General features: G+C 41.8%; 9 protein-coding genes across 12 annotated transcripts in view; 5 read left to right on the plus strand and 4 right to left on the minus strand.

The window, feature by feature from the left end:
• Window positions 1-5,312: 5,312 nt before the first annotated feature.
• Window positions 5,313-17,148, minus strand: trmt11 (tRNA methyltransferase 11 homolog). Its single transcript, XM_053433433.1, has 13 exons — window positions 17,048-17,148; window positions 15,527-15,592; window positions 15,317-15,390; window positions 15,121-15,202; window positions 14,900-14,992; window positions 14,660-14,794; window positions 14,420-14,576; window positions 14,255-14,335; window positions 14,011-14,175; window positions 11,773-11,845; window positions 11,399-11,533; window positions 7,846-7,966; window positions 5,313-5,649 (listed from the first exon to the last, which is right to left on the minus strand). The coding sequence occupies exons 1-13, from the start codon at window positions 17,123-17,125 to the stop codon at window positions 5,515-5,517; spliced, it is 1,395 nt and encodes a 464-aa protein (XP_053289408.1). The 5' UTR covers window positions 17,126-17,148; the 3' UTR covers window positions 5,313-5,514.
• Window positions 17,149-18,312: 1,164 nt separating this feature from the next.
• si:dkey-29b11.3 (actin-binding Rho-activating protein-like) lies at window positions 18,313-18,852 on the plus strand. The gene has a single exon (XM_053433214.1). The coding sequence runs from the start codon at window positions 18,313-18,315 to the stop codon at window positions 18,850-18,852; it is 540 nt and encodes a 179-aa protein (XP_053289189.1).
• A 1,332-nt stretch (window positions 18,853-20,184) lies between these two features.
• hint3 (histidine triad nucleotide binding protein 3) lies at window positions 20,185-24,014 on the minus strand. Its single transcript, XM_053432220.1, has 5 exons — window positions 23,841-24,014; window positions 22,488-22,605; window positions 22,125-22,194; window positions 21,544-21,670; window positions 20,185-21,087 (listed from the first exon to the last, which is right to left on the minus strand). Exons 1-5 carry the CDS (start codon window positions 23,976-23,978, stop codon window positions 21,040-21,042), a joined length of 501 nt encoding a protein of 166 aa, XP_053288195.1. The 5' UTR covers window positions 23,979-24,014; the 3' UTR covers window positions 20,185-21,039.
• Window positions 24,015-26,005: 1,991 nt separating this feature from the next.
• On the minus strand, window positions 26,006-28,681 carry LOC128449327 (nuclear receptor coactivator 7). Its single transcript, XM_053432426.1, has 6 exons — window positions 28,524-28,681; window positions 28,267-28,419; window positions 28,013-28,165; window positions 27,660-27,755; window positions 27,325-27,398; window positions 26,006-27,129 (listed from the first exon to the last, which is right to left on the minus strand). The coding sequence occupies exons 1-6, from the start codon at window positions 28,590-28,592 to the stop codon at window positions 26,991-26,993; spliced, it is 684 nt and encodes a 227-aa protein (XP_053288401.1). The 5' UTR covers window positions 28,593-28,681; the 3' UTR covers window positions 26,006-26,990.
• A 17,311-nt stretch (window positions 28,682-45,992) lies between these two features.
• LOC128449384 (uncharacterized) lies at window positions 45,993-48,682 on the plus strand. The gene is made up of 2 exons (XM_053432518.1): window positions 45,993-46,216; window positions 47,016-48,682. The coding sequence occupies exons 1-2, from the start codon at window positions 46,198-46,200 to the stop codon at window positions 48,509-48,511; spliced, it is 1,515 nt and encodes a 504-aa protein (XP_053288493.1). The 5' UTR covers window positions 45,993-46,197; the 3' UTR covers window positions 48,512-48,682.
• A 1,603-nt stretch (window positions 48,683-50,285) lies between these two features.
• LOC128449317 (RRP15-like protein) lies at window positions 50,286-54,019 on the plus strand. Of its 2 annotated transcripts, XM_053432413.1 has the most exons (6): window positions 50,286-50,412; window positions 51,158-51,237; window positions 51,268-51,591; window positions 52,237-52,334; window positions 52,417-52,603; window positions 53,540-54,019. In XM_053432413.1, exons 1-6 carry the CDS (start codon window positions 50,373-50,375, stop codon window positions 53,651-53,653), a joined length of 843 nt encoding a protein of 280 aa, XP_053288388.1. In that variant the 5' UTR covers window positions 50,286-50,372; the 3' UTR covers window positions 53,654-54,019. The 2 variants fall into 2 exon arrangements, with proteins under 2 accessions (XP_053288388.1, XP_053288387.1); XM_053432412.1 differs by having other exon boundaries at window positions 51,158-51,591.
• Window positions 54,020-56,381: 2,362 nt separating this feature from the next.
• tgfb2 (transforming growth factor, beta 2) lies at window positions 56,382-90,840 on the plus strand. The gene is made up of 7 exons (XM_053433339.1): window positions 56,382-57,528; window positions 77,426-77,589; window positions 83,982-84,114; window positions 84,214-84,324; window positions 85,791-85,965; window positions 86,792-86,945; window positions 87,051-90,840. The coding sequence occupies exons 1-7, from the start codon at window positions 57,183-57,185 to the stop codon at window positions 87,207-87,209; spliced, it is 1,242 nt and encodes a 413-aa protein (XP_053289314.1). The 5' UTR covers window positions 56,382-57,182; the 3' UTR covers window positions 87,210-90,840.
• An 18,437-nt stretch (window positions 90,841-109,277) lies between these two features.
• Window positions 109,278-118,025, plus strand: lyplal1 (lysophospholipase like 1). Of its 2 annotated transcripts, none has more exons than XM_053433404.1 (5): window positions 109,278-109,404; window positions 110,496-110,595; window positions 111,053-111,222; window positions 114,969-115,084; window positions 117,405-118,025. In XM_053433404.1, exons 1-5 carry the CDS (start codon window positions 109,320-109,322, stop codon window positions 117,654-117,656), a joined length of 723 nt encoding a protein of 240 aa, XP_053289379.1. In that variant the 5' UTR covers window positions 109,278-109,319; the 3' UTR covers window positions 117,657-118,025. The 2 variants fall into 2 exon arrangements, with proteins under 2 accessions (XP_053289379.1, XP_053289380.1); XM_053433405.1 differs by lacking the exons at window positions 114,969-115,084; window positions 117,405-118,025 and adding exons at window positions 112,752-112,891; window positions 114,654-114,930.
• A 21,150-nt stretch (window positions 118,026-139,175) lies between these two features.
• Window positions 139,176-143,538, minus strand: part of preb (prolactin regulatory element binding) — a 6,491-nt gene continuing 2,128 nt past the window's right edge. The window contains exons 3-11 of one of the 2 annotated variants that reach the window (XM_053433149.1): window positions 143,421-143,538; window positions 142,538-142,736; window positions 141,733-141,983; window positions 141,226-141,306; window positions 140,989-141,116; window positions 140,728-140,901; window positions 140,027-140,099; window positions 139,766-139,925; window positions 139,176-139,666 (exon numbers count right to left, since the gene is read on the minus strand). The exon at window positions 143,421-143,538 is cut by the window's right edge and continues 72 nt beyond it. In XM_053433149.1, coding sequence (XP_053289124.1) covers window positions 139,572-139,666; window positions 139,766-139,925; window positions 140,027-140,099; window positions 140,728-140,901; window positions 140,989-141,116; window positions 141,226-141,306; window positions 141,733-141,983; window positions 142,538-142,736; window positions 143,421-143,538 — 1,279 coding nt within the window. In that variant the 3' untranslated portion in view covers window positions 139,176-139,571. Of the gene's footprint in view, window positions 139,667-139,765; window positions 139,926-140,026; window positions 140,100-140,727; window positions 140,902-140,988; window positions 141,117-141,225; window positions 141,307-141,732; window positions 141,987-142,537; window positions 142,737-143,420 lie in introns of both variants that reach the window. The other variant, XM_053433148.1, reaches the window with a different exon arrangement.

The raw sequence follows: 143,538 nt of genomic DNA on the forward strand, positions 1-143,538 counted from the left end.
GGTGTAATCGGCAAAGTAGATATCGACTCAGCATGGGGTGCTCACAAACACACACACACAAACACACACACACACACACACACACACACACACACACACACACAGTACCCCTACAGCTCAATCAGACCCTCCCAAAAGGCACTGAGGTGCATCGCTGAAATCCAAACCCTGCACAGACAGCACACTTCACTGCTGAGAGGCCGAGCAGCTCATCCTGAAAGATGTAATTTCTCAGGGAGAAGGATGGTGTGGGGGGGGAAGACGGGACCAAAGTGGGCTGGAGGTGGAAGAGATAAAGAGAAGACTTGAAATAAAATAAAAGAAGTGGAGGAACAAGCATCTGCTGGTACTTTTACGCGTCGGACTGTGGTTGATATACTGTAGTGTTATAATGCAGAAGGGAGGCTCGAGGAAGAAGTAGTTTGCTATTAGTTCATAAAAAAGTCATTTTTAAAGCAGCTGCAAATATATCACGCAAAGCACAGAGAATATGAATATTTCCTCTCTGTAATGTTCTTCCTGTGTTCACAGATATTTCCTTTGGCACCTCCAGTTTCCTCCCACTTTGCAAATATGTGCAGGTCTAATGAGACTGGAGACTCAAATTTGCTCATTAATGTGAATGTCAGTGTGAGGGTGTGTGTCTGTACTCGCTCTGAGCAAATTGACCTGTCCAGGTCGTTTCCATGCCTTCAGCCCAGTGCATGCTGGGATTGGCTCGTAGTATCCCTGAATATGATAGTTAGGGAAAATGTATGAATGAATGAAAATTTGCTACACCCTCAATGGTGTCTTATATTTTTATATATTCCAACCAGTCCGAGGTATTAGTGCTTTATGATCCTTACAAGACTAAAAGAGGAAATGTGTCACAGCCACCATGTTTGCCATCTTGGCGGTGTGTGTATGCGTGTGTGTAAGTGTGTGTGTGTGTGTGTATGGGGGGGTGGTAATTATGTGTGTACCCTCTTGGCAGTTGAGAGTCATTAAAAAGGGGCGTGAGGGAGCCATCCAGCGGTTTCTTGTCATTAATGAAAAACAGCACTGACAACCGCAGGAAATCACAAATACACACTATAAACACAAGATGAAGCACAAAATCCAAATACACCCATTGGCTGTTTTGTCTTTGGCTCTTGGCTCCCTGCTACTAACACTTTTTTCTAATCTTCTTTCCGGTCATATTAAGAGTGATGACCCTATAAACACCCATAAAGACAACATCCATATGTGAAGCAGAACAAACTATTTCTTTCTGGTGGTTTATTTAAAGTTTGAAATAAACACGAATGGATTGCATAGTTTTCTCGAACTCTACTCTGTGATAAAACCATGCACGATGGCGATCTAAACGTCAGAGATGGTCATTGCGGGTGGGCTGTGAATAGGTGGAAGACAGATGAGGAAGTTGTGTGACAAGCCGTTCAATCACCCCCTTTACTTCCTGTGCCAACAACCCTCATCACTTCCAGGCGAGTGTCTTTAAAGAGGATGTGTTGTGCTCGGAGCTGCTCTGCACTTTCTCAACCACAGCTCCATCACTTCAAACACAGCGTCCCTCAACTGTTTGTTTACAGGCTGCACAGCATTGATTGTATGGCAAACAGTGTGTAGGCCTGAGCACAGAACATACAGCACATGAGGAACCCTTGGCCATCGGTTCAGGAGCCAGTTTGATCCCTTTCTCTGCTCAAGGCTGTCATCTAGTGGCACCGATTATAATGGTGCAAGAAAGAATTAGCTCTGAAGTTGCTTTATCATTAGTTGCAAAATAAAGGATTCGCAGGATTTGCCCCTCGCTTCTCTCACAGCCCCCTCTTGGTTCCCTGTCTCACTCCTCTGCTTTCTCCCGAGCGTGGCTTGAGTTTCACACAGCTGCGTGAGCTGTGAACCCCTGTGGTGATTTGTAGCACTATAATGGCTCATCCACTGCTGTGCTGCTCCTCCCAGACCCTGAGATAACAGCTCTCACCTTACCCCGATCCGCAGCTGAAGGGGCTGCGGAGGGCTATCAGGGGTGGATGAGGGCGCCGGTGATGACCTCAGGGGCGGGGGAGGCAAGGAGAGAAGGGGCGGAGGACTTGCAGGTGTCCAAACCTCGCTGGCTACAGACAGGTGCACTGCACCTGTGCCACATACGTATGTTCAGTCACTCATGTGTGTGTGTGTGTGTGTGTGTGTGTGTGTGTGTATCTGGAAAATCCTGAACTCCAGCTGTGCGCATTTTCTCTTTGGCCTTCACACACTTCCCTACCTTTTGATAACCCTTATCACACACACACACACACACACACACACACACACACACACACACACACACACACACACACACACACACACACACACACACACACACACACACACACACACACACACACACACACACACACACACACAACACACAAACACACACTCTCTGCCTATAAATCGTGGATTTTATCAACTATGACTTTGGGATGAAAACCAATGGCCCTGCAGAATTGAACTTCATGTCATGTCTTTTGAAAGTGAATGCACTGCTTCATTCGTGCTTCACACCCACTCCGGACTAATTGCAGTAAAGAAACATTATTTCTTCGTAGTCAAATGTGATTACAGCTAAAATATACTTTGCATGACCTGTTGCCCGATGACCCAACCCCAGATACACACTCATACAAAGCTAATTTATTTTTCATTTATTATCAGGTCAACAGGTATTGTTCACTGGTCGACAAATGTGTGGCACCGCCATCCATTGCAATCACAGCTAACCATTACTCATAAAGACATCATGTCTATAACATCCTCCTCTGACTGTCCAGCTTGGCTCCTGTAAAAGGCAACACATTTCACTTACTGAACTTCTCTATCTCTACTTTGCTATTTGCTTCCGTAATCTGAATAAATTGTGTTAAAGTTGAACAATCCATTTCTATAGTGGCACTTTCTCTATCATAAACCCATCACAATCTGCAATCAAAACCATCAAGTAAAAGTAACAATCATTATTGTTATTTGGTTCAAATTTTGTATTATATGTTTAGATTTAAGTTTGCTGCACATGTGGGTTGTACATTTTGTGCCCACTAAGCCTTTTTGTGTTCCAGCTGATTCAGCAGTCTGAAGGTTTCTATCAGATTTCGGACAGAGGGGAGTTTAATCAGGAGCCATTGTTCCGAACGAGCGGCCCGCTCCTCCTGCAGGGAGTTTGTCTTTGAGAGAAAAGAGAGGAGTAAAGGGCAGAGGTGAGATGGGTGAGGAGGGGAAGGAGAGGGCTGGGAGACGGGAGGTGGACAAAGGAAGTGGAGGAGGAGGAATTTAACTAATGTATAATATATATATATGAAATATGGACAGATGAAAAGTTAAGACTTAAGTAAATCAAAGAAGGACCTAATTGTATTTATTATGTCACAAACCAGTGGCTGGAAAATTACGATTTTATACAGGTTCGATCTCAAACCTATTTTATTGTCACTGAATTAAATCAGGAAACAAAACCAGATCTAACAAGTAGGACACACACACACACACACACACACACACACACACACACACACACACACACACACACACACACACACACAGACAGAATTTCCTCAACGTCTGGACTGCATTACACAGTGTCGAGAGGAAACCCCCTCCTCCCTAATTATAGTCTGCATCATTGGAGACTGAGGGCTCTCGAGAAAACGTTTTATCACTGTATTGTGGCAGAGAGAACACACACACACACACATACACACACACACATACACACACACACAATAATACACAGCGGCAGCATTAAAACTACCACCATGAGCATTGAGGGGTCTTCTTATGTGGCAAAAATTGCACTTATTTACAAGTGACGGGAAATTAAATGCCAAGAGAGAGAGGACAGAAGCAACGAGCACAGAAAGACGAGGTCTCTCACTGCGGCATCATTTGATTACGCCCGATGCTGATGGACAACTGAAGGGCACTGTGGGAACTGTAAACAAAAGGCACCACAAACGATGGCGAGCGGAGTATCATGTGATGGGGCCTGGAACCCTCTGCCTGAACAGGGAAGTGTGGTGGAGAAGGCAGAGGCCCAACCGATAAACAGAGTGAAGGGGTAATGTACATAAAGGCCCGCTGCGTCGCTCGCAGGAGATGAATAATGAGCCGGCCTGTGGTTGGAAAACAACAAAAGCTGCTGACTAACTGTAGCGGTGTGTGGTGAGGTGGAGACGCTCTGTCATCTGGGCTCTGGCCTGCGCGGGGGGGCCTCTTCCACCTAAACATGCTGTGTATGAATACAGCAGGACTGTGGCTCTAAGTGTAGGTACACTCTATATGGTTTAGTAGCACCTTTTCTTAATACTAATAAATCCTTAAAAAATACAATCAAAATGAGAGCCAGTCCATAGCAAGGTGGTACATCAGGCCTGTAACTACGTAAGAGGTCAATTAAAGACAGTGCTAATAGTTATACTGTAGTAAATACCCTTCTTAATTCAAATAGATGTATTTACAACAGAGATACCGATACTGTCAACAACTTGACATTTAAATTGCAACTTTCTGTTGACGTGACGCACTGATCAGCCTGTGGTATTCTTTTCAGAATGTTCTATGTGGCTCTGGGGGAGCTTTGTTAAAACATGACACTATACCCCTGATTATGTCAACAGGATAATCACAACAAAAAGATTGGTAGGATTTGGAATTCGAAAGATGTGGAGTTTTGCCTTTCACATGTGAGAGAAACGCAGCAGTGTAGGGATCAGGTCAGGGTCGGTCAGGACAACTGGAACATCTCAGAAGCGTTCAGCTGAGGGGTGATGCCCGAGTACAGAACTGCAGGAGGCAGGACATGATATATAAATTCCACTCTGGAGATTACGTTTTTTTGTGTCTACACCACATCGACACCAACATCGGCCTCTATCACCAAAAGAACTCGAATCTGGAGATTTTTCCAAGTTGACATCGTCGCCTCTGCTACATGTACGACAAGTCATTTTCCGACATTTGTGTCTGTTGTGAAAATAGCTAGAGATCAGTGCATGTCTGAAAGCAGCCCTGGGGAGTTAAGGATTCAATGTTCTGGGAGCTTAAACCGTATAAATCTTATCCATCTTATATCAGGATATCACAGCCTCTGTTGTTTTAATTTGGACCATTCAATTAATTCTCTTTTACAAGTATTTCTTATGTAAGTAAATCACTGCAATTTAAATGTAAGGCTTTAGACTGTATGCCCATGTAATAGTTGTCTGCATTTTCCATTCCACATGTCAGGTACATGTGTGGTTGCTCTAGTTGTAACCCCCTTTTACAAGAAAATTTGAAAATTTGGAAAGATTTTATCCATTTATTTGCAAAATAATAAGTACAGGCTTAAAAGTAATAACAATTAAAATAGTAAGAAAGATTAAAAAAAGCACAATTATAACAATTAAGTTTACACTTTGTTACTCTCTTGAATCCACTACCAAACTGATTCGTGGTCTGTCTTTCGGGTAAGACACTGAAAAGTTGCTGATCTCCTGAGGCATCAAATTATTCTCCATTCAAATCAGATTTGTTCTCCTCCTTCCTCTTGTTGACTCCGCTGAAATACTTCTCTCTGAAGGCGTTGTGTCCCTGGAAGGGGCTGAAGCGTGGATCCGCCAGATGAGCCAGGCTGTCGAACTCCTGCAAAGAGACAAACTCAGAGATCATCGTACTGCACTAACTTAGCCCTGCTCCCGAGAAGTGTTGCTCGTTTTCCCAAATTAAGGAGCTTTCATAAGACATTGCATCATTATATGGATTGTAATATGTGCTTGAAAAGATCAGTTTTTATGAGTTAAATCCAAATTTGTATCCAGCTTCCTGGGACATTTTCCTGTTCAGATTCAGATCAAATTCTGCTAATAAAAACGAAACTGGACAAGTAAAAATAGTCTGTATTTATAAAGTGCTTCTCTAGTCTTGATAATCCCTCAAAGTGCTTCACAGTACAGTTCTGCTTTTCACACACATACATACAGTGCACCAATGGGCAGCACTTTCTCTATCACACATCCCTTACACACTGCTGTCAGGGGTTTAGTATCTTAGGCTACTTTGGCACGCGGAATGTGGGAGACAGTGATTGAACCTCCAACCCGCTGGACAACCCGCTATACCTCAAGAGCCACAGCCGACATGTATATGCCTTTTTCTTCAAAAGGAGCCCATGTGCAGATTTGATAACACCATATTAATACATATGTCATCTTGAAGGCTCTCTTCTCTTTCCCAGTCTATGAAGCTCCTCCCGCCACATGTCTGTATATTATCCCAAGGTTTGCATAACTTCTCCATGTTTGTATGTCGGAGCAGGGCTGCGCTCTTGTGTCTGAACAATGTATATGAACTGTTATGAATCCCTACAACTAAACAGTTTGTCTTGGCTGTAAGGTAGCCGTTGGTCAACGGAGGGATGAAGGGAGAAAAAAAAGAAACAGAGATGCTGGGAGGAGGAATAATGAGGTGAGTTGAGTTGGACAGGATGACTCTGATGCTGGGGCCTGTAAGTTTTCAGCTAACACCTCTCGTTCGCTTGCTGATACTGCCAAGCAAACTAAAAACTGTTTCCATGACCACGTGGAGAAAAAAACTCAGAGCAGTAACAAGACTAACAAACCTAACCATGACCCCAGATGAAGAAGAATAGAGGGGCATGACTACAACCAACTGACACAGTGGAAATAATCACTCGGACTTTGTCAACAATTATACAGGTGGAGGGATCCATATAACTAATGTGAAATACGTATTTGTCTAATTTAACAATATGTCATGACCCATAAATTAAAAAGATCTGAGCGTTTTCTGCACTAGTTAGGCATAACCAGCAATTAGCCTGGCCCCGCTTTACTGTCAAAACACTGGAAGAGTGTGAGTCCACACATGTCATAGACATGCAAACCCATTCAAGTGTTCGCCCTGATGCGGACTGAGACATATTGGGAAAGGAAAAAACCAGCGAGAGATACCAGTCAGATAAGATCAAACAAGTGTGTGTGCGTGTCATACGAGGCCCTTTATGGGAGCAATTTGGGGTTTTGAAGTGGAGCGGATGACAGATCCAAAGATGGATTGTTTTCCATACGATGTGATTAAGCCATTTAGGGTTTCAGTATAAAAGACATGAGCCAATGGCAGCCAGATGGTGAGGATTAACCCGAGACAGCCAGAGAGACACCATCACTTCCACTGGGATGACATGTCAAAAAACATACACAGGCATATCCTGCATACATGTAAATGGCACCTACTTATGTGGTTACATATACATTGTACAAACGTATGCTTTACAAATTAAAAAAAACACGGCACAGGCGGAAACACCAGTGCTCTCTGTCTACATAAAAGTCACATCTATGTTGCTGTTCATGCTCACACATACAAAAAAGGTTGAACAAAATCTGCTGTACGCACAAGTTGCTATGTGCAAATGTGTTGTCATTTATGCTACGTGACCACGTTGCATAACTTAAAACAATATATTTACACTGTATGTTTAAATGTATGTTTCCTGAGCACACGTGGGCATGGTGGTCTTAAAATGAGGTGGAGAGGAGTTATATGAGCACATCACATCAAAGGGATGGATTATAGGTTAGGGAGCTGCTTTTGTGTTTTATCCTCGTAAGTTAAAATCATATCTTTATCAACACAGATCTCATCCATGGCCTCCCTGGAATCGAACTGGGGGAGATCCATCAGAGCAACAACGAACCCCTTGGAGGTGGAACATGTTTGGCATGAATCATCAGATACATTTTCTCTTACCCTTTTGCCATTTGAATGATTAATAAATTCAGCTCCAATGCACACACATTCAGAAGCATAAGCACACACCTCTGGCTCCTTGATCTTCTCCATGGTGATGAGGCGTCGTGATGTGTGGCTGGAGAGCATCTGCTCACAGTTACTGATGAGCCGGAGACATGGATTAAGAGGAACCGTCTCCTCACAGTATCTGGAAAGGACAAACACACAAAGTTATTCATCTCCAAAAGGACACAGCAAGACGGGCGTAGAGCACTTTCCTTCTTTTGGGCATGATGAACTGACTGGGAACACTTAGAGAAATAGATGAGAGGAACTTGTCAGGCCCCGGTGACAGTTCAGTTCGTCAGGAGGAAGTAAAAAAAAGTCTCTCTGGACACAGGGACCAATCCTGTCAAAATTACAACCCAATTTTAGTTTCTCTGCCTTCTTTGCCAACAACTTTCTCACTAAATCCCTGCACATGTGACCGGTGGAGCGAGACCACAGCTGACACAGCTTTCTGTGCACAGATGATGCTGGAAAAAGTGACTCTGACCCGACAGGTCGACCGCTGCTCTGTCATCACAGCCTGGCCAGGTTAGGAACCATTACCAGCACATGAGGTATGCGTTTGCATATTTTTGTCGGTAGCACTTTCTCCTGCACCATCCCTGGAAGCGACGGTCTAGAATCAAAGCTGGATTTGCATGTCACTGTTTGTCTGCTCTATTACCATGTCTACATGCAGGGCCTCGTTGCGGCGAGGCGATAACTCTCTCCTGCCAATCAGGAGTTGTTAGCAGTCAGCCTGACCCAATGGAATGGTGCTAACCTCTAAGAGGTGGAGGTGAGGGTCGTCTTTCATCTTCACTGCTTATTCTTTATTAAAGCTGATTTTATAGAGGGCACCTTCACAAAGGCTGAAACTGATCACTGACTATTTTGTTTTAAACTATTTTCTTTTCCTTATATTAATGAGCCATGAAGATGCACTTACATTTGACGAGACAGTCACATAAATATCCGAATAGGACACAAGATTATTTCCTGCCCACTCTGATTGCATCACTGGATCAGCTCCCTTCTCGTTACTGATAATTTTTAAAATCATAAAAAAAAACTATATGAACATATAACGCAATGCATTGTAAAAATGTAAAGTAGAATAATTAGTAAAGATATTTGCTGATATTTGTGTTCGGAGAAAAAGTAAAAAAAAAAGTAACCACAAATAAATCTACAGAAAATACAGATAACACAGTAAATGTACTTTGTTACATCCCACCACTGGAAGCAATGAACAACGGCCTTTAGTTTAAGTGTCGAATAACTAAATGAATGATTGGCTAAAATGTCAGAAAAAATATACTGAGGTGAAAAATGATGGGCTGAAAATGAAACATTTGTACTCAACGACACAAGTATCACCTTACTTCGGACAATTTAACTTTTTACCCTACGTCTTCACTTCGCTTGTTTATGTTGTAATTAGGTGAGTTTATGGCTGTGCTGACTGATGCTCCATCGTCTGTCTTTATACGTTTTCTTTCTGTCGTATATATTATTAAAAGGGGGAGACAGGGAAGACAGTTTAAGGGGTCTAACCTGATGTAGGTGCCGTCTCTTGCTGACAGGACTTTGTGTCCCCTTTCATCACACACACACACACACACACACACACACACACACAACTCCCCTTTCTCATGAGGCAGACAGACACACACAATCCCCACTGCTTCTATCACAGCCATAGCCATGGATACACACATATGTGGGGGTGATAGAAACCTGATATCTCCCCTGTAGAGCCCCAGATTAGGCCCAGGAGACAGGCTACGTCTGAGCTTACACACACAGACATACATATTGAAAAACACACGTTGGGATTGTGCACAGAAACACACACACACTCGTAGGTTGGCGTGCAGACCACAAGGACAGATAGTTCACATATCTGACTTGGCTGGCCTCAGACGTTTATTTTGGCTCAGTGCTCTGACAGGCACAGAGTCGAGCACCGGTAGATGAGTAGCAAAGACAAATGTGTGAACATGACGACACACATGTATGCATGTGCTCATATTCCAGACCACACACATCCAAGCCTATTTAGAAACATAAACTATGCCACGCTTTCCCTTAAAGTAGCAGTTTCTAGATGAGTTCGATGATACACTGACTTGGAATAGGGAAAATTATGCAGCTTTCATTCCCAGTGCAACCTTAATACCCTAAGCCCTGATAATCGCTGCTTAAGTTAGAAAAATCAGCCCCGAGAAGATCAAGGGTAATGCTGAACTGTAGAACAATTAAAAGGTATCTCCAATATTCAGTGAGGAAATATATAGATGAAGAATTCTAAATAGAGTTTGGTGTATTTGTTGTAGCAGCACCTCTTCTTTTTCAAGAAGCCGGGGATCATGGGTAATGTCCAACTTTTAGTTGTGTTTCTGTTCCGTTTATCGGACTATGCCGTCAAGAGATTGATTGGCCTTGTATTTTTATTTTTCGCACACAATGCCGAACAGAGCCGAATAAATCCCTACATAGCGCTGCAGAGGGCGCTGTAGCTCAGTAAATATTACATGGTGTTGCTTTAAATAGACAAATTCAAAGGGATGTGAATAAAAGTCAAAGATTTGCAAGAAGTGTTTAGTACATTTGTACTTTTTCACAAACACACTTGGAGAAAAGGAGAGGATGCACGATGGTCGTATTGCATTCCCGGTCCTATAATCAGGGCCCTGAAGGAGTCTCAGCCCTGCAGGCTTTTTCTTCAGTAACTGCCATCGTCTCTTGTGGTTGTAAACCTGAACAGTCAAACACCTGCACTTCCAGTCAGCACTTACACTTTCTGCTTAAAACGCAGAACATCCAACAATGTACAACTCTGTTTCAGAGGAGCCTTCTTACATGTGGCCAACTCCCTCACTGTCAGTTGTGGTTTACTGAGGCCAAGCTGTATGGGCGGGAAACCCTCAACACACCTGAACACTGTCATGCACACAGGTGGTTACATAAAGAGGTCCATGTTTTATAGGAGTGGGAATGGAATAGTGCTGAAGGGAAACGCTCAAAGGTAAAACAAAAAACAAGTGGGAAAGTGAAGTGGAAGCTCTTTTTGTGTTTCTAATGGATTTACAAAGCCAGGTTAAATTATATGTAACTTTTGGATTTTATAAAAGTTACCTTTTTTATAATATGATCCGTCTTTTCTTCATGTTGTTAGGTTATTTAAGAAATTCATGTTGTCAATAATAGTTTTGGAGGTTGTGCTCTGCATTTTAAGTCTGTATCGTGCAGTTGTGGTTTATGGTATAAGTCTGCCCCCTATTGATAGAAACTATTATTTGAAGAATAGCATAATTTTAAAAACAGGGCTCTCCATTGTTACCACAGTTTACCCTGTTTTATAAATAGAATGTATGTGGACATAAATCTTTTTGCACCAAGGCATGTTTTAAACAGAAAAAATATAAGTCATATATGAAGTGTCAGTAAGACAGTCAGTTATGACAGATACAGACATCAGCATGCTTAACTCAGCCTGAATGTAACTGTCAGAGGCTGAATTCAAACATAAACTACAAAAAACCATGATTGTGAACAGGCTCAACATACAGTAAGTTTGCAGACTCACTCTGGCCTGTAGACAGGCAGCCAATAGACGAGCCGTCCACCAATAACCAGGTGAAGAGCTGAGAAGTTTAACAGGTCTGTGAAGATGTCACTGAGATGGTACGCCTGTGAGACGGGGACGTGAGACTCTAAATATCTGGGTAGAAGATTGAAAAAAATGTGAACAGGGTTAGAACAGAGTTACGATGACAAATACACTTTTGACAGTTAATTAAAACGATTTGTTTTACAGTTGCAGAGATTGTTTAAGGATCTAATGGAAAGTAGCTCTCGAGCACATGTCAGGCTTATGCTTTTAAAAATTATCTCAGAGAAACAGGCCCAGCCAATATTACTGTCTGATATCAGTGTTGGTAAGATAGAGGGTGAACTTACATGCCGTCCGCAGGTTTAGTCACGTCTTTGTGGGAGCCTGTTCGCCTTGTGGACTCACGGATACCATATGGAGCTGTAAACAAAAGACAAGAACTCACAATTCAAATTATGCACAGTCCTTGAAATATGTCTGTTTTATTTCATTACGACATCTGCATTATTTCTTGAAAAATACACAAATATAATGAAAAACACCCCATTGAGATAAGGTAAGTGAATACAAAAATCCTGGATCTGTCACCTAAATGTAATCTAGAAGCCCATACACCACCGTGCCACCAAGTTTCAATAAAAACTGGAGCTGTGAAAAATAACGCGTTAACGCGTTATGATTAAATTACAGGATTAATTCTTTTTTTTTTTTAACGCATTTAACGCATGCGCAGAAGGACCTTCCAATTCCGCCGCCTCTGCACTAGTTGCCGCTCGCCGGGTGACGCGGAAGCGACGCCGAAGCGAGGCGTAAGCGCAGCGCCAATCCTCTGGCTCCCATCCACTCCCATGTTAAACCGCAGCGCTGAACACACCGGAGGCTGAAGCGTAGCGTTGTGCCGCGGCTGCCTAGCGCCGTGAAGCGATCGTTTCGGCGTCGAGTCTATTTTTTCCGCTTGACGCGAGCGTATCGCGACAGGAAACACACTGAAAAATGATTTTAAACGATATAGATGACATATTTTATATGATATAAATGATCAAATATGCATCCCATACTTTGTATTCACGTTCTGTTGTCTTGGAGTTTTAATTTTACCACTTTTACCAAGCACATTATTTAATGTCCCCCTCTGCCCATCCACTACAGCCACACAAGCAGTCATAAAGATAAAAAGAGAGGGGGGGGGGGCTACGTATTCTCCACATAGGCTTGAGTGGAGAATACGTAATTTACCCTCGACACCCGACATTTACCGGAGCTAACAGCGGAGAAGTTCTTCAACATGGATGACATTAAATTAATCATTGAAGTGGAGAAGTAACTTGAGTTGTTGATTCTCAGCATATGTTGTATAAAGACAACACCAAAAAAGACACATGTTGGGATGCTGTTGCAGTTAATGTTGGAGCAACAAGTAAGTATATGCTTGAAATAAATGATTAAATGCCGTTTTTACTGCAGGCTGATAACAGCAGAAGTATGTGATATTATAAGTAATGCGCGGCGCTTCGGCGTCGCTACCGCGTCCGGTGTGACCAGCCAAGCGCCGGCGCGCCAGGGATTAGCGCTTACAATAAATGAACAACATTTTTGGCTTCAGCGTCGCTTCCGCGTCCGGTGTGAACCCGGCGTAACCACCGCAACGCGAAGCATGTGTTGGTCGGCGAGGGGCGTTCAAGTGGAATGCGCCAAACCAGACTCACTCGCAGGACACATTGTGCAAAAGAAGCGGTCAGCTTTACTGTCAGAGAATTTGAACAAGTTAGTTTGCCTCACCAACTGGCTAAAGACCGAGTAGCTAAGAGGGCCTTTAGAGGCATTAGATTGTATCATGGTGTGGTTAATGGTTGTGTGACAAAAAATATAAAAAATGTCAACCATCCTATGGCTAAGAAGCTCAAATAATTTCTGTTTGATTTAAAAAAAAAAAAGTTTTATTCAACCACACAATGGCTAAGGAGCCCGAATATTGTTTAGGATGAAGATTATATTAATGTTCCATATGGAAAAGCAATGATAACTGCTGAAGAACTGCTGAGTTGCAGCACAAAAGAAAAGTTAAATGTCATAAATCTTGTTTTCACAAAAATATTCCGAGAAAATCGGTAATGTGATTAATCATGATTAATCCATAGAAACCTGTGATTAATTTGATTAAACATTTTAATCATTTCACAGCCCTAATAAAAACTGATTCATGTTAACATAACGTCCTTGGTGGAGGTAAAAAAAGACGAGGAGAAAGGAACCTAAAGCCTGCAGAAGTGTAGCTGGAGCACAGGCTGGTCGAATACAGCAAAAAACTATAATCCAGTGTGGGTTGAACACTACAAGTAAAATGTGTACAAGTAAAGCAGATAATGTCTACACAGGTGGTTTGGCAAAGTTTCAGGTTTATGGACAAGCACCGATTTGGATATGTTGTCTCAGAATACGTCTACCAGGACAAAATGTTAACAGCCCCATCTAAAAAAATAAGCAGCTAGAATTATACCACAGTTACGAAACATGAACAAAAGGTTTTCATACTCTGAATTTCTAAAACGTTAAATGTGTTTGTTAAGAACTTAAACAGCACCTACGATCAGTAATAATGGCGTCGAACAGAGCAGCCTCCCTCCACACAGACTTGGATGCATCGGACACCATCACATCCACATACATCTTCTCTTTGCCATATTGCCGCAGGTTAGCTCTGATATTCTCATCGGGTCCTCGCCATTTCTGGTTTGTACGGCTCGAGCGACCTGAACAACAAACGCACATTTAGGAAATCTCGATGATATCAACGTAAAAATAAGTAAGCTCAGAGTAGACCAAACTTACCTCTGCCGTGAATGGTGTTGTAATCAATGTCAATTCCACAGACATAGGCTCCAAAATGAGAACATGCTACCAACAGGCTTCCTGAAACAGAGACAAAGAACTGACTCAGGATGTCCCACACAGGTGGAAGTCTGTGGGTGAGGGGCAGTGGCAGAAATAACTCACCTGTGCCAACAAAGGGGTCAAAAACCAGGTCATTCTCCTTGACCCCAGCGTGGTTTGCCATGATGAATGACAGGCCGGCATCCATACTGGTGTTTCCTATGAAGTGTCTGTTCTTCACACTGTGGGAGCGAATCAGTTCACGCTGGCCGTCCGCTATCTGGTACAGGATGAGGAGTGTTCAGCTGCAGGTTAGCTTTTCTTATGATTCTTCTGATGCAAGCAAAAAGTCCTGAGTCTCACCCATCGGCCAAAGTATATGTAGTATGGATCCTCTGGGATGTTGTTGGGGTCTGTGCCGTAATCCTCCAACAAGCAGAAGATGTGCTGGGAGCTCTTCAGGCTCACCGTGCCCTCAAATGGAAGATACTCCATAGCCTGACATGAAAGTACAGAATATGATGCTCTGAACCTATACACAAGATTACAAAGAAAATCCACTACACACATTTCTGAACACATCCCACAAATCTTAGGACTCACATTAATCCTTTTGATTCGGTCTGGAAACTCCAGAGTCTTGTTGAAAGTGTAGACGTTGATTTTGTAGGTGGAGTCCTTGTGCAGGAATGGTGTCTAGAGGAATGTGGAGGAGGAGCACAAATACAAATAAAAACATATTATTATATACTTGATTACATCAAATGGATTCCATGGATTTGTCTGCATGACACAAAACAACAATAAGCTCTGGCACCACAAACCATTAGCTCTGATGGGTAGGTCAGGAGGGATGTTCTGAGCTCACTGTGCGTCTGTCCGTGGCCCCATAACTCAAAAGCCGACCTGGAAGGCAAATGCATCTTAGACTACATCTACATTACATTCAGAACAGTGTAGAAAATATTGCCAAGGTGACAGGATCACAGATTGATGGATGCATGGCAGGGATACACTTACTTGGCACAAACTGATCTTGCCATGATGCCACGGACATCGTCCTCACACAAACCATCCAGACACCAGAAAGGAGCCTGGAGAGAAGAAGAGAGAAGTTCAGCGGCTGATGTGGCCCCTGTCATGTCATCATTCTGTAGCAACACATTTTATTAGTCACAGCAATGAAAACAAAGGAATATGAATTATTGCAAATGCACTGGACATGCAAACCTTTTCTTTGAAGTGTTCACCAGGATGGAAGGGTTTTCCTCTGAGGGCCAGCAGAGCCTTAATCTCCTGCAAGAGGGGGCGGAAAAGCTTAAATACTGACTCATGCATTTAACTCTATTGGAAAATATTACACTTACAGGCAGATTAAGGAGAAACAATGGGGATAAATTGCGTTTATAAAGTCGGGGAACGTTAAAGTTTGTGTCAGCAAGGACTAAATTATCCTGAGTTTTAATAATGCTGGAGCAACAGCAGTCTTTTGTTAGACCCTTTTCGTGAGGTAAATGCCCATGTGGGTCATTCTGTGTCAAACCATCTCACTTTTGTTTCGCACATCACAGATATTAATGGTATTTTTCAAGCAGATTTGGTCACATGAGAAAACTAAAGAACTGAAATTGCATGTGTCTTGGATATGGGCTCTGTGTCACATCTCCTTAAATACAGTTAATACAGAGAAATGGTTCTCATATCATTTTAAAGCTCTTTGCTTCACAGTTATCTGAACAGAAGGCTTTACCCAATATAAAAGAATAACAGCATTATAACAGTAATTGTAACAGTTGAAGATTTCAATTTTCACCAAAGTTAGTTAATAATATCATCAAGACCTCAATAAAGTTTGGTCTTTGGTTTTTGGTAGTTGCTGAGATATCATTATGTTTCTGAATTGGCATCGAATCACAAATTCTTACTAATTTTAGAGCAGCAGTTTGTGATCAGAACATGTTCAGACAGACAGTAAGCCAGCTTTCCAAACTAGATGTTTATTCAATTGACTGAAAGCAGTGGCCATTCTTAATTTCACTATAAGTACATCAGGAGAAAGCCCCTTTAGGTTATTTCCATTGGAAGGAGACATGTCATAACAGGAACAGAGTAAAATATATTTAAAGCAAAAACACTCAAATATCCTGATCATGATTCTGTTTCATAACAAGTGTGCATTACAACTGATGCATTCTGCAAAGTGGGTCCACTGGGGCTGGGCAATAAAACAATGTGAATAGTTATCACTGTGTAATTTTCATCAATAGCAATACAACAAAGGTTCAATATATATGTTGATTTATTGTTTATGCATTGTGAAAGCACAGTGAGGAAGAATAACACATGGCTGATACAACTCAGATTTGTCATTATCCGTAATAAAGACTAGTTTAAACCCACAACCTTGTATCAGGTGCACAGATAAGTATTTAAATGTGTTATGAATAATTATGTGCTATAACGATCAATATCCCCTGATTTGTCCATAGCATCCGGTAACTGGTCCCCGCCATGAAGACAGAACACACAGAGACAGGTCAGGTGGAGAAACGTGTTGAGGAAATGTGCTAGAAGAAACAAGATCCTCTCATGGAGCTACATCAGACAGTGAGTTGTCCCAGGTTGACAAGCTAAGTGTGTTAGCTAACACAGAGCCCCGCACGGGAGGCGGGACTCTTCCCCCACTCCACAGATGATTTAACTGTTACACGAAGGAACGGACAGAGGCCGCGAGTAGTTTATGCAGGTTACCGGTAACCTGAAGTCCAGATTATCCTGAGCCAGATGTAGCAGATACCGGAGGCGTGTTCGATTGCTGGAAGCCGCCATCTTTGCTGCGATCTCAAAATACGTCCGGCGGGAAACCCGGCTCTGAAACAACGTACCCAGGTGTCTGTTAAATTACCATAAATGGTTGAAGAATGGCCTCCTCTCTTTAGTTTATTACAACACTGAAGCTGGATTGTTCCAAATAATTTACTCAAGGTGCTCATTAAACACATGTTATGTTTACCGGCTGTTTTTCTTTGAAGAATCTTGTTATCATTGGTTATTATCACCATTTTACAGATACTTTATATTATTTATTTGTAACCAATAAATGATGTAATCGCCATGTTGTTTTTGTGTGTCATGCACAGATTTGTATAATACAGTAACGTGAGTAGACAAAGTCGCGTCCTCTCTCTTCTCTAATCTGCTTTTCTTCAGCGGCACCCTGTCATCTCCTGAAACTCACCGCTCATTGGCTGTCAGTATCTTCTCCAGCAGCCATTGGCCGAGACAGACGTCCATCACAGCGGGTTTGCCAGGCGTCTCTTGCTCAGTCCTGCTGCTGTCAGCACTGCTGCAGTGATGCCAGGTGAGATTCACATGTAACCACAGGATTGATGTGGTTTTTTTTACTTCTGAAACCATGACAGGGTGCTGCAGGTGAAGTGGGGATCCAGTCAGTGTCCGACATGTAAGTTCAATCATGTCTGATCAGTGTTTGCTCCAAGTCTCTGAAAGGTTGTGCAGGTTGGATTGAGTCAGGCTACTTTACAAAGCAAGATGTTCCCTCATTGTAGACTTCTACACTGATTTTGTAAAATGTTGGACTTCTTTACTTCAGTTGTTATGAAATGTGTGACAGGAAAACAACAATCAGGTGAAAATTACAAAACCTGTAATCCCAAAGATTACTGTCATGTGTTTAGGTTGTTGATATGAAATTTACATATTAACACAAACCGTAACAGCAAGGTTTTACAATACTACATATTATTGTTTAGTTCTTCTAATAGAAATATTGAACAAAGGATTTGGTCTGATTACCAAGATTATGCATTATAATAATAAATAATATAATAATAAATATGTATTGGTCATAAAACTTCCTGGACCCACATCCAGACTTAAATTGAATGGGATCTTCCAGGTTTCAACCTTTCACAAAGTTTAGTGGTGGTTATTGGTTTATTAGTTTGTAAAATGCCCAATTACAGTTACATAATCTCCTCCTTACAGAGCCAGTGATGGGGACAAACAGCCAGAGCAACGCCACGGTGGACACCGAAGATGACGCCCCAGCTCCGGCTCAGTTTGGTGACGACACTGCAGTGGGCATTGTCTCTGTGAAAGGCTTAAAGGAGAACTGGCAGAAGTGGTCTGACCAGCACCAGGAGTACCAGAAGCACAACCCCTTCAGTCACGATGCCAGGCCCAGCGCGGCAGTCCCTCAGAGGGGGCAGGATGACTACGGGAGGCCCCTGCAGGGCTCCATGACGGAGCAGCGGGGGAAGGATGCTCACTCGCGCATCAGCACAGAGGTTCAGGAGCTGTGTGAGGTGATTAGGAACATTGGGGAGCCGAGAGACTCTGACGGGGAAGGAAGCAGCTGCGATGGGAAATCGGTCCGTGTAGAATTTGGGAAACTGTTTGAGCATTATGTGAATATCTCAAATAAACTGGTGGGGATTCTTCTGCGAGCGAGGAAGCAGAGGCTGGTGGGCTTTGAGGGGGAGATGCTGTGGCAGGGGAAGGATGACCATGTGGTTATCACTCTGTTACAGTGAACTGGATTAGTGTTGATGCCTTTATTCGTGTTGCATCTCCAAAGAACCTAAAATAACATCTCTAAATGCTAAAAACAAAATAATCTAACCTACTGTTCAGATGCACACAAGTTAATGGACAAACATAAGTCTTTGTAAAGCAGACATATATAATGCCAATTAGCAGCATTTATGAGCAGTGAAAGACGTCAGGCCACCATCAGCATGTTGACAATTCCGTTTTCAAAAAGAACAATAGTCCTCTAAACCATTTGTTCCTATCTTATATAAGGATGAAAGTCCATCCATCTATTATATATACCACTTATCCTTTGGAGGGTCGCGGGGGGAGCTGGAGCCACTCCCGGCTGCCATCGAGCAAGAGGCAGGGTAGACCCTGGGCAGGTCACCAGCACATTACAGGTCTGACAAACAGAGACAAACAATCATTCCACCGTTTTAGACACTCAAATGAACCCAGTCTTTTGATAGTGGGAGGAAGCAGGAAAAAATTCAAACATGCAAACTGCCAATCTGGGATTCAAACCGGGAACCTTGTTGCTGTGAGTGAGCGCTAACAACCGCACCAGGAACGAAATCAATAGGGTATATGACAAACAAGTTTTTATATTTAACGATAAAGACATCAGGGATATAATGGATGTAAAAGTTTAATTCTACCTCATATTTCCCACCTTTGTAGCAGTGTTTGCAGCAACTACCTAGTTACTTCAAGTACAACATTTACTTTACCCACATTAAAAAGCTGTAAGGTTTTCCCACACCGTATGAAGTTAGCATCACTGAAATTAATCTGCATAAGGTGTGGGGAAACCTTACTGCTTTTTGATGTGGGTAAAGCCTTGGAGCGAGCAGCTGAGATGAAGTCAGAGTGGTTAATGAGAGTGAACCAAAGAGAACATGAGGATCCCTGTGACAGACAATATGGTGCTATAGGATGAACCTGATCCGACTTGGCTTGGGTGCTTCAGAGTGTGTATTTATTACCAGTGTGCTTGTAATTTAGGAAACCTTTTTGTAGTTTGAAACTCAGAATACATGAACCACAAAGACACAGTGAGAGACAGTATGATGAACTAGTGAGGCTGCTGCTATTGGAAGAGCACACACGGCCATGCACATTCATTTTACTTTCTTAACACGAGCAGCAGCGGATTGATAAATTAACCACCACTTCTCATTGTCTTATAATAAAGTAACTAAAGACACCGTGTCCTGTTTGTTTTCTGTTACTTGGAGGTGTTTTGTGATCCTTAACTTATTATTAGGACTTTATACTTTGTACAACAGAAACACACTGAAGTCACCAGAGCGGAAGAGATTCAGACAGAGAAGAGGCAATAAATTATTTATTCTAAATCAACATTTCTGAAAGTGCATACACATTTATACAGTAGGATTTCTTCATATTCCATTAATACATTAGGGAATAATACAGCTGCATTCGTAGTTATAACATGCACCATCTAGCTAGTTCATTTTATATCTTAACACTGTTAAAGAACATTTCTTCAATTCAAACGATGAGTAAATAAGCCATTTAATTTAGAGCCTTGTAAATGGTGAATGAAGATCTCACTTGGTGCGTCAGAGTGAACTGCAGTTTGAGCTCTCAACATCAATTTATATCAATTGATCTTTAAAAATACATTCCAGTATACACCTATAAAGTCAAACCTGTGAAGCACTGCTGCATGACGAGACCAGTTTATGAATCATCACTTCTCTAGCTGTGAAATGATAATGATCTCAGTAAGTCTATTGTTCAATTCATCTCTCCTGTCTTCTCAGTAGAAAAAGACTGCCTTAAACAACAAGCTCTGGATCACACTGTCTGTAACTTGGTCCAAAGAGTGAATAATGATTTATCTTTGGCGGATAAAAGAAGATTTAATTCACTTCTTCTTCTGTAAAAATACAAAAACGTATGTTAAGGTCTCAAGCAGCAAGACACATTTGGCTTTGTTAAAGCTTTCACTTTGGCTTTAAGTGTGAAGTGTTTTCACAAAACAAAAAACTGAAATGGTCACTTATTACAAACATCATGGAAATACAAATATTATTTGATGTGTTCAAAGAGGCAGCCATCTAATGTGGGCGTGCAACATCCAACATGACAACTGCAAGAGGCTGGATGGTCCAGTCACTGCATCCCAGCCGAGTCCTGCAGGAAGTGGATTCAACTGGTCAGTCGGTCTGTTCTTTAGAGTTGAGAAGTTCAATCAGCTGCTCCGCCTGCAAAAACATCCACGAAAGGACAGTACAGAAATTATAATGACAACAGACCTGCTTCATCTTAAACATCGACATGACTTAACTGATGTACTGGACTAAATATGAGTTTGACTGTAGGTCTATGGTGCACGGTCTCCCAGTCGAGTTATCATAATACAAATAAATCCATTATGCAGCAGGTGGCAGCATCTGGCTTTACTTTTAATCTATGTCCAAAAATCCCGCCATATTATTATAGACTCATCTTGTGCAGAGAAACCCCAGAGGAATCGCTCTTCAAAATAAGAGACAGAAATGTGCAGGCACAGTAAAGACTGGCTGGGGATTAATCAGATAAGAAAAATATAAGATCACAAGTCTTTTAAAACATGGTGCCTGCAAGAGATTGACACTTTGCTAATAACTCAATTATATACAATATACAAAGCCCAATACAAATGTAAAAATGGGGCTTACCGTGATAAACCAATAGGAATTGAGCCTGTAGAATAGGCGAGACATGAAGCCCATTTGGCTGGCAGGTGCCAGTACATGAAGGTGTAAGTGTGTAACCGAACAGAATGGGGGCCAATGGAAACCAAACCTGCAGTCACAGGAGAGTGTTAGTGTTGACAACGATGTTTACTGAGTTTAACGGCGCTCAGCTGTTACAACAACAAAGCAACAGGGATGTTACCAAAGCTCAGTAATCACTCAGAAACAGTCACACAGCATCTTACTAAATTATTTATCACAGTTCCCATTAGATAAAGTACTAATGCTCACTTGGTAAATACAGTTCAAAGGTGAAACTACTCCAAAATACATACTCTAATGATCAGTAATGATAATTTGAACTTTTATCTGTGTCCGATTATCAGTGCCAATCGCTATTTGTTATCAGAGAAACGGAAGCAACTCTTCGCCTGAGGTTGATTTAATCCAGATACAAAAGCGCCCTCACTGAAAATGTTTGGGGATGTTCTTTTTGTAGTGGACTGGAGCATTTGACACAAACTGAAAGTGTGAAAAGGTACAAACAAGGAAAAGTAGCCTACCTGACGTCACTGAGGTCTGTGACATTGTTTTTCTGTAGGATCTCCTTGCCTTTCTCAACCATCCGCTTCACTGAGTGTAACAACCAAGACATAAAACTTGTAAAACTACTTTCCATTAATATCAGGATTTTTTTCTAACAAACAATGTTGCCATTCCGTGCCATTTTATCAAGTTGCTGAATTTAAGATATTGAGAACTATACCTTGTTCATAGATTGTTTAGCATTTCTTGTCACACAAGATACAAGTAATGCATAGCCAGTGAAATAAAACATGTTGACATGAATTGAAACCAGGGACATGCAGTGGTCACAACCTTTTCAAAGTGCAAATATTTCCACAGGCACGTTGTTCAAACCTTACCCAAAGGCACGTCCTCCTTGCTGAGTGATTTACAGTTCCCTACATGTCTGGTTGGGACGACCAGGTAGTGGTGAGGAGCTGCAGGTTTGATGTCTCTGAAACACGAAATCTCTTCATCCTGCAGCAGAGATAAATGAGTAAACAACAAGTCAGCAAGTAGAAGTTAATTCTTGTGCTTCAACACTGGGAGGGTTTATGAGTCCTTGAAATCCCTGAGTTGTGACAAAGATATTTCACCTCACTCTTGTTCATGGTGAGCCCCACTGCCTCAAGTTTCAAAAGAATGTATTGTAAAATCTTTATTGAAAGTAAAGGGGAATTTCGCTACTTAGTCATCCTTCATTCATAACTTGCTCAAATTAAATAGTATTTAGAAAATGCATGAGAGACAACACAGTTGAATTTCTTCAGTAACATCGTCTGAAACCTGACATACAGAAAGTGGGGGTCACGTTAAGTAGACTGAGGGGAAATATCTGTCACCTCTCAAGAATTTGTTTGAATTAATATTTAATACGAGCAAGTTATGAGTGCCATAATGAAAAGTAGCCAACTATGCTTTTGATTTACTCAAGTTTCCGTTAAACTTGACATAGAGACAGTGGACATCATATCAAGCCTTCAAAGTGCAGCTGGCGTGACTGGGTTTTTCGCAAACAACCGACCACATGAGCGCATTGTGTTTGCTGTTGGGTATAATAACCATCATAAACAGTAAAATAACAGACGAACAACAGGCTCTTTTCAGCTTTATATGGTTTCTCCGAAGGTTGTGACCCTGGAAGGACATAGCATTAGCATCCGTCCAGAGATCTGATCACAAGGGGACAGCTGTTTTCCAAGCTGTGACCTCTATTCTGAATTTACCCAGTGTTGTTAGTGATAGGGCAAAGGGTTGGTTAATCTGGGCTACAGTAGAACTAGCTTGTTAGCTACAGAGGCTATTTCAACTTGCATTGTAAAAACTGGCAAAGGACAACAGATTTAAAGCAGTTTATATCGCTAACTCTGGCTCATTAATGACATTTTACCTGTTGATTAATGAGCACTGTCGCTGTAAAATAAATGAACAAATAAACACAATGTACTTGTATAGTATATATGATGGCTGGGTGTGGTTCACTTGGCAAAACAAATCAATAAATCAGAATATCTGCAACCATAGCACTTCATAAGAAACTTGACAGTTAAATTACTTTTTAAATCAACCTATAGAGACACGGAAACATGAGTTACAGCTTCACAAAGCTAGTTTTTGTTATCGGAGAGGATTGTAAACACACAAAATAAACAGGCTAGCTGGCTAGCTAAAAGCTTCCACGTCATACATTAAAGGATTTTAAATATTCTCACACAGAGAAGAAGCTCCGTTCCCATTTCATTGTGTACAATCTTGCAGAAGATACATTTCTTGTCGTATCCATCCGCTGTTTCGCTGCTGCTTTTAGGAACTTCAGCCTGAGCAGATTGAGTCACTGGAACTTCCGCCATGTTGAACTGTTAAAGGTGAGACCTGCCCAGTCGATTCCAGAGCTCATCAAGCTCACCAGGGGAAGCGAAAGACTGTCGATGTAAAAGATCGTGTAGTGAAAGACAACCACCACAAGAGGGCAATGGGCTCCAGCATATTATATACATCATATTCTATTAAGGGAAAATTACATCTATATATAAATATCAATAGACATCTATAATAAACGACATGTGCAGAAATATATAATCAAATATATAAATAAACAAAAATATATACACTTGATATATACATGATAAACATAAGCTCTTACTGCATTTCTACATATATGCATTACTAAATTGATAAGTACTGCATATACATGTATAAATGTATACATGTGAAAAGTTGCTTGTCCGTCATATAAATGGGACTATTATTTTATCCATTCAAAAAATTACTTCAAACATTAATTCCAACAAAGACATTTATATATATTTTTTTTTTTATAAGGAAGATACGGAAGATACATTCATTGGTCCCACACACACACATGCACACACACACAACCTGCAAATGGGGGGAAATTTGTTCTTTGCCTTTGACCCATCTGGTGAACACAGGAGGACACACAGAGCAGTGGGCATCCATGCAAGGCGCCCGGGGAGCAGGTGTTGGGGGAGTAAGGTGCCTTGCTCAGGAGCACTTAGAAAGTGGGGTGGGGTAGGCACTTAGACAGTGGGGAACAGATCCAGGTATTGTCCATCCAGGCCAGTTAGATACCAAAGTCAGTAAATTGCGTGCTTACAGTACGTGAGCCCAGTGAAAGGGAGAGATTGAGATAATTTCCTTTATCAGAGTAGGTGAAGAACAGCAGTCATGATGAGATCGAGGTTCGTAACCAATGGCATAAAGGATGAAAAAACATGCATAATGTAGTGTGCAATGTATTGATCTCAGTAATGTTATTGTTACAATGGCATAATAATTTCTGACTTCAACAGACAGGCTTTGTGATATCATGCAACAGAGAGGAAAACTAAAATTCCCCCATGCAGATGTAGAGTTCCCGCCATGGTGTAAACACTCCTCCATCTTCCTCTGTGGGTTGACATCTATTTCCATGGTATTTTATAGGTCAACTGTAAAGTTCAGTAACTGCTTGAGACTTCATTGCTTTGGCTGGACATGTAAAGAGCTTGAATAAATAGTTTGAAAACTTTCCAGCCTTCATATATCTGACACGACACTTGTCCCCACTCAAACGTAAAGTATCAAAAACAATCAGGAGTCCTGTGATTGCAGATCTATGCTCCTGTCACACATACATTTGACTTATCTCACTAAGTCTAACAAGGTCCTCTTCTAGTTTACATGCACTCTGCAGGCAAATTAAGGGGAAATCCAAACTAACATTAGATCAGATTTGGTATCATTATTAACCAATTTAAAAAAACAATCAGGGCATATTTACTTTGGACCGAGACCTGTGACACCCAGAGTAAATGTTTCTTGGTTGAGACTCTGGGGCACCTTGACTTCCATTTGACCCCACACACGCCCTCATGTGTGCTAGTTTCAGAGGAAACCAAGTTATGCATGTAAGGTTTGATATATTTTGATTTGGTTTGTCTCAGTATTTTTCCTCAGCATTTTGAACTGCAGGTTACCATAATGTGTCTGTACGTGACCCCTTGTTGCACTGCAAACTGTGATGGTTGTTTGGATGATATTTTATTTTCCAGATACCTGAAGTTCCTGAATGTACAGCGACCTATTGGAAGACTGCAACTTACGTCATCACAGTTTATCTGTTTTACTATCTCTGCTCAGTTGATCAATATTTCTAAGTGAATGTTAGTGATTCTATCTATCCTACTATCTGCTTGGGATTTTTCCGTCTGTACTTATTTTAGTCATGTTTTAGCGCAATTGTAGTAGCATCAGTGAGCCTTAATTTAGAGTCAAACATACTTACTTGCTATTTCTTTATTTGGTTCATGTAAAGATAACTTTCTTGATAAGTGGAGAAATGTGATGTTGTAATGAGGATATATTCAAAATAAAGTCAGTGTCACCAGGAAAGTTTAATGTGGGTCCACAAAAATAAAAAGACACACATTGGCAGTTCATAAACAGACACACTGGAACATGGAGGCTTTTGCTTTAAAATTCCTTAAAAATACATTTAAATATATAAATAAGTTAAAAGAAGTGAAATAGATTAAAGGTTTCCTTATAAAACATGATCCATCCAAATATAAATATCCAGGCAGGTGTCACACTTACAAAAAACAGAAGTTACAGTTGACAGTTAACGGTTCCTACACAAACACACACACATGGATAATAATGAATTGTTCATAGTGCAACTGTTTTCATTTATTGTCACACCTGAGAGGTGAGGAATTCATATGCTGCTGTAATAGAACATAAATTGGAGACGTCATGTTGGAAAAAGCTCAAAAATACAATCTCCAATAAGTAATACAGTGTTTATACCATTAATCAACTATGTAGCTTTTTGTCTTAAAGGTTTATAAGGCTGCTCATGTCTTTTAGTGAAACACAATGGAACATATTCACCTGTTCACACATGGCAACACTTACTGTAAACATGTAGTTTTGATTTGCAGGTGTTCTTTTTAGACGAAATAGAAATTAATACATTTTCCAAAATCCCTGAATGTGCTTACACTAGGTACTTGTAACTTTCTGTTATTACCGTCCATAACCCCAGGAGGGCATGCAGGACTTAAAGCTTCAGAGGCTGACAGTTACTTTCTGGGCTCAGCACAGGTCAAGGCAGCAGGGCGCTTAACAACAGGGTTTCATCTAGACACCTCTATTTAACAGGCACAGATGAAACCAGTGCAAGCAGAAGGTCCGGCCTAGGAACCACCAGAACAGGCCTCATACGAGCTGTGTGTGGACTAATCTCAGCCAGGCACACATGTGATACAGTGGCGACTGTTCTTTCAGGTTTAGTACAGTAGTAGCTAACCCACTTGAACTTCTTGAGGTCTCAAGGTTGTGTAACTGACGTTCCTCGCTCACTTCTGAACAGTCCAGACCTCGAGGTCTTGTACGATGAAGTCCTCCTGCGTGGAGAGTGGTGGGTTGTGAAAAGTCGGAGAGGAAAAACTGGCCCCATGGTTCAGATCAGCATCCAGCCACAGAGCGAAGCCATCCCTACAGACGGAGCAAAAACCAGCACTTTAACATCAGATCTTTTACGGCAGGTGACTGGCATTGTAAGCTTTCATATCTCACAGCTAGCACAGTTTTTATTACTTTACTGCACTGATAGCCACTGCGTTATCTTATTGATCCTTCCGTGAGCCTGTCTTTATTTTACTGGGAGTAATCATTAACCACATGACTTACCCTCCTCCACCAATCTGCAGAGACTCCAAATTGCCACTGACAAAGTAGGAATTTTCTCCAGTCCATCTGTACGCCTGAATAAAAGCCAAACACACGACATTAGAAACTAATACTCAAGCGTTCATATATGTGAGATTCTACATACTAATATTTTGTATCCCTTTCTACATTTCACAACTTTCTAGAGATTTTGTTGAATTTCAAAACTTGAGAAAATCTCTTCAATGTTTGCAAAAACTATGGAAAATAAGACTTTCTTGGTAATAAAAACACACCTGCTGTCAGACCTACTGATAAACTATAGGTAACACAGGATGATCTGTTGCTCTCTTTACCTGAAAGTCTGGGTTGAAGCTGAACAGAAAGGTTTCACCAGTGCCATAGAAGTGTTTACTGACTCTGAATGGATCTGTGGAAAACGCTCCGAACACCTGAAAACACAAAGGCAACGGTTATTAAACGAGAAGCCACAGATGTCAATCTATACATACATTTATATGATCTTTGCAGCTTTAAATGATCTATTCTGAACAATGAGCGTTATCACTTTTGATACTCATATAAACAACCTTAACTAAAAATAATTGCTCATCATTTTGAGAAATGTGCCTTTTTATCGATATTGATATATATTGATATATTTGTTATTTATCTTTTGGATGACATTGGTACAAATGAAGATGCAAACCTTTTTGTGCATGTCTCTGACGATCAGCAGCACAGGATTGTCCAGTTCAGCCATATTCCTGTACAGTGTCTTCAGGCTGCTGCCATGGATGGCAGTGCTGTAGGCCAGCTGCCATGGATAGCCCCAGGTCCTTGCTGGCATCTGAGCCGCAAGCTGTTGGTAAAAAGGGAAGTAGTGGTGAATCCCATGATTTCACAATGTAAACAGGCTGTACCTAATTCAAGATCCTCCTCTTAGATTTATCGGAAACTCACCTGCTCCAAGTCGTGGGCATCCAGCAGCAGGCTGTGCTTGCTCAGCACCAGCAGAGCATCATCTCCCTCCTCCTGCTGCTCGGGCTCCTCGGCCTCTGAGTCCTCAGAGCTGCACAGACTCGTGCGGCGTCTGGAGTCCTTCATTCTGATAATCTGCAGGAGAAAACACAGGCTTGTCAAACCTTTTCACACTTTAAAGTAGCTTGAAGAACAAGCATTTCTCCAGGTGCAACAGATGAAAGCAGCACTAGTCCTACCTCCACATAGGGCTCCACACAGTCACTGGCTATGTAAAGTACTTTGACGTTCTCTGGCAGCAGCTTCATTTCTCCTGCAGTTCTCTGTCAAGTTCTACACATCAGGGCTGCACTCATTTTTTTTTGTACTCTCTGGGTTACTTTCACTTTCCCCTTTTGAAAGGCCATTGGTTGGAAATTTGGGTAGAGGGGCCTCCCATTGGTTAGCCCTGACACTGTTAACTTTCTTTTCTCATCAAACAGGAAAGTGAGGCACGGTTTCTTTGTGACTGGGAGGGAGCGGTTGAGAGGATGTCCATATATGGACACTTGGGATTTCCCAGAACATCTGGGACCACAGCCAATCTCCCCAATTCTCCATTTGCTAACTTACTGTAATTCAGGACATGCTTGCAGGGTTTATATGGCTGCAGATAAGCATGGCAGCTTAACATAGACTTCTTTAGCATACAGTGCCTTGCATAAGTATTCACCCCCTTTGGACTTTTCTACATTTTGTCATGGTATAACCACAGATTAAAATTTATTTCATCGTGAGTTTATGTAATGGACCAACACAAAATAGTGCATCATTTGGAAGTGGGGGGAAATATTACATGGATTTCACAATTATTTACAAATAAAAATCTGAAAAGTGTTGAGTGCATATGAATTCACCCCCTTTACTGTGAAACCCCTAACAAAGATCTGGTGCGACCAATTGCATTCACAAGTCACATTTGCAAGTCACATAATTAGTAAATAGGGTCCACCTGTCTGCAATTTATTCTCAGTATAAATACATCTGTTCTGTGACGGACTCAGAGTTTGTTGGAGATCATTACTGAACAAACAGCATCATGAAGACCAAGGAGCTCACCAAACAGGTCAGGGATAAAGTTGTGGAGAAATATGAAGCAGGGTTAGGTTATAAAAAAATATCCAGAGCTTTGAACATCTCTCTGAGCACCATAAAATCCATCCTAAGAAAATGGAAAGAATATGGCACAACCGCAAACCTACCAAGAGGAGGCCGTCCATCCAAACTGAAGAGTCGGACAAGGAGAAAATTAATCAGAGAAGCAACCAGGAGGCCCATGGTTACTCTGGAGGAGTTGCAGAGATCCACAGCTGAGGTGGGAGAATCTGTCCACAGGACAACTATTAGTCGTCTACTCCACAAATCTGGCCTTTATGGAAGAGTGGCAAGAAGAAAGCCATTTTTGAAAGGGATCCATAAAAAATCCCGTTTGGAGTTTGCCAGAAGCCATGTGGGAGACACAGCAAACATGTGGAAGAAGAAACATAATGAGAACTTTTTTGTAAAAAGTTTATTTAAGTCTATTTGAATTCCAGTTAGTAACAGTACATAATGGGAAAAAGTCCAAGGGGGGTGAATACTTATGCAAGGCACTGTATGTGTGTGTCAGTGCAGTGCAGTCCTCACCTCCCAATTCTTCTCAGTGGGGTTGACAGGGTGGCTTAGGAGCTTGTGGACCTTGTTCTTCTTCACGACCAGGTGGTGGTTCGGATGCTTCTCTCTGATGATGAGTCGGGGCTGACGGTGCTTGAGGTGGTCGACCCTAAAGGGGCGAAGGGAGAACGTGATTAAAAATAAAAAGATAAACAAGCATCATAAACTGTACTGACATGCAATGCTGTTGTGGCTTTAATAAGTGGTCACAGTTGAACAGATGAGATTCCACATTCCTATTATGTGTGGAAACGTGCCTGGGCTTGAATCACAGGAAAGTGACACACAGTTGGAATTTTTTAAGGGATCGCAGAGAAGTTATTAACCCCTACAGGAAGTTTTATTTATCTATTCTCAACTCTCTTCTATTAATAGTTAATGAGAAACAGGGATTCAAAGTACAAAGCTACTTGATTTATGGATGTCAAACCTTGATTGAATCTCTCTCTTTCTCTTTCCTCTCACTATTTCAGTCACTGCCTGTCACAGACACATAGACACCAGCTTTTTGGCTTCCACCCTTCCACCATTAGATGCCAAACTAACTCTGCTTGCTGTTCTTGCACATATGTAATAACTAATAAAAACAACACCACCAAGTAGTTGACAATAGGTTTGAAAAAACATCATTCCTCTTGCATTTGATCGGAGTTGACTTGATTCAAACCCTGGTTACAATTAGAATGTCATCGCGGTTCTCACAATTTCTTTGCATTAAGTAGAAACAAGCTGAACTAAATACTTTCTGATTCAAATCCAGGGAACCCCACCATGTACAAGAACCTGCAGCTGTGTCGATGATCTGTGTCACTTACTCTCCGACGATGTAGGCATCTCCCATGGCTGACTGCGGATGAAGGAGTTGAGACTGTGAAGAGGAGGAGGTAGTTGGTTTGGAGGCTCAGAGCTGATCCAGTGTGTCTGCTCTGAGTCTGCCATTGCCTGCATTATATACCAACGGATCAATTGTTTTATAAGACCCTATTGACCGTAAACCCTCCCCTTCTCCCCTCGCAGCTCTGCAGGGCCTGCAGGTTTTCTCTCAAGGATTTCATAATGATGCCCGGAGGCCAAACCTGGTTACCCATTAACTTGACCTGCTCTAGGTCCCTGTCCTTAACTTTTGGGTGCATTTCAGACTGTTACTGTGTCAAGGCTGTGGCTCAGATATGTAATGAAGTGGCTTGATAACATGAAAGAGGCCTGTCTAGCCTGGCCTGGCTTGATTGTCTCAAACTCCTCATATGAGTGTGATTATGCAGGACATTAAATAAATTATTTTAGACTGAGTTACTCTTATAGTTTGGGATACTTAGATATAAAAATTTCAAAAATGTGAATTATACAAATCATCAGGCACTAATAATCGACTGCAGTAGCAGTTGAGTGGGTGAGTAACTGTTGAGTACAGAAAGGTTTGGTGTGGGAAGATGTTGTTATTTTGGCAGCAGTGTATATGTTAATTTTGTCTGGTTTGTTACACAAAGGCATGTTAAAGAAACTTTCTAGATACTTGCTCCACCACTGCATGTCATTTATTCACGTCTTTCTCTCTGAATCTCTATCTCTTTTAGTTTTTCTTTGTTTCTCTCGGTTTATCTCTCTGGGTTCTCTTCTCTAAGTTTCGTCTTCTCGGTTTCCTTCTCTAAGTAACGTCTTCTCGGTTTCCTAAGTTTAGAGAAAAAGAGAAGTCAGTGTAATTATTATTATATATATTTTTAACCAGCCCAAAATAGAAGTTTCTCCGAGCGGGACGAGAAGCCGTCGAATGAATAGTTGCGGCCTGTTGTAAGAGGAGCCAAGCAGTCATTAAATGTGTGGGCTATTTGGGATTGTGTAACATCCAGGAACTGGTTGAACAGTCATGTGGCAGCATAGCTTTGTGTGATATCTACTGTCAGTTAGGGTGTGTTTTTTACAGAATATGCATATTGCTTTTGATGTTTTTTTTCTTTCTGATGTTGGTTTGAAAACAATCACACTTATCGCCCTGCATTTATCATTTGAGACCTTTATCTTAACAGTCTCCTGTCTTTCAGGATTAGTCTCAGGCGTTAATAGCTAGATTTAATCAAAGCAACAACCCATGATTAGAGTGTTGACCATTTAATCAATGTTCAATATCATTCAGACTTGATCAATTTCCATAGTATGCTTTTATCTCTCAGCGCTAATGCTCAAATAGAATTAGAGTTGTTTGTTGGTTCTGTTTGTGGTCACTGGGATTACATGTGTAAACAGTCATAAAAATGTATCATGGGGCCATTTGAATGTGCTCCTGTGGAAGGACTAATCCTTTTTGTGAGAGCCGCATGAAGCTTATGTCACCAGAAATATAAACTTTTTATCACCACGTCTGTCTTCAGTCCTACATCCACTTCAGTAGCTAATAATTTAAGAAAACACAACGGCAGCAACTGTGTTTTAACAGCTCCTTTTGCAGGACAGTGTTTCAGGTAAATTACAAAATGGCAGCTTATGATAATAGTCCCAGTACTCAGGTTTGTTCATGTTAAGATATCAGGTCAGGAGATTGCAGACTGGACACTGCGGGGTCAACAATCAGCTATGTGATGCTCTTACACAAGAGAAATAGAAATAGATCAATTGGAGACAGTGGTCCGGTCTGACGCACAGACAAGTTCGATATGTACACTCACATATATACAGATACACACGCTCAAAAGCTATTTAGTTAAATATACATGTATGTTCGCAAACACTATCAAAGTCCCATACTTACACCTGATGCATGCATACATGTTAGACACAGGCAGTGTTGAGAAAAGTCACATATTTATTTTATGATATGATTCCTTATTTTGCTGGAGAAAGCAGTAAAGATATTGGTCAGTTCCTCTGCATTGCTGCTGTGAGATAAGGGGGAAGGAAGGATATCTGCGTAGCCCTCTGCATTTGTTGCTCTGTGGTTTTCTGCTCTGCAAAGCTAAACAGCAAAACTGGGATTCAAACCAGGAAACATAATGCCGAGAGGCTACAGTGCCCCCACACCACTGTTTCCACACAATCCCTTTAAATGCAACATGCAAAATGAATGTAAAAATTAAGCATAACTGAGGTCATGATGAGCAACTATATTTGTCAATTACCATCAAGCTTTTAGATGACCAAATTTAGAGCTCTCTTTTAAGGCAGGATAATAAACAATTAAGGAAATGGTTAAGATAATAAATATGGCAAATTCCTCCCACCATGACTTTAAGGAAAAACTGAATTAATTAATAAATTTAAGTTTGATCAGACCATCAGTTAATGTTTGGGGACTTTTCCCAGTGGGTGTTTGTCTCTGAGAAATGAGCTGTGTATACAGTACATTCACACACTTATTGTTTGTATGCATAGCTGAGGGCCTAGAACACACACACACACACACACACACACACACACACACACACACACACACACACACACACACACACACACACACACACACACACACACACACAACGCACACGCACACGCACACAAGAACAACGTCAAATTTCCTGGCAGTTAGTTGTGGCATTACTTGCTGCAGCTCCATCATTTCTTCATCTCCACTTCAATTCCTGTAAATCCTGTCTGCTGCATTCTCTTTTGGCTCCATCAGCCATGGGAAAAAATGTCGATGAAACAGCAGGCTCAGCTCCCGTGCGCATACACGCACAGAAATTGGCATCGCTCTGCTGGCTGACGTACTGTGGTGGTGTAGGTCTTATTAAAGTGTTTGGGTTTTGGAGCCTGGGATGTAGACACACATTGGTCTCCTCTAAAACATAGTGCTGTCAGTGTGTGTGTGTGTGTGTGTGTGTGTGTGTGTGTGTGTGTGTGTGTGTGTGTGTGTGTGTGTGTGTGTGTGTGTGTGTGTGTGTGTGTGTGTGTGTGTGTGTGTGTGTGTGTGGTGTGTGTGTGTGTGTGTGTGCATGTGTGTTTGTGCTTGTACAACACAGAGAGTTGACAGGGGGAAGCTGAGAGAGCATGAGTTTCAGTCGGCTACGGTTGACCAGTCACTAATACATAAATACTAAAAGTTATTATTTTCCAAAACCAATTTTATTTCCACATAAAATCGTATCAATGATGTTCTGATCAAATGTGAGGGGTATTAAAAGCATTGTTGCTCATATTTTTGGATAGGAAAGATGATTGCATAACTGGCAATAATTAACTGTATAAAATAGAATAATGGCTAAATGTAATTTTGAAACCAAAAAGTTGCCATTCATATTAGATATCCCCACCTTGTGTTTTATAATATGTATGTTTCTTTATTAATGAAGAAAACTGGATCATCTCCGGGAATTAAGTAAACCACCAAGACATTAACAAACACTCAATTTAACAGAGACTGCCATTCATATATAAAAATTTGTTTTGTCTGGTAGACTACATATTGCAGGAAATACTATTAGAACACCATTCTATACCTATACCAACTTCTTTCTATTTCGTTTTTTTCTGACAGTAGACGACAACCTTTGTGGTTTGGCTGGGAACTTCTCAGAGATGCAGAGAAACTGTAAAGAAGAGGAGCGGTCATTGTTCCTGTCGGTGGTTAATGCTTTTCTCTCGCTCAGTTTTTTTTTTTTGTTCTTCGCTGCTTACATGGAACTCAGTACTTAGTTTTATTCAGTACTTAGTTTTATTCCCTTTCATGTACCTCATGTTTGGGAAGGATAATAAATATTGAGGAAGCTGAGAAACTAAGGTTGGTAATCCTGGAAAAGCTAGCAAGAGCAGGCTCCACTTTAAAAACTTACTTCTGTTCTGGCTATTGGCTGTGGTTCAGCGGTATGTGTCTCTCTGCGCAAGACCCCAGTCATGTTCGTGAGAACGCGGTCAGGTTAGTTACAGACAGGTACGCCAGCACAAAACAAAACACAGTGACAAATGCGGACCTAATGAAATGGTTGTTTGAGTTAATTACAGTCCTGTGAGGGCCACAGACTCCAGCTTCTATTCCTTATTTCTTTTTCAGATGACAATATTAATTGATTGCTATCAGGATGTGGAGAGGATTTCACCAAATCTGATAAAAAGTGTTTCCTTTGTGCCTTTGTGGTTTGGTTGGGAACTTCTCAGAGATCTAGAGAAACTGTAAGAAGAAGAGAGCTCATTGTTCCTGTCGGCGGTTAATGCTTTGCTCCCGCTGAATGTTAACTTCACAGAGCAGAACAAACACTGACTGTCTTTACATGGATATCCTGATATTCACTCAATAAAGACAATAGTCTGAATAAGACACTGCCAAGTAAACATCATATTCTGATTACCCTAACTTTAATAAGGTCACACTAAGAATAAACCATTATCAAATTAATATATGAGTATTCCCACCTGAGTCGTGTAATGTAACCATGTCTTAATCGCAATACAACGTCCTTTTGGAGTTGGAACAGTTACCATGAGTCTGAACAAGATGTAAAAATAGGAATTTGTAGATTTAGCAAATTTCTAAAAGAAAACAGCCAAAACAGTAAATGGTATTATCGTTTATCAAAATATGTCAGGCGAGGTTTTAAAAATGGACAATATTGGATGTGATGAAGTAGTGGAGATAATGACGTGCGTTTTTTTTTTACCATCTATCCGTTTGGGTGGGGGGGGGGGGGTCGCGGTGGCAACAAGTCAAAAAAAGAAAAGTTAAGCGATGGTCACATTTAATTATGTAGGTATTATATAAATAAAAATGTGTGTGTCTCTGGAGTGAATATGCAGCAGAAATGAAGCAGTGCAGGGTCATCTAAAGTAACATGACCACGAGTTCAACCCTGCAGGGACATTGATTTTCAGCCAAAGGTCATAATTGCAAAGATTTGTATGCAAATGTGTATACACAGGATATGTGTGTGTGTGTGTGTGTGTGTGTGTGTGTGTGTGTGTGTGTGTGTGTGTGTGTGTATGTGTGTGTGTGGGTGTGGGTGTGTTTGTGTGTGTGTGTGTATGTGTGTGTGCCTGTACAACACAGACAGTTGACATGAGGAAGCTGAGAGAGCATGGAGTCTTTTCAGTCAGATTCCTGTTTATAAGTGTATGCGTATGTGCTAGATATTCTCATGCATTCAAGTCAATAGCATACGTGTCTTAATGATAATGAAACACAAGTGAAGATTTGTCAATCAATTCAGAGAGCCGGGCCACAGTTGACAAAGAGGTAACAGGTGAAAGTGTATCAGGTGCATCAGGTTTACATGTGAATATACATGTTGTACAAAACGGTCATCTTACCTAATGATTATTCAGATGGATCAACCAAAACAATGCAATCAGTTTGAATCAATATATTTTTCACTGTGATAACAGAGAGAATAAACACATGCCTTGTACAGATGTCTGTTGACCTTGATTTCAAACTCATCATTCTACAGTTGTTCGAATTGAAGGTGTTAAAAACTATTTCACCTCCATATCCTTCCAGCAAATTGATGAAAACAGGACTATTTCAAACAGAAGTTTTGAAAACCACATTAAGACGTAAAGCTAGGGTTGGTAATCCTGGAAAAGCTAGCAAGAGCAGGCTCACTTCTGGCTATGGGCTGTGGCTCAGCAGTATGTGTCTCTCTGCTGAAGACTCCAGTCACTTTCAGTGAGTACATCAATTGTTGAGTTTATAACAGTCTCACAGACAGGGGGCCACAGACTCCAGCCCCTTATCCTTGTTTTTCAGATGGTGATATTAATTGATTGCTATCGGGAGGTGAAGGATGAGGATTTCCCACAATATGATACAACTGTGTTTATGAATCAAATTTCCAACCCCACCTTTAGCTCAAGACGACTCCAGCTGTTCCGGAGTCTACGGACAACTCGGATCTGTTTGGTTATTGATATTTCAATAAAAATGGGCTGATAAATGTTTCCATAATTCTGTCAGCTCCTTTAATTCCAATCGTTCCTTTCTTTTCTCCATTAGGTTTTGTATAATCATTGAATTTTTCGCAAGTAGCAGGTCCTTGAGAAGTATTAGTGAACAAAAGCATGTCAGTGCTGTTAGGCTTTTGTTCTATTTTTGCCTGCATGCTGAGAAGCTAAATCGCGGAGCTCATAGAGCTGGTTTGGACTGGATACAGCACTGATCTTAATAGTGTGTGTGTGTGTGTGTGTGTGTGTGTGTGTGTGTGTGTGTGTGTGTATGAGAGAGAGAGAGAGATCAATATCCTTTCTCTCTATATATATATGACTTTCCATTCCCTCTCACCAAAAACTGACAAACTGCTGACTGAGCCCTCTGTTCCCAGAAGCATTTAACTGTAAAATCAATTGAGTGGTCCTCTGATGCAACCTGTGAAGCAGCAGGTAGTGAAGCACAGATTCAGGTCTGGTGACAGTGATATAGCTCTCTGACTGCTGTATCAGTGAGGCTTAATCAGTGATGTTTCAAAAGGAGTAAGATTAAGGTGATCCACATCATCATGACCACAAGTGCAGACCACAAGCACTTTCAGAAATTTGCAAGAAGAAGTTAAGCAGGATTTCCCCTGCAACTGCATGCAGCCTTGCTTCTCTGGTAATTTGTGGGTACGAGGTCAGACTAGGGTTGAGTCAAGGAAATGCGTCATCAAATGGAATGAGGCCGGCAAAAGAGTTCAGGCAGCCAACTCGAGCTGTTAAAATGATAATCCATGATGTAAATTCCACTGTAGGTTTTAAGTGATATGTATCATAATCTGAAAAGGTCATATAGGAAAAAGAATGTGACCTACAGTTTATTTGTAGGCAACATGACACAAAAAATACAGGACGGATTACCATGAAACTTGCAGGAAGGATGTGGTATTGGTAAGGAAATAACTCATTAGATGCTGGTGTAGATCTGGATCAGGGGGCAAATCCAGGAACATAAAAAAATAAAATATATATAGAATCAGGCATGTTTTGGAGACTGACACTGTCTATGAGTGTATCCAATTTGTTGCAGCTTGATTGAATGTAAGGGGACTGTTGGTTTTACAAGGAAAGATTACATGTACTTCTCGGAACAGTTGAATGTCCCTGACATATATCATTGTATATTCATTTATTTAATTTGCTCAGATATTAGATCAATGAGAAATTGCAGGATCTCTGCAAACTTTTGAAGACTATTTTTCAAAAAAATTTCAGAGAACCTCTCGCTGCAAAACCAATGCAAACTTCTCTCTCTGACTGCTGTTCGCATTACAATAAAAGTTTGAGTCAGTATGCTCTACTTATGCATCGTGTCAGATTAATTGATTCTGGTGGCCTGACTCCAAGTAAACTGACCAGTACTCACCTCTGCACTTTAGACCAGACAGAGCAATAGCCAATGTCAGCGCTATGCTAAATGTCCATTCATGCTAAAGCTGTGCAGTCTTTTATGGAGTCAACTGCCATAAAACTAGATGGGTTTTTGTATAGTAAAATATTACTTCAGTTCACATTGTTACCTAATGTTCAGTGCAAACGTAAAACTTTTTCTCACAAGGCAACAAAGCAATTATTTTTGTCACTCTCACAAGTTATATAGTCAATACACCATAGGATATTTAAAAATCTATGCATTTATTAACATGAATTTCTATCTGAGTGTGGTCTGGTTGAGGCCTCCATGACAAATTATCCATTTATGGGTTTTTCTCACCCTGGAACAGTGTGATTGTCCAACCAGTGCTGACATCTGGTACCTCCTTTCTCATCTCATCTCATCTCATTTTCGTCCGCTTATCCGGGGTCGGGTCGCGGGGGGAGCAGCTCAAGCACATTGACCAACTCTGACGGGGGGATCCCGAGGCGTTCCCAGGCCAGTGTTGAGATATAATCTCTCCACCTAGTCCTGGGTCTTCCCCGAGGTCTCCTCCCCACTGGACGTGCCTGAAACACCTCCCAAGGAAGGCGCCCAGTGGGCATCCTTACCAGATGCCCTAACCACCTCAGCTGACTCCTTTCTAAGTAAAGTAGCAGCGGCTCTAATCCGAGTTCCTCACGGATGGCTGAGCTTCTCACCCTATCCCTAAGGGAGACGCCAGCCACCCTTCTGAGAAAACTCATCTCGGCCGCTTGTACCCGCGATCTCGTCCTTTCGGTCATCACCCAGCCCTCATGACCATAGGTGAGGATAGGAACGAAGATCGACCGGTAGATCGAGAGCTTTGCCTTGCGGCTCAGCTCTCTTTTCGTTACAACGGTGCGGTAAAGCGAACGCAATACCGCCCCCGCTGCTCCGATTCTCCGGCCAATCTCATGCTCCATAGTACCCTCACTCGCGAACAAGACCCCGAGGTACTTGAACTCCTTCACTTGGGCTAAGGACTCATTTCCTACCCGGAGTAAGCCATCCATCAGTTTCCTGCTAAGAGTCATGGCCTCAGATTTAGCGGTGCTGATCCTCATCCCAACCTCCTTTCTAGTTTAGTTAATTTTGAATCTATTTAGAATGTATAAAAATGTTATCTGACGTAAAGAATGGAGGATAAATCCCTAATAAATGTTTCACAGAGCAGGGAAAATCAATTTTTTAGGTTTTACACCAATCGTTTTTTGCAGAATCGATTATCACACAATGTCAGGTCTTTAGTTTACCTAAGACCTTAAAACATAACAGCCATAAAGATTTAAAGGATCCATGGTATGCCCATTTTGCCACAGTGAAATGGTTCCTTGGGGTCTTAATGAAATAACATATTTTGGTCAAAATACCACAAGGATTATTTAAAACAGCACCTTTTTACCCTGTCTGAAACAGCCCTCCTCAGATTGACCTGTTTTGAGTGCCCCCCAACCCCCCTCTCCCCTCCTCCCTCCTTCCCGAGATACAAGCGCCCAGATTTTTAGCTATCCATTACCTCTGTAGAAATATGGCTACTGGAGACGAAGATACAATCTTGCAACCATATCGTTTGGAACCAGAGTCAGGTGGGCTGAAGCCTGGCTGCGAGAGCCCCAGCTTCCCAGCGCAGCCCCGCAATGGGAGCAGTGGGAGCTGGAGCTGGCACAGCAGTAGCATCCTTCCACACTGTTGAGTCAACATTTAGAGGTGTCCCGGGGGTCTCCGCCTCGACGATCGGCATGTTTATGCGGCCACTTAAATGTCTGACGGGTAGCAGCAGTGAGCTACCGCTAGCGTTAGCTCGCGAGCTAACCGGGCAAGTGAGAAGGGCAAGAACATCTTGTGACTGTTGGGATTTATTATATAACCATGTATAACCATCAAAACTATCAAGTCTGAGTCAGTCGAATGATATTTTTCACTGCCATCCCTCCTGCAACTTGATGTGGAAGTGAGGACCATAAAGGTCTCCCTTCCTGCCGGCTCCTCTCCCTCAGAGTCGTCTTCAGCATCTGTATTAAGAGTTTTCCTCCATGTTATCTTCCTGCTCTGACACAACCTCCTCCAAATCCCTATCTGCTTCCTCATCTTGGAAAAGCAGATCAAGGGCCTCTTATATCTTGCTGCCCTAACCTCAGTCAGTGAAATGGCAGCTCACTAACCTTTATAATCTTATGACCCTCCAACCCCTCTTTTGATCCATTGATTCTAATTTGTTTATTTTTTGATTATTTTGTGATATAGCTTGTGCTTTCAGGTGCAGATCTTGTGTCTGTGTCAAGGCACCCTCCGACCTCTGAATGGCCTCTGTTCCTTGTGTGCACCATATATGATAACCCCTATGCTGTTTTACTTTTTTCACTGTTTCGAGATTCCCCAAGATTCCCAAACGACCTTTCAAAGACCAGCAGGTGCCTGTATCTGCCTAAACCTGGGTATATGTGGAGGGGACGCAGACAGTTCTTTAGACAATATCAAGTTCCCCTGGAACCCTGTCTGTTTTAGCTCTAGAAGACATTAAAAAAAGTAAAAGGTAGGTAGCCTATGAATTTTGGTTACTGTTCACAAAACAGTTGAGAACTGGGTGTCTGCCCTCCCTGCTCGGCCAAATCACCTTCTCCTGTACCATGGCCGACCAAGTGTTCCTGTCCATCCAGGAAACTGTGACACAGGGATACGCTCCACATGTTCCAGATCAACTGCTTTGCAGCTGAGTTCTTAAAAACCATTGCTTATGTTGCTGCTGAGAGGATCTGTGAGCTGTCTAAGCCACAAATATCCAAGAATGTACCTGTTAGCACAGACATGAACTGCACTCAGCCAGCACATGTGATGGATTCTGCAAAGAGTGAACTCCGGTCATGGTAGAGAGCTCACCACAGCACCAGACACTGCCTCCACCATCTCCTGTGACCCCTCCTGCTGACCATGGGTCTTTGTCCGGTACCCAGCAGACACTCTGCTCCACCAGCACCTGTGACCTCGCTGCAGAGCATAACAAATTGTGAAAAGTAACAAGTCATATATTCAAAATTCCACTTGAATAGAATTATAAGAATAATTATTAAAATAAATGATAACTTTAGAACCAAAGCCTAAATTAGCTCATTATGTCATAATTATCCATTTCAAAATAATTAATTTTATATTACTTGATCACAAGTGGTGATTCATTAAGGGAATGCATGTGATGGGTATAACACGTCAATATGAGATTTTACTGAGAAATCTCAGGCCTTGTACATTCTTTAACATTGTGAGATATTGTCAACATATTATGGATCTTGATAAAAAAAAAAATGAGATCTCACATGCAATTTGGTGCAGTTCCAGATAGAAATCAAGAGCTAATGAATTTATCAGGGGACTGTTGGGCCGTGTTGGAGATATAAATTCTACAGAGTGTGATTCTAGTTATTAAAAGTGAAGATAAAAGTGACAATGATCAACTCCTGGTCTCACCGCAGACATGACTTTGAGTTAGAAGCGCTTGCATGCACGTTGTATAGCTCATTCTCTCATAAACGCTTATCACAGTTAAAGAATGTTAGTGTAAAACGAATTAAGTGAAGTTCAACCTGCATCATTGTTGCTCAGGTTGGACATTTGTATAGAATCATTGGCAGTTTGTGGTTTTTCATGAATTTCAGTTAAACTATTCAAATATTTCATTTAGACCAAAGTGTTACACTACACATTTTAGAGGACAAGAAATCAGTCATGTCTGTGGGTAGAATCCGACATTGATAAATTAATTTTTAACTTAACACAACTGATATTGAAAAGATTAGCCGATATGGCACAATGTGCACAGATTTAGGGGATAGGGCAATCAGCCCGAACATTCATGCTCCTCTAAAATAATCTATAACAATGTGTCTCATCAGCCTGTCTACAGAGTTCATATCTAATGTGGCACTTCAGATGCTCTGTAGTGAAAATTGCATCACTGTCTTACACTAAGAAAAAGAGAGACCAATTTGCAAAATGTGAAATTCTATGTTACAAACCAGGGTTGAAGAGTAAGAAACACACTATAGTGTGTTTCTTACAGACAGTTAGATTGGAAACTAGTAACAATTAGTAATAATAATAATACATTTTATTTCACAGCGCCTTTCATGTCACTCAAGGACGCTTTACAATTTAAAACAGGAGCAAACAAATAACAAAACAATTAAAATTAAAAGTGCAAGTAAAAACAGCATGGCAACTACAGTGAGAATGCAGTCCTGAAAAGGTGGGTTTTGAGAGAGGATTTGAACTGAGGGAAGGAGTCAATGTTTCGGATGTCAGGTGGGAGTGAGTTCCAGAGTTTGGGAGCAGAGCGGCTGAAAGCTCTGCTCCCCATGGTGGTAAGCCGGGCAGAGGGGACAGTTAGATGGATGGAAGAGGAGGATCTGAGGGAGCGGGTGGAGGTGGCAGTGTGAAGGAGGTCAGACAGGTAGGGAGGGGCAAGGTTGTGGATGGCTTTAAAAGTATGAAGAAGAATTTTAAAGTTGATACGGAAGTGAATTGGAAGCCAGTGGAGTTGCTGTAGGATGGGGGTGATGTGGTGGAAAGAGGGGGTGAGGGAGATGATACGGGCAGCTGAGTTCTGGACCAGTTGGAGCTTATGGAGGGATTTCTGGGGGAGACCAAAGAGGAGAGAATTACAGTAGTCGATACGGGAGGTGACAAGGCTATGTACAAGAATAGAGGTGGTATGGGGGGTGAGGGAGGGACGGAAGCGATTTATGTTACGGAGATGGAAGTAGGCGGTGCGGGTGGTGATGTTGATATGAGATTTGAAGGAGCGTGAGCCGTCGACGATGACACCCAGACTCTTTACCTGGGGGGAGGGAGAAACTATGGAGCTGTCAATTGAGAGGGAAAAACTGTCAACTTTGAGTAGAGTGGATTTAGTACCGACTAAAAGGATTTCGGTTTTATCACTGTTAAGTTTGAGGAAGTTTGAGGTGAACCAGGTATGAAGTGCAATTAGAAACAAACTGTTCAGCAAAGCCACGTACTTTGTGTGGAGAAAAAAACATAAACATGGTGAAACCATTGTGATACCAGTGCTTGCTGCTCATAAGGGGGAGTGCATGCCCACAGATTAAAGACAGATGGTTTTATAGCACATTCAGGTTGAATCAACAGTATGGCAATGTGATCAATTCAACATTTATGGTGGTGCCAGTAAAGAGTGTTGCCCAAATTAAGGAAGATTTTGATATTTGTTTGCACTTAAAGCCTCCCATTTCAATTCATAATGACGAAACAGACTAAAATGTGTATACAACCTGTATAATTTAGGCTTTAAGCTGATCTCAAGCAAGCTATGTCAATGGATCAGCAACTAGTGAGTAACAGTAGTGAAAAAACCTTACAAAAGTACAGAATAAAACTTCCTTCTACTGCGATAGACTGTGTACTGCAGGGAGCATGAGTGACTGCAGAGCTAGGTGTGCAGTGCTTCTTCAGAAGCTAAATACCGCCCTCTATTGGGGAGATGTGGCGTGCCATGGCACAGTGTTTGACGCAAAACACCAATCCCCTTTGTTACGGCCTGAACCTCAAAAGTTAACCAGGCTCCACCCCGTTACTGCAACGCAAGGAGGAAGCCACATCAACGTTACAGTTAAATCGAAAAGGTTTTATCAACAGGAAAAAAAATAGGAATTATGTTAGATTAAACTGGGAGAGGAGAAACATTCACAAGAAAAGGAGAGGGAGATAAAAACATAACAGGGAATGCGTACCCCCCCCCCCCCCCCCCCCCACACACACACACACTTGTAGTGATTCTTTAATTTGATTTTCTAATCACAATATACACACACACGCACATATTATCTGCCACTGACATGTTGGATGAGACATAGAAGGCTTGACCCTGTTTCTCAGGGTATGCATGCTGAATGCAAGGCAAGTGAGCTGACTCAGAGTCAAGCTTAGTTATAATTTCTGAGTTTCATAACTTCCCCTGCACCACAGAACAACAGTGTCAGTGCCCCAGTGGTCACAGCAGGGCAAACCCCTTCAGCACTGGACATCGCTGATAGTTCAGGTTTAACAGGTTCAGCACTGGACAGCCCCACAGAGGGAATGACAGAACTGTCAGCTGCCGTGCTGGATGTCACAATGTCCGCGAGCTGCTCCCGTGCCAATGACATTTTACCAAGGCTTTCTTGAACCACTGTACAATTTTTCCTTCAGGCAAACGACAAGTTGCCTGAAGGAATGTCCCGCATTCAGCCCACGTACCACACAGAGTCATGGCACTTGGGTGGTCCGCTCCTGTTTGCCAGATCTGAGCCACAAGTCAGCCATAGCAGCACTGGCCTGACTTAGTTGTGTGCAATTTTGGCAATAATCACTGTTTACCACATGGGCAACAGTAGATTCTCATCCAGATAACACCTTGCCTAGATCACTGCATGTTTGCCAAAAAAGTCCCAAAATATTTTTAGTGATATTTGGGCCAAGTTTTCAAATCGTTGCCCAATTTGAAGCTAACGCTGTCTATAGGACAACGAGGGTGAATCCTCACAACCACTAGACCTGTAACCACGTCCGACTCCATGTGAACAGTATGCAAAAGCGTATCTAAGATTTGCATTCCAAATCAAGAACGCCATCCACAGCAGACTCCTAAGGGAAAACCAAAACACTATTTAAAATGAATGCCTGAGGCGCTGCTGCAGTCCTCAAATTACTGACTCGCACAAGAAGCCATGCATCAGAAGTGGAGCATGAGCTTGAATTTGCTGACAACCATTTGGAGTAAAATCAAGTTAATAAACGTAATCTGTCCAAAAGTATAATAGTCCCAGTCATCTCAAGGCACAATGACACACTGTATAAGTGTGTGTATAGGCGAATGGCTGTTGTAAAATATAAATATAGACCATTTACCACCTCGTTCTTACCATCTGCAGTTTCTAATCAATGTTAATCTAAAGTTGTTTGATCTATTTGCACTACCTTTATACAAACAATACAGAATTTTGGCATACCTCCCAATTTCTCGTGTTGGTCGAGTTAATATAGTTCAAATTTGTAATAATTCAATTTTGCAATATCTCATGCAGGATAACATAACTCCTTTGACATTGGGAGTTGGGGTTGTCTTTTCTACTGGTTTTGCAATCAATTTCATTCTTATCTCACATAGAAAGGGATGATTGGGCAAGGATGGAAACTAAGACAAAGATGCCTCCCTTCTTCATGGTCAGCGATGATTTACTCACCTCTACCCACTCCTTACCCGAAGTTAGTGAATCCAATAATCTCATATTCTCTAACTCATGTTTTTATTGTATCTTCCAAACATTTAATCAATAACAGGATTTCAATACCTAATACAAAGTCTTTACAAATCGTAACATTTAAATAAACATTCACAATACACTGTGCATCCTCAATGAAAAAGTTATGAAAAGAGGATTTAGGAGGGGAAATCATGGAAAACTGGTAGAGAAAGATCAAGGAACACATCTGTTCCTCAGACATGCTCTGTTGGAATTCGAAATATTACACATATTTACCATGTGGGATTACTCAAAAACATAAATCACAAAGCCACATTAAACAAGCAAATTTTTCTAAGGGTTAACTTGTATCTTCTTGAGATGTGTATTTGCCTGACTATGATCTCTGATAGACACTGCTTGATTCAGCGCAGTGTGCAGGTGCATGAGGGTAAACCATGACTCACATGAGAAGAGTGTCTCACATGTGACAGTGAACACCACTGTGATACAGAGATCCTGCAGATTAGGACAGGATGGTTTTGGGCGAGGACACAGAAAGGACACACCGGTAGTGGGTGTATCCTGTGTAGGCTGCTGTCACATAAGCAGGGAAAGTGAAGTGCTAACAACCTACAACCGAAAAGACCTGACATAACTCCAGGGGGATTCTCCAGTCGTCTGCCATCTCAGAACAACATGGCAAGGACTAAACTGGGTAAAGACATGTCCTATTTCTAAAGCTGAGTTTCATTGATAATGACTGAAGGTGTGTGTGTGTGTGTTACCACTGTAGAACAGAACTACTCCAATCAGCTTAAGTGCTTATTTTGTGATCATACATTCATTGCTTTTATTTTCTACATGTTAAGAAGGCAAATAATTGTTCCTAACTTTGAGAGGGTTAACATATTCAAACTTTCTTTTTTTCTATTGCTCCTTTTTCTCTGCCTTGACTAGCAGTAGTCATAGTTTCATGCGATTGTTGGAGTCAGGAGTGTGTAGAGATAGAAATCATGGCAGCATGGTGGCTCTGCTGGTGAAACCAGATCAGCCAGTCTGGTGAGTCTGTGACTGCAGGGTTGTCATGCGTTACCAGCATGGGGTGAAGAGGTTGCACATGCCAACAGGGAGTCAGATAAGATAAGCCATTAACTGCTAAATCTGAATGAAGAACACAGCCATTGTTCATCATTTAACACTAAAGCTAAAAGCTTCAGTCAAAGAAAGGATTCAAATTTCATATAGTCCTGAAAACTATCTGCAAAAAATGAAATGTCCTTCCCTGTAGTCAATAAATCTTAGCTTACTTGATACATCAATGTACAAGGGCACTGTGCAGTAAAATGCACATTGTCCAAGACAACGCAACAGTGCAGTAAAAACATAATATATAATAATTTATCAAATATGAAATATCTCAATCAATCAGTCATGCGTAACAAGTTGTGACAAACCTAAAAAGACTAGATGGTTGAACTCTTAAAAAGTGTTTAATGGTTTTTTCCATGTCTCAGCTGCTAGGAGCCCTTTAACTGAAGCAGCTGTGGGGTTTGCACTGGGAGCTGTGGGAGGCTGCATAATGGGAGCCATAGAGGACCCAGTGGACCAGACCCTGTCAATGCTGACTGCAGCGGAACCACTGAAACCACTGATGGAGGAAGTCAGGACAGTGGGTGCTCTGGGGCTGGGGAGCCTCATAGGAGCCACAGCTCTGACCACAGCCATGACTTCAGTAGTAGCTGGTGTGATTCTGGCTGCAAGTGTAGCGTCGATGTCCGTGGCCACCAGGAGCTGCGGTGCCTCCCAAACACACTCTCGTGGCGTCTGGGCATCAGCGGGACTGGCTGCGGCCTTCGGGACGACTCTCAGTGGAGCCACGTTCGGGATTGCTGTTGAATGGATTGTGAGGAGTTACGGCATGGTGGGCCTCCTGTGGGCGCTGAGCATATTCACCCTCCTCAAACCGCCCCTGCACCTTGTACTGAAGCTCCTCTGGAAGCAGGGAGAGGCCTGTCGCACTCTGGGATCCGTGGTCTTGGCCAGAGAAAGGGAACGGATTGAACTTGCAGAGACTCAGCAGAAACACAGAGTGGCTGTGCAGATGGAGCAGAGGATCCTGACGCTGGAGAAGGGAGACAGCTCCGGCGGGACAGAGCACGAGACGACATGGGCCGCTGAGCGCAGGGAGAGGGAGGAGATCGAGAGGAAGAAGAAGGAGAGTGAAGAAGCAGAGTTTGACCAGAGAACCGTCCAAGACTGGATCAACATCATGGTGGTCAAACACGTGGACTTCTTGGCTTTCTCAGGGATACCGATGACAGTTGTTGCCATAGTAACATCGGGCTTTGGGGTGTTAGGTTATGGAGGCCACCAGTCTGTGCTCCCGGTGCTCCTGGCTTTGGTTGCAGTCATGGCCTATTTGCTTATAAAGTCCTCGGACTTTAAGTTCTGGATGTTGGTGGGATGCATGGGAATGCTAGCAACGTTTGTCATCGCCATGCTCACCCTACACGCTGGCCAGTTGGTCGTTACATCGGCCATGAGGATGCAAGCAGCAGGGGAGAAGCAGTCCAGAGAAAACATTAGCACTCGTATAAACTACCAATCCTCATTGGAAGCACTGAATTCAGGTTTCTTTGTGGCAAAAATGTGTCAGCTGGGTTTAGGGGCTGCGGTGGGGGGTCCGCTAGTGAGGCACGCAGTTGGAGAGGTGAAAGTCATAGTGGGGGCTGCTATAGTGGCGGGTGGCCTACTGGCCGGGGTGGAGGGTTTGGCTCCGGCTCTGGGAGAAGGAGGGAAAGCTGGGGCACTGCTTGGTGTGGTGGCGGCAGCGGGGGTGTCGGTGGGTGGAGCATCAGCTTTGGCTGGAAGGTGGTCCTCATGGCCGGGAACTTTGGGAACAATAGCAGGGTTAGTGATTGGCGCATTAGGAATGGGTAAATGGCACCTAGTCAACATCGGATTGCAGGTGCCTGTGGCTTATGTATTCGCTATGACTAACGCATTTTAACATAACACTTGTGCTGTGAACATTTTTGTCAGTGCCCTGATTTAAAACTAGATGACTGTTTGAGTACCTGCCATAAAGGATGAGGATATTCTACCTTTTGTTCTTGTCACATGGAATGTGCCAAAAATAACCAGTGTTTTTCTACATTAAATAATGCGTTTGCAAAATGAGTATTTTTGAGAATCCAAGTGTCTTTTTGAGCTAAATTCACAATCATGTAACTAAATGTCTGCCTCCACCAGTTAAGTTTCAGTTAACTCTCATGTAAATCCACACTCATGTGATATATGCAGTGGAGACCTCGAGGAATTATAATATTTTGTTTCAAATTTGAATGTTGTTGCAGCGAAGCTAAAATTTCAATGAGGACCCAGCAACGTAGAAGATCTACATCAGGGCTTCTCAACCTCTATAGCAAGTGGGCCAAATAAGGAAAATGACACACAGAATATTTATCAACTAATGGCATCAAAAAACTCTTGTTATGTGGCAATATGCATCATATGTGTAAGTAATTGTTTATAGCTGGTTAACTAGTGACACACATCCCTTTTCTTTTTCACTCTGGTATCATACTAATCAATTTCAGACTGCGGACAGTCTATATAAATAAGGAGGAAGGACTCATATAGAAAAGCACACACTTACATCTAACCCCGCCAAAAAACAACATCAAGAGGTGTTTTACTGACAGGTCCATATCCATTAATGTAAAAGCAAGATGAATATACTGTAAAACAGGATCCATTGAGCCTTCGGAGGTCATGTCTGAACGGCTACAGAGAAACATCCAACTGGAATTGTGATCATTGTCAGATATACAGAAAGAGTAGAACATGTTTGTTCATTATCAATTATATTGCAAACATAATCAGTTGATGAGGTTGATGATTCTGAATTAAAACAAAAAGGTGAAACTTGATAAAGATCAGTTACCTCTGATTCTGAATCACTAACTTTCATCAATCACTGCAAAAATTGCACAGAGCCAACTGAACATTTGGGTGCAGCCAGCTGAATTTGAACTGACTTAAGGAAATATTGATCAACATTATATAAATCTGACATTGTTAAGCAGCATGGAGATTTTAAATATCATTGAATCCGACTAAGCTTTTCAGAATTGATTATTTCTTCACTCTTTCTCTTTACTCAGAGTGCATATCCTTGCATCGGTAGGCTGTGACAGAATGCTGTGAAACCTGTTTTGAACAGTGGAGCAAATCAAAAGAAACAAAAGGACAGTCCACCGGCAAAACAATAGAAGTGAAAACTTGATAAACATCAGTTACCTCAACATTCCGAAGGCTTGGAGTCACTGAAAATGCTCGTTATTAGAAGTCTTTCCCAGTTTGGGATTGGTTTCATTCACCACAGCATGAATGTAAATTTATAAATCCATTGTTTCTACCTCCCCTGACAATGGACACAATCAAAATATTATTATTATTTTGTTTATTCCCTTATCATTATGCTGCTGCTGTTTGGTGTGCATAAATACATATCATTCATAATGAGAAAAAACCTTTTATTCATATCACAAGAAATGACTAGATATATAAGTTACTTAATATAAGTTAGCCCTCATGTGCTTTCATAATAGCTGTAATTATTTAATTATTTGCTCAACCTGAGACTGTATTATTTGATCAAGAAAATATGACTGTGCCTTGTTTGTAGTTGTATCTGATTTAATAAACAAAAAATGTTCACGTGTCGAGAGTTTGGAACGCCCCATCGCAGTGACGTACAGCGTGGGCCAATGACGTGTTTACGCATGGGCCGGAAACGGACAGTTCTTGTGGCGGAACCCCCGCCACTTGGTAGCTTTTCGTACACGGAGCATAATTAGTGTAACTCCATGATGGCAGCGGTGATGGAAAAACATGTGGAGATGCCAGGTGAGTTCTTGTTTTCTGTAAAAAATCACGACGTGTCGATGAGCGAGCTGCTTCCTGTGTTCTGCTGCTTCTGCTGCTGCTCTTTATCTGTGTACAAATAAAGTCGCTTGTGACGAAGACTATGGCTGCGATCGGGAAAAAGTCCAAGCAATCTCCTTTGCTAACCACTACTCCTTGATCCTAAAGGTAAACAGCACGAGGTCAAGGGAAGGTGTGAAGTGGAATCCTAAAGGAGTTAGGAAAGGATAAACACAGAGCAGAGATCATCCCACTCCACTAACACTGAGAGTTTTTCTTAGAAACCAACTATTTCTAATCGAAGCTGCGCACAGACCTCTGCTGTGAGCTGTGAGCTGACAGTAACAGTGAAGTTATGAGAACAGATGTTTTCAGTTCATTCATCACAAACAACTCCATAAATTGGAGAATAAAACCAACAGGCCAGAAATGTTTAAATTATTTAACTTGAGTAATAAACGTTGAAAAACTGTATTTATATCGAGAATATTCTTAGGTATGGGAGATGAAGGTGATTTATGAGTACACAATTGAAATGATCCAGTGCTGGCCGTTGTCTTCTCATAGTCTCCTTTTTTCAAGTTAATCTTCGATGTTTCCATGGAGCTGTAAAGACACTTTAAAAATGTATGAGAACTATTTCTCAGTGATTGACCATGTGTAGTGGTACTGTGGGGAGAGCTGGGACCTCATTGAATATATAAGTATTTCTATTTGTTCCACACAGGGGACGATGCTGAGCCTCAGTTAGAGGACAACGATGACCAGAGTGGTTCCGAAGGAGAGAATGAGGAAGAAGGGTCAGATGATGGAGGGGATGAGGAAGAAGGGTCAGAGGATGGAGGGGATGAGGAAGAAGGGTCAGAGGATGGAGGGGATGAGGAAGAAGGGTCAGATGATGGAGGGGATGAGGAAGAAGGGTCAGATGATGGCGAGAGCAATGGAGAGGAGGCAGATGATGCTGATGATGATGGGGACAAGGAGGAATTGGCAGGGGAAGGGGAAGGTGAAGGTAACACCAATGCTGGATGGGCAGAAGCCATGGCAAAGATCCTGGGGAAGAAAACTGCTCCGAGCAAAAGCATCATCTTGGTCAAGAACAAAGAGTTGGACAAGATGAAGGAGAGAGAGAGGCAGGAGCAGCAGGAGAGAAAGAAACAGGTAATGAGCCCTGTGTTCTGTGTGTGTTCTGTGTGTGTCTGTGAGTTCTGTGAGACACTACAATATTTACCTGTCTCCCTAAAGTCCCTTTTTGGAAAAAAAACAAGTCTGCCGGGGAAATCGCAGCCTTCCCTGAAGCTTTAATAATACCTGCAGTTTTGCATGGTAATACTACAATGTGTTGGCAATACAACAATCAGATTCTAACAGTGTGAACTGTCTAACAGTTTCTAACAGTGTGAACTGTCCTTTCTGTCTTAATCACTGCATTAACCGCAGCAGCAACATGCCGGGTTTACACAGGACGCGGAAGCGCCGCAGCACCAGGGAAAGGCAGGCTCCCCCTTTCCGCCCCCTGTTACATAATTGTGCTGTTCATATGGGCTGCGATGCGCCAAGGGCCAATGTGAATGAGCACGGTTTTATAAATCGGATTTCTTGGTGTATGACATTTTCAGCTTTTGTGCGCATGTACATTATTAGTATGAATATTTAGATGTTTGATAAATGAGACCCCTGGGTGAGTAGATTGAAGCCTCTTCCCAGGTAAAAACATATAAAAGTTGAGTTATTCTGACAACCTAACCATATATTTATTATACTGTATATATGACTACATACTGTATTTGTGCTTGTGTCTAACAGGTTGACGAGAAGCGATCATGGGAGATGATGTCCAGGGAGAAACCTGACATAGTGGTGGACCGAGAAACTGAGAGAGCTCTTCAGAGGATTGCTACCAGGTATCTATCTTTTATGAGGCTGTGTTTGACATTGTTAGACCTGCCATACCTTCCAGATGTGACCGTGTGTTCTTCTGCTCAGAGGGGTGGTGCAGCTATTCAATGCTGTGAAGAAACACCAGAAGAATGTGGATGACAAGGTGAAGGAAGTGGGTGGCTCGGAGAGGAAGAAAGCCAAGATTCTTGGGACTGTGTCTAAGAGGGATTTCATTGATGTGCTGAGGAGGACTGAGGAAGGCCCCAGAGGCACCGGCACACCGACCGACACTGTGAGTTCAGTCATATCTAATCCTCTGTTTGTTGCCTCCAAAACTGATACTTTACGGCACTATAATCTTAATGACAATTATTCTGGTAAATGAGAAGAAAATCCCAATCACCGGTTGGATAATTTGGATGCCCATAGCTATAGTCTGGGGGGGGGATGGAATAAAATAATTGTTAATTAATCCTAATTAAGGTAAAAGTTTGAAATAATCGTGATATTGATTTGACGTCATATCCTCCGAGGCCTAAAGGCTGAATTATACTCCTGCGACTGCAACCGCGGAAGGCCACGCAGCTGCATCGACGGACTCGTTTTGGTTTATACTTCTCTAACGTGCTGCGCGTGCTGCAGCGTAATTCACCGCCAGAACCCTAGGCGGAGTAACGTTTTTTTTTCAAAGACAAAACACACAAAGAAGAGACATCTTCTTCTTCGTCGACTGTTTATTTACATCGCCACTCCGGCTCCTCATAGCCTATTTCTGGCGGACAAATCGGCCAGTCAGTGACGGGTTATACAAGTGGTCATACTTTCGGATCTCTTCTGCCAAGTGCTCTTCTATTTGTTCCATATTCGTTCTTCTAAATCTTCCGTGATTTCCGCGTATTGTGGGGCATGAAACCGGAAACTAGACTCCGGACGGGATGTAGTAAGCAGACCAATCACAAGCCTTGCGGGCTGCGTGAGGCTCGCGTCGCTTTGTCGTATAGTTAGAAAAATCGACGGACGCACGCAAGACACCAGAGGGCACGAAAGGGGCGTGTTGCGTGTCTTGCGTGCATGCGTGCGTCCGTGCAACACGAGTATAATTCAGCCTTAACAACTGACCTTTTCTCACGGAGTAATAACATGTAATACCACTGAGTGCTCACATGGTGTCACTGCCGCCTCATAAAAGCCCTCACTGACCATGTGTGTTGTCTCTGTGCTAATGTAGGCTGCTGCAGCAGAGGAGAAGCCTGCCTGGAGCATCCTCAGAGATGACTTCATGATGGGGGCCACCATGAAGGACTGGGACAAAGACAGTGACAAGGAGGAGACTGAGCCTTAGACAGCAGAGGGGTTAAGAGGAGAGTGATTCAGACTGACCCCATCTACACAGACTGAAGGGACTGCGTTGAGCAGGCTCAGGTGCCTTCTGTAGGAAAAGGAACTCAGACGGAAAAAATGTTTTTAAATCAAATTTTTATAGCACGTTACACTCTGATATAATTTGATGAATAACTGTCCAGGGATGGGACAGTCTATGCCCTGAAGAGAGTACGTGGACTGGAAGAAGTCAAAGGAGCTCCTCTGTGTGGCCTTTCATCACAGAGTCGGCATCAATCGGCTCGTGTTATTACCTGGAAACTCTGTAAATAGTAGTGTTTTGTACAGTGCTAGTTGAATAAACAGCCATTTCGTGTATCACCCACAATGCGCTGTGCTCTTATTGTCAACTGGACTGCAGTCTGCTCATGGTACTACAGGAGTCTCTGTAATTTACTAAAACAGCTGCTCCCTTTTAATTTTGATCAACCAAACCAGGGGATCTGTTGGGAACTTTTTCCTGCTGTGGATTCATTCATATTTGATGCTGTAGTGAGTATTTGGGACTAAACCAAATTAAACGTAAGAATGTGTGTTAATGGTAATGAAACAGAAGAATTAAAATATTATGTCACCATACTGATCCTTTTAATGGAAATGATAATCTACACAAATATACACATACTTGCATCACAGTGGAACAACCTCAAACAAGTGAGCAGGTGGTGGACTTTGAGCTGAAATAGTTTGTCTGAAGTGTCTCTGCCAAACAAGCCCAATATTTGTTTTGATATTGAGACGAAAACAATAAAAGCTCATTTGCGAGCTGAAGACTGGGAGATTTGTGTTTTCATAAACCTGTTCTATAACGTTGTTTTCAAACCTTAGCGCGGATTAGGTTGGCAGAGAGTACATTGTGCTGGTGTGTAGAGCCCTATTAATAACAAAGGCTGTTTGTGTACGTTACACAGCCTGAGAGACGCACCATTCCATGTCTCACATCTGTCAGTGTGGCTACTGATTTAGCGACGCCATCTGGTTTGCAGTGGGGTGGGACTGTCATGCCTGATGGATGTCCGGCTTATGTGACAATAGTGCATGGCAAATAATAATAGCAGAGAAACGTTGGAGTTTCTGAGGGGTGTGAACATAAATCCAATTGACAAACATCGGCTCCTGTGTGAGTGCACAGAGGAGACATGGCTAGATAATTGACAGTGAAACCGGTGAAGCCATCCGCTCAGTGGACATTACATGTCATTTGGCTGACGCTTTTGTCCAAAGCGACTTACAATTAGTACACTCAACATTTATGAGGGGCCATTTAGGGGTTCAGTATCTTGCCAAGGACACTTCGGCATGCAGATGGGGTAGAGTGGGATTTGAACCGGCAACCTTGTTGTTGGAGAACCACCGCTCTACCCCCTAGGCCACACCGCACCGCTCAGTGGACAGGTGAATGGGGCAGACATCCTGGTTCACCTGTCATGGATTTCTATGGGCTGGTCAGACAAGTCTGCTGGGTTTATTTAATCCCTGAGAGGTATCTGTCAGAGCAACACAGCTATAACAAATAATAAGTGTATGTTAGATTGACATTTATTTATATATATATATATATATATATATCTTTTTATTTTTTTATTTTTTTAAGGTTCATTGAGTGAAAATGGTTCTTAATGAAATCCTAAGTCTTATAAAGGACCCTTTATTGGGTTCTACAGAGTCAAATGGAACCAAAGCTCTTCAGGAAGAAAACTTTTGGAAACCTCATAAGAGTTGGAGGAGGGTTCACAAATGACATATTATATGTTGTTCAGTCACAGGTGTATATATGTATGTGTTTTAATGGGGATAACTTTCCTTAGAGGAATATAGTGTGCAACTAGACTGTTACTGGCTGTTACTTTAAAAATTATAGTCCTCCAACAGAACTATCGGATGGAGTCAAATTCCCAGCCTGAATGACCTTTTGCTCCTTTGTGCTGATTTAAAATCAAAATTGTAACTGTTAAAGACATCTTCCTTCAGTGTATGAAATAAACTGATGGCATGTAGCTATAATTCCTTGATGTGAATTACCACATAGCAGGTCTGGGACCAGATGGTGGACATCAGAGGAAAAATGCATATTTTGCATGGTTGGCACTGTTGTTTTACACATTGTCTTCTTAAATGGTGTTATGATGTCATTGAAATCTGTGTTAAATGTCATTTGTGTTCATTTCAGCACAATAAACTCAGCCACGAAAGTTCCCAATATATTATGTGGCAACAGCAAAGTAAATTGACACACTTACACTGAGAGTAAACGTCAAATGCACGTTCACACGGAGGCAATTAACCTCTAACAGAACACAAGTATTTGATGCTATCAAAACAAGGAGTATAAATCGGAAAATGAATAAGATCCCTTTGGAATAAGAATATCCCAGCATAAAGAACAGCTAGATGGTAACAATACATTCCACAGTGTCAGTATGTTACCTGCACAATGAGATGATTCACAATAAGCTCACTATCAAATGAATGGCAAACCACAGGTGATAAAAGTAATTGAAAGGCTAACATGGAGAGAAACAGTGTCACGTACAGACAACTGGAGAGGTGTTTCTGTGGAATCGTTCAAAAGGTTTTGCCAAACTCCCAGTGGTCGGCTTTAGGACCCTGCGTCACGACGCACCACAGGCCAATGGGCCATTAGCCGTTTCAGCGCTGTCCCAATGGGCATAGCAAGCACTCCTATTTACTAAACCGCCTCGTAACGTGGAGCTGCAGCGGTGCCCTGCTTCCACAGCCGTGACCACAGTCTGAAGTGTCAGGAGGAGAAACACGTTGGACCATTCGCCGCCTCTCCTGCCAGCGTCCGCCGCTGTCCGCTTGGCACGCGTAAAAGACGAGTCGAGCCCAGCTAGATGGGGCTGGGGAAGACGCGCAAGAAACTGCACACGCTCCGAACGCACACTCCGAGCTTCTTGGTCAGCGAGCGACCTCTGAAGAAAGGTTCGCTCTGACAGTGGAGCCGCTACTTTGAGCGGATTTCTCTTTTCGCCGTACCGCCACATTTAACCGTTCGCACCTTGCGCCACAACAACTAGTCGCTGCAGTTTAGTGGAGAAACGTGAGATGCAGAGTGGTGGGATCTCCGGTGCGGTGGAGGTGTGCTCGCGGCTGTGCGCCCCGCTGACGGTAACACTCAGCTGTTTGAACTCCCCTGTGTTCATCCATAGAGTTTAGATCTACCTCCGTCAACTCACGGCACCTCAAGGCTCCTGTGGTCAGGAGTAGATCACCTTGATCCTTGGATCTCTTTTCCTCTGTGGAAAGTTGAATGGATTTTCAGGCACACTTAACTGAAACTGGGGTATTGGAGCCAAACAAGTTTTCAACCCCCTGTTTTTGGCCACTCGGCCAGTCTGCGTAAATGCGCTCCACTTTGATTTTTGCGCAAGATACGCGTCTGCATGGCGATATTTAAATCGCCGCGGTAAACTCCCTCACGGATCTGTTTTTATTCGTTTGAAATTGGAAGACGCGTACACGTGGAGAAGATGAACCTGTGCATCGTCAGTCTTCTGCTCACCTTGGATTTAGCCACTGTGGCGCTCAGTTTGTCCACATGCAGCACGCTGGACATGGATCAGTTCAAGAAGAAGCGCATCGAGGCCATTCGAGGGCAGATCCTGAGCAAGCTGAAGCTCACCAACCCCCCGGAGGACTTCCCCGAGCCCGAGGAGGTGTCCCGGGACATCGTCGCCATATACAACAGCACCCGGGACCTGCTGCAGGAGAAAGCCAACCATCGGGCGGCGACGTGCGAGCGGCAGCGCAGCGAGGAGGAGTATTACGCGAAGGAGGTGCACAAGATCGACATGTATCCCTTTTACCCGTCAGAGAGTAAGTGTGAGATAAAAAGAGTGTGTGCGGCTCTGAATGTGCGTGTGCCTGCGCAAAATGTATGTATGTGTGCCCACACCTGCGGGTCCGATGCGCAAACCACTGCTGGATCATTACCTGAGAGTGAAGTTCCAAGTAGCGTTTGTGCGTGGTCACGTGTGCTTGTATTTGTTTTGGAAAATCCGACCCATGGTCTTCTGGAGGGAATGTGGAAACAAGTTCTGAAACTCAGACCGCAGAGCCAGCAGACAGTCCCTCAGCTGTACCTTCACACACACTCTCTTTCGAGCATCGTTAGATATGGTTTTGAAGGTAATCCCTAAAACGATTCAACGTCTTGCTTATTCATGTTCAGTCAGAGAACAATTTTTGTTGGGTATTAAAATAGATCATTCAACACAAATAATCAGATATAAATATAATCAGTTTAAAATTATGTCAACATACATTCTTAATAGCTGAGGATTACATTAAGTCGATGTTCCTGGTTTTGTTCACAAGGGGTTTGGATTTATTTATCTCTGAGTTTTTGAGTTGTCTGTCTCAACCCCACTCACTGGATCAACTTTCTGCCAGAATTCTAATCCCATAAACAACTGACTATGAGGTTTGTGGATTATCCAGAATAACAGGGACACGATTTGCTGTGAAAGCACATTTGTTGTGAAAACACTTGCTGGGGATCAAACCACCAACCTACTGGTTACACTGCAGCTGCTCATGTAATGCCACATTATGCAGCTGCAGAGAGAACCCAGTGCACCATCGTCCCAGCTGTCAATGAGCCGAACAAACTGTTGCTTTGTCCATGAGTACATTTTCACACGTCGGGTCGTCCACTAATCGGAGGGTTGGCGGGTAAATTCTCTTTAAACTGTCAACCTGCCCTTGGGCTAGACACTGAACCCTGGAAGTGTGAGAAGAATGCATCCATTAAGACAAAGTGCTAGATGTAGGAGCTCTTTGGCATTATTATCACTGAGAACCATTTACCATGCCCCATTTGTTCCTGTTAACTGTGTCTAATTTGGATTCCCCACATTACTGTTAGTTTTATGAGTAGATTTTGAAACCTGTTGATGTTTGGTTTTCCCAGATTGCATTTTCAGCGTGGAAGTGTGGAATCGGTGGAGTACTCTAATATTTATATCCACGAGTGTTAACCTGAATAGATGATTAAACCGAATTGTGACTACTCTCACTTTCTGTTTTATTTAGTTGTTCACTGTGTACATGGACTCCAGCCTCACTTCCTTCTATTGTTCAGTTTCCAGCCACTGCACTTACCTCATCACAACTCAGTTACCCAGCATACATTCACCTGGTCACACCTCTCTGTACTTCATGAGGATCTTACCACCGTTCATTCCTCGTGCAGCCCTCCTCTGTGTGAACATCGCCTGTCTTTCTTTCTGAGACTGCCTGTGCCCTGTAGGTTTTGCAGCCTTGCTCTTGTTTTGGGATGTTTTTGATATCCTTTGCCTTCCAGTGTATGAACCCCGCCTGCATTCAAACTTAGACTGACTCCTGCATGTGAGTCTCTGTTCTTGGTCAAGTCATCACACTGGGGGATTTGCAACACAGAGCTGAGGAAGCCCTGTTTGAGTAATAATCTCTGCCGACAGCATCTGTGTTGAAATGACCAGCTTCAGTGATGCTGACCTTTCACCTCCCATTTTGATAAAGCAGATTTGAGCCGATCACAGAAACATCAGAAGAAAGACATGGCTATAGAAACAAAGAAGTCATTGTTAAAGCCGTTTCAATCAGGAGAGATTTCTAATTATCAAAATGTATTGCCATGCAGAATAAGCTTAAATTGTTCATTTGGCGCTTAGGCCCCTCGTTGTGTCATAAAAGGTCGAAAAGGGGTGTGGCTGCATAGAAACCGACAGAATCTGGTGATATAGAGATCCAGCAGGACGAGTGCAGAGACAGATCCATTGTCATAATGTTTGTAGAGGAGCGACATGAGTCAGTGTCTGGCCTCTCTGCTGCTGTGAATCTGTAGGTGCCACTGGGGGAAAGAGGCGGCTTGTCGCTCCGGCAGACTGAGAACCAAACAGATGAAACTACCTCGTGTTGCTGTGTTTGTTGAACATGTGTTTTGATGAAGTTCTGTATCGTCCTTTTACTTTCTGAACAAAAATGTATAAGCACAGTTTTCCGCGAGTCAAGTCCTGTGTCAGAATGTGTGTGTTTGAACCTTTCAGAGTAAGTGCGATATAAAAAAGAACTATTAAGACTGTTATGGTGGTTTCTAGCGTTGATGAGTGAGGCTTTCAAATGAACTATGATTACCTTTCAGTCGGGAGGTTGATTGATAAGTCCGATTAAAAACCGCTGCAGGCCGTGCGTATTAATATGAATACAGGGATGTTGATTCAATTATATTCACATATTCTTCTTCTTGTTGCAGCTGCAGGTTTCAGTCACACAGAGTAAATCAATGTGTTGAATAGTTATCGGATCATTGACTAGCAGAGAATAGATCTGAGTGACCGAACATATGATAATCAATACTTAATGGTTCTAAAGTTTAGTTCTGTTATCATAGTTTGATTTTGATTAGGTCTGTATGTTTTACTGCTCTCCTGGTCAATCGCATCTAGTTTCTAAAGGGTATAGGGGGGCAACTGCTCTAATAGAATCAGAGAATAGCATACATGACTGCAAGTCTCTGCCTCCGGGGCTCAACTCTGGGCCGTCACTTATTTTTTCTCATGCAAAAATAAATTAGCACGTTGTTTTGTTTGCCCTGAGGTGTATTTAGCCTTAAATGATATCCTCGGTAAATACCATAAATATAAATAGATTGGGCCTGATACCTCATGTGCAGTACGTCAGGAAAGTATTTACAGGGTATAAATAATGTTGACTCAACAGGCAGAGAGGAAGGAGGTCGGAACTGATTCCCATTCATGTGAACTGGTAACACTGGCCAGGTCCTGGAGAAAAATGTTGACAGGAGAGAGATAAAGCAGTTAACCCTTAAGCTTAGGGGCTCCTTCACTTGACGTGCCAGCGTGAGTTGCTGTGAAAGTCACAGACACACACAGTATCAACCTTATATGGATGGGCACCAGGAAGTCCCAAGGGGCAGCGACGTGTGGCCAAACAGGCCTGGGCCTTTACAAACATGTTAGGCAGCAGGTCGAGGGTTTAAATGGCAGGTTGGAGATACTGTCCCTAGTCTCAGATGCATCTATTTAAACCGAGTTCACTATGAGGCATTGTGTGTATACCCTGTCTGCCATTTGCTCCATGGAAAATCAGTCTATTGGTATTTATCTGCAGGTTACCAGGATGCTATTCTGGTGTCTCATACTGAAATCACAATTTATTTAAATGACAGCACGTGTCAGGTCTACTCAACTTGTGGAAAATAGCTGCATAATGTCCTCCATGTCTCCTAAGAAGGATGGGACAGTGTGACAGTGTAAAATGACATAATCAGGGTTGTAGATTGTAAATAGATCATGGGTGTTACCAGGCAGGGAGTGTTCTTGCTTCATAATAACAAAAACAAAATAAAAATGAATAATTTAAGGACACAATATGATGAAGTTGTGATGTAGTGGTATTAGGTGCAATGAAGGGCATTACACACCGAGGCTGTATATTCATGTTTCCTGTTTGGCTTGAAAGTAGCAATTTGAGCAGCTCGTGTTCAGTGACCATAGATGCTAGAAAGGTCGCACTGAAGAGGACAGTTAGGTTGCTCAGGATTCATCAGCTAATAAACTCAGTCACCACTTCCAAATTTCAAACCCCTCTGACCTCTGTCAGTCATGTCTGGACGTCTACGACAGACATGTTAACTTTTACATGAACACTGGTTCCTGTGGTGGAAAAGAAGTGACCAGACTAAATTAAGTTTCTGGTTGTTGGGTTAATGCTTGGTGGTGGGCATGCTAGATGCTTGGTGCGAGCAATACAATACCCACAATACAGTTTGGCAATGCATGACATCAGCCCATTCCAAGTGTTTCCCTCAGTCACTGATTAAAAGCATTCTGTCACAGCCAATGTTTGTCCTTAATGATAAGTAGGTAACAGGTATACTCCACTGTTTGCTTTGGAAGAACTCTGGAAACACACACACATGCACGCACACACACACACACATACACACACACACACACACACACACACACACACACACACACACACACACACACACACACACACACACATATTATAGCATGATTCCAGCGTCAGTCCATGTGACAGTGACACGGTGCCCACTGCTATAAATATCCTGTCAGAACACGAATAAACTTGGCAAACATTTCAAACTGCATTTGTCTGTCTGTCTGCCCAACACAGGTCCTCGATCAGATTCGATCCAATTACAAACATAACATAACATAACATAACATAACATAACATAACATAACATAACATAACACAACATAAATGTCTGGTGTCTTCAACAATCATTTTACAGGACATGTCGTTCAGGTCTTACTTTTTGTGCAGACATTGTCACAGTGCCTGTTCCCATTCCAAAGTTCTGTTGAGAAAAAATGGGGTTACCTGGTTCAGAGTGGCCCCTGCCTTTGTGAGCTTCTTTTAGGACTTTCCACTGGTGGAAATTATTATCTTATTTAGACGCCCTATGTTTTTATTTTCAATATCAACTTGTGTAGCTTCTTTTGATTGCCGTAGCAAAAATGATTGGACTCGTCTGTTCACTCGAAAGGTTTCGGTGTTGGCCGTCTCTGATAGACTGGGCTCCTGCAGGTTCTTTTCCACTGCTGTTTGCACTTGGAGTGAGAGAAAATGGAGGTTGTGTGTTCATGTTTTGAAGTGAAGATGTAGATATGGGCATGTGGCTTTTTATTAGTTTGCCTTGCTGAGACTTGTGTTTGTGTGTTGAGATGTATAGAGCCCCGTGTGCGTGTTGTTGAGCTTGAGTGTGATGGATGATGATAGTCGGAAATCTCTGGCTAATCTCCCCTGCATTTCTCTAAATAAACCCAGTCGTGTGGCGGCAGTTGGTTTGTGGAGGGAGGTTTGTAAAAACAGCCTACACACGAACACAAACACACACTGAGATCAGGTATGATTTAGTGCTGGGCGTTGGTCCAGACCGGACTAAATCAAGATATCGTTTATTTTAAAATTGTCTATTACAATTGTTTTTTTTGCATTTCACTCAGCATAAGAATAGCACTTCAGACAAGCCACAAAATAATACAAGTAACTTGTTTGACTGTTGTAGCTGATCCCAGGCACTCATAGAGTCAAACTTAACTTTGAATCAGTGTCCTGTATGCCACTTTTAAACATCACCAAACAAATCTGTATTTGTGGTTAAAAAAGAGAGGATTTCAGTAAAATGTATCAAAGCTTCTTGGAAAACTTGCTGATGCCTTTATGATTCTTATTATTATAAGAGTTGATTAAAATAAACACACTTGACACTGTAACATCCAATCTTGGTATTATTTTTATATAACATATCACTCCTGTAATAAAATCTCTCTGTTGGCTGCCAGTACAACGCACAATCAACTTCAAAATCCTGTTTGGTAGTTTTCAAAGCACTCAATGGCTTCACTTCACAGTAAATGTCTGACTTGCTCAGTGGATATAACCTGGTCAGACCAATCAGACAGTGCTCTTTAGCTGTACCTAGAATCAGATCCAATCAGATTGAGAGACTAGATTAGGATTTCAGGAGGTTTGAGGAGGGACCAAGTGGGAGGATAGGAGAGAGGTGTATTTTGTTAGTTGGGTATACCACCAGTAATTAATTGGTGCAATATTTAAGTAATATTCTAAAATTGTTTGTGATACTTAAGCCAGGTAGTAATAATTTGTGAGCACCTGCTCATGCTGGAATTCAATATGGTGCAGTGGTTACACAGCGTATAAGGAGCTGGTTACCATCTGTCTTTCCTGCTGGTTAAACCTCACATTGACGCTGTCATGTTGTCGCAATTTCCACAGTAACTGCCAGAGTGGTATTAAAGTTGAGACTGGAGAGGTGGTGTAGGGTGAGACCAGTGGAGAAGACCAATTCCAAGATGTGGCCACGGCTGTGTGTGGGGAAGTCGAGATGTTGTGTAAAAATTGGAGCAACTGAAGGAACTTTGTTGTGGTTTTGAGATCTGTGATGTATTGAATATTGAAATCCCCCAGGAGGAGAACTGAGGGTGAGATGGGTCAGAAAGTCAGAGAACGCAGAGAGAAAGGAGGGATTTGGTCAACAGTCAACTTGACGGAATGGGGCAACGGTGTACTTTCAGGTATCAATGCAGTGGGAAACACTGATATCATGGATATTGATGCCAGAAAGTAGCTTTTCCTGGACTTGTGTTGTATTTAAATAAAGATTCAAACAACTTCACCTTTATGCTTAACCTTTAACCACGCACTCTCCGACACAGTCACACTAATGGGGTTAACAGTCTTTTCAGCAGCGAGACATTATAGCTTTGCACTTGGATTTTCACACTTGATTTGTGAAGTGAAGACCCATCAACACATACAGAGAGACAGAGATGTTCAAACCTTACCTAGCACACACAGCCACCGAATCACTGCATAAGTTGGTGTACTATTGAATACTGAGGTCCGCTACTCGTCAGACTGCCATTATATATGGTTAGCATACTGACACCTTACTGAAATATTCAGTAGGTATTAAGACAAGTAATTTTGTACATTTTGTGCCAATTCCATGTCCAAGCAGACTTTAAGTGAGTGTCCTCTTCCATCCAGGATCTGAACCTCTTTCGTAGCCATCTTTTCTTCAGCTAATGCCCAACTGAGGATATTCTCACACCTTTATACTAATAGAATTCACAGTCATAGTGTTAGTGCCACATTTCTGCAAAAAGTCTGGATGGCAACTGACACACAGTCATCAGCTGTGATGACTGCAGTCTAGGCTTATTTTATTTTTATATCAGCAACCTGATGGAGTGATCAGAGAGGGAGAGAAAGCAGCTGTAGGGGGGAGATGAAAACTTTAAGACCTCAGGTATTTGCCTGAGTGACAGAACTCGCCACAAGTTTGTTGTCGAGAGCCCGTTTTCTGTTCACTTACGCAAGACCTGGACGCCGCTGCCGCTTGAACTGCTCAGCCTCTGTGGCCAAGCTGCATTGCATAACAGAGGGGAGAGAGAGAGAGAGAGTGATTGAGCGAGAGAGTTAAAAGAATAACAAGTTCTCCTCCAGAACGTTCTTTATTGTTTACAGCAATGGCACAAGTCCTGTGTGAGATGACAGTGTTAACAGGAGGGCAGAAGAGGGATTGTTGGTGGGGGTTGTTGCACTGGCTGGGGCTGGGCTGTGTTGCGGCCAACATGCTGGATGGGACAGTGTTTGTGGCTCAGTCTCAGGTTGCTCGAGTAGAGCCTGCTGGAGCTGTGGTCACGACTGTGTGTCATTCACTGAGTGATGAGGCAACGTTTTGCTGCCCGGATGACACACTGCAACTGCACCCTCCATAGTGAGTCTGTGCATCTCTGCCATCAATTCTCAATGTTCTGTTGCCATATAATGGTGAGCCAGCAACAGTCACTGTGCAGGAGGAGGCCAAGGTCACCCCAAATGAGACTAAACTCTCAGCGGGCTGTCAGAGTACAGTCGTGGTTTTTAAGAGCAAATGGAATGCAAAGATGGGGGGGGGGGGGTGGGATACCAGAGATTACCTCCTGTCACAGACTTGCAATGCTAATTTGCCTTTTCCCAACCAAAGATGTGTGCAACTATAGAGAGGGTTGCAAAATTATTTGTCCTATATTTAGAGAAATTTGTTTTATATATTTACTTTGATGTACCTTGGGTCTGTAGAAACAAGTTAATTCATTATTTAAAGCTAATCTCATTACAATATGATGGAATTCTGTAGAAATTAAGCTTAAGTGTAAATAATAAACGCTCACATCCCGTAAACATATTTTAGAAGAATTAAGGTTTCCCCATGATGAAAAGGTTATGTAAAGACAAGTAGTTGAAAAATGGTGATGCAGTAATAAGCACTGTAACCTAAGTTGTGTGTTTGAATCCCTGAGTTTGCATGTTCTCAATAGCTCCTTTCAAACATGCACTGGACTCTGGAGATCCTCTGGAGTTTCTCTCATATGTATGCAAATGTCTGAGTGAGAGCCTCCATAGAGCCTGGCCCCTTAGTATAAAGTTTGCAGAAAGTTCTGGGGAGCCAATCTGAGAACACATCAGGAGTTCAGATCATCCGTAGGAGCAGGTGGACTTGTTGACGATGCTTCTAACATGTGACAGATGCAAAAAATAAAAAAATAAAACCAAAATAATACAAATATCTCTGGATGAAAAAGCAGACGTTGCTTCCTGTCTCGGCCTGCTGCACCAGCCCACACCTGATCGCTCCAGAGGATTTTGTTTCTGTTGTGAACGGACCTGAGCAGAGAATCTCCCTCTGCGTTGTTCGTGAGTGTTAGGAAACCTATGGAGAAGGTCCGGACCCAATTCTGCGGGGTTCCCCTGGAGGTCATGTCTGAAAACGGCTCATGTGTCTGCATGCGTGGGTTTCTCCCTCAGGCCAGATGGAAGGGGGGGGTTAGGTTGGTTTGGAACACTAAATTGTCGGTGTGGGTGTGAAGGGTTGTATGTTGCAATGTGCTGCGGCGACCTGTCTAAGATGTACCCTGCCTCACACGCAATGTCAGCTGGGATTATTAGTTGTATTTTTGGATTTGCACAGCCAGTGACCAAGGTTCCAACCCCCTGCCTCTATCAGTGTCTGCGGGTGCACATGCTGTATGGGATCATGTCACTGCATTTGTGTGCTTCTGTGTGGCTGTTTTGATTTGTGTTTTTGTGTCGTGCCCGTGTCTGTTTATCTGTTGCTGGGCCCTGGGCCTATGGAGACTGACAGGTCACTGTGGATAGGCCTTCAAAGTAATGGGTATTTTTAGTTCCCAGGGCTTATGTGCACAGTTGTTTTTTGTTTTCAATTGGCTTTTGGCAGGTGAGCGGCTGGGTGGAGGCGTCTGCAGGGAACCAGACAGGCGAGAGCTCACATTCCCTCACTGGAGATCCTTTTCTTTTCCTCTCCTGCTCTCACCTCAGCCTGTTATCTTACTCCGACTTTTCTTTAAATCTCTCATTTCTGATGCTTCCCTCTCCCTCCCCCTTGCTGTTTTTATTTTTCTAAATTCCCTCCTCTGACAGTAGCTGATCGCTCCAATCTATGCACTCTGTCTTTCTTTCATTCCTCCTCCTCTACTTTGTCACAATCACCCAACTCCTTAGTTGTTGGCTTGTCCCTCCACTGATCACTGTCAATAGGAGCTCACCACAGCTGACCAGCAGCATGGCGTGAGCCTCGATGTAGCGGAGATGCTCCGACCAAGTTGTCTGGTTGTGACAGATCTTAACACCTGCTATTTACTGTCTGTGTCAGGTGTATCATTTGAATCAACTCATGTTAGAGTCTGGGTTTGTTTCACAGCTGTTTTCATTGTACGATTTGGCAACATGCACTGAAATTAAGTTTCCATGGTTATCCTGATGATATCCAGGTTTATGTGGAGATCCACCGGTGTTCTAAATCTGGATCATTGTTTAACTACAGCTTGGCTGTGTAGGAACTTCCTCCAACAAATAACGATCAAGCTGGAATACTCATCACTGAGCCAGGACAGTAAAATAGGGATGCTGTCCCATTTGAGATTTGGATAACAGGGACAGGTGAAGTGGAATCAAAAGCATATTTGCATCTATTAAAATTTATTTTTATTTTTAGAGATATGAAATATGGGAATTTAAAAGTTCAGTTGTTGGAACGCAAACTACAACTAATGCTACTTAACTCCTTGTGCATCCGCGTATCCAGGCCTGTTGTTGCGCTTCTACATTTGCACACAGAGTGCAATCTCATTAATCCAAAGATAAAAGCTTTTTATGGGAAACCTGTGTTTTCCTTTTACATGTCGGAAAACCAAATTATTTGAACTGACACCAAAACCGAGATTTTACATCAATATTCTTTATGTTTTTCTAAACATTTCTCTTTCTGTACCTTTCTTTCCTGAGCATGAGAAGTCAGCAATATCAAAAGTAGGTCAAATAGTTTTCCCTCAAGTCAGTTTTAATATTTGGACCCTGAAGACCAATACTTAGTCCCTGTTTCCATCCTCGAATGGTAAGTGATTCCGAGGTAGTAAACAGTTGCTTCCAGTAATAAATCTGATGGAACTTGCACAAAATAAAATAGCCCCTGCATTGTAATGTTTAATTAAATCTCCATGCATTGTGTTAAATGTCTCCATGGGAACTGAAACGTTTAAAAATGATACCGGACACCCAATAAGATGATAGTGTGTGTGTGTGTGCGCGTGCATGCATGTGTGTGTGAGAGTGAAAGATAATGATGATGTCTGTGCCAGAACTCACTACCAGTGCTCAGGAGACACATGTGCACATGTGGATTTCTTCATGCCAACACATCTGCAAAAGCAGTCACAGCTGAATTCCTAACGGCTCAGGATCACAGTGTAATTATTTCACAGCAAATGTTTTCATTTATGTATTCCCACACTCTGAATCTGTTATTGTTTAGCATACAGAGAGAGCTGAATAATGTAGATGCCACCTGTTCAGGTCATGAAAGAGAACTGAGGTTTGGAAAATAAAATGGAGACGGCAACAAAAAAAACTTTCATGACCGAGAATTAGTAATAAGAGCTGAGGTGGAGTGCTGAAGCTGCCTAAATCCCTGTGAGTTGCCTTCAAATTAAACAGTTTTAGCTCAGATTATTTCTTCCTGTCGTCAGGGTCAGATGTTTACCCACTGCACAAGTCCTGCTCAGGCCAGGCCGAGACTATAGTCACCTTCAACTCCCTGATAGGGATATCATGGGGATATCATGGTGTGGAAGTTTAACCACAGTGTAATACAACCCAAGTGTCACAGATTACCAGGAAAGAAGTGTCTTGGCTCAGTGTCTATAGAGCTCTTACTGAATGAGATGTTTAACTTTTTAAGTATGTATGGTCATTTGTCTTGTGGCCCTGTGATAGGCTCTCTCCCAATGTTAACTGGGGTTGGCACAACCTCCCCCCTGTAACCAACAAAAAGATAAGCGGAACCTATGATGGGTTACTAACTGAACACTATTATTTTAGTTGAAGTTGGGCTTTACGGTATATTGACAGTACAGTTATTGCACCAGCAGCAGCCCACTATTCAACTAGAACAATAGGAGGGAGGGATGCGAAGAGGCACATGAGAGAAGGGCCTTGAATTACCAACCCTGGTTCAGGAGTGCGTGGACAAGGGGGGCATGGAGTAGGAGGCAGAACGGCCCTCCTGCTGGATCTGGAGTGAGTGGTCGGAGGGAAGCTGGAAACCAGGAGCAGATGGGCAATGATTTGGCCACCGCTGCCAGCACACCAACTAGAGAGTGTTAAGGGTTGAAACACTTAATAATAGTTGGGTACCACCTGATGACATCTGCTCTTGAGTGAAAGCTACAGGTACCTCTTAGGGTATCTGGAGACTACACCCCAACACGTGTATGACACAAGATACCTGGGGGTATGTAATTAAAAAATATATACATATATCATCATTAGATTATCCATTTTGTTGACAGCACAAAGAAGGAGAGAGGTGGATAGACAGGGAAAACAGAAGGGGGAGCAGGATGGAATCAGCAGAGACAGAGCAGGAAGCACCTCATGAGAAAGTGGTGAGGACAGTTTTCAGGGCAAATATATTACAGTGGAATCCCTACTATGTTTTTAGAATAGTAAATAAAGTAGTAACAAAGTATTTTTTTATTTTTCAACTCGGAACCTGTTATCCTCAAAACATAATTTATCCTTGGAGTCATTATGACCCAAGCAATTTATAATTTATAATCAAAATTGTTACCTATAGTTATTTTCCAGGTACAATATAATTATTGGTTAACTACTTAAATGTTGCTTTATTAAAAACAAAGCAACCTTAATTAAGTTTACCTCCTTGAATTTAGTCAAATCCCCAAAAACATGACCACTTTGAAATACTACTTTGATTTGACCACTTTGTATACACCATAGTACACCTGTATTAAGGTGTTATACATCAGCAGTAAATAAAGCTAAAGTTGCTGTTTGGATTAATATTTCTTAAGCTGAGTACTGGCAAAACTCAGGGGCCGTTACTATCATTTCATGATAATCCAAAATGATGAAGACTAGATTAAAGCAGACTGTAATTCTTATTACTCAAAATGAACCCAGAGATCATTAAAGATTATTTCACTCTAATCAAAGGTTTCTTTCTCCCAATACCATTTTCCCATGTGCTGTGCAGCCTAATGTTATTTTCACATTGTAGAACCGATGTGAAGCCAGAGGTCCGGCACTCATAGTGGTAATAGCGAGAGGCGTGAGAAGCAACGGGTTTCTGCTGACAAAGCCACCAGTCAGAGGGGAGACGAGAGCAGCCAGCGCTCTCAACCCTCTCCACTCAGGAAGGAAGTGTGTGTTTGACAGAGCCTCACACAGGCTTCCCATGAGCTCCAAGGTCCTTCAGTCAGGAAAACAGTCAGAGCTCCATTATTTGAAATAGATAGATCATTGACAGATTTTGAATATTTCGCTTCTTGCTCAATATTAAAACTGTACTTGTGGGATTTCTGTCTAATATCATGTGAAGGATTCCTGAATATATAAAGAACGTTAGAGCTTGGAACTTCCGAACATTGAGATTTAGACATTTTGTTCAATAGAAAAGAAGAAGTGTCCCAACACGGCCTAACTTTTAGTATAGTTTAGTTTACCTTACAAATATTATAATATTTTCACAATATTTTACAAAATCAGATTATCATGATGATGCTGTAACACTTTCTTTTTTAACTGAATTACAGATCTTTTAATCTGACATTTTTTCTCCTTCAGTCTGAAGATTGTGTCGCTTGCTTAACAGACTTCTGAAGTAGCTCACAGGCAAGGTGTGGTAAAAAAACACCACTTAAGTAAATTATTAAACTTTTATATGCATCACACACAGTAACAAAGCAAATCCAATTTCATTGTATGAAAAACACTGATTGCAAAGAATGGAAACAAAATATCTTCCCTGCAGACCACAGACAGGACTTGTTGTTCATTTTCTGAAGGCAGTAATATAATTTGAAAGGCCAATGGTAGTGTTTATTCTTCGAAAGAGCCTGAAATATTTGCAACCTTGACTGTTTTTCATTCACCTGTCTGACCCGACACATAGCTTCCAGTTGAACGTATGCATCTGATTAAACCTGCCACGAAATACTACATTCTAAGGCTCCATTCAAATGAAAATCCTATTCAGTTTTATTTGAGCAAACACTTTGGCGACTGTGGAGAGAAAAGTACTCAGTTTTCAGGGGGAGAAAGCTCTAGCAGAATCAGACTCAAGTTAAAATAATAATAATAATATAGTTATCCTTTAGTCAGAGACATGCAAAATGAGAGAGAGATATATATATTTGATCTATACAAAATGATATTATTCTTTTCAGATATTCATCTCTTTTATGTTGAAATACAAGATGAATATGTGCAACCGGTGAGGCGGGTACAGGTACATCTTGTCAATGGGCCACAAGCCATCAAATGTTGGTAACTATAGGCCTACAGCAGAAAGCTGAAACCTCAGAGCTTGCAGTGGAGCATGGATGGTTGGATGTATTGATGTCCATGTTCTCACTATACAGTATAACCTCAAATCAATCGCTCATGAACTCTCTGTACTTCTTTGACATGTCTTTTGTGAGTACATGCTTTAATGTTCTGCCAGTGGTATGTGAGGTAATGGGAGTGATGAGTAACCGAGTGACTGATTAAAGGATTCGGGCCCGGTGTCGGCTCTGTGTGACAGCTCTCATGTGACATCAGCTTCTCTCACAGGGAGTGACTGCGTGAAAGAACGGCATCCATATCACTGTGTGTGAGTGTGTTTGCCTGCGTGGAGGATGGTTACATCACTCATCTCACTGCTGTCTGTGTCATAAATGTGACAGGGCGATGCACACACACACACAAACACATACACACACACATGCAGAGAGAGAGCGAGTGAGAGAGAAGTACAGCGGCGCCAGTTGTGGTGGATCATTTTCATGTCAGGTTTGGATAAATCAGTGGTAATGTGGGCTGATTCGGTTGCCTGCAGGCTCTGGTGGTGGTGATTTTCTTACACCCCACACCCTTAACCAGCCCTTCCAAATTTCTCACTCTAGATAAAGGAAGTGCACATAGAAAATACCAACAACTTTATTTAGCAATTTATGTCAAACCTTCACCATGAGACAATCAATATTAGTCTTCTGTCTGTGTGTTCAGCCCAGAGCTGGAGTCAGGACGTTGTTAGCCTGGCTTAGTGACTGGGAGCAGAGAGAAACAGCAAGTATGTCACAAAAACACAGGTTAAAGAGAATGGCTTGTTTGTTCTTAGGGGAGCTTTATTAGCTGTATTTCTTTATAAAGAGGTTATTCATGCACCCGGTCTGTGCAATGTGTCTGGCTACAGTGAAAGTACAGGGGTGCTCGCTGATTATATCTAGTTTTACCCTGTCACTCAGCAAAAATGTATGCTGGCAAATAAAATAAAAAGAGCACTTGCCATTGGCGGGCTGCTACTTCACTGCACACTTTCCTCATTGTATAATTGTAAAAGTGAAAATAGTCCAAGCTCTCCTTAATATACTGTATCAAACTGCAAATCCGATTAAAAAGGAATAGATTATTTCTTCTATTTCAATCAGCAAGAGACAAATAACAGTAAAACTGGATGTTTTTACATACTTTCTTGGAGGATTGATTATTCTGGCATACATTTCGACCATGAAGAACTCTAATTCAGACATTACCAGATACAACAGGAGACTGCAAGAGGGGATTCAGAGATAGTTAAAACAGACAGGAGATCAAGGTTGCTGGGTGTGGACACATTGTGTCTACTTGTACATCCACAGACATTCCAGAGCATGTCCCCGACCCTGCAGTCAAAATGTGGCACTCTGACTTCCTCAGACTCTCGAGTCCTCATTTCATGAAGCGCCGTTCTGAGAGACATCATGTTTTTTCAAGGATGAAATTTAAGTTGTAGTGGGTAGATTTGTATTTACATGACAGTTTATGGCCGGTTAAACAATATTTTGGGTGGTGAATATTTTCAGCTCACCAGCCATTGGCAGATGGACCAAAAAGTTATTTTGGGCCCTGCAGGTAACACCTTGTAAACAAGACTACACCAAGGGACAGCACCAGCGTTCACATATAGCTCCAAGACAACACCCCACAACCACAACATTTAAATTTGATTTAAATTTGTGTTAAGTCAAGCTTCATATTAAACATGATCAGACTGACATCCAACTGAATACACCCATGCTTAGAAAACAGGCACATTTCCTAAATTGCCATTCTTAGAGCCTTAGAATTATGTTATAGATTTGCTGTTCAGGTGTTGCTAGAGGAAATGTTATGGGGATATATATTAACAGAGCGTATCCCCTGTAAGATATGAGCACACTCAGCTAATTCTTATCGTCATTTTTTTGAGAACAAAGACAATGGAGATTAAATTTCATGGCAATATCACAGACAGATATTTATAATGATCAGTGTAGATCATTCAATGGAGACTATTGATATGGGATACTTGATTACAGGTCTTTTGGGGCCTATGGTTTATGAATAGCTTATTCTTCACATCTCTATATTTCTGCTCTGTATTTAAAACAAGCATAGTCTTTGTCAGTTCAATAACATCTGAAACTCCCTTTACGGTCAAACAGCTGTGTTTCCTGTAGTTTTTCAAAATAGGCAATCACTGCCAATTATGCCTGGTTCACACAGTGATGGTCCAAATGTGTGGAGGTGTGCAGGCAGGCAGGGTTTGAAGTTATCTCTCAAGCGTCACTTTGAGCTATTTCTGATGCTTTTCGTGTGAGAAATCAAGTTCAGCTGAAAGGGTTTGGAGGAGAGACTGTCTCAAAGTGTGCTTTGTTATCCCCATCTGTATGATTCATTATGTTGAGGCTTTATAGATATAGTTCTTGAAGACTGCTCTGAGTGGACAGGTTTCAAAACGTTCCTGTTACTCATGGCTGGACAACACATTTCTTTGAAGCACATGGACGTTCTGCTGATAGCTACCAGGCAGTCCAGTCTCCATATGGTGGAGACTCCGCCATGATCAACGAACGATACATCTCATACTTGATCACAAGGTTATTGCAATTGGATGAGTGAACTGAACTGGGCTGATAACCCACCAGAACCATTCTTTTTACTGTTTGAGTGGAGAATTTGTGAATCCTGCCAGACTTCCACAGGTGATGCATTCAATGACATTGAGAAGGAATCTCTGTAAAGCGAGAAATTAATTGGGTATCAAAATATTGGTATCACTCTAGACGAAGGCAGATCCAATCACTGCAGCCAAGGCACTGAGCTCTCTTTGTGAATGTCCATCAGGACTGTGTGTGTTTGTCTGCCATCCACAGCATGTGTCAGCGTAACTGTGGCCCTCCCCTGAACCTCTGCTCAATGCGTCCAGTGTTGTGCTGCAGCACAGCGGGCTCATTCATGAGGCTCTGCAGCGGTGTGTGTAAACAGTCTCGCTCTTCCGGGAGCTGTAAGTGTGACTTTCTCTGCTGGGGCACAGGAAGGAAATGAGAAAGAGCATCGCTAGTCTTGGCTCATCTGCCTCGCGCTGCATGCTGTTTAATGTTGACCACTGATCAGTAGCACAGGGATGAACCACCAACGTGTTGATGTGTGATTATTAAGTTATTCACGTTGAGTTGAAAGTTTCTAATCAGGTTTGTGCTGTTTGCAACAGGTTCTTGTTGACCTGCCTATTCATCCCACAGTAGATTTAGTCACTGAATGGTTTGATGACTATTATATCATTCATTCCTTCTCTTGTGTGATGGGATCAGACATAAATTTGATCCCTTCACTACTTAACTCATTACTATCTAGAGTATCAGTCCTGCTCAGGCACGGACGTTGTCCAGTATAAAGCAGTAAGTTGCTCAAGAGAACCTCTAATTGGAATTGTATTGCAGCGCATGAATGGATTTGTCAGCTGTACATTGATGACACTGCGAATCATTGTGTTGAACTGCTGAGGATCTAACAAGGATGGGGTAAATTGAAACGCAGACCCAATCTCATGTGGGAAAGCTAACAAAGTGGCTTGCAGTGGAACCAAGAGAATTATGCAGCTAAAGCAGCTTAAATAAAATAGGAGGGAACCAGGTGAGCCCTCAGTTGGTGTGGGCTGGCATGGAGATCTGCTGCTGTCAGTTTTTATGCTGGATTGTGACGGAGCTCGACTTCTTAACCTGCCTGAACTCAAACTATGCTTAATTTCTGAATTTTTATGTTAGTCCTGTTTGTTTCGATTTTTGGATAAATGAGCCAAAGTTTCAGAAACTCAATCGGATCACATTAGGTGAGCTAAATACTAATAAAAAAGTTGATGGTACACTGTGGTGCAGTATGGTAGTCGCTCAATGTATGTTTGAATAGGTAAGTTGATGTAAATCACTGTTTATAAAATGTACATACACAACTATATACATGCTTAAAGTGTGGCTATTGATACGATGATAGAAATGGAGGCACCACGGCAGCAGAGGTTTTTCACAGGTGGCTGTGAGAATCCTGACTGTTGGCTGAACAAACAGCCATTGGCTGAATCCGACGTAAATTCCTCTGGAGGGTTCATTTTTCTACTGCCTGCTCTCTGTTGTGTGCTTCCACCTTCTACTCACTTACACACATACTCCAAATCCGCCCAGGATGTACGTTTTTCTCATCAAGGAAAATTCTCACTGGCTTGGTCAGATCACATGAAAACAAGTGGATGACATAGAGAACAGACGGGTGATGAAAAGAGAAACTGATATCAGCTCAGGATGACAAATCCACTCTGGAATACTCTGTAATTGTGTTGCTACGGTTACTATCCTTTCATCCATGTTACAGTGGAAACACTTATTGGTTAAAGAAGCATGAAATTGTTCCTTTATTCATAAAGTCATATTGCTGGTTCCACCTTAGCAGTCTTCGACTGTTCCAGCTCTCCTTGCGATCTCACTGTTCCATCCGTGTAGCCTACATTTGTAAATGGATAAATAGGGGGGCTGTGACTGAGGGGGTAGAGCGGTCGTCCTCTAACCAGAAGGTCGGCTGTTCGATTCTTATATTCTATGAGGTTCAGTATCTTGAAGGTGGGCAAGGCCATCGAAAAACATTATAGGAAAAAAGTGCGTCCCATACATGCACTGTATGAATGTGTGTGTGAATGGGTGAACAGCAAAAAAACTGTACTCTTAGGTGCTTTGAGTGGTCATCAAAACTAGAAAAGCTCTATATACTGTAATACAGACCATTTAAGCAACTACTTTCTTTGTTGGTGCAGCCTTATTGCTGCTATCAGAGTCAGTGGCTTTTAACATCCATTGTCTTGTAGTAATCACGACTATCCTGCTCAAATTTCGACAACTCAGTCCGATATAGCCAAATACAGCTGAAATATACTGTCAATATGTTTTTACTGGTCATTGTCAGATCTGCAGAAACAACAGAGATAAGATGCACTCTCACAGCCATCTTCCTGTATAGTAGATACTGGTTCCAGTCCTGCAGTCCACTTTCAGAAATGAGGAGTGATTAGAGTTAAGTTAGTAAACTTTCTTTGACAATGTGGATGACGATTTTAATAGATTTCAAGATTCCTTATTTAACTGTTGAAAAATAGTTTAGCGAACCTCTCTATTTTCTCTGTGTGTGCGTGTGTGTGTGTGTGTGTGTGTGTGTGTGCGTGCGTGTGTGTGTCAGCTGTTACCAGTCCATGTCTGTTGCTGTGGTTGTCTACTTTGTGTAAATAAACTCACTGTGTATTGTTAATCCCAGGCGTCTGCCTCACATTACAGCCATCTATTTCAGACCCCCTGGCCTCCTAACTCACAGTGCTTGGGGAGACTGTCACACGCCCATGCACTGCACACATGGTTTCCAGTGTTGCACTGTGCATGCATGTGTTCTGCAGCATCTGTCAGAAATGGCAACACATATGGCTGTCAGTGCTGCTGGTGTCACCACGGTCCTGTGTAAGCATCTGTCAAACGTTTCCAAACCCATGTTTCGAAGTACTCTGTGAGGGGGATTGTGCTGCTGCTACTGTGCAAGGCTGCTGTGGTACTGAGGGAGAATTTAATTTGGTTATGAGGGTCAGGGTTCTCCTGATTTGGTTTCCATGACTGCTATCAAGGCATTATGTTTTCAGATTGTCCATGTGTGCCATTCTTGTGAACACAATTACCTAAGAACACCTTGAGGAAATATATTCAAATACGGTATAAATGTATTAGAATTTGGTTGTCAAAGGTATAGAGAATTTTGTTAATTACCCACCTCAACTAACTTGCAAATTTAACCATATTTATCCATTTTTGAATAAATTGAATTAACATTTAGCTTAAAAGGTATGATTGAACCCATGTTGTATTTGAGCCCACTAACATACTAGTGTTTAGATAATATGCAGCTGGAAAAGAGCTTTAAAATGATATGGGACCGATTTTAAATCCCTATAAGCTATAGTAAGGACAATGTGGCCAGACAGCCCATATCTCCCTGATTGTGATCCAAATTATGTAAATGCTTTGTTCCATAGGTTTCTCACATTATTAAATCAGCATGGCAATTCCATTAAGATCTGTGATGATGCAATCCAAAGTGATGTGACACAGAATGATCCCAAATTTAATAAAACCCTACAGACTGACCTCATCTAATATATGCTTCGGTATCAAAGTGTCCTAAACCCTTAACACCTCCACCTCTGTGTTTGTCATACACACACCTACGCTCAGTCACCCATTCTCTCTCCTTTTTTTTGTAGATGTCATCTCTGCAACTCACTTCAACCCTTACTTCAGACGGCTGACATTTGATGTTTCCTCTATGGAGAAGAATGCATCCAACCTGGTGAAGGCTGAGCTTAGGATCTTCCGTCTTCAAAACCCTGTGGCCCGAGTGTCTGAGCAGCGCATCGAGCTCTACCAGGTACAGACACCTGTTCGATCCCATGTCCTGAATCTTACAAATAAAAAAGTTAAAAAAAACATTTCACAGTCTGCATTTAGGGGGCAGAGGGTGCGGAGTGTTGAAATATATATTTCTCCTTATCCTTTACGTCACTGTTATAAGAATGCAATAAGATAAATACATGTGCTTGTAGTGCACAGTGAGTTTCGATTTCTTTCGCTGTCTCTCAGACTTCCTTTACTCCATTGTCATACAATGGTATATCTCAGTCTTCCAAGGCAATACACGAGGAGAATTGGATTTCAGTGAACATTAAAGAGGAGCAATGCTATCTTACGTGAATTGTACTTTAAAGAAAAGGGTCTTAAAACAAGAGAGATCGTTTAAACGTAAAGCTGAACATGCTTAAAGGTCTTTTGGGAAATAACACCTAGCCCACAACCAAGACCACATGGTCTGGGGGAGCTGATAAAATCATAATCAGACAAGCTGTGCCCATCTGCTTTGAACCAGGTGTCGGTAAAGAACATAAAGACAAGGTTTTCAGATGAAACAAAATCACTTGTGTAAGACAAAGAGCTTTGAGAACACTTTCCTCTTCCTTATGCTGGTAAAGAAAGGAAAGGCAGACATTGGGGCTGCTTCTTGGTGTGTGGGGAGTGCCACATCAGCAGTGGTGGGTCCATACCCAGAAATCAGAGGGAGGCATTAGACAGGGTGGGGGGTGGCGTGGGTAGGACCTAGATGTGAACATGCCCTGGAATGCTGACTGCCGGGAGGTGTTCCTTGCTTTTCACGAACCTTCGGTGCCACATTGTAACAGCTTGGCGATGCCTTTTTGTCTGCATGCTGAGCTAGTGTGAGATATCCCTGACAGGCAAGGAGGAAAGAAAGGGCTGGAAAGGATCTGTGGTATTGTTTTAGTTGAACTTGGCAGGGGATTTAGTTTGAGTTATCTGGGGGTCGGCTCTCTGACTCTTCCCTCATCCCAGAAAATGTCTTTCTAGAGCTCTGTGTTGTCGAGGAGGTCTTTAGTCTTACATCCTCGTTTAGCCAATGGCATATATCTAGATCCATGGTGCTGTTAGTTTCAAGCAGGGTTGTGTCACTAATAGGGCTGAACGATTTTGGGGAAATAAACTTATTGTGATTTTTTCCCAAAATATTGCGATTGCGATTTAATATGCAATTTTTTTATTTTATCCTCTTTTCCCCCCCAAAAAAACCCACAATGAATGATTTAAATATGACCAACACAATATTAGATACATTTACTATACTATATTCTTTCCCACATTTTAATTTAACGGCTCATTACAGAAACACGAACAACAAATCAGTGCGCATTTAAGTAATTTAATCAAAGTCATTGTAAGTATAAACACAAGGCATGCACTTTTTATAACCTGTGTGCAAAATTTACCATCTTGAGAAAAACTTTTTTTAAATTATAGATGTCTTACTGCTCCCAAGTCAGTAACATTTCCAGTGTTGTGAAGGATACTTTCAAAACGTATTCCGTTACAGAATACAGAATACATGCCCAAAAATGTAATCTGTAACTAATCTGTGTAACGTATTCTGAATACTTGGATTACTTCCACATTGAATTGCATTTTATAAGTGTTGGAATGCGGCGTTGTCATAGTCAGTGGAGCAGCAGCAGTTTAAGCTCTGTGTCCGCGGATGCGGCGGGCCAGCTGGATGCGCTGGAAGGGCAGCTTGCGGATCAGCAGCTCCGTAGATTCCCGTTCATGTCCGGGTGGTCGTGCAGCGGTATGGAGGCGCCAGGCCTCAGCAGGAACACCGGATCAAGCCGACAACCTGGGAACAGTCTATTATCACCAGGATCAAGCCGACAACCTGGGACCAGTCTCTTATCACCTGGATCACGCCGACAACCAGGGACCAGTCTATTATCACCTGGATCAAGCCGACAACCTGGGACCAGTCTATTATCAGCAGGATCAAGCCGACAACCTGGGACCAGTCTCTTATCACCTGGATCACGCCGACAACCAGGGACCAGTCTATTATCACCTGGATCAAGCCGACAACCAGGGACCAGTCTATTATCACCTGGATCAAGCCGACAACCTGGGACCAGTCTATTATCAGCAGGATCAAGCCGACAGCCTGGGACCAGTCTATTATCACCTGGATCAAGCCGACAACCAGGGACCAGTCTTTTATAACCCGGATCAAGCCGACAACCTGGGACCAGTCTATTATCAGCAGGATCAAGCCGACAGCCTGGGACCAGTCTATTATCACCTGGATCAAGCCGACAACCTGGGACCAGTCTATTATCAGCAGGATCAAGCCGACAGCCTGGGACCAGTCTATTATCACCTGGATCAAGCCGACAACCAGGGACCAGTCTTTTATCACCCGGATCAAGCCGACAACCTGGGACCATTCTACTATCACCCGGATCAAGCCGACAACCTGGGACCAGTTTATCATCACCAGGATAAAGCCGACAACCAAGGCAAACCACACAAAAACGTATCTCTGCCTTTCTGTCTTCGGTAGCAAATGCTGGTTCATCTCAAACACAGTCTGCATGGATAAACAAAGCAAAAGCTTCTCGGAAAACAAAGAAACAGACATCTAAAATCACATTACTGCCAACCCCAGCAAACCCTCAACTCACAAAGCCATAATTCATTAGCTGATCGGTGACAAGGAGACAGACTTATCTGTACTGCTAAAACGGAAAATTGAGCTTACGAATCAGCTACAGCACTTTGGTTCTCAATTAACCCAGGCAGACCATGAAAGAGCCGTTGGTATTGGTGAGCTGTCCGATCATATCAAGCTGTAACGGAATACTGCCCTACAAATAAAAAAACTGGAGAAAGAGCTCATTGCTCTACCCGACAGGAGGAAGAAGGCTGAGGCATGCCTCGGCAGACAGGTGGAGGAGACTTCTAAAATCAAAATTTCACTGACCCAGGCTAATCATGACCAAGAAAAATCAAAACGTCAGTGGGAGGAGGAACGGTCACATATCCTCTGTGAACAGGTCCAAGCAATCTGCTGCCTCAAGGTAGAGAAGATGATGGTGCAGTAAGACCAGAACAAAGAGACACTCCAGTGGCTTGAGAAGAGGTCCCACCTCCTGGAGTCTCTAAATAACACCAAGCAGGCTCTGGAGGATAAGAAGAAAGGGAGAGAGATAACACAATCTAGGTCTGAAAGTTTGAGGACATTGTTGTCCTAGAAAGGTGAGACTCAGACAAAACCAAAGATGGAATGGAAACAATCACTCCACGTCTTTACCAGTTCTCTTTTAGACTGTGTAAAAACAATAAAAGATTTGTGGGGGTAGTTCGCCAGAGCACCTCCAGGGTAACCAAGGAGAGTTAATTGACACAGCTGAAGTTAGTTGGCCAATCAAGTCTCCCTTGATACATGTAGAGAGACACAGAGATGCAGGAGAAGACACATGCCAGAGCTGAGCTGTCATGACAGGCAGAAACTGATAGACAACTTATGTTTTGTTGTGTTAATGTTTGCTGTTTTTCAATTAACGTGCTGAAACAGGGAATGTTCATCTCTGTCTGTTTTTGGGAGACCCCGGAACCAATGTCCATTGCCACAGTTTCTCTTAGATTACTGTTTAAATTTATATTTTTGTAAAGGTTATATATAATAAAATTAAAAATAATGTTATTATGTACATTTGTCTGTCTTATTAACAGATTGTAATGGTACAAAGCCTAGAAATGATCTTGGCTCAGCAATATTTTTTCAATTTTTCCCACAATAGAGATTTTATCAGGTAGGGGAGAGCGGGGTAATGTGAGACAATTTGCACATTTGCTCCCCTCTAGGCGAGCTAAAATGATATATCGGTAAAATTTACACATTTCCCATTAATTCAGGATGTTTCCTAGCAATGGAAATATGATTGTTTTTAAAAAAGTGGTCTTGTGTCTCACTTTACCCCAGCTTAGGGGTAAAGTGAGACACCAGACCACTTTTGAGAGACCAGACCACTTTTGAGAGACCAGAGAAATCAAGGGGGTAAAGTTATCCACTTACTTTTTCCACTTTAAAACTATCATAACAACACATGTTATAATAGTTAAAATCCCGACAGCTAGATTGACAACCACACATTCCAAAACTAATATCGGAGTAGTAACAGAATCATGGGGATTGGTCAATTAAGCACATTTATAATTATTATGATTCATGTGATCTCTTGCACACCCTAGCTTACCTGCACATTGTTTCTCTGTCCAATTGGCAGGCACAAGGATATTGTTTTTCTCTGCGTATTCAAATGCCAGTTCACGGCACTTAACTGGAGCAAGGCCATGGAACTGGTCAGCTAGTTGTTTCTAGTGTTTGGCAAGCTCCTCCTCCATCTCATCTGTGAATATTCTCTTTACCTCAGCTACTGCACCCCAGGCTACTGATTTTACTTTCCCTTTCTCTTTCTTTTTATGAATCTTTTGAGGGTTTTCTTATCAATATTTCTATCCCTTCCAGCTTTTCTTAAGGATTTCTTTCCTTGCATGACCTCAGCGGCTGCACTCTCCATCTCTGTGAGGGGTGTTTGGCCCCAGGTTGTATTCCTAAGGGGCTCATTAAATCTGAGTGATGCTTTGCAAGTTTCATCAATCCAACCTCTTGTCTTTCATGAAGTTGATCGATTATTTTTTCCAGCTCAATGATTTCATGGGTGAGCATGGTACATGCTGGGGCAGTGGGGGGGAGAAGTGAGATGAGGCAGCTTTTCCCCAGTGATACGGTTGCGGTGTTGAGCCCTGACAAGCTTTGCAACTGTGATCCGGGAACAGGCATTTGACAGTTGGATACAGGTGTTGGGCTGGACAGAATGTGCTGAAATCAAGACTCAAGACACAGAAGCAGGGTGAAGTATTCATATTAAAAATAGTGGTAGTGCTCAACTGACAGGCCACCAAACAAGGATCCAAACAAAAGAGACAGGAATAAAGTAGGGCAGGCTGAGCAAAGCAGGTTGAGCATGGTGATATTTCAGGCATGGCTGGATGTTGGATGACAATAATTCCCATTAACAAAATCAGACACACACAAAGTTCCAAAACAACCTTAAAATACAAATATTGAGAAGAGACATTAGCATTTCTAACCACCGTGGTTGATCTGGTGAAGCCTGTTTCCTTGTGCTAAAATACTGCCTGTTGGTATGGCATTGATTAAAGCCGCAGTAACGATTGACTGATTGATTATTGTGCATGCCAACAGTGGTGCCTTCCCCTTTCTCACTGGAGGCATGGTGACTTGCCAGAATAATACAACCACACCACCAGAAAAAGGCAAAAAGAAGGAAACACAGAATAGTTTTGGCACTGGCTTGTTTCTTCCAGGAACACCCCAGACTAGTGCACGCTTCTGTGGTCACAGAAGTTTTTCCATAGTTTCCTGAAGAATGCCTCATCTTTACCAACAGTCTCTACAGGAGCCATCTGGGAATCCCTATGCTGCCTCATTAATGAGGGGGTCATAGAGATTTGTGTAGAGACGGACCAGTTAACAGACTTTTGCCTCCAGCTCATGTTGTGCTATCCACGCTGTGCATGCCAAGTTAAAAAACTTGGGAGGTGTGTAAGGATAGTAAGAGCAAGCATATGACGGGGGGGGGGACATAAGAGGGACCTAAGAGAGAAGGAACCACATGAGGCTTTGTTAATCTACAGCCTCAGGGGGGGTTGTAGCACCAGTGCACAAAATTACAGAATAGTTTGAATGTTTTCAGCATAGTTCTAACATAAAAAGGTAAGTTCTGCATGGAGGTTTTTTTTTTCTTGTCAAATTGTGTTATTTGCTCGATATGAACTGAGAGTTTGAGCTTTCTCCTGTTCTCGTTTGAGAACATTTTGCATATTTATTAACAGTTAGCTGCATCTATGGTTTCGTTGTTCTCCTCCTCTGGTCCACTATTCATCATCTTCTCTCAATAATGACATCATAATAATAATATCCATCTCACCAAAGTTAGGCTTCCTGCTTTCGAAAAGTGCTGTTGCTCCAGTGACTGGATATGTTGTCCTTAGCCAAAGCTAATTAGAACGAAGATACCTCCTAGTTTTCCATATATGACTACCACATATTTCTACATAGTATTGCGGTGCTTGAAACCAAAGTTCAGCGGTTAGAGGTGAACATGGAGGTAAATAATGAACTATGTGGAGCATGATTGCCAAGAAACAGGAGGGCTAGATATCCTTCATATCCTTCCACTCACAAGTTCTCCTTATCCGCTGAGACCTATTGAAGAATTTCTAAATTTGTCGCACCTGATTGTGTGGCATCATTCTCAACTGTTCAAGTGAAGTTTAGGAATTTCTGGTGAAGTGTGCTAATTGAAAGAATTTAAACGTTGACCTATTACACTTCTGGTTTGCCCGCAGATTTTAGGACACAAAGATCTGACTTCCCCAACACAGCGGTACATTGACAGCAAGGTGGTGCGGACACAAACAGAGGGAGAGTGGTTGTCCTTTGACGTCACAGAGGCAGTGAATGAATGGTTGAACCACAGAGGTGAGTGAATATTTCCTTCATCACTGTCGCTCGTCCTCATCACGCACCTCAAATGTTACATTCTGACATAATTTCATCATGACCTTTGTTTCTTTAAAGACAGAAACAATGGATTCAAGATCAGCCTTCACTGCCCCTGCTGCACATTTGTGCCGTCGAATAACTACATAATTCCCAACAAGAGTGAAGAATTGGAGGCACGGTTTGCAGGTTATATGATTCAAATAATTGTAAATTGTTGTCCAAGTCTAATAACGCTGGTGTTATTCTATGTTTTGGTATTATCAAGAAATGCTATCGATAGACCAAAGCCAACAATGCATTAGAATGTCCTATCTAAATTTTCTTTCCTATCCTATTCTGTCCTGCTTTGGCTAGGTAACATCTATATTTGAGTCTAACATCAGTGAGGGGTAAAGGTCGTATATCTATAGATAACATCACTCATTGGTTGGACTGGATATTGAAAGTTGAGTTTGTGTGTGGTTGAGGGCGAACACCCATAGTCTTATTCTGCAGCTGCCCAGACATTGACCAGTAAGCTGTGGTCTTATGTCCATACTATATTTCCACAGAGTTATCACACACCAGTTTGGTTGTTATTGGCCCTCCAATCTCCATAAACTGGCAACCACAAGCAACATATTCTAGTTAATATATTGCTCTACACAACAATGACAGGACCCTGCTATAAACAATGTCAGAGGTATGACACCCACAAATGTGCAGAAAGTAAGGTTCTTCACTTTCTGCCCATTTAAAGTATAATTTTTTTCTATTCACAGATAATGTTTTCAATAATGTATTTTTTCTTTTGTTAAATATTTTTTTCCTAATTTCTGAATCTTTGTTGAGTAATAACAACAACGCAATTTGCCTGTATGGTTCTATTTAGTTTTTCTGATTCTGGCATATACGTCAGTATCACTTCTGTGAAAATGTGTTTGATTTTAATAATTGCAATTAGGTATAATTGACGGTTTGGCTCTATTTTGAGACCTACCTGCCCTTCCACATGCATAGGTAGGAAAGCTTAAGGTAGGGGAAGCACACCCCTCTACCCTGCCATTAGCCTTCAAGGACATTCAGGCAGGGAGAGCAGCAGCTAAAAGAACCTGACACAAAACAGAGCAGGCATCAATGAAAACACACAACGCTGATTAGTATGAAAAGGAAGTGCTGGGGTGGAGGAGGGCTGTGAAGTGGCTTAAAGTGGAAGCAGGAAGAGTAGAGCATGTGCACAATACGAGCTTTGCCAATTGAATGCATAGAAATCTGCTGCTGTCGGCTGATGTTCCTGATTGTAGCTGAGCTTGACTTTGTGACCTGCCAGAACTAACGCTATGCACAATTTAGTAGGAGGCATGAATTGTTGGTTTACATCTGCACATGGGATTTGTTACAAACGTTTTGAATATTGCAAGTTGTATAATTTATGAATACATTATTTATGTAGGTTTTTGAAACACACAGATCTACTGGGACTACATCTTCAACATGCTCTATTTCATCCATTAATTCCGTCATTGAGATACTTTTACCACACACTTCCTCGATAATTTAAATATGAAATTTTGATCTGTTGATTAACACTTTTTTCCCTTGTATGCAGTGAGATGCAGCTCATTGACAACTCTGTATATTTGCAGCTCATTGACAACTCTGTATATTTGCAGGTATTGACGACAGCTTCATTCATGGTGGTGACCTAAAGGTGTTTAAGAAGCGCCGGCACAGTGCTCGGGCTCCACATCTTCTCCTCATGCTTCTCCCTTCATACCGGCTGGAGTCCCAGTCCCGGCACAAGAACCATAGATCCAAGAGAGCCCTGGATGCCGCCTACTGCTCCAAGTAATAACCTGGGACTTACTCTTACTGTCATTACACACACACACAAAATCACCTTTCTAAACAGAAACAACACACAACTGACAGAGTCACATTTGACTGGAGTCCTGGTCTATGTCACAGTGTGTGTCAGGAGTCAGGGCATGTTGTGCATAATATAGTGTTTTTAAAATTTCAATGACACATTCAGCTCATATATTTAGGTTCATAGTTTAAAGTTGGGTTATTACCTGTTTAAAAGTTTACATGGACTGTTCAGAAAATGCATAATTTCCCTCAAGCTGTCCATTGCTGCAGCTCCCCTTCCAGCCACTGGCTGAAACCATTGATTTTAGTCTCGTAGAGGCCCCCCTCCCTAAAAGGCTCTGGTTGAACCGACTGGCACCCACTGTTGTGATTGGACAACCCCTTCCACTGTTTATAGGAAATGTCGTCTTATGCTCTCGCTTTACTTGGCTTTGTTAGGGGGCGTGGCTAGGTATCCATTTTCAAGATTTATGAAATGACATCATGACTCCACAGAGGTATCTGCCAGGCTTCTGACAAGGCATCGCAGGAGCCTCAGGAGAAGGGTTTTCTGTGGGGGAGAGGAGCTCCCTTCACTACAGAGCTTTTACATACACAAAAACCTTCATAACACACTAGAGGAAAAGGGAAAAACTGAAAAAGCACAATATGTCTCCTCTAACAGATATGGAAAATTCAAAAAGCAGGGGTGGCCTTGTCTACAGTGATTTATACTGATAGAAATGATGACTACACATACAAACTATAAGAACAAACAGGAACCCGTCACCATGATTAACCTTCCTGCTGCATCTCTTTGTAGAAATGTGCAGGACAACTGCTGCTTGCGCTCACTCTACATCGACTTTAAGAAGGACCTGGGTTGGAGGTGGATCCATGAGCCAAAGGGATATGAGGCCAACTTCTGCGCCGGGGCATGTCCATATCTATGGAGTGCTGACACGCAGCATTCCAAGGTAGCGTATGGGGGATAGGGTCAAGGTATCAGTCCGTGGGATCAGTTAGTAACTTGAATGTAAACTTGTACTACTATATTCCTGATGGTCATCTTTCTGCTCCAGATATTAGGCCTTTATAACGCCATCAACCCTGAAGCTTCAGCATCGCCCTGCTGCGTCTCCCAGGACCTGGAACCCCTTACCATCCTCTACTACATCGGCAAGACCCCCAAAATAGAACAGCTCTCTAATATGAAGGTCAAGTCCTGCAAGTGCAGCTAGAAAGCCATACAGGCCAGCATCAACACTACCCCCCCTGCCTCAACACGCACACACACTCACACACAAAAACACACACAGGACATACACACAGTCAAGCCATGACTCTACTGTACAGTGTTTACACAGAGGCAACGGCAGGAGGGGTGTGAATTACAGAACAAGTCAGTGGTACTTCATTGAGTACACAACACACATGATCAGTGCTTCTCCAGAAACCTGACTTTGATACCAATGCTTTAAGGCTGAAATAAACAGAGTTGCGCTGAACTATGCCGGTGGCATAGGTTCACAACGCCTAATATTGATAAAAGCAGGTCGGACTGAAACCAGGCTGAGTCCAGGTCGAGGCAGCAGTTTGTAGTGTAATGTTTGGCTGTCCAATCGGCAAGAGCTGTTGGCTATCCAACATCAACATGTGCAGCTTTTTTACACCAAACAAACTCCCTCCTGGAGGAGAGCCAGAGCAGCCACTCAGTGCTGCACAGGTCTCAATTCTATTGGGCCTCATTCCAACCAACTGTTCATAAGAAGAAATTTATTTTTCAAACCCAATTATGCAGGTATCAACGCTCTAGTCCAGATGCCCAGCTGACGGTACACCCGCGAGTGCTGTGTTTCCAGTGATGGTCCCCAAGCGCTAGTCCAGCTCAGATAACTCTGGACATCCTGTCCCCCTCCCCGTACCTTTTTCCTATCCCCCCTCTCTTTTCTGTGTTTGACAATATTTCTTTTAAATTCAGATTTGAGATAAAATCACTTTTTTTTATGTCATCAGCTTTGCCACTTTTTCCCAATTGAGCTTTTACTGAATGTGTAACTGCATCTCATTTAGCTTTATTTTAAATCCATTGGCGACACTACAAACATTACCGTTTTTTAACGTCCGATACGCCAACATCTTTAGATTTTTGTTTAGGCATTCATGGCTCCTTAAATTTTCCTTTATATTTCTTTGATTTCCTGCCTTTTTATGGGCATTAACGGGGCGTTTACCTCAGCTTATTAGGAATAACTGGTTCATGCTTTCAACTTATGAGGACAGTGGGATTCATCAATGTAAGAATAAGTGAGAACAAATCTGCAGTTTAAAGATACGTCGTGAATCTGATGTAGGGTTTTTTAGGAAGTTTCTTTAGAAGAAATTTAAAAGAAAACTTAAGAGGATATTAGTGAATAAGGGACTTTTTTATGAGGTCAAACAAATCTAACATCACATTTTTATTCTAAAGCAGTTTAAAAAATAAAAAATAAAAATGAAATCTGGAGCTTTTCATTAAGTATATTGTTGAAATAGATCCTTCTAGCAATCACAGTATTTCTAAACCAAATTAAATGGAATGGAAACCAGTTGATGGTGTGATGAACTAGTTGATACAAAGCTTAGTCATCAGCCAAACTAAACAGACAATAAATTCACGTATTGGGTCATTCAAAGGAAGGCCTCTCCTAATTTACATGCAGGGTTTCTTTTTCTCAGCTGTTATAATACATATTTCCTAATTCTTTAATAAACAAATTTGAGGATACAATCTTTATATTTTGCAGTGGTATCAAAGGCATGGACTAAATGTGACAACATACAAACATACACACATACATATATGCAGTTACACAGACAGGGCTTTTGTACTGGTATATCCTTTTGCATTTTGAAGGCCCTGTCAACATGCACCACCTCAGAAACTTGTCACACCGAGATACAAGAGTAAGGCTAACACTGGAAGTTCAAATAATGAGTGTCTATTTGTCCTGAAAAAGACATTGCCCCACCCCAACAACCACCCACCACTTCACCCCCTCTCCCCCAACTCACCATCTGCAGTCACTCCACATTCTCATCTCTGTGTTTGTCTTTGTTTTGTATCCATCGTTTTCAACATCCTCCCATTCCATTATGTTTAGGCTGTTTATAAAAGCCTAAAAAGTGAAAATGACAGAATAGGTGGGATTGTCATTTATACCATGTTTTGATGAATGATCGGCTAATCTGAATAAGACGCAGATCATCTTGCTAAAGTTATTGGTTACAAAAACATTTGCCAAACTATATGGTGTCATTTTCGGACTTCATAGGGATGATGATGATGTCATTTCTACCAAATGATCATTATTTATTTTTTGATCGATGTAAACTTTTGGTCTATTTTTCCTTCGGATGCAGAACTACTCGGAAAGATGCATCTCATGACATCACTTATCATGTGACATCATGATGAAGGAATACTCTTTCGATCCATATAAGCTTTAGATTGTCTCTAGTGTTTTTATTTGAGGAAATATCTTGAAAAATTCTTTATTTTGATTTTCGTTGATCTTATATTTCGACTGATGTCTGCAAAAGTTTAACTTTTGGAGGTAACCTCCCATGTAACATAACCAACAAGTTTTGAAAAATCCGTCCATGTGTGTTTTGGTTATATTGTACTCATACACACAAACACACACTCACATAGAGGTTTGTGCAGCTATCCTCATTATGACTTTCCATTGACTTCCATTTATGGTGGACAGCCTAACCAAAACCTTATCGCTACCCTTAAACAGGACCTCAGAAATAAGACTTAGCCTCATTAGGGCTGGGCTTTGGTCCCAATGAGGTCTGCTGGTCCTGACTAGGTCAGTCATTATACTGGAAAGGTCCTTAATAGGTAATAAAATTTGTGTAAACAGAAGCACACACACATGGGTTAAAAAAAAACAATGCCCTGCTTCTGGCTATGCAGGCGTGCAAGGTAATAATTCGAGCAATATGTTCGAAGCAACTCACCTAATTTTACAGTAATATTTGTGGGATCACAATCCATTCACAGCACCTGAGTCAGTCAGGAAACAAGTTGCACCTTTACCTTTTCAAACTTTCAAACAATTTGGTGCCAACCGATCATTTCAGACTCAATATCTAAATGTGACCCATGTTCAAACAATAGTTTGAATGTCAAGTAAAAAGTTGTAGCATATTCAGACCTGTCTCCACATCACAGAGAACGATCTGGCTGCATCCATTATCATTTTGCTAAATGGGGCAAATAAATCTCTGGATTGTTTTTATTTCTCCGACCAATCACTACAATCTCGGGCTAAGTCCAGGATACATTAACCGTGCAAAGTGACAAGGAAGTGTCGTGGTGAGGGGGACTTGTGAAGGTGGGATTATTTAAAGAATCAAAATGAACTATTTAATGATGCGAACCTGCCACCTGTCACTCTATTAATGTTTTGTAGTGTCATCAGCGTGTTGTCATGCCAACAGAAAACTATGATTTCACCCTCTACACTGCAAGAGCTGTCGGTCAGTCATTATTCTTTGTTTCTTTAATTAAAAACAAACCATTGCACTGATGCTGTTTTAATTTTTCCTATTTTAAAATATCTAGTTTTTCTATTTAGTCTGCCCCCCCCCCCCTTCCCCCCCGTATCAAATAAGAAGTGTTAATGTAGGTGTCCTGACCCTGGCCGTGTTTAGTGCCAGTGGATTTACTGAGTAGCAGGAAAGAAGGCTAGGCACCAACTCTGTCACGATAGAGCTGTAATTTTTTATGTGTATTTGTTGTTGTTTTAATGATGATAATGATGATGTTATTGTGAGCCACTATGCTGTATTGTAACACAGTATTGTTGTGGTGTTTCATTGGTAAATAAATTATTTAAGTTTCAAGGGAACTCAGTGTTCTGTGTGTTTTCTCTGTTTTTGAAGGGATCTTTAATCAGACTGCTGCATCACATATGTATATATATACATATATGCTGCACAGGCACTGGAACTATATCTATAACATCGGATTTCAATCTTTCCTTCAAGGAATTATTATCTATGTAACACACATAGAATCAATCACCTAAGAGAATCAAGAGTTTGTGTATGATAACTGATAGGTGTAAATAATACAGATGCAGTGATATGCATATTGTACAATAATGTATTGGAATATTGTATTTGAAAGAGTCATTAGTCATTGGCTGTTTAAAAAGTCTAAAAAGTGTATACATTTTCTGGAACATCATATAGTTTGAACAACTACAGAATCTTCAGAAACTCTGCTCCTTTACCTGTGTGAGAGTGACACCACTTATACCAGTTTTATAGATTTTACAATACAAAATCCCTGGCTCCAGCATGATGCTGAGAGTATGAGAGAGATGGGCTTTGTGGCATCGAGAGAGATGGGAGTGGGAGCAGTAAGGTTTTGTCCGCTCTGGAATGAGGCTTTCCACCACGCTCTGTATGAGGGATTCCGCCTGCATGGCTGACCAATGATAAATAAAGAGCGTTTGGTTCCAGCTCTGTGTGGTTCCTGTCCAGGGGAGAAGACCAGAGGAGAGCTTGGCACTGGTTCCCAATGGTAATCTGGACCACCACGAATTATAACTCAGCATCTCGACCGGGGTGTTTCATCATCCTGGTAAATGGGGATCATGCCGAGCAGAGCAAATCTGTCCTGGGTTGGACAGGGATACACATTGTCATATATCATCAGATTTGAATTAGATATATCAACAAGGTGAGGATCTTCTTCTCTTGAGCAGCTTGTAATGTGGTGTGCTGTTATGGTTTACCTTACTGTGAGACACATTCTCTGATTTTATTGTGTCCTCAAATATCACCTCAGATGTCCCTCATCTCACTGTTGTTGTCCCAAACTCAAATTACACATCTGTGGCACAGAGGTTGGGCAGTTTTCTTGCTGACAGAGTCAGAAGAGCTGGAACATGGAGTCTAAATGATTGTCTTTGGCTCCAACCTTGAATCTAATCAGATTCCTGCGGCAATATCTGACTTGCACATACAGCCACCACAACTGTGATGTGAGAGGTTGCGTTGAAGCCCCGTTGGATGTTGCACAGCAGCTGAAAAGGGCCCTCTGTCCTCGGCCATGCAGCAGGCAGCTCCTGTGAAAGGCCTGTGACTGTGCAACAGGGCGAGCACAGATTTCCAGGGTGAAAGGGCTCACTGTCCCTGGAGAGAAAAGCAATTTGGAGATTTTGGTTACTCAGCTGCAGCTGCCGGCACAAAATAACACAAAATTAGAGAGAGGTGACTGTGACATCAGCACTCAGCAATGCACTGGCTTCCATCAGCAGAGAGAAGAATCTCAGAGATTGGGCTGAGTATAGAAAGTCCATGTCTAACTACACAATGTGTGTGAGTCAGTGTGTTTGTGTGTTTGGATGCCAAGGCATTCCTTTAATAGTGATTTGACCGAACTTGATAGCATCTCGGTCTGGTTCATTGTGCCTGCCCGCCCCACCTCTGGCTCTGCTCGCCCTGCGTCTCGTGTGGCAGCAGAAATAGCTCATAAGACAGAGTATTGTGTTGCTTCTGTAATTACACAGGAAGGCTAGCGCTCTTTGAGCTCTGGATTAGTGACTCTCTTTGTGTTTCCTTCAGAAAGGGGGGCACAAAGAAGTATTGCTGACAACCTCAGTACAAAGTGAGTTTTTTTTTCTTTTTCCCCCCTTCTTTCTTTCCTCGATGCTGCCTTCCTCTAAAGTTTGACAGGCATCTTGGAGATATCACAAAAGAGAAAAAGGCAGGAAGGCCGCCCTGGAGCCCCGGACATTCAATCCCTCCAGCGCCAGACTGCCTGACTGCCTGTCTGTCTGGCGTAGAAGTCAAGTTCACTTTATTGTATTGAGCCTGGACACAAAACACTTTGAAATGAAGTGGCCTGAAAATTTAAAAGAGAAGAAAACAGGAGAGTCAGAATAAACTAAATGGAAAATGTCTGGTTTTGGATGACAGAAAAAACAAATAAGACATGGCCACTCCATGAAGTAAAAATAGTCCATCCACCCATTATCCTCACTAGCTTATCTTCGAGGGGGCTGGGGTTTCTCCCAGTTGACACTGATCAGGATAGACGCTGGACAAGTTGTCAGATAGTCACAGATACATTGACAAATCCCCAGTTAACCAAGCTCTGTGTCATTAGACTGTGGGGCAAGAATCCATTAAGGGAGAAAATGCGAGCACCAAAAAGATAAATCAGGTTAGGTGGTAGATGGTCTGTATTTATGTGGCACTTTTCTAGTCTTGATCACCACTCAAAACACTTTCTCTATCACACAAAACTGACACACTGTCAGCACAGCCAGGCAAGTTGGAGCTCAACATGTTGGCCAAAGACACTTTGGCATGTGGGGTGCTATGTAGAAGTCAAACTGCATAATAGTTTTTATGCACCGAAAATGTAATATCTTTGCATTTCTGTGCATAAGTGGTGTTTGTAAGAAGAAGCCATCATTTGTGCATTTGTGGATCTGAATATTTCAGTCTTACAGTTTGGATTGAAACCTACATAAACTCTATTATTTTGGAGGAAAATTCCTTGGAAAGTGATGAATATTTCACAGAGGAAACGGTGTTCTTACATGCACGCAACTTAAACCTGACATTTAAAGTTCAAATAATCACTGTAAACCTTTGATATCATGAAATCTTGACAGCTAAACAGCTCAGACTCAAAGATCCAATCCAGCTGCAAAAGGGCAGAATCCAGCAGCTCGCCACTCACATTAGCATTCATCTGTGGATCTCGTTAGTTTCTCTACAATTGCAAAAGCACTTTTTTGAATACAGGGCTCATTTTGTCCAAAAAATTTACTGAATAGCAAACACATAATTCATATGATCTGATGATGTTTTAATCAGTTACTTATCGTGCACAATCTAAAACACTTATCATCTTACTCTTCTAAAGATAACGATTTTTTAGAGATATTGCAGTACACATATAGGTATATATTGATCAAACCCAAAATGTAAGACAACTTCTGTACACTGATAAGAAATTCAATTCTACAAAGACATATTACTGTTTACAAAGCAAATACATTTATGGAGACAAACAAGTCAGAATGACTAATTATTTATTGTACAATAAAAAATAAAAGAGGAATACTAAACAGCATGTGTGAACCCTCACACGGGATTGGAAAACGGCACCTGGAGCTTCTAGCTCTACAATAAAAATGTATCAATCAAGACATGGGACATTAGGAGCTTGTGTGTGTGTTTTTTTTGTGTGTGTGTGTGTGTGTGTGTGTGTGTGTGTGTGTGTGGGTGTGAGACTGTGTGTTTGTGAGACTGTGTGTATGAGACTGTGTGTCTGTGAGACTTAAGGCATGAGAACATTTGATTCCAGTGACCCTGTGTTACATCAAAGATGTGTGTAAAATCCTACTTGGGATAAAAACCAACAATTATTAAAAAATAAAGGAAATAAACTGGAATCAAGTTGGAGATTCCCATCCGTAATGTGTGTTGGATGGGAATATAATGGGGAGGGTTACTAGGCACTGTAGTAATAGTGATCTGGTATTATCATTATGGGAAGCCAGCCAGCACATCCAAAGCAAACCACATTTGCATGCTTTTAACTCTTAGCTTGCACAGAGCTACAGAGAACAACACTCAGCTCTCCGCAAATGAGGACCACATTTTCATTCTGCGGTCAGACCACATCAGAACACAGGTTCAGTTGGCCAGGGTGTGTGCATGTGGAACACACACACACACACACACACACACACACACACACACACATACACACACATTCCAACAAGCTGGCAATTCCACACTGAGGAGATGACCTCTGAGAAGTGTAAATACCCATGAGTGTTGGATTGCAAAATGCAGGCTGTTCTCTACAATAATTGAAGATCAGAGGTCCACTCAACAGCTTTTCTGAGTTTTCAACTACATCTTATAATGTTGTTCATTCAGTAACTGGAGTATCAGGAGTCATCATGTCACCATAAATACTGGAAATCGAAAGAAATCATCAACTCCAGACCACAGGTCACAGTATTCACTGCATAGGGGTCAGGGTCATATATTTTGATGTCTTACAAAGGGATTAGCAAACAGTAGAGTGCATACCGCCGCCAGGGTTTATACAACTGTGGAAAGGTTTCACTAAATATTAAGGCCTATTTCTTTAACACAGCACTTTTAAGGGATAGAGTGACACTATAAATATTACAGTATAATAAAAACATGCAAAAGTTACGTTGATGCACTTTGTCCTAGGGATTGGACCTTCATTTGCATTAATCTGAAACTGATCTGGAATCTGAATTGGTTTTTGCTGTTGATTGTTATCATTAGGTTTTTACTAATTATATCAGTAATTGAACATATTAGAATTGTAAGCTCTGAATTGGTTTCTGTTTCCTCCAGAAGCCTTCACATGGCTTTAGATGGCTGGACATGTCTTCGAGTTCCTGCTACTCCCTGTCAATTACTCACTGCACCTGATTCCTCACCTCTAAATCATCACCTGCTGTATAGGACCTTCTGTCCGAGGCCTTTTGTCTTCTATGCTTTTTAGAGGCTCCCTGGTTCAGTTTGTCAAGCTCTGCCAGCGCCCTCAGCCACACTATCTCCTGGATTCTCTACAAACGCTGTGCCCTGTTCCCCTGGAAACTGGATTTACCCCCTTGCACATTGTCACTACAATACAAATTTGGCTGTGCTTGCTGTTGTTAATTGTTCAAGATCAGTGGATCCAAGGGAATGTTACTGCCGTTAATCAAACTTCGGGATCCTGTGAGAAACCAATGAGAGGAAACTGAATCAAAGAGAGGATCTGGGATTGGCTAAAGGAGGAGGATATGTTCTTTGTTGTTGAGTTAATAAGCAGTTAGCGAAACCAATTCCAATTGCCTAGTTTATTATTAAGGATTACTACTGCTACTTTCAAGGGTTACTACTACTGTACCTTTTTCATCCTCAACATTACAGATGTTTAACAATGAGGCTGAGTCTCACTCTTCAGGTCTCAGCAGTACCACCACACCCCTTGAAGCGGACAAAGAAAAAAAGATCAGTTTCATGAAATTTGAATGATAACGGTAAAAAACATTAAATTGAATATTGCCTTTTAAAAATTGCTTTGGTTTGAAATCTGCCTTAAATGAGATGACAGCATCATCATGCAGATTGAGTGCCTCTGTCAGAGCGAATGGAATACATACGGGTGTAAGAGGATGTGGGGCTTCCTCAGTGAAGCCGACATAGCTACTGTTTATTGTTGTAGGATCCTGATACTCAGCTAAATTAGACAGATGTAAGCTCAGATCATGCTCAACCACGATATCTTTGTCACGCGGCCAACTTCTTTTGTGCATTGATGCTGTGTGCCTCTCCATTAAAAAAGTATATCTCTCTCTGTGTATGTGTGTGTGTGTGTGTGTGTGTGTGTGTGTCTGTGTGTGTGTGTGTGTGTGTGTGTGTTTGTGTGTGTGTGTGTGTGTGTGTGTGTGTGTGTGTGTGTGTGTGTGTGTGTGTGTGTGTGTGTGTGTTCTTCAGGCTATGTGAGAGAGGCAGCAGTGGATTGAATAACTCCTTGATCTACCCTCTGGGATGGACCCCCTTATTGAATGGAGCGTTGTCTTTCAGGCCAAGTGCTGGCTTTGATTTGACGCCAGGAAATCCAACTGTCCCTGTCCATCAGCATGACGGGCCAAGCCAGGGATAAACCCAACGACCTAACAGAGGGGGGCACGCAAGTATGGGCTTGAGTAAGGTAGGGACTGGGCAGAGGGTTCGGATGTATGGAAGGGGGCAGGCACAGGGAGGAGAGCCATGCGTTATATATTTGGTTCAAGGTAGGAGGGTAAGATTCAGATCAAAAGTATTGAAGTATTGAGTCATCGAAGAATGACTGCACATACTATTTGAACATTAGGATAAGGTTACCTTGACCCTGACATCTATTACTTTGTCCAATACTATAAAGCCTGGGTCAGCACATGACGGCAGCTCTTGCGTGTGTGTTGTTGACACAGGCGGCGTGTCCTTAGTGTGCCTCCTGCTGAGCTGCTACATGAGATCCCTGCTATGACTACTGTATTTCCCCAAATAAAACCAGGCCTATGTACTAAACGAAATGCCAGGACTCTATGGTATGAAGCCGTTCATCTTCCGGTCCTGCAATTGTCACAGATGGGAGTCTGTTTTTATTGACTGTGTTGGGCCTTGGGCATCCATACATTCACGTTAAAAGTTTTTATTATTATCAAATAATAATTGAAGTTCACCTTTATGAGAGTGGGAACCTCTTCAGTCAGATCATCAATGTTTTTGTCTACCACATGTTTTAAATATATGTATTTAGATTTTTTTTGTCTATCCCTGCTTGCCATTTTGTGCATTTATTGATGTTTAACAACTGTGGGTGTTTCGATGTCATCCAGATGCATGTGGTGGGTGTTTACCTGTGGTTTTTCACCTCCAGATCCATTTACACCATGTTTCTGCCAAGTCCTGCTCCTATAGTTGTTTTACTTTACAGACCACTAGGCCAGCAGGGTATTACTCAGCTGAGTTGCCAGAAATGTGTCAAAAAAAGTCAAGTCCGTGCATCATTCCTGGAATAGGAATATCAGCCATAGAAACCCATACGTCAAACAGCAGCAGGCTCTTCCTTGGATGAGAGAGCAGTGAAAGAGTGATGACCCAGTCAACTTCCAGAGTACTATACACACATCACAAACTCACCTATTGTATGAGAGTGGTGTCTTCATTCACTTTGTCTGAGAATAAATGGTTAAAATCCTCTCAGTTTGGGAAAGTGCCTCACCAATCCAAGCTGCAAGTTTTCATTATCGGTGGGAAAGTAGGCTGACAGGAGATGGAAACTGCAGAAGCGTGGCAGAGCAGCCGCAGTCATCAAATTGGAGAAGGAAGTGCAGCTGCACTTATCACATATGGCTGCATTTCTAACTCTATGGGAAAGTTACTCAACTGAGTTAACAAACCTGGAAAGTATGGCTGTTGCTGGGAGGCTTTTCATGTACAATTGGATCTCAACATGTTAAATTCATCACAGTTAAAATGAAAGAATGAATAAGAGAAAGAAAAAAGTCAGTTTTTCCATTCTCTCATTACGTTGACCTCAGCTTTGGTGAACTAGGCGCCCATACTGTAATGTAAAACAAGAATGGATTTGGGACTTACAGGATTTCTGCTGGGACTTAAGGAGGAGCCGGGAATGGAAGAGCTCTTTTTGCCTTTGAATGAATCCAAAGTCAGGGATCATTTTCATGAAGACGAAATATCATATATACAATACTTCATAGACATGGTATACTGCAAGCAATGTGCTACTGAGGTTGACAGCCTCCAAGAGTTGATGGGTCAATAATCCTCCCTTGAGGGCATCCACCGTGTAGGTACAGTATTTGCTCTCCATAGTTCTTTGTAATCACATCATTGAGGTGAGATTTGTACTCCTGATAAAAAGTTCACTTATCTGAAACTTCCTATCCAGGCCACGTATCCTTTGCTCCACCACAGAGAAGTTATTTGGCAGAGATACACTGTCCTTCTTAAAGGGCAATATCAGGTTATATTGACCCTCTTGGTGTGATGCAGAGTTGTCAACAGTTTTCATGTACTTGGTAGCACCTAAATCTTTCCTGCAGGACTGTTGACCCATATCAATGCCATTCTTATAGCATATCACCATGACTTTTAATGAACTCCTAAGGTTCCAACAACTTGAGCATTGCTTCTAATCAACAACTCAAAATGCTGTCTGCACTTACAGGCATTTTATTCTGTGTGAGTACCTCGTGGAATTTGTAGAAAAGGTTTGTCTCCAACCCAAACATCTCAAAGCCCTGACACTCATGCAGGCGGGCACAAGCCTTACCTGTCCCATGGTTCTTGGGAGAAAGTGAGTTTGTCTTACAGCCAGATTAAAACTATTAATGAGATCCTCAGAACAAGAGCTTTGATGGACTTAACTTGTACTGGTAGGATTGAGAGTAAACAACAATCATCCCCAGTCCCAGATGTTGTTTAGATGATTATATGCCACCAGGTCTTTGGAATGTTCTGTGTCTGTTGTGAATTATGAAGCATTGTGGGATGGTGTTGTCAACAAATCTTGCAGGTCAAATGCTTATCACAGTCTCAACTCCTGTGCCCCAACCATAAGCAGCCACTCTCTGTGCTTTTAGATTTTAACTTAACTTTCAATGAATGTAACCAGATAATTGAACAACGATCTGTCCTTAGATGTTTCAATAACATTACGCACAATAGTTGTGTACCAATTGACGATGCTGACTGGGTCTCCCAAACACAGCCAAGGACAAACCATTTGCTTTTCAGCATCTTCATTTGGTTAACAGGTGCGAAAACAAACTCTAACATTAAACTTAAATGGAAAAAGAAAGAGGTGGCAGGCGCGCTACTGGTGTACCTAAATTACACACAACCTTTTCAGGTTTCTCGGCTCAGCTTTGTCTCTGTGTCCTCTCCTGTCCCCGGGGTGTGTGTCTCGTGTCTCTCTGCCATGTGTCTCTCTTCCTGTGGCAGCTCTCCTGCTGCCTTTTGAATATAGGGAGAGGTAATTGGTCAACTAATCTTAGTTTTGCCAATCACTGGTCCCTCCAATTCCCTGGTTCACCTGGAGGTCCTCTCTGACCCACCTCCATGCCCACAGGTTACATGGCCGCCTCAACGTAAAGGGGAACTTAGTCAGGACTGCCAGTCACATTCAGGAACATTTTAACCTTCAATGAAAAAAATGAAATCGGAATTTGAAACCCCTATTTCATGGATAAAATTATTTTTTATTTTAGCTACGTGTTAGATTTTTTTTTGGAGCAAATTACCCATATTGCTGCTATTTAGATCCACACTTTGTCATACTCTGTGAAACAAAAACTCTACCTTTTGTTGATACATAAAGAAATCAGTGGTGGAAGAGGCCGGAGGGCTCCAATCCCAGTTAAGGCTCCATTCATTTCAACACAACGTGCCCCGTGTGTACAGAATATGCACAGCAATTTCGTCACCAATTGACACAAAACACCCCTGTTTCTGTGTATAACCAGACATGCACTCATGAACCCATGCTGGGGCTTAGTGAGGTGGATAAGGCAGGGTCTCAGGGAAATTGACAGGAGGTCTAGGGACCTCCAACCCATTTACCATCCAAACCACTACCCCTCCACAGACCTGCAGGTCTCAATGCTGCAGTATTCAAACAATCCCACACAGGAGGTCTGTTGCACCTACATGTTAAGACAGAGGGTCAGTGTGTAACACACACACACAAACTCACTTACAGACACACACACCAGACACATATTCAATCCACAGTATGTTGCCTTTGGATTTAAATGCAGATTATGGGACTATGCTCAGTGGAAAAAAGAATCGCAATAAAATGTAGAAATCATCACCACAACAGCCTCCTTCCATTCCACTTTGATATAAATCATAAAAATAATCATTAGTGTGAAATGAACCTTTCAATCACCACTAATTATGCTGATTGGATAATAAGATGTTTGTTAGTATTGGTTGTGGCTCTTAAGGGCTGGTTGAGGCATGGAATATAAGGCTTCTCACTTTTTCTGCAGGCAGTGAGGAGACACTGACGTCAGTGTTCCCATACAAACCAAGATTACTGATGTGAAATCTAGTTTTGCAGCTTAGCCTATATAGCTCATTACAGGGTGCCTTTCAGGACACATTTGTGGAGGAAATTAGAATTTTACTGCCAATAAAGAACCTGTTATTCTGTACTTGATTTCAGATATTACAGATCATATTCTATTGCTCCCCTCAGCCGTGTGTTACAGCTACTACCAAATAAATGTTTAAATATGTCATTGTATCTCCTTATTATATGGATATGAGGGGCATCTTGAAGTTCTAAAAAGGACAATGCAGCCTGGAAAGCACAAACAGGAAAGACAAATATCATGATACAATGAGTAATCCTACCTGTGCTACAGCCATCTGCTTGTACAGGCTCATTTACAAATTAAAATTCCAAAAGATGGTGTAGACCTCCCTCTGAGTCCAGTAGCTGAGTTGTTGTGGATTAAAACAGCAAACACCAAAGAACTGAACTACGTCCAAAATGTCCCAATTCTAACATAAATTCAGCGCCTCAACGCTAGAATATCCACCCAGACAAAACGTCCAAGAAATGCTGCTGCCCAAACCCTCCACTCCACCAATCCCAGTACATGTCAATGGGACACAGCCACAAAGATTGCACAAATGGTTGATGCATCATCTGGTAGTCAATGTGCCTTTTAGAGAAAATAGCCAACAGCAGCCACAAAATGCTGGATAGAGGATGAATTAATAAAGGCAACACCAGCTCCTTTACGGGACACAACACTGTTAAGAGGTAAGCAGCTGTCTACTAATGCCTTGCTTGTACTGTACCATGAGTGGATGTGTTGAGCAGGGGCTGACCAATAGAGGGGGATGGAAAAAAGAAAAGAAAAAAACTAATTGCTCAATGTCATCATCATTATCTTTTTTTTTTAAACCTTTATTGTACGAAATAATTTTCATAGCTTTCCCTTGAGGTATTTTGTGTTGCCTCTGAATATCCATCAGCCACTGAGTCAAGTCATGTGTATATTGACCCTTTCCGACGACATCTGTCTGGTTGAAAATCCCCCGGATCACTCGGATCAACTTTCATGCTTCGGTCTTTTTTCAAACGACAGGCACTGCAATTCAACCACTATTAAGGGAAAGTCGTCAGTGGTCACTTCTCCAGGTAAACAGGAAATTCCCATTCTGAGAAACCACTTACAAACTTGAGATGATATAGAGCAGAGGTCTTCAACAGGGGGTCCGCGACCCCTAGGGGGTCCACGGAGGTACTGCAGGGGGGTCGCGAAATCTTTGATTGATTAGACAATTTCTTTAATTTTTTATAATTTTTTTTCCACATCCTAAATGTCTTTAAATACATATTTACATTCATCCAACATATTGTGAGGCTGATATGACCCTCTGCCTTACGGCTCCATCCGTCCAAGATTAGATAAGTTGTGTGCTGCCTATCAGGGTCCGACATCTCACTAATGTGGGCGTATGTGTGCCATCCACAGATGGCTTGAGGATTCACTGTCTCTTCTACATGCATGTTTAAAATAAAACATGAATCTGTGAATTACTTTAATAGCTCAGAGTTGTATGCAAGATGTATGTTTATAAATGGCAGTGGCATGGCCCCCCTGTACCTTGCACATGTTTAAATTAAAAACATGAATAAATTAACCCTTGTAATATTTGATAAGCTTAGTATTGATTGCACAATAACAGGGTAGCTATGTTTATACAAGGCACTAGGCCCAGTTTAATATAAAACACAATTTTATAGGGGAGAGCGGGGAAATGTGGGACATCAGGTAATGTGAGAAACCCCCTGTATCTAGGCAACGGAACACATTTGTGGTCATTTTACCAATATGTTTTCAAGCCCCTCCCATTCCCCCCTTGCCACGAAGGAGAAGTTGGTGCTGGTGCTGTGGAGAGTATGTTTTTTCACCCCAAAAAATGTTTTGCATGTAAAAGTAAATTTTCTTGCTTTGAACTTAATCAACTGTTGTGTCAAAACAAATTGAATCAGGTAGAAAAACTTATATCATACATGTTGGTGAACATCTAACATATAAAACCATGTGATTGATGCTAGCTGAAGATTAGCCTGAATTGCTAAAAGATGTTGTTTTTCAAAAATTGTGGCTTCGGGGTAAAGTGGGACAAATGCTGTGGGGTAAAGTGGGACACTGTCTCACTTTACCCCACCATGAAGCACAAGTTAAGTTTAGTCTTAAACATATTCTAGTGTTATATTACATTATATATGTTTTATTTTTAATGTCATAAACATTGTAGAAAAGCCATCATGCCAAGAAACTATACACCAGGAAGACAACCGGGGGCCAAACACCTATCGCAGAGATGGAGAGTGCAGCCGCTGAGGTCATGCAAGGAAAGAAGTCCTTAAAAAAAGCTGGAAGGGAAGAAATATTGATAAGACAACCCTCAAAAGATTCATAAAGAAAAAAGAGAAAGGGAAAGTAAAATCAGTAGCCTGGGGTGCAGTAGCTGAGGTAAAGAGAATATTAACAGATGAGATGGAGGAGGAGCTGGCCAAACACTTGATACAACTAGCTGACCAGTTCCATGGCCTTGCTCCAGTTAAGTGCCGTGAACTGGCATTTGAATACGCAGAGAAAAACAATATCCCTGTCCCTGCCAATTGGACAGAGAAACAATGTGCAGGTAAGCTAGGGTGTGCAAGAGATCATATGAATCATAATAATCATAAATGTGCTTAATTGACCAATCCCCATGATTCTGTTACTAGTCCAATATTAGTGGTTGTCAATCTAGCTGTCGGGATTTTAACTATTACAGCATGTGTTGTTATGGTAGTTTTAAAGTGGAAAAAGTAAGTGGACCACTTTACCCCGTAGCTGGGGTAAAGTGGGACACAATACCACTTTTTTTAAAACAATCATATTTTCACTGCCCTTTGTCCTGAAGACATTCTGATCATTTCCATATCAGAAAACATCCTGAATTAATGGGAAATGTGTAAATTTTACTGATATATCAGTTAAGCTCGTCTAGAGGGGAGCAAATGTAAAAAATTTCCCACATTACGCCGCTCTCCCCTACTGTATAAATATATATATAGTATGGGGTCCCTGCTCCATCTCTTGCCCAGTTTGGGGGTCCTTGGCCTGAAAAACGTTGAAGACCACTGATATAGAGTTTAATCTTTATAGTTGCACTACAAAATCCTACTGGTAACTTCAATATACATCTTGAGGCACCCTCAATAACAACCTCTACACGTGTTGGCTGGATAATATCTGATAAAATCACCACTATAGGTTCGATATATGATACAGAAACTATAGACCTATGTTGCAGGAGCAAACTCATGCCTCTGATTCCCCCTCCTTAGACCCTCTTAGGATCATGTTCTGGTGCACACATTTTCCTCAGCACTGGAATGTCTACGACACATATTCAGATGGAAAACAACAATGGTGCAGTAGAAATTCAACTTGCAGTTGTGTTCACATCGGATTATTAATTACCGCGATGGTGTTTTTCTTTCAGTGCCAAAGTGTGTTTCGCTCCTGTGAGAGGCATGAACGTGGGTTGTGTATCTGCCAGCTCGAGTGCACATTAATCACCAGGTCCACCTACAGGGCTGCTCTCCTTCCCCTCTTTTTCCCTCGATAAGACGGTAAACTCCCCGACATTCCCTTCAGTCACATCCTGTGGTCTGCAGTTATCACATAAACCTAGAAAAATAACAGTGCAATTTGTCATCCACACTGCTGCTACTCTGCAACATATCCAGTAAACATCGTACATGGAGCTATCAGTGTCTGGAATTGCCACTGCCCTTGCTCAAAGTGATAATGATGCTGTGAATGTTTTAATGAGGTAAATAACTTAGATGCAACAGGGAGGGTCTGTTTGAAGGTCAGTATGTACTATGCAGTGTCTTAGTGAGTGAGTGGGGAAGAGTGTGTGTATGTGCGCGAAACCCAAATGCCAAAGTCAGTCAACACACGAGGGGAGAGAGAGAAAGGATTGGACAGTTCTGCTTTATAGCCTTTCTGATCCCAACCTGTTTAGGTGTGCTGCATTTGTAACCAGGCCTCAGCTCCAAAGCAGTTTCCTTAAACAAGCGATACAGGACTAAGTCTCTTCTCCATGTGTGCAAATGAAGCTTTAAATCAGTGATACTGTTTGACATTCTTGCACAGAGTTGCAATCACAATACTATATCACAGGCAACCTTAAGCTGTATGAAACACGTTGTGTTTTAAGGTCATAAACGCACATACCAACAACTCTAATGCCTTTTAGAAATCCTTTTAATTAGAAACCTTAATACAACATGTTGCATTTCACACTGGCAGGTTGGCAGTTTAACTGTTACTGACCTTTAACATTGGTATAATAGTTAAAATATACACCTTTCAAGATGGAAAATATTATTGAAGCAAAATTAACAATGACGTTTACATTTATGTTGCTTTGCAACTAAAGGATATACAATGTGTTTATCAGTGAGCTTTGGGGTTCTTGATTTGTTGATTAACTCGTAGAAACGTCTTCTCAGATAAAAAAAAACAAATGGCTTTTCCCATTCCTTTAAATGTCCTACTTCTCCAAGTTCCTGTCCTCTAGTTATTGTCTGTGACAGATTTATCAAAAAACAAAAGGCAAAGATCCATCCCAGAGGGCGTCCATCCAAAATCCACCCGAGCAGAGCCTGTACCGTGCAAAGCAGCAGAATGACTCCCATCACCCTTTATTTTCCAGAAAACACTATTGGAAGTTGGCAGCAGAGGCACACAGCTCAGAAAACACTGCGTTCTCTTTTCTGCACTATGTAATGGAAACTGATGTGAAGTCAGGCTCACTATAGAAACTCTGTGTTAGGGTTGAATCCAAGGCCTGAGCAGGTGCTTCCCCAACACCCATAGGAGACACATTTCCTCCTGAGTGCTGGTCTAAGATCAGCTCTCTTTACCCCACATCTGACCTCAACAACACAGAACTAGAGGGGCCAAAGTTTCCCTGGAATAGTTTTGCGAGGTTAAAGCCACCCCCACGCCCATGCACCCGGAGCAGGACGACTTCCACAGTGGCTGCCCTGTTCATGAGGGGAGGCAGGGAGGGAAGGAGGCATGGGGATTACTGAGAATGAGAAGTTTGGAGAGTGGGCAAGAGACAGCTTGTGGCTAAAGCAAGGTCATAAACAGGATCATTTATTTCTCAATCATGCTTTTGGGACAGATTAAGTAGTTTCATTAGACCAATTTTGTCCAGTGAAACTGCAATATACCAAACCGTTTCCCTGTTGACCTCTGTACTGACATGTATGCCTCTAATTTTTCACTGTGAAAAAAAGAATGAAGGCTGCATCAATCGACATCAAAGTCACACATGAGAATAATACAGTGTTGCCATTAAAATTCCTTGGCCTCCTGTGAACATTCCTGCCAATCCAAAACTTCTGCTCCCATGCTGTAGGTAAAGGAAATCACAGACAGATTACATACAGCATACAGTGAGCAAGGTTCAAAGTAAAGCAACAAGCAGTTGAGTGCACATTGCCACAATAGGCCAATAGCATCGGTGTAGCCCCTCTGCTATGGTAAATAGTCTGTATTTATATGTTTTAAAGCACAGTTTTGCCATTCACCCATTCACCCTTCACTCACACACTGGCGGAACTGTATTGCTAAAAGACACACGGAATGGAGCAGCCGGGGATCAAACCACTTCTGGTTAGTGGACGACCCACTCTACTTCCTGAGCCACAGTCACCCCATATCTGTTAAAGGTTCGCCATGTTTATAGTTTTTCTCTCCACGAAAAAATGTACACTCTGCCGCACTTTCATGTTGGTTGAGTTATGTGGTTCTCTGGGCTTTGATGTGAGGCAATAAAAGCTTGAAGAGAGCAGCCAAGGCTGCATACTGCAGTGTACGCTGAAGCAGGATACTGAGGTCAGTGGTGATACACTGTTTAACAGGGTGAACGTACCACTGATCAAAAAGCAGGGAAAACGCTGAGAGTGAAAAGTGTTTGCAGGTAGAAACAGGCAAGTAAGGTCTCCAAATGTGAAGCATGAAGTGTATGCATTGAAAGAAGCCCAGTTGCCATTTCAACGGGCCTCTGATATTTTGACATGTGACAGAAACTAAATAAAAGTGAATGTTAATGTTATCAAAGTCCTTGGCTTTTCCTTTGATAAGTTAAAATAGCCGATGCTTAAGACCTTTCGCAAGAGCTAACGGAGTCAGAATTAATTCGCTGCTATTTCACTGCTCAGGCTTATGATTGAATCTTGTAACCATTTCAAGACTTTCTACTGTCTCATTTCCTAAAAAACACACCTTCAGTGTGGCACTGATACACTGTTGGTTGCTCATTAGGGATATATGAAAAGCTGCTTTGAATAGAATCTGTCAAATGAATGTTAGAGTCTATTTTTGTTTACAATGACTTATTCATTTACTGCTTGAGCATAAACGTTTTTGCTTGAGCACAAACTTTGTGTTTACTGTGATTTTCAGTCTCTGTCTGCCGTCTTACCATACAGCGCTAAGCGTCTTACCCTTAGTCATAACACTAGGGACCCATAGGTTACTGTGGATAGTGTCATGGATGAGAAATAAGGAAAAAAAAACAAAATTTAAACATTTCTAATTGACGTTGAGAATATAACCTTATACTATCATTTTATTTCCAATGGCTAATTTTTGCCCTGGGATCAACTTGTGACTGAATTTTAGATCTGGAGGACAGGACCTCAGTCCTCTTATCCATTACAACAGGAACTGGACTTGGTTCAGGCCTCATTAAGCCAAACTTCGGTCACCCCAATCTCAGCATCATTAGCAGAGTTCAGGGCAGGGACACTGTTCATGTTGTTCTTTGAGTGTGAGACCGAAGAGAATGACCAGAATCCAAGTTAAAGAGGCCAAGGTTTATACAAGATAAAACCAACAAATGTGTTTAAGCTGATATGCACATCCAGACATTCCATTATATCACCTCATTGTGTATGAAACAGTGCTGGAAAACAGGCTTAAGTTAAGATAACACCAACAGTCATTGCACAAGTGCAGCAAAACAGTGTTTAGTTTAGATGTCTTTGTTGTTTTTTAGTGTCACCCAGTTGCTCATACATCTATTTTGTCATCTCATGATGTGTATAGCTTTACAACCAATTCCTGTACACTTAAATACACCATGCTCTGGATTAATTGGTTGTGTTTTTCTATATCCATTCAGTGTTGTAATGGAATATACTGTGTGTGTCTTTTGCAACATGTATCCTGTCTGACTGAACCGAATGAGACCTTTTTCTTCGGCAGCAGACACAAAGGAAAACACGTGTTCATGAATTCTCTAACCTATAATTAAGTCAACTGTCAACATTGTCAGCGTTAAGTATAAAATGACAAATGAGAAGAAACACTGATACCAACAGTTAATTCAGTTTTAGCGACAGACAGAGGTGGAATTTGACATCGTGAAATGTAAATGATTATTACAGAACTGAAAAAAACATAAGAAATGATTATCGATCCTTCAATCAAGCTGTAAACATGCATAGTTATTTATTCAGCCTTTTTCCTGATGATGAACAAATTATTATAAATATATAATCCAGACAAAAGAATGAAGTAAAGTCAGAAGTATGTGTGATGAGCCACGACTGGCAGAAATAATAAAGACACAAGAAGCTTTAGCTGCAGTGATAGAACAAAAGTCAAAGCACAGACACTGTCAGGAATCCTGTCTGAATTATATTAGTTGTTGTATTCTTACTCATTGTGAAACTCTTATTTGTGTTTAAACCAGTGTGGACATGGAACAGTCAAACAAATGCACTTATTTATAATGGGACCAGTTGCTCTTTATTATTGCTCTCCATATTAAAATGTATTTTATTGCCCTCAGGGTCCTGTAGAACTTAGGTTTTCCAGTGATCTAATTTGTCAGTTGGGCTGTTGACAGGTTTTGATCTGCTATCGGGAAGTTAACCTCTGAACCCCAGAGCGTTCGGATGAGGGGTGGTGCAGTAGCAGAGGCTGGAAGTAATTCTGCTGTGGAGAGATCACTTGTTTGTGTTTACAGCACATTGACACCGGCATGGACCTTTAACATCAGAAGCTCTCTTGACACCTGCATCACTGTGTATGGCACCACTTTTCATCCTGACTTTTTACCACGGCACTGGCCAGAGAAAGTTCAAAGGTTCTAACTCGGAGATGTGAGTTCACAGAAGTTCTCTTGGGTTCATGTCTGAGAGAAGCTATATTCTCTCTCTCTCTCTCTCTCTCTCTCTCTCTCTCTCTCTCTCTCTCTCTCTCTCTCTCTCTCTCACACACACACACACACACGCACACACACACACATTACATTGTACTTCAATCTTGGGGAGGACACTCATTGGCATGAGACATTCTCTAGCCCCTGACTCTTTAACGCTATCCATCACATCTAAATGCCTAATACCCTATTCCTAATTCTGATCCTAAAAACAAGACCCTCAAACAGCCTTTGACAGTGTGTCAGAAAGTGGGAACCGGTCCAAATGTCCTCACGTCCCGAAAATAGCTTTATTCGTATTTATTTTAATGATTATGTTCACTATGGTCCTTACAAAGGTGCCTGTGCAAGTACACGCACACACACACACACACACACAGACACACACACACAAACGCGTTCCAGAAATCTCGCGAGGTTTCCCACTGACGGCGAGTTGTTCTCCATCTGTCATGGCTGCTGCGCGGAGGCTGAAGACATGTGCGGTTTCTCCGGCGGGGAAACACTCTGCCTCGGTCATCTTCCTGCACGGCTCAGGTGCTTACAGTGTGTTGTTAGTGTGCCTCACAACATGGCGGAGCGAGGACCTGCTCCTCGTTGACTCCGCTGGGGAAACTGACCTGTTCTCTAATGCAGAGTTCAACGTGGTTAAAGCTAACGAAGCCTGGTCACTGTGAGCTTTGAAACCTGCAGTGTTTGTGTTTGTTATGGTGGACACTGTGCAGCTCTGCCAGATTCAGGGATAAGCTGAAACACTGCAGCTCATTGTGAAGAGATCTGAGTCAAATCTCACTTACACTGAAAAAGCATCAGATACTTTAAATGCACCTTAGTTATTTATTCACTGAGAAGGAAGTCCTGCAGGGAAATGTTCACATGACTAGACTTTTAAGGACACTAGAGTTCACTCCAGTGGAAGTGGTTACATGAATGTTTGCTGCATTCAGGATAATGATCAACAGACTGATATTGTTATTATGTTATTCCTCCCACTATTCTGCTGTTATTTATTTTTAATGTGTTGTTTTACACAGCATTTCCACTCTTGCTACAAGAGATGTAAACCTTAAACCTTATACAGTACCCTAAACATTGTAATTCCTAGGTGCATGAAACCTTGCCATGCCCTTTAAAAGTTGAATACAAACTTTTGTGTCAAACATGAGGATACATGATACAGTCTGATGTGTTATAGCTGATTTCAGGCAGCCACTGAACTCCACCGAATTTCGGGACATTCTCCGAAGTGGCTTTGTGTGTGAATGGAAATGTCTGTGCGAGAACCTCCGGGCTTTCTGCAGAGTTTCTCCGCCAAGTTTCTCCGCCAAATTAGAACAAAGCAGGAGATCCTTTACAAGATTCACTGCGATGTGCTGTAAACAAAAACATGTGATCTCAGCAGCAGAATTAATGTTATCCTGCCTCTGCTTTCTGCCCCCCCCCCCCATGCTCTCGAGGTTTCTGTGTTGTTGTGACCTTGAGCAGAGGTTCACCCCCGAAGGTCATGTCTGAAAACAGCTTATGTCATTATCCTGGATTCATGGCCAATATAACCATCAATACATGGTGCTGTACCTTGTCTGCTTCTTTTTGCAGTCTACTGATTTAGTTTTTTTCTCCTTGTCTAGGTGACACTGGGAGGGGACTGAGAGCCTGGGTTCGAGATGTAATGTCCCCAGATCTGGCCTTCAGCCACATCAAAGTTATTTATCCCACAGCCCCAGCTAGGTAAGTCTTCAGCTGGGCGGGGCAATTGCGTTGCCATTAACCTCAGAAGCTGCAGATAAAACTCCCCCTGATAAGTTGGATAAACCGTGTCATTGACCTGTTACTGATATGTTGACACAAATTTATTTTTCTTCAATGCTCTTTGCCATGAATGAGTTGTATTTGTTTCTGTATTTTCTGGAGAAAGCCAAAGTAGTAAGATCACTCCTCTGCTATAGTAAATTGACTATTTCTGTATGTTTGGAACATTCATGGCACAAATCCAATTGGCTTTCAATATCATACAGTGTTGACCTGTGCAGACTGGAGGAGGATCGAACCACTGACCTTATGGTCTATATCTCCTGAGCCACAGCCTACTGACACAGTTCCTGTCGGTGTATATACCCGTCCAGTTAGCCTGAAATGAAGATGTAGCAATGTGGCTGACATCTGACCTTCCTGTTGATACCATCAGGCCGTACACACCGATGAGAGGGGCTATGTCCACTGTCTGGTTTGACCGTCTCAAGATCTCGCGGGACTGCCCAGAGGACCTTGAGTCCATAGACGACATGTGCAGCACCTTAGGGTCCATCATCGAGGGCGAGGTCAACGCCGGGATACACAAAGACAGGGTGGTCATTGGTATGGATCTAGTTTTGACTTTATGTGTGGTATGAATGTTTGGGTATTTTTTTTACCGATACTGATGCTAATTTAATACTTAAAAAATGGAAGCAGGGCCTACACTGAGCCAGAACCAGTACATTTTTCTTTAAAGGGGACATATTCAGAAAATTCCACTTTTGTAGTGCTTCTACATGTTAATGTGGGTATCTGTCATGTCTACCGTCCCCAAAACTCTGGAAAAAAACAACTCCCGCGATTTTTTGTGGTTCCTCTATGTCAGAAACGATACGCTAGAGTGCGTTGAATGGGATTACGACTGAATAAACGTCATAATCACTCCATGCCCATGTAGGGAGTCTCGCTACATAGCCTTGGACGAGCGAGCTAACGCTAGCCGGGCTCCACCGGCCCGGTTAGCTTGCGGCCGGTGGAGCCCGGCTAGCGTTAGCTCGCTGCTGCTACCCGTCAGACATTTAAGTGGCCGCATAAACAAGGGACCCCCGGGACACCTCTAAACGTTGACTTAACAGTGTGGAAGGATGCTGCTGCTGCGCCAGCTCGGGCTCCCACTGCTCCCACTGCGGGGCTGCGCTGGGGAGCTGGGGCTCTCGCAACCAGGCTCACCGGGGGTATAATATGTCCCCTTTAAACTAAAAACACAAAATGACGGTCGAAGTTTAAAACAGCTTTTTTACTCAACATTTTTGAATTAAATGTAGTCATGTAATCAGGCTGCCTGTTCTCCCCCCCCCCCCCCCCCCAGCCTGTTTAATATGACCTAACAGTAGCGTGGTGCGGTGCAGTCATTTCGCAATAAATGCAAAATATCCACTGAATCAGTGGTGGACAACAATGACTGACTGTACTGCATCTGCACCAGAGAATAGTGAGGATGCCATCTGTCAGCCTTTTACTCCCTCACTGTCTCTGTTTTCTCACACCCCTTCACTCTTACTGGATCCTTTTTCCTCGGTATTCTCCCACTTCTTTTACACACACACACACACACACACACACACACACACGCTCAACCGATCTGAGCCTGGCTGTTCCTTACTCCCTCTGTCATGATATAAAATGAAGAATGCTTCTCTCTCATCAGGTTACAGTGTCCTTTCATATGCTGCCAACAGAGAATAAAAAAAGGATTTTCGGTAGGAATTCTAAGGTCCTCAAAAGCTTTTAGTCTCAAATATTCTGCTTATCAAATTCACATATAAATAACAATAAAACGAATCCCCTCGGATCAAGCAGTATTTACATGGCTGATGCAATTCAAGAGTTCCCACAAGAAACAAATAGGAGGCTATTGAGTGTTTTTTTAATGTCCGCGAGTGATGGCTGCACTTTAAGGGGAAACCAGTGGGAAAAGGGTTAACCTCCCAGCTCAGAAATGTATAACTATTGAGGCACAGCCGTTGGGGGGGGGTGGGTGGGTGAAAGACTTGACTCGAGACAAAGTGAAAAAACACATGCTCCTGGGAAACTGCTGAAATATTATCTTACTAAATCATAACATTTTGTCATTAACTATAAATACTCAGTGCTGGAAAAATGTTGCAGCGTGTACCCAGAGTCCATTTCCCCAGCTGACGGACTGACAAGCGGCAAAAGTTTCCATGGAAAAGGTTTTTTGAGGAGGCTGGCTGCAGGCTGCAGTGCTGTTGTGTTTCAGTGTGCAGAGGTGAGGGAACCTCATACACACACACACACACACACACACTGCAGGCCTGCTCAACTCAATATGACAAATGCTGTGCTTCATGTTGATGATGTGGAAATAATTTTTGATTTATAGTTAAACTCTTTTCTTATTGCACGTTGTCTGCTTCAGCACATTAATGGATAGATCCCTTTTTATTTTTTGAGAACTTTAATGAAAACGTGAGTTTGACGTACAGTTTGTAAATGTACAATAATTAATGTACGGTTATATCAGTTTGTTGGACCCGTTTAGTATTTATTTTTTACTATCTACTATAGAGTTTTTCCAATTTGTTGTAACATGGGCCTTACTTTCATAGTTTTGACCATCATAACTTTAACCTATGATTACATTTTAATTAACGAGTTAACCCTTAAGATCCTGGGGAAGCTACCGAGAGGGTCAATGTTTTCATCCCCGTCTCCTCCAATCAACATTGCTGAAGTGTCCTTGGGCAAGACACTGAAATCCCCAAACGGCCCCTGACGCCTCTGCTGGCAGTGAATGAATGTTGAAGTAATAGAAAAAAACACTGTGTATAGAGGCCCTGTATGAATGTGTGTGAATGTGACTTGTAATGAAAAGAAAACTTTGAGTGGTCAACATGAGCAGAAAGCACTTTATAAATACAATTCATTGTGACTTAGCTCTGGCAACAGAGACCAATTCATAGTCAAGAGACACAAGCAGATTATAAAGTTTTCCTTTAAACGTGTTGAAGAAAGATGGAAATATAATCCATTAATATTTAGAGGGTCAAGCATTTGCCTCCACTGTCCAAACAAAATGTGTCATTTACAATGTTTAAACAATAGTAAACCATTAGATTTTTATGTGTCTCTCAAAAGCTTTCACATCTGTATCTCTTAAAAGTCTAAATCAATCTCACTGGTCTCTGTCTGAGTCTAATATTCCGTTTTGACATTGTAACATCCTTAATTTTACCTTGAATATATCTCTGCTGATGTTTTGAGCATGAAAGACATAAAACTTGACCTGACTATGGAGCCTCGAGTTGGCTTTAACATTAACAAAGCATTTCTCTTGTGCTGGCAAAGTACTATGTATGGAGATAAGACTATACAGAACCTCCAGCAGCTAACATTTACTGACACTTGTGTTGATGTTAAATACCACGAGCAAATTGATGATGCCTGCTTGTGTGATGGTGGTGAGCTGAATAATTATGTGTAACACTTTGTTGAGTTAAAATCAAAGCAAACTAAGTGCGCTTTTAGATGTAACAGACTTGTGTGTGTGTGTGTGTGTGTGGCAGAGACCGGCATAGTTTACTGAAGAGTCGTCTTCAACACCAAGTCTGCGCTTTTTCCATTTCACGCACGTTTGTACATCTATGTTACTGAGGACACTCATTGGCATAATGCATTCCTTACCCACCTACCCTAACTATTAACACTAAACTGGACCCTAAAATCAAGTCTTAATCCTCAAACAGTCCATTCAAAGTGGGTCAGAAAGTGAGGACCGGCCCAAATATGCTCACTTTCCCCAAAATATCCTCACTTCGTAGTTTGTAGGTTCAAAATGGTCCTCACAGATACAGCTGTTCAACTGCACACACGCTCACACAAAGAGGGGCGACTTCAGTAAACATATTGCTGCATGTTATTTTCATTTTGGACTCATTTGTCCTGGCATGTGGATTCCACCTCTTCTTCATCTCTTCACCCCCTCTCTTTTCTCTCTTTTCACTTGCCTTCATTCGTCAACCCTCTGACAGGATGATGGGTACTTGCACACTTTCCCAGATGTACACAGTGTGCCCAGATGTACCCAGATGTGTGAGATTAAGGACAGATTCATGAACAACTGCTAATTCCAAGAGGGAAAAAGAAGCTGAAACTGTGGAACTGTGGAGTCTTATCCATCTTAATGTCTTTTTAAGAGAGGTATTTTCCACCTTTCTGAGAAAGCTGCTGTTACCCATATGTTTATGATACTTAGTGTTACACAGAATTAAATCTGCTCCCAGACTTTCGGTTGATGCTTCTACTGATGCTGCAATGAATTTTATTTTCTTTGTGCCTAATTAAAGGTGGATTCTCGATGGGCGGAGCCATGGCGCTCCATCTGGCGTGTCGGTACCACCCTGATGTAGCAGGAGTTTTTGCTCTATCCAGCTTTCTCAACAAGGACTCTGTCAATTTTCAGGTACATCAGCAGTAATGGTTGTAAAAGTGAAAAATCTCATTCTACATAATATGGGTTCAAAAATATATATTTTGTTAGTATTTCTAAAGCAATTACACTGTTGGCTCAATGCAATCGAACAGCCCTGCTGTTTAATTGTGTTATTGTTTAGTGGATGTATGTAGGTGCATGTCTCGATATAGTTTTTTCCTTTAATCGCCCTGAACCAAATTGCCTTCAGAATTGTTGAGTTGTATAGAGTTTAGAGTTTACATTAATTACGTACAGCTGAATCGGGTGCCTGGTTACATTTTAAAATGTTGGAGCAAACTTGGAAAGATGCATAACTGGAGTTGGTGTGGGAATCCTCTGCCTAGAAGCAAGAGTACAGCACTGAGTGGTTTGTTATATCAATATTCAGGGTTAAACAAGGACATCAATTCCACAAATCACAAATCAACACACCACAATTTGATCTGGACGATTAAACCTGGTAAATCAATGTTAAACCTGAGCGCTGCTATTCTACATACACACAAGGTTTGTTATAGTTGTGCTCAACTGCTCACTTTAAGAGCTAATGAGTTGTAAGGCAGATGCTGCGTGGCCAGAGCACCTTCTCTGTCTTGACTCTTGACCTGTAAATCCATGTTGCAGGAAGTCAGGCTGATATTTCAGATGCTTGTTGTGAGCAGAGGGTTCTTTTGAAACTAAGGCATTTTGTTTCACACCAGATGAGTTGGAATACTTGAGAAGTTACATCCACTCATGCCATAGCTAGCAAGGTGGATGGCAAAACAAGACAAAACTTTTCGGTCTATGTAATTTTATTTTGAGTATATTTATCTCCACAACCATCTGGCAGCCCCCAGGAATGTGCGACCCCCAGGTTGAGAATAACTACATAGGACAGCTGATATCTTTAGAGCAGCGTCATGAGAAAAACATATGAAAAGAAATATATTGGTTCTCCTTTTTATATTTCGTGAATACAGTTGGAATGCCAGCTCTTCACAAGATCTCTTGGCTGCCCCCTTGTGAAATGCTCTAAGAAGTGCAGGCAGTCAGTCAAGCTGATAGTTTCTTACTAGCTTTCTTAACCCATTATGCAGTGGTGTCATTCTGTTTTTGCATGATGGTCAAAATATCATTCTGGCTGTTATTGTTGCATGCAGGCTCAGATGTGAAGTGTGTCCTTTTAGGTGATTATCGTGAGCCACTTGTTCGGGGATGTTATTTATTGCAGGTCTGATGTCAGTTTGTGCATCTGCTATCTGTTTAAGCTGGATGGTGACAGCCTGGACTGGTCGAGCTTCACTTGTGATGTTTTCATCACCATTAAATGGGACAAAATGTTCTGCATAAGGATTCAGTCCACTTGTTCTCAGAGCTCTGTTCCTTTCAAAATCAGAGTTTATTCCACCAGATGTTTTACAACCACACTTTTATTTCCAGCACGTGAAGTTTTTGCATTTACTGCAGCCAGTTCGGTTTCCAGAGCAAATTGTTCCTTTCCCCTCCTTAGTCTCTCCTCTTTGGCTTCCAATAAATGTTTCCTTTTTAATGCAGCCATGTGATCCATTAGTGCTGCCTTATCAGCCTCCGCTTGTATCCTCGCTGCTGAGGTGGATGATGCTCTGGATACCTGAGAATGTGGTCTGGAGAGATTCCACTTTGATCACGAGATGTTTGAACCACCGTCCTCAGGGTTTCTCAGAAGCCACACTACTGCTTGTCAGGGCGTTCATCGTTTTAATGTAATTTCATAAAAATACAAGATAACAACCAAAAAAATTTATATTTACTCAATATTACAAACAAAAGAATAGCCCCAGCCTCTAACCCACTGCATAATGGATATTGAGTGAATTGCTGCACTGTAGACTGATGTGAAAACAAAGCAGGGGTCATTTATTATGTCATTGTCAAGCTATGGCTCATATAGTATTTGTCGGTGGGTGATAATTGTCAATATTGCAGATGTAGGATGTATTTAATTTGCCGTGTGTCCATTTCATAACCTAAAGGACTTATAGGGATCGGCTGCTAATGTCTTGATGTCAGATATTAAGGACCTTCAGAGTCCAAACCTTAATGGATCAGAGCTGTTTTGGCAGCATATTTAGGACCAACAGAATGCTAGGTGGTGGTAGTCATAATGTCTTGCCTCATCAGCGTAGGCAGTAATGTTAATAATGAAGTTACATATTATTAATATTATCCTGCACCTGTCGGCCCGAGCAGCCCTGGGTTGCTGACTTAATCAGTACAAACAATATTGATGAAGGTTTGCCACAATACTGATGTCTTTGTTTCTATCCGACTTTGGTGCATGGTGAAGGCTGTGGAGGAGCGGCTCAGAGCAGGACTCTCGCTGCCCGAGTTGATCCAGTGCCATGGGACCAAGGATGAGCTGGTGCTTCATCAGTGGGGAGAGGACACATCCATGCTGCTGAAGAAGGCTGGCATGACCACTACCTTCCACTCCTTTCCAGGCCTTAATCATCAGCTCTCCCAGCCTGAAATGGAGCTGCTGAGAGGCTGGATCCTCAACAAGCTTCCTCCTACCACCTCCGCTGACTCCCAGAGTTAGTGGTTTTATCAATGTTTTCCTTGTTGTTTTAACCTAATGTAAACTGCACCTCTCAATACCTTTACACAAAGACATTTGAAGAAGCCACACAGTAAGAACCCAATGTGTGTTTTCTGTATGGAGTGTATCTTAATAATTTGTTCATCAACTGAGATGGATGTCGGTCAACAAATAAAGAGGCTTTATGTTTTTATTAATAGGTACATATCTACAATTTGACAGATGCTGTAAATATCTGTCCCAACATCCATTTAAGTAAATTTAATTATACGTTTATCAAGGGAAGGTTTGGCAAATTATTTCTTTTTAACTAGTTTGAAATCTTTTCATGTCCAGGTAGCTTTAATAAATTAAGTTGTCTGAAAATAAGGCATTGTCTGTGGCATTTCTTGCAGGAGTGTAATAAGGAAAACAAATCATTTAATTCAGACCAAATCAAATGTTTTGCTGGTCTACCTGTCTACTATTAACCGACCCGCCTGTGAATCCAGCCCGTAGGCTACACTGCATGAGGCTTCACTAGTTAGACAGATCTGCACCGCTGAAGCAGAGAGGGCTGATGGGTAGTGGGTGGGTAGTTTTCAAAGTGTACCCTGCCCTTGCTTCCTTTTCCAGGCTCACCAACCCAAGCTTAAACACAATCGTCCCTTTCTTACTCCCAGTACATAGCAGCGCAAAGTGGAAAGCAGTTGTCTTTACAAGTTTCAGAACGATGAAGCCCTTTTCTGTCTATCTGGCCAGATGTTATTGATAGTGGGCCAGTCTTGGCCCATATGGTGCAAGGATGTAGATGACAACTCTGCTTAAAGACTGGCTGCATGCTTCCCCACTGACTATAGGGCACTGTTTGATTGTTTATTCACATTTTATTAATAGTGAACATTTCATGTGTTCAAATTGAACTAAATTCAGACTTTACTTCATCAGGCCATTAATAATTCATATGGTAAGTGTGAAGCTGATAAGATGAACAGTTAGTGAGCTATACATTCACATACAGTCAGACCGACCTTTTTAGAGTTGGTAAGTAGATGGAGTGGTTATTTACAGAAAAATAGGAATTGGAATATTTAGAATGAACATATACTTTGTTTCACACAGAGCAAAAGAAAGGCGAGCTGTCAGTACAATAGGAGATGGAGAACAAGGGCAATTACGTAGTCCTGAATTATTAGTTCATTATTTGTTGAATCAAATTTACTGAAAATATGTCCATCGTCTCCAGGATGATCGTGACTCTGTAGGGTTTTTTTTCTCTTTGTTTGGACTATGTGTTGGAAAGCTTATGAAAACCCTGATTTTACTGTGTCCCTCGCCAACTTCTGAGAAAAAAATAGTCAGTAATGGACAACTGCCCTCATTTTACACACATCACCAGATCCAAATCTATTTTTACATTTCAAGTCAACGTTTTCCACATGTGCAAATTCTCAGTGTGAATCCTCTGCAGAAGACATCTCAATACTTAAACACAAGTATTTCAACCACATAATAATTCATGCCATTCTTCGACATTATAAAATATCTTTTCCATATTTAGCATGCTCTCCTTCCAGTTCAGGGCAGAGAACTACAGATGATGAAGGAAACACTTCCTGATTGACTGCAGACCATTGTCATTTGTGGATGACAATCCAGTTAAAATTCAGGTTTCATGAACACAAAACATAATGTCCACTATTTGTCCTCTCAGATATTAGGTTTATTAATCATGCCCAATTACTTCCACCCCCCTCCTGTTTTTGTTGTATAATTTAGCGAATTTCCCCATTGCAGGACTTTTTATACTCTCAATGGAAACTATGGCTGTAGCAGTTACCATCACATTCGATTAAAGGCCGGTGCTTAATGACAGACAGCAGCCACATCACTGCACAAGCACAACCTCAGACTTTGAACTGATACCCACTTTAGCTCCGTCTCATTAATGTCTCATTCTTGTTTTTACATTAACACCATGGCTGATTCAATAAGGAAACTAAAATTACTGGCCTGCAGTTGTATGTCCCCTACCAACCAGTACCAGGTCACAATGACTTTTTAACATTAGTCAAAATCGGTTCATCTTTGAGTCCAAGTGAATATTTGCACAAGGTGTTCCTGAGATATTGGATATATGAGGCCAAATGGTGTTTTGTAAGGTCAATATAACCGTAACCTTTGACCTCCAAATTCTAATCCATTCACCCTTGAGTCCAAACACAGGTTTACACCAAACTTGAAGAAATCCCTTCGAGGTGATCTTGAGATATCGAGTTCACAAGAAACAGACGGACGTACCAATGGGACAGCGGGACGGACCACCCAAAAAGATAATGCCTCTGGCTACTGGAAAAGATGCCAAAGATTGTGAACTGATGCTTGAGGGCAGGGGTGCTACAGAAACCTGAAGAACATTAATACATGGGAACAGAACACTCCATGAACTGTTTGGCAGTTCACCAGTACAGAAAAGCATTGGCCATTCGGAGCATGTAAATTAGGCGCTCTGTGCAAACAACTAAGACTCTTGAGAAAGTAGAGACTGCTGCCGCTTCCTTTTGTAAATGTACAATTGCACTTTAATACCTCTGCTAACAAAAGCTGTCTGCTCTTAGCATATCAGCAACAATTACCAAAAGAAGGGCAAAATTAGGCATCATGAAAACACTAACGTGGCTGAGGCAGTGTACAAGGACAACACTGTATCAGTGTATTTGCAGTGAAACATTTCTTACTACATCCACGGCTGTCCTCTTTCCAACATATAAACTCAAAGTCCAAAAAGCTCTGGCAGCTCTGCACTGCTTTTATAGTGCCAATGAGGCCATTTGAATTCAATTGGGACTCGAGACTTATGCAACATCCTGTTCTTGACATCAGCAAGTAAAGCTCTATCCTATAGCATTGGTCTCATCCCGGCTGTGTGTGCCTAACTCTCAAGTGATGAGTTCTCTCTATGCTCGAAAGGTTCACAGAAATGTATACCAGAGCAGGGGGAGATACCTTTCTTCATTCAAACAGTGGATACATTCATCCGAGGCTACATCCATACTAAATCATTTCTGTTTCAAAACTAAAACCATTACTGTCCACATAACTGTCTCAGCTCCAAATAGTAACAACCCTCATTCATACCAACCCATCTGAAAATCGAAATCCCGCACATGCCGGTGTAAACAGGAAGCAGATTGTCTACAATGCAGTTGGTTGCTTCATTACAGGAAGTATGATGAGCGATAAAAGAAACCACGGTGAAGGGTAAGATGAGTGATACATTTTGTTGGACCAACCATGAGGTAGAAATGTTACTGACTGTACTCATTTCAAACATTTCTCTTTCACCGCTGGTGGTCGAGTCGTGACCGAAGCAAATGGGAGGAAGCGAGTGAGAGCGATTTTGTCGTCTCCGTTTTTGCTCTTCCAGACTACAACAGTGTTTCCATACTTCTCAGTTTTAGGCAGTCAAACACTCTGGAGTAGTGTGGACAGCAGATGTTAAAGCCGCAGAAGTTGTAAAACTGAAAGGTAGTAATTTGGTTGTAGCCCAAGAAAAGCTAAGTACCTGACAAGTATACTTCAACAACCTGGGAACTGAATTGTACCCTCCCTTCTTTCTTCTCACCATCTTTTCTTGATCTGTCTGAATGTCCTCTTCAGCAGGGAGTAGGGAGACAAGGAGCAGTTGCACTCTGATTAGGCAACACTGCTGAGATCATGTGGACTGTTTGGTGTGGATGGATGTATGGGGGCTGGGCTGGGGTAAAGATCTAGGATGAGGACATAGGATCAACTGGGGCTTTTGCATTAGGAGGTGGAGGCAGGAGGAAGATTAAATGCTATGTGTAAAAGAATGCTACTGTTGAGCAGCCAGCACCTACCCTCCCACCTGACACCCCCACTGATGAACTAAAAACCTCTTCTTCATCCCTCCTCTCCCTTTCCTCGCTAACCCTCCCCTTTACTGGCAGAGCAGACCCTGGACTGTTTGGCTGCCTAGACCTTTATGATTTTGTGACAGGAGCTGAATGTATCTAATGATCATGCCTACGCTGAAGATTTTTAGAAATCCTTCTTTTTATTTCATCAAAAATTGCACCCCCAGCTTTCACGAGATTCCATTGGTCCCAGCACAAGTGCCCACTTCTCACAGTTTAGGATTTCCATCTAATGTATTTGCATAAAATGGTGATTGCAGCGCCTTGTGACTGCAATACTGCCTGCAAGCTGCATATCTTCACTGATTCACCCTCTTCTTCAGTGGTGCTCATTTAAATCCCTCTCCACACCGAAGTGCATCCCCTGTTGGTGGAATGATGATGTAGCCTACTCCTCAGTCTGCGTGTCAGGGGGAAGGAATGCTAATCTGGACGTGTTGCAGACTGCGAACTCTGAGGGATTTTTTGTTTTTTTGGCTGCCAGTTTCCACTGCACAGTACTTTCCATGTGGAGCTGATCCAGAGTAGCCGGGCTACAGAAGGAATTCCCGGCCGAGGGAGCCGAGGTGTTGACAGATTCCAGATTGCTCATCTGACCACTCCTCCTCAATAAAGATGACAGGGCTGATGGGATGATTACAGGATCAGGGCTTTATTCATCTGGATATATAATAAGAGATGATAGGTGAGACTGTACAAACCTTGAGATCACTAGTGGATCTAATCATGTATTACCGTGATACCCATGATGATTGGTTAAGACAGTGACACATGCAGTACCTCGAATGTTTCTGTCCAGAACGAGACAACGCTGATCTCCATTGAATTTTATCCCAAAAAATCACACATTATAATTCAAATTCAAAATGATCGCTGTGTCTGTACCATGATACCGACAATAAATTATTCCTCACACGGAAGAATAAAAGTCATATGTTTTCATTTTTTACAAGCCTTTATTCACAGAAAGTTTGTGATAGGTAATGACCGTCTGCCAGTGAACCATAACCCCATCGTTTCCTGGTCTGCATCTGTATTTAAGATATCAGAAATGAAAACATGTTAATTCAGGTGTACATGCTCAAAGAATGCATCCCAGTCTAAATGGAATTGAATCAGCCAGATCAAACATCTGGAGGCGGTCTGGGTTATGTTATGATGTGAAAAATCTAAACCGGGTGCAACGTCAGCTGAGTTTGACCATATTCTGAAGAAAAGTCCAGCAAATTCAGGTCACCTGACTTTCAGCCCTCCTACAGTATGGAACTTTGGCATAACCACCAAGGCTGTTGAAAACCACCCTACCTTCAGCACAGGTAATAATCCTCACCTACAGGATAACAGAGGACCATCAAGAGTATCTGGCTTTCCTTCAACTGAGATTCAGTTCCACCTGCAGAGCTAGTCACAATGCAGTTCAGTTTCTTGCCCAAGAACACTTTGGCAGACAGACTATAAAAGCTGGTGATTGAACCACCAACCATCTGGTAAGTTGGAACCCCACTCATCCTTCTGAGCCACAGCCGCCATATGAAGGTAAAGTATGTAAACATCATTTAAGTTCTTACATAATCCACAAAAACTGATATAAAAAACCGTCACATTCAGAGGCCAGAGGTGCAGGGAGGCTGGACTTCAGCATTGCCCCAGTCTCCTGATTGGTGGTTCATTGAGAGGATTCCCAATGTTTTTAAAATAGCTTATTCCTTTATTGTGTTCACGTGCATCCAGCCTTTGCCAAACTTTACTTGGACATAGAGCTTATTCTTTCTCCTGCTACTTTCCTGGAACTCAGTGTACAACTCAGCTCAACCAAGTGCTATTGTCCCATACTTCTACATTTTTTAACGTGAACAAAATTAAGTCACTGCAAGTTCAACTGCAATCTAACACCACCACCCTCTCTTTGCAACATGTCACCTGGCTTTACAGTGAACAATTTACAATAACACTCCTCAGTCAAAAAGCATCTTATGGAGTCAGATGTGGGACATCCTGATTGAATATTCGCTCATATTGTCTTTAATCAAACTGTGATGTTGTTGTATTGTGATTGTGTCAGAGATAGAGTGAAACTAGCAGTGTGCTGCAGTGTTTCCACAGTCGGCTGCTGATAGGTTTTCCTGTGATTGGAAAAGCAGCTTCTGGCGTCCAGCAGAGGAAGGAGGCCTGTTGACTCAGGGCCTGTGGGTGCTGCCATGTTTTCCTATGCTGTTTTGGGGGCTTGGCTGTTGAAGTACTCAGGGTGACAGAAACTCACTTAGTTTCTGGAACCTCCTAGCACTTCACTTGAGCTGGTTTGGGTCAAGGTTGCCAGAGAAAACCTCTCTGAAGCAGAATGTGGAGCCCCAACGCAGGAAAAACACTAACCCCTCCAATCACAATATGCCCCTCCCCAGCCATGCTTATTTTGAAGAGGGATCACGTTATAATTTTTGTCCTATTAACATTTCAAAGCATGATCAAATCATGAAGTACCACAAGCACTCTTCCCCCTCTCCTCTTTCCCTAGTCACAAATGGCTGCTGTTTGAACATAAAAGTGTGGAACCTGATGACCGGATAAAATCTAATTTCATGAAGCTTATTGTTCCCAATCTTTCCTCTCGTCTACTGCAGTGATTCAATTTAAACATTTTCGGGGGCCTTTGACATCACAGCGAAAGACTGCTGGTTTATATAACTGCCTTGAGTAGACTCTATCTTAAAGTGTGGGCCCTCATCCAACATATATATTATTCTAACTTTCTTACTGCCAGGAGACAGTGGCTCCTCTGTGCTGAGTCATAGATGGCCCACTTCATTTACACCCAGTTCTACTTTACTGCTGAGCCCGATCAGCTCCAAGTACCTGACTCTATGAGGCATTTTGTGATTTGTGAATATGGGCTATACAAATAAAAATTTGATTGATTGTTTGATTTATTGTTGGTTTATTGGCTGGCTGACTGGCTGGCTGGTTCGTTGGTTGGTTGACTGGGTTGACTGGGTTGACTGGTTGATATACTCTTTATGACTAGTAAAACACTGCTAATGTGTCACCAGTCTGATTGATTTAATGCTGGAAAGCATCCTTTTGCTTTATGTGACATGAGCCTGCAGGAAAAATTATTAAAATGTATTTTATGAATATTAATTTCTGCTCCCTTCATCTCTGTCTGACGTTTATGTTAGACAATCTTTTTTGATAGACTAAAGTGGCCCATATCCTTAGGCTATCTGGGAAAATAGTGTCTCTCTCTGCGGAGAATATTTTTATTAATATAAATATTTTTTGGTCAACTTTCCTCAACCAAGCTGATGGTTAATTCAGTCTGATCCCTGGTGGCTGCTTACACACCTCAGACACTGAGCTGCTGCCCCCACACCACTATGCAGATGTGGTTTGACTTCTATTCTCACATATTTTGTTTTGGTCACATACAATATTACTGATTCAGTGAGTCATGTTCTTATTTGAATTCTTCATTCACGCAGCTGTAGCTCCTTTTTTTTGTTTAATATTCCTACTATGACGTAACCCTTTACATTTATCCTTAGAAACTGTTGTGTTTCAGGCAGACTGTTTGATAAATGTTGTTTGCCACTATGTTCACAGAGGCAAACAGGATGTGGGTATGTTGTTAATAAGACCACTAACTATTTCAAAAGACAAGTCCGTTTTAAACATATTTTTGATTTTATTTATAGTCTCGTAGTAAAATCCTTATGGAACCTGTTATTGGGAGGGTGCTGTCCCTTCACTCCCTTGTCCCTGAAGAATTGTAAACCACTTTAATGCACATCAGATGCAAAAAGACAGTTGACAAAGTACCCTTTAATGAGGAGGAAAGTACATTTGTACTTTGAAGAGCAAAGAGCCACTATGAAACTAATATTAGTTTATAACAAACTGCAAAATCATTTCTTTCTTTATGTTAAACCCTTGGTGTCCCACAGTGACCTGAATAAGTGACTGTGGGATGATAAGTCTGTGGTTACTCTTTTATGTGCACAACTTGATAGACAATAGTGCAAGTGCATAAGCGAGCACACTGCAAATAGCACTGCACTCAACTATACAGTGCAGCAATGGTGCAGGAAACCCGGTTAGGAATCTCTTATGTAAAAATAAATGTGTTCAATTTAAAACTGTAGCGGGACAAATTAGATTATGGTAGGCCACAAGAGTCTAGATCAGAGGTCTTCAAATGGGGGTCCGCGACCCCTAGGGGGTCCGCGGAGGTACTGCGGGGGGGTCGCAAAATCTTTGGTTAATTAGACAATTTTTTAATATTTTATAATTTTTTATTTATTTTTGAACCAATTTTTCCCCACAAATTTAAATATCTTTAAAAACACATTAACATGCATCAGACATATTGTGAGGCTTATTTGACCCTCTGCCTGACAACCTCCATTCATCCAAGATTAGATAAGTTGTTTGCTACCCATCAGTGTCCGACATCTCACTAATGTGGGAATATGTGTGGCATCCATAGATGGCTTGAGAATTCACTGTCTCTTCTACATGCATGTTTAAAATAAAAACATGAATCTGTGAATTACTTTAATAGCTCAGTGTTGTATGCAAGATGTATGTTTATAAATGTCCGTGGCATGGCCCCCCTGTACCTGGCACATGTTTAAATTAAAAACATGAATATATAAACCTGTGTAATATTTGAAGAGCTTAGTATTGAAGGTACAATAACAGGGTAGCTATGTTTATACATGGCACTAGGCCCAACACAATTTTATACAATATACTGTATATAGTAGGGGGTCCCTGCTCCATCTCTCCACCAGTTTGGGGGTCCTTGGCCTGAAAAACGTTGAAGACCCCTGGTCTAGATAATTAATGAGAAAAGATTGCTCTGGCAAGGGGAGACAGAGTATTAGCCTTGGCGGCCTTCGCATCAATGTCCCGATCCCCCCCGAGGTATATGTGTGTGTCTGGCTCTGGGTCCATTGGAGACACCAGAATTTAACCACTGCTGTTGTCACTCATCCATCTCTCAGACTGGTTGGCCAGTGGTTCATGTGGCGTGTGATGACCCTGCTACTTCTGCTGTCACAGTATCATTTTTCCCATCGTGTGGCTTCAGGCTGGATCAGTCTCTGCTCTGTGGTGAGGGAGAGTTCAAGTCACCCACAGAGAGAGGCAGTCGGCCCGAGACAGACAGTGGAACATGCTTGCTCCACTCCCTGTCATTTTCTTTGTCTCATTACCCCTTTGGTCAGAAACCAAAAGCTAAATCCTAATAGGACCTTGTTTGCTTTTCCATATTTGTCTTAAGACTATTAAATACAAGATAATTCCTTGAATTACCCCTCAATGAAAGAAGGGTGTATGCACAGTATCCCTATCATTTGTTTAATTTAGTCCCATGGTATTAAACACACTGAAGCTGTGACACAAAGAGCAAAGAGGGAGCAGCAGTCTGCAGTCTAATTTATATCTGGTTAAATAGAAATCAAACTGAAGGGTTTTGGTGTAAATAAACACCATTGACTTTCAATGAAAAGGGCCCTCAACCACTGCAGACATGGTGATGATGTAAACTGGGGAGAACCGTACGTCACAACCAGATGCAGAGCAACACAAGTGGTTTGGAACAATAAACCAGAGGTGAAGCCTTCTGTGCCTAACACGAACTGAGCACTTCTTCAAATGAATATAATACATATTAAGTCTTCCTCACACAAACATTTAACAGTCATCTAACATGTCCCCTGGAAAATTCAATTGTACAGTGAATGTAGTAAACCAAAGCAAAATATTGTGCTGTCCTGTGGGGAACCTCCACCGCCCCTTCTTTGCCTCCGATTTGTGTATAGTACCCTACCTACATCTTTCAGGTTTGCTGACTGTGGATTCATTCAAAGTCCACTTACAAACATACCTGTTGAAACAGGCATTCAGAGGATTTAAATGTACCAGGTCTGTCTCTCTATTATTCTTTGTAGAGTGTATGTGTCTGTCCATTTGTTTTCTGTTTTTTTCCATTTGTATTGTGTAACTCTGCTTTGGATGAGTAAAGCACTTTGTGACTCTTGACTGTGAAAAGGTCTAAACATATAACTTACCTCATAGTGAGAGGTGTTTCTAATATGGATGATAGTACTTAAAGTTTATATTGATCTTAATATCATTGTGTTGATAGTTAACTCTTAAAGTCCTCAACCTACATGTTTTCCACACTGTGCTCAGTATATCAAACTGCTGTTGTAGTCATGATACTCAAAGTGTTTGACCTCTGTTACATTTGGCACAGCCCTTTAAATAAAGTGTGGCCAGCTTTTCTCCCTCTTGTTTGTGTGGCTTTGGTCTCTGGCGTGTGTAGTTGTCATCCATTTTTAGCAGTGTGACATCTTTCCCACTCGCTCAAACCATGAGCCAACAGGCCCCATGACTGACGTCAATGCGTGGAGGCTTGTGGTGAGTGGGTGAGTGGGTGAGTGGGCGAGTGAGTGAGCGAATGAGTGTGTTATCACACTGCTAACCCACCGGACCATGATCCACATTGCGTCACAAAACCGGATTATGACTCTGTCCCAACACAGGAGCTACAGTGCTGTAAATGTAGCTGTGGTTCAGGCGGTAGAGCAAGACGACCACTGTTTGGAAGGTTGGTGGTTTGATCCCCAGCGTGTTGTTCACTGTGGTTCCTGTGTTGGCAAAATTAACTATTGGAACAAGTGTGGAGGTTGAACATGAATCAGGTGAAAGGAGCCACACCCACCACTCACAAACATACACACACAGACAGCGGATGAGGAGACACGGGCGAAGACAGGAAAAAAACAGAGACACTCGGAAAACATGGCCAAGCTGTGGCAAAAGTGTTTAAGCATGAATGTCCGGAGTGAATCAGGGGACAGCTTTAGGACCATGACGGATTACGTTTCACGAGAACAAATCAGTCACAGACACATTTGGTCTAGTCCCATTCAGGTAGGCTATAAGCAATAAAAAGTTGGGTTAGGGTTACAACAGGATAATACAATTCAAGTTTTACAGAGAACTTGAACCTTCATCTGTCAGTGTCAGTTATGACATCAACAATTAACACAGGATTTCCCAGGATTCCAGAGGAGCAGCTGACAGAGCAATTCTGGCAGCTCATGTCTGCCGTACCCCTCTGTTTCATATTATCCTTGATGCTCACTTATGCCTTTAAAAGGCATTTGGTATTTTATATGCTTCTCACCCCAGAGCACGTTTTTCATCTGAGAGAAAACTTTTTTTCTTGTTTAATTTGAAATGCTTGATCTTCAGCTCAAGTGAAGCAGCAACAAGAGAGGTTTGCTTTTTATAGTGGAAACACGCTGTATGATCTATCTCGTGCTTTTGGAAAGCATTCAAAACTCTGATAGCACCAAGGTATCCACAGTGTTCACATGTGAGGGGAGAGACAGACAGATGGTGTTTCTTCAGTCATTTCAACATGGCAAACTAAATTCCATTAACCTCAGTAGTACTGGGTGGAGGTAGAATTATCAGAGATGTCAAATCACAGATGACAAAACTGTCAAGGCAAATGGACATCATGGTTTGAGGCGGCCCCCTGTTCATTTCTACACTGTCTGACTCTGGGCCCAGTGAAAAAAGAGCATTCCTGTTCTTCTGTGGCCGAACCAGCCCAGACAAAACAAAAACTGTTGAATCTTTTCAAAGGAATGGTTCAAAAGAGTAGGTTCAGGGTGTTTGTGTAAAAAAAATCCATTCAATGTTTTACAGTCATTTTGTTTTACACTTAGTTTATCCTCACTCGTGTTGAGGGCTACGGGCAGATGATGTAACACCTTGTCACGCCCTATGAGACAGATTGTGAGTTCGGGCTACACAAATGTAGCAAATGTCATTATATGATTTGACAGCCACTAACTGTAATGACTGTGAATGAGAAATTGTATTTTGGACCATTGTGTGTCACTATATCAAATGCACTGCTCAACCCAGAGCTGCTGTTTGGGGCTGTTTTTAATGGTTATAGCACATGTTGAATATTTACAATTGTATACTGCATTATATTTTCTGAGTGGATTTCCTATTATACCATGTTTTTTATTTCTTCTCAATTAGAAGCTTTTATTTATAATACATATGTGTTCTGCAGAGGATTGTTTGCACTGAAGTGTCGAATGACAATTAAGTTAAAGGTTTAGCTTCAAGTATTCCACAGAGTATTAGCTGACAGACAACCAATACTGATTCATCAAAACCTCACTGATCAGTACAGCACACTTAGCAGGGACATGGTGCCACCTGTTGGAAAATAAAGTAACTTTTCCGGCAGCATGTGTTTACGCTGTATCAGAGAAAATACACTGGGTGCAGAGCCAGCACCAGTGGCTCCAGGTCTTCAGTCCTGCTGGTTTTCTTCAGTGACTGATTCACTTAAACCAATAGGACTCTGCAACTGGGCTTGGGAGCATCGTGAGGCTAATAACCAGCAATACTAAAATCTGTTGCACCAAACCATCAGTTCAATATAAGGATCCTCCTGTGCAGGAGACTGGAACGTTATCCTCTTACTAAAGATTGTATGACTCAGTACTGTCGATTGGTCAGCTCTTTCCTGCTGATAGAAGAAAGAAATACTAATGATCATTCCCCCAAAGCCTTCTACGCATGTAACCCACTGTAGGGCTTCCACTTCATTTCCCTCCAATCAGGTAAGATGTTGCTGTGGGGTCTACTGTTCACTTTATTAAAACCTAGGTCACACTGTCATGATTTTAGTTGCTATTACAGTCAATACCAATTGTAATGTAGTTTCTTTTTTTTTTAAATCATGATTCATTTATAGGCATTTCTAATAAATAAAAATAAAAAACACCCTTCCAAATGGCTGGATAAGTGGGGTAAAGGAAACAGCGTGTAAATGTGCATGAAAACAAAAAGACAGAAATAAACAATAATCAACAAATAAGAAAAGTTAAATTAAGTTAGTAACAACAGTAGTTAAATTAATGCTTCCAGTGGTGAAGCTCATCTGAAATAAATCTGTGCCGCGGCTCTCTTACCTCAGACACACTGGCCGGTGATCTCATTGGATAGCCACCTGATTACTGTTTAACAGGAGGTGTTTGTGCTCCGTTTCCTCACTGAGCTGTTCAAACAGACTTGAGTAAAGGCTGTGTGCTTTGATTTGGTTGATAACTGTAATAACATCGCTCAATACGCTGTTAAAATCAGGAGATTGTTTTCAGCTATAGCCAGCATTTCTCTGTCAATGACACAGTGTGTAGACTCACAATTAAATGCAATTATAGTTCAATTGTGTTATTGTCAGCAGTGATAGCACTGTTGGGCCAGAGCCCAGCGGGGGGGCCGCCAGACACTGGAGCCGAGAGGAACAAAGGGTTGTTAAACTTTGGGCGGGAAAACATCCTCCTGCAGGCTCAAGAATCTCCCCCTGGTGGTGGAAAAATGTCCTGGGGTTTTCCCAGAAGCCCCTGCTCAGTTCCAAGCCCCGCCCACTCAGATCCATTTCTGACACTCAATTGGCTTAAAGCCAGCATCATCCTATGACCAACTCCTCAAGGAGGAGGACCTCTCAGGTAGAACAAAACCACTGAGACCCCAAACATCGCTGCCATTTTACCCTGCTCTGAAGACAACACCAGGCCCCCTTCGGGGCCTCCCAGCTGATTTAGGTGCTAAAGGGGGCAACCAGAGTTATTTTATTTCATTTCTTTTATTTCTTTATTTAGTCGACGTTTTTATTTTCAAAAGGACTTTTGTTATTTTAACTTGAAGAGGCCGCGCACAGGAACTCGCTCGCCGGTCGAGCATCACAGACTTTCTTTCCAAATCCACAGCGGCGTTACCGCTGTTCATCCCTGCAGAAGAGACGAAGCTGAATTCCATTCCAAGAGCAAGAGAAGTTCGCTCGATTCGGCCCAGCGCTGATCTCCGTTGCAACCACGAGACCCACCGGAGCACCGCTTAAGAGGCCAGGACACTGATTTTGTTTTCCAGGAATCCGCCCGTTCGCACGCATCCTGGGGTTTAACGAGACATTCACTGGACTCCCGGGAATCCGCGCCCCACGCGCAAGCAACACCGCGGAGGTCACAGTAAGAGGCTTTATTGTCTGGGCAGATGTTAATCTAATACGTAGCGTATTGTTTTAATACTTGAATGTATTTGTTTTGTATGAGACCGCCGAGTCTCTAATGTTTAGCGGCGATTCGCCACTTCCGGTTTCCGGTTACGGCCTTGTGCCACAGTTTTTAAGCGCCGTGAGCAGCGTCTCCAGCTCATTGTGACCGTTTGAACAACTTTAAAGAGACTTTACCGTTCAAACCTCAGCACACAACGCCACTTGGGTGCTGAGTGGTAAAGTAAATGTAACTTGTCTCTGACGGTGCTTTTAAGAGCTTTGCTCTCTGAGTGCTCTCTCTCTCTCTCTCTCCTTCTAAACCGACCTATACACACATCCGATCTGTATTTAGAATACAGTTCATGTAACATAGTTAAATCTATATTCAGAGAGGCCGGACACATCTGGAAGCCATGCGGCCGAACGCCAAAGCAGAGACAAAGAATTCTCTTTGTCTGAAAATCCCTTGGTGTAATTCATGTGACGACCACCAGTGTGAGCTCCGGCCACATGGTGTCATTAACATAGACTCCATTTTGGATAACGCAAGTTAACCACCATTTTGAATCTATTATTGCCACACCTCCTCTCTCCCTCTCCTCCCATTCTGGCTCTAAATTCATAACGGCTCCGCCATCTTGTTTTGTAGTCAATCCGCCATTTTGAGAGTTTTTAGGCCTTGATTCCACGAATCATGATCGGCCGCCATCTTAGATGTGACGTCACCAAGTGACTGCGTCATCGCCACGCCCCCCTTCTTTTTCTCTCTCTCTCTCGCTCTCTCACACACCCACACACACACCCACACACACAGACACACCCACACAGACACACATTGATAGACACAGACAGATACACACACAGATACACATAGATGAATACATGTGTTTTTCTAAATTGTGATAAGCGGCTGCTGTTGTTATCTTTGAAATATGGGAGTTTGTTAAAATGATGAATCATTAAATAACACTAACTTTATTTCACATGCATACACATAGACATACACACACACACAGAGAGACACTTTGACACAGACACACACACATACACATAGACAGACATACATAGGTAGACCGCCGGTTTTACATGTATTTTCTGAATTGTGATAAGTGCTGCTGCTGTTATCTTTGAAATATGGGAGTTTGTTAAAATGATGAATCATTGAATAACATTAACTTTATTTCCCCTTTTTAATAAATGCTTTTGTAATTAAAGTATCTGTAGTCTGTGATTATTTGTGCATATGTATGTGATTGCAGCTGGATTATGATTGCCTGTGCTCGAACTTAGTAGCCTTCACTGTTAATTAAATAATTATTAATATTAAATATTGAGATTATTGATTTGACATTTATCATTATGAGACTGATATTTATAGATTGTATCGTTGGTCCCTGTAACCAGGGTGGTGCCCCGCAACAATAAGCAATGATTACAGATTTGTATTATTCTTAATTGATAATTTTATTGTTTTCATTAATTATTTTAACTATTATTAATGGATAACCGTATCATTTCTAATTAAATGTGTTACATTTCTTAATTAATAGCTTTATCATTTTTGATTATTTTTAAGAAATAATTGTTATTTTAATAATCATATTTCATGATTATTAATAATTAGCCAACGTCAATTCTACTCCTACTATTGCACAACAGCACACAACATGTCCTTGTGCACCTGAAATATATAAGGCACAAAAACAAGCAGGATTTCCTTGTTGTCGACATCTAATGGATTCATCAACCTGGATTGTGTATCATTGTGAGTCATTACGTCTCTCACTGGCCAAATGTCCTTCACCCTTTCACATATAACATATAACATTGTAACATATAACATAGTCAAATGAAGCAGCAGTTTACAGGGTAAAGGAGTGGGGAATATTAAATTAGATAATATGAATATATGTGAAGTAAGTGTATTTGTATGAGTGGGGGAGCAGAATGTACATGGTGACTGTTCAGAGGGTCAGTGTTGATTGTTCAGAAGCCTTACGGCCTGGGGGAGGAAGCTGTTTGTGAGTCTGGTAGTCCGTGCTCGGATGCTCCGGTAACATCTGCCAGACGGCAGCAGTGTGAGAAGTCCACAGCCTGGGTGGCTGTGGTCCTTGATGATCTTCAGTGCTCTTCTAAGGCATCTTGTGCTGTAGATGCCTTGCACGGAAGGGAGATGGCAGCCGATGATGCGCTCTGCTGTCTTCACCACCCTCTGCAGGGCCTTGCGATCAGCAGCGGAGCAGCTACCATACCAGGCAGTAGTGCAGCCTGAGAGGATGCTCTCAATGGTGCACCTGTAAAAGTTTGTTAAGGTTTTTGCAGCCATGCCAAACTTCTTGAGTCTCCTCAGGAAGTATAGGCGCGTTTGTGCAGTTTTGACCACAGAGTCCGCTTGTTTGGACCAGGTAAAGTCATCTGTGATGAACACACCGAGGAACTTGATTCTGAGACTCTCTCCACTACAGCTCCATCGGTTGAATATGGAGCAGAAGACCTCCGTTAGCTGGTAATAGAGCAGTAATGCTGGTTATGATTTATTACTTTTAAACATAAACTCATAATACTTAATTAAGTGGATGTTATAATCGCCACAATAGAGCCACCTCCTCGTGTCATAACTAAACTGCAAATTACATTATTTCTATGGTCAGAATCTTGGTCATTTCATTTATTTGTATCAATATATACATTTATGTAGTCAATAAAGTAACATTTTAGTTTTGACATCTCAAGATGATGTCTCTAAATTTATTTTGAGACTGACCAGTGATCCAAAACTCAAAGACGAATCATTTAGAAAATAAACAGACATTAAGAGGAGATCAGGAATTCTTCACTTTTCTAAATTCTCAAAATTCTAACGAAATGCTTGATTGATAATTTTTTATCAACAAGCTTTTGCTTCTGAATTTTCTAAATGATTATTTTGTCTCCCAAGCCAGCAGTTCAGAGCAAGCTGGAAAGAAAACAAAAGATCACAGACAATTCATCTACACATGTAAAAGACAAGTCTGGCAAATAAAAAAAAATGAATATCTGACATGGGAAAAAAAATTTTTTTCTGTTTAACACATTAGTGAGTCATGAAATTGGATTTTATTCTGAAAGCATCATCAGTCAGAAACTTCAACAGTAGTCAAAATCAGTTTTGGATGTTCCTTCTTTTGGCCACTAGGAGGTAGGCATGTTCCATCATAATCTGGTAATTTGGTGAAAAGGAGTTTCCAACAGAATCCTCTATTCCTCTCTTTTCTTTTTCTATTCAGTGCTTTTTGAACATGAGAAAACTTTCACAGGTGGGTGTTGGATTACAGAAACTGTATTTTAGAAATGTTTAATACTTTACTCTCTCCTTTTGGTCATTTGACCTATCTATCAGATTCTAAATCTTAGAATAAGATATAGTAAAAAATAAAGTTTCCTTCACAGTGTTTTTCTTCTATACATTGTAATTATTCTGTCTAACTTCAGTACATTTGACCTCCAGTCGCTGCAGCAGTGACATGTATTGATCTGGCCCTCAGATATATCTTATCTCCACAGAGCTGCAGCTGTGATCAGTCTCTTCAAACAAACACACTTTAAACAGCCTGATTGGCCTCTGCTCACTAAAACCCTGTGTGTGAAACCTGTGAAACAAGTGGACTTTCCCTTTCAAACACGAGTCTGAATTTGTAATGGGTTGACAGGGACAATTTATATAATTTAGGAGACTTAGCCTGGAATAACTGAAATATCCCCTGTTAAAAAAAAGCAGAGGCAAAATGCAGACATTAATGCAAATCATCTCTGAAATGCCAAAAGAGACAAGTGGTGATACGACAGAGGAATAGAGAATTGAAAAATAAGATGACAACTGCAACAAGCATGTAAACTAGATTCAAACTGGCAAAATAAGATGAAAGCACAGCTTCTATGAGAGAGCCACTGCTTTCCCCCTCACTGCAGAGATTGAATCAAAGCAGCCTTAGACAAATCCTCCTTCTGTCTGTAGGCCCAAGTGCTTTGTGTTCTATTAAAGCCCATGGAAATCTACACTTTACGTTGTTTGATGCTGCTAACTTGTCATCTCTGTATCTCCGCAGACTTCACACATGGGCTATTTTCTTTATATAAATCTCTGTTCGAGTTGTTTCCTCTTTACCTGTGTACATACATGTATATGTAAGGGGGCGGGGGGGTGTACCACCACTCGAGGGCTAGTGATAAGATAACTGGAAATTTTTCACATTACAACGTGATCATATTTCACGTTATGATGATCCGTAACACGTTAATTATGCTCGGAAGATTGCATGTGTGTTGTGTATGTTTTGTATGACAGCTGCATGTGTGTGTTTGTATTGTGTCTGTTGTAACAATGTGTTACTGCCTTCTTGGCCACATCTGTCTTGTGAGAGATTTAAACTCATTGAGATCTTTACCTGGTTACAGAATGTCCATGGGGTTAACTATTCTAATGTTCAAAGTTTTTTTCATAAACCAAACTAATGATCCTCTGCCATGGCAGCACATTCAAATGACTTTAGTTCATCGTATCACTTACAAGCCTTCTTTTGTAAAAGCTTCTCATTAATTAAGTCTAATTGGCTCCTGTATATCAAATATGTTGTTTTTTTTTTTTTTTACTGAATTCTCATTTAGATTTTATGTTCAGTTCAGGATAAGTACTTTTGTCAAATGTTGTCCCAAAAATTCTCCGGTCATCTGTGCTTATCATTGATTATTGGGAAAAGGGGTTAGTTGTATTTTCCACATGTGTTTTAATTGAAATGTGAGGGCAGCTGCATGCAAGACATAAAAACACCCAAATTAAATTAAAAACATTTTATTCATTAGTCGACAACATATTACAAACCCCAAACATAGGTGACATCAGAGCATGATGTCACCAAGTGTACATTATACAGAGTAGGAGCAGGGGTTGCAGTGGGGGGTTTCTATCCATTTACAAATATCACTGTATAAGTTGTATAAGTTGTATTTCCCACACGAGTTTTCATTAAAAACTTAGTGGGGGGTGGAGCCTGCCCTCTTCCTTGCATCCACTGTGTCCTTCAACAAAAGGGAGAGCCTTGGTGCCCTCTTCCCTTCCTCTGCGATGAACCTCAGCTGGTTATAGTAGGAGTCCAGAGACGTGACCACCTCCAGGTCCTGCTGGATGAGCTGGAGGAGCTCACAGAGGCTCTCCAGAGATGGCCCGTCTCCGTTCTGCAGCAGCCTCCTGATGCAGCAGTGCATGGCTTTCTCCTCCAGAACCTTTGAGAGGAACAGCTCCCCAATAAACTTGATGCTATTGAGGAGGCGTCCGGAAGGTTTGGCGTTGAGTTGCTCTTCCCTCAGCCGATCAAGCACCCTCACGTCCCTGACTGGCTCCAGGCAGGACCCACTCTTCCGATACATGCTTTCCCTTTCAAAGTTCTTCCTGAACTCTGCCTGGCAGTGTTTGACCAGCAGAGACCTGAAGGAGACGCTGGCTGACGAGTCGGACAAGGATTGGACCTCCACCTGAAGAGGAGAAAACCATAAGGAAATCTGAACACTAATGTTACTCACATACATACATAGTGATCAGTGTGTGCTGATTTGATCCTCAAATCTAAGTGATCTCATTATTTGATTAAGACAACATGGGTCAAAAGTGACCCCACTCAGTTTTTATTTTATAAATCTTTGCATTAAATTATTTTCGTCATTCAGTCATTCAGGTATTTTTCATTTACTTTTTTTTCACTTCCTTTCTAATTCACAACATGGGTCAAAAATGTTGTATTGTAAAATACATTCTTATTAAGTCTTATTTACAATCTATTACTTGTGAGAAAGATAATTTATAATTTACCCAAAGGGTTTGCATAGCTTGTTTATCAAAGGGTTAAATTAAGGTTACAACCTGCATATAAAAGACAAGCTGTCCAACTAAGTAAGAAACAGGATAAAGTAGCTTCCAGTCATAGATGCATCACTTACTGTTGAGAGGTGCTGGCACAGCTCGGCGAAGACTGCAGCAGAGTGTGGCTTCTGCACGGCCCTCTTGAAGACGAGCTCAACCATTTCCTGCAACTGCTCCTCACCGTCCAACTCCTCGTGACTCAGATCCGTCACGAAAGCTTGAAAGTTTTCGGTGACGCAGCTGACGGACTTCTTCCTCATCTCTCCCAGCACAGGAGTAGCTGGCTTGGAAGTTAATTCCACGCTTTTCTTTTGTTTTGGGATCATGTTGATTCCAATAAATCCTAGTTGTCTTCAAGGCAAATCCAAAGAAACAAGTTCAGGTGCAAGAAACAAGTTCAGGAGCAAGAAACGAGTTCAGGTGCAACCAGCCAAGTAGTGAGAAGACAACTGACTGAAAAATGAAAACTGACTTTTAAGTAACGACAGACTTCAAAGGTATAAGGCTGTTGCCTTGGTGACCTGCAGTGACATGCATCAAAGGAACAAAGCCTGATAACGTAAAAAAAATAAAATAATCAGAATTATTTATTTTTTTTAATTTAGATATACATTAAATTCAAACTTAATAACGGTTTGAGTGAAAAATCCCAGAAGATGTTTTTTCATGCTAACAAAGGCTCTTAACTAATGATGTTAATGCTATCATCAGCTAAAAGCTCAACTTTAAATCTGAAGAAACTACTTTCACCACAGCTCTTGTGCCGGCCACAATAGTGTGTTGAGACTGGTAAAGATTAGCAAATTTAGGATATGCTGAAAAGTGTAAAAATGCATTTCATCTGCATTGTGAATGTTTCAGGAAACAGAAGAATATCTGTGGAACTTATCATTTTGTGATTGCATACATGTTTTGTACAAGGCACAATATTTTCAATGTTTGATTGTGAGGTTATCCCCCAGAAAAAAATTCAGATTATTTTTACATACCACTAGAAAGCCATTTTGTTTATGATATGGAGTTTAGAGAACACAATATTTTAGGTTACCCACTCCCAAACAGGGCATTTTGTTTCTATTAATGCATCTGAAAAAAGGAAGTAGCGTAGAACTTGATTTCAGTATTAAATAACAGTGTATATGTTCCACTGTAACATGACTATTAACTTTTTACTGGATGGTTGAAATATATTTAACTGTCAAGGAGCGCTCCTTTCACCTGAGAGGATTGAGAGAGATCATGAAACTACCTTACCTTATTCATATTTTATTACATAATAGGAATCACTTAAAAAGATTCATTTTTAACATCGGCTGGGCCGAAGTATGCCGTCAGAACATTTATATTCAGTTAAAATGCCTCAGCTTTGACTCTTGTGCATTACCATTCTATAAGTTTACAGACATCTAGTTGTTGGTTCCTTAAACAACTATTCCCACACCTTTTGGTACAATATCAAATGCTTTTCCATTGTTGGGGATATTGCAATGTTGTGTGAAATAATTGATCAGTAGGTAAAATGGAGAGAGACTTAAAAAGCAAGAGAAGCAATTACTTAAAAAATAATTGCTAATTCAAGGTGTCTGTGTGTTAAGACAAAACAAAAATCGGACACATTATGTACCAATTGTTTTTATCGTTTTACATTGTTCCTTAAATATGCCAATAAAAAGATCCCACCCTTTAAACATTCATGAATCTGAGTCCTTCAAATCTCCATGATAAATCCAGAAATGATTAAGAATAATCGATACAAATCAAAGTGAGTAAAATTCCACATTCTTTCCAGGGTTGATTCCACTTGGCTAACAGATCTGAGAGGAACAACCTTGAACAAGAGTTGAGGGTTGTCAGGGCGCCATAAAAAGCTCTTCAGTCATCGCCGTGCCTCAGCTGCGAGTTGGAGTTCAGCATTGAGGTGGATGCTGGACTGAGGACTGCTGTTGACAGTGGCAGAGTCAGCCATATGAAGATGTGTCCATGCTCCACCAACCTTTGGATTTTAAATGTATTTACATAAATCCTGGAAAGAGATACTGTAGGAGGAGGATGACTCCCACAACCATCAAGCCACAGCAGAGCAGCACCAGCCAGATAGGAAAGGTCCCTGAAGGAGAACACAGAGGGACAAAAGATGGGTTGAGAGGGGCTGAGGGTAACATCATGTGGTCTTAGTGGGTTCACTCAGTGATGATGGAGGACTTACTTCGGTTGGGGACAGCATGTACTTGACAGCGGCTGTCCACAGCTACACTCAGCATGGCCGTTTCGTTATTCCCTATGATATTTTTGCCTTTCAGGGAGTCGGGCAGGAAGGCCAGGCCGGTCACAACGATGCCATGGGACTCCTGCACATAATACAGCTTCTACACAAACAGAAATAAGAACAGGTTACCATCATACGACAGGGCAACTTGGTCAGTGGAAGCACTTGTTAGTACGAGATGGGTGTCTATGCAGTGTTTACCTGAAGGGAGAAAGCAATGTAGATTGCTACTGATCCTGTTACAGTTCCAAGGCCAAGGAATGTTCCAGAGTCGCTGTCAAAAACAAGCCACAAAACAGTTTATTCTGAACAGTCTGATTAATGTTTCCAAGTAAAACAGAACAGTATACATGTGACCACTGTTACTCTCTGTAACTGCGAGCCACACACTTTTATAGCTTTGACGGATGGATGTCTCTGGGCCATCCCTAGCTCAAGCATTGACAGAGGCAAACGCTCCAAGGTCCGGATAATGATACCAGACACATAATCCGGGAGTCCACTATATATCCAATAATGAAAAACCGAATAAAGTTGGAAAACTCTCCGATAACGGAGTGAGGTGTTTCCAATCACTTTCTTGCTTAGACACTTCAAGAAGGATTCAAGACAGTCATCCACTGTGGTAATATGAGGGGGCGTACTCCAAGCACAGGTCGACCTGTCAATCATTGACAGACGTGGTGTCATTGGAGCCACCATAGCTGGTCACTGAGGCAGTTCCCACAGCGCAGCACCTCACTGTGTTACCAGGAATTATGTTAGGGGCCCGCATGATATTAATTTATAAAAAGTGGGATAGGAAAAACCACAGCTTTGCCCCCCCTCCCATATTGAATAATCCAAACATTTGGTCTACTTGCTGCATTGCTCATGATTAACATTAACAATCCAACAGTTACCTGACAGCCAGACATGAGATGACTTCATTGCCACAGGGAGCCGTCATCATCGGCAGGAAGCTCTTGCCGTCCCACTTGGTGAGGTAGCAGGGAGGTGGTCTTCTGTCTCTTTTATGGGGGATCTGCACTGTGTAAAGCCTCAGGGCCTCTTTCTGGTCCTCTACCTTTCCAAACCTGAAAACCACAAGAAACATGACTCTGTGTAGTCACACCATCCACATGGCTATGATGAGGTGAAGAGCTCTTGACAGAAGGAGATACCTGCAAGCCATATATCGATAAGTCTTCTCAGCCATTTGAGGAAGGGTTTCATGCCATTTCAGATTCATCGCCAATTGGTTGCCGCTCCATACACTGCAGGCAAAGTCCCTGCCAACAGTCACCAGGTGCTGCATGAGAATACAACACAACTTATGAGCTATTACTTATCAATCAATACATTGTCATTTTTTCAGAGTCTAAAATAAATTTCCACACCTAAAGCTGTCAGTACTTCACCTTTTTCCCAGGACTCATATCCAAGTCTTCTATCTCCCCTTCGTGTGCTTTGAAGTCAAACTTCTTCTTCAGTGATGGAAACTGTAACAGAGTCAAGACCAATGTATAAAGCTCCAGTCAACAACACAGAGTCAATGCATTTCTGTCGGTTGTGGGAGAGGGATCCCTCACATGTGGCTCTCTGTGAAGTCTCTATGTTTTTTCCTCACTCTTTTTAAGGGCTGAGGATGTTGCACCTTTTTAGGCCCAATGAGACTTATTGGGATTTGCGAATATAGGCTGAACAATTGAATTGATAAATTGAACAAATCATACTTTACAATGTAAACATTATAAGAATGATGTTTTTTGATAACACTTTGTTCAGCAGTTACATAACTTCTATCTAAAATCACATAACAGCAGTTTGACAGCACAGTCCAACAAACTCAACCTCAATTAATGATACACTGATAACTCCCAGTATAGTATGTTCAGCCAGTGTGGCAGGTCAGTCGGAGTGCTTACCTCCCAGACTCGTATGTGCCCGTCTGTGCCTCCTGTCAGCAGGAGGCTCAGGTCAGAGCTGAAGCTGACCACCTTCTGGAGCGGGTCCTGAGGGTTCAGGTCGGACTGGACTTCAGCCAAACCAGTCACAGAGATTTGAGCGGTCTCATCCTTCATATCAGACGTTTCTCCAGAAGCTGCGGCTCCATCCTTTCCACCTTTGTCTCCTTTCCCAGCTCGCCGCCTGGCGCTACCCTGCTGCCCACTGTTCCCTGCTGCACAGACAAGACAAACTTACTGGTGTTGTGAAATAAGACACACGTTATATTACCTAACTTTTCTTATACCCATGCTTTGAATCTCTGCACATATGTTGTTCAACAAATTGTTGCAACACTTTGTGGCTAGGTGAAGCTCTTTAAGGCCACATTTTAGTCAGACTGAAAGCCACTGAACTTGGATGTAAATTAAGTTTACAGAAAATTATGCATGATACTGACATTTTGTGAAGTTCTGATAAACAATCATTTCTATTGTACAGTTACAGATACTCATCATACTTTATTTTAGCTTACATCCTATTAAGGAAGGTGTTATAGAGTAACTGTAACATTTAGTACGGAAGCAGTAGAAGACTAAACACAGCTTCATTGGTGCATATCCTCTGTTGGACTGACCAGTGCCTGCACATTAAGAAAGGGATGAAACACACATATAAACCCTTAAAATGAGCCTGCCATATTTCATTAAGTGAATGGGCTAATATATGCAGCCCATTTTTTTGAATGACAGCAGGTATGTGTCAGACTGCAGCAGAGAGCCTCACCATCTTTGGCAGCAGCTTTGCCTCCTTCGGTCTTTGCGCAGTGTTGAAACCTCATCAGGCAGCAGGTCCCATCCTGTCCTGCAGCAATCACACCATCCCCTACGGCCATGTTCATGGTGGCTCGTGTGTCGGTGTCATGAGAGTGAAGGAGGCTGGCACTGTACCGGTGTTCTCCGACCAGCTCCAGATCGAGAAATTGCTGAAATATACAGTCGTGAGTCAGATACTGAACCGGTTTATACACTCAACATGTCTGGGATCCAAATTTCTACATATATGCGGACTGAGCCTGATCACAACCTTTAAGTGTTACTTGTGCAATAAACATACAGTTTATGATCATATCGTTTTATGTTCTGCTGTTTGTTCAACAAACCACTGCTTCAGAAAGCAAATGATAAAGACAGAATTTGTTCAAAGAAGCATAATTTCATAAGCTTTTGAAATCTAAATCATAACTTTGTGTTGAGAAAAATTATCAAAACTTAATGAAGTAAAGTCATAACCATATCTGTGAGCTAGACAGAACATGGCCATCCTCTTGTCCACAGTGTGTTACGGTTCAATCTACTTTAATCTACTCAACGTGAGGAGAGATAGTCCACTAGTCAACAGCAGTTTTGTTCTCTCGGATGCGCAAGAAAAAAAAAAAAAAGCTTCATCCGGTGACCAAAAATACTTTGGCAGCAACATCCAAGTGACTCATCCAACCAAAGTCTAGATTGTTGGAAACACTTAAATAAAACAAACTACAAACAAACACACAATGTGTTTACAACTTGGTGAAGTGGTTTTCTGCGTGTTTATGTGTGTTTTTAAGTCGCACTGTGTTGCATTATTATTAAAAGTTGAGACACAAAAACAGTTGATGCTGTGTACTTACCACCGCATTCTTTATGCCCGTTTTGGAGGCACCTCCTCCTCCTGCTGTGATCACCAGCCCGGTTTTGGGGTCAACTTTAATGGAGTATAAGGGAAAAGGGGCTCTGTACACATCTGGG

This window comes from Pleuronectes platessa, chromosome 10 (genome assembly GCF_947347685.1).
Source record: "Pleuronectes platessa chromosome 10, fPlePla1.1, whole genome shotgun sequence".
Classification (NCBI taxonomy): Eukaryota; Metazoa; Chordata; class Actinopteri; order Pleuronectiformes; family Pleuronectidae; genus Pleuronectes; species Pleuronectes platessa.

What these genes read in the sequence shown, in the direction of transcription:
- tgfb2 (XM_053433339.1), top strand. Translation starts at nt 57,183, where the DNA reads ATGAACCTGTGCATCGTCAGTCTTCTGCTCACCTTGGATTTAGCCACT. An exon ending in TCCCTTTTACCCGTCAGAGA is followed by an intron (nt 57,529 to 77,425) that starts GTAAGTGTGAGA and finishes TTTTTTTTGTAG; the next exon opens with ATGTCATCTCTGCAACTCAC. An exon ending in CTGACACGCAGCATTCCAAG is followed by an intron (nt 86,946 to 87,050) that starts GTAGCGTATGGG and finishes TTTCTGCTCCAG; the next exon opens with ATATTAGGCCTTTATAACGC.
- si:dkey-29b11.3 (XM_053433214.1), top strand. Translation starts at nt 18,313, where the DNA reads ATGGGGACAAACAGCCAGAGCAACGCCACGGTGGACACCGAAGATGAC.
- hint3 (XM_053432220.1), bottom strand. Translation starts at nt 23,978, where the DNA reads ATGGCGGAAGTTCCAGTGACTCAATCTGCTCAGGCTGAAGTTCCTAAA. An exon ending in CAAGGAGGACGTGCCTTTGG is followed by an intron (nt 22,195 to 22,487) that starts GTAAGGTTTGAA and finishes TGTTACACTCAG; the next exon opens with TGAAGCGGATGGTTGAGAAA. An exon ending in ACAGACCTCAGTGACGTCAG is followed by an intron (nt 21,671 to 22,124) that starts GTAGGCTACTTT and finishes CTGTGACTGCAG; the next exon opens with GTTTGGTTTCCATTGGCCCC.
- LOC128449317 (XM_053432412.1), top strand. Translation starts at nt 50,373, where the DNA reads ATGATGGCAGCGGTGATGGAAAAACATGTGGAGATGCCAG. An exon ending in AAAACATGTGGAGATGCCAG is followed by an intron (nt 50,413 to 51,157) that starts GTGAGTTCTTGT and finishes TGTTCCACACAG; the next exon opens with GGGACGATGCTGAGCCTCAG. An exon ending in CCGGCACACCGACCGACACT is followed by an intron (nt 52,604 to 53,539) that starts GTGAGTTCAGTC and finishes GTGCTAATGTAG; the next exon opens with GCTGCTGCAGCAGAGGAGAA.
- LOC128449327 (XM_053432426.1), bottom strand. Translation starts at nt 28,592, where the DNA reads ATGAAGCTGCTGCCAGAGAACGTCAAAGTACTTTACATAGCCAGTGAC. An exon ending in ATGCCCACGACTTGGAGCAG is followed by an intron (nt 28,166 to 28,266) that starts GTGAGTTTCCGA and finishes TTTTACCAACAG; the next exon opens with CTTGCGGCTCAGATGCCAGC. An exon ending in GCTTCAACCCAGACTTTCAG is followed by an intron (nt 27,399 to 27,659) that starts GTAAAGAGAGCA and finishes GCTTTTATTCAG; the next exon opens with GCGTACAGATGGACTGGAGA.
- trmt11 (XM_053433433.1), bottom strand. Translation starts at nt 17,125, where the DNA reads ATGGCGGCTTCCAGCAATCGAACACGCCTCCGGTATCTGCTACATCTG. An exon ending in ACATATACTTTGGCCGATGG is followed by an intron (nt 14,577 to 14,659) that starts GTGAGACTCAGG and finishes ATCCTGTACCAG; the next exon opens with ATAGCGGACGGCCAGCGTGA. An exon ending in TGACCCCTTTGTTGGCACAG is followed by an intron (nt 14,336 to 14,419) that starts GTGAGTTATTTC and finishes TCTCTGTTTCAG; the next exon opens with GAAGCCTGTTGGTAGCATGT.
- lyplal1 (XM_053433404.1), top strand. Translation starts at nt 109,320, where the DNA reads ATGGCTGCTGCGCGGAGGCTGAAGACATGTGCGGTTTCTCCGGCGGGG. An exon ending in CATCTTCCTGCACGGCTCAG is followed by an intron (nt 109,405 to 110,495) that starts GTGCTTACAGTG and finishes CTCCTTGTCTAG; the next exon opens with GTGACACTGGGAGGGGACTG. An exon ending in AGGACTCTGTCAATTTTCAG is followed by an intron (nt 115,085 to 117,404) that starts GTACATCAGCAG and finishes TGCATGGTGAAG; the next exon opens with GCTGTGGAGGAGCGGCTCAG.